Source organism: Lepeophtheirus salmonis, chromosome 5 (assembly GCF_016086655.4).
Source record: "Lepeophtheirus salmonis chromosome 5, UVic_Lsal_1.4, whole genome shotgun sequence".
In the NCBI taxonomy this organism is placed as follows: domain Eukaryota; kingdom Metazoa; phylum Arthropoda; class Copepoda; order Siphonostomatoida; family Caligidae; genus Lepeophtheirus; species Lepeophtheirus salmonis.
Genome location: NC_052135.2, coordinates 35118987 through 35263165, shown reverse-complemented (window position 1 = coordinate 35263165; position 144179 = coordinate 35118987). Strand labels below are relative to the sequence as shown.

Here is a 144179-nt window from a genome sequence, read left to right as displayed (position 1 = left end):
ACCTAATTGAACATTCCTGTGTTCTTAAAAAGATAGAAAGTAAATTTGAGGATTGCTTGCAGAGTAATAATTTTAAGTCCTCTTCGGACTCTGAGTAAAGTTGATGATTCTTGCCAATGTCAATGTAAACTCTTTCTGCCCCTTCTCCCTGATCACAGTTGATTGTAGCTGATCTATTGAAACACCATAACAGCTAAACTGATTTCCTCCATATTCTTCTTCGGGGTTACCATGTTGATTTTCTGTTTCTTCTTCTGAATATGCCAAAATAAACACGATTGACACAACATCTCAATGAAAGAGTATTCTACGAATATTAGACAAAATAGAGTAGACTTTGTAAGGAACAGGCTGTTACAAGAGTTTGAATTGCTATTTACTGGTTTTTTCATTAGAATATTCATTCTCTTATCAAAATTTTCAGTTCTTATATAGCAATACATTGATTCTATACAAGGTATAGATCTACTATCCTGTATTAGAGCCAATGAATGATAGAGCAACAGATTTGGATATTAAATTACATCAATATAATGAATGATTCTTTTATTAAAGACACTGAGATATAACGAATGAGGCTCAATAAAATTTTATAGAGAGATAAAATTCATTATGTATTCATGCTAAAAATGTCTATAAACTTTAACTTGTCTTGTACTTCCAGACCAGAAATCAACACTAATATTTATATTTGTATGTATAAAAAATAATTAAAAACAATATACAGTAACACATGTATAAAACGGTCAAGTAAAGGAAACTTAAAAAGTTACTACTCAATTGAGGTGAGCCATTAAACAGGTTTGGCACTTCAAAACAATTCAAAAGTTGAAAATAGTGGATAAAAATACAATAAAGGATAAAATTTATTACTGGACAGCAATAGGATAACATTTATATTCAGATAGAGGGATATAAATCTGAAATGTGGGGAAAACATTCAATTATGTACTTTCCTACATATCTTCTTCATTAACTCTTCAAGAAAAGCTGTACGAGTATTGGCCTAAAGCTGGTCATACCTTCTTTGATTTTTTCTCAACAGTTAATGTAAGTTTAAAAATTGACCTTTAAAGCAGATTCATCTATGAACATATGCAGTAGCTATTTATAATAATGATGTGTGTAACGGCTGGACGAAGATTGTAGGAACACATAGGAACACACTTAATACTGAACTAGATATGGATACTTAGTACAGTGACACACTTAAATAAGATGACTAATTAAAAATTACAAAACAAGAACAAATTAAGGTAAATAATTTGAAAATAACTCATTTATTAGGATTCACTCTTATTTTCATGTCATAAAAAGTTTTTCACTCTTCATACATAAATAAAAGTTTGTAATATAAACAAAACCAAACTTACTTTTAATCTTTTTGTAAGTTGATGGTGGATCTATCATTGAAATATGAAGCAACAATATAACTTTTAACTTTGTTTGAATTTTTAATTAAGTTCTTTCCTTTTTAGTATAGTAAATAATTTATAAATTTTGAAATAAAATAAATATTTTTGAATGTTTGTAAAAATAAAGAAAACAATTTTATTTTTGAATGTTATTTCTGATCGATATAGTCTGATATTTTTGAAAGTTATGAACTGATTCAAAAGAAGATTCTTATTTATAGATTATATCTCTGTATTTTGTTTCTGGTACTTGTTTTGTTGCTTTTTATCATATCGTGGGATTTGTGCAAAAGTGACGTACCTGCCCATTTAAGTTTTTTATATGTATACTGAATAGATTTTGAGGATTTGTTTTCTTTCTATACGTCATTATACGCAATGATAATAATTGAATAATGCCTATAAAAGTTCCTGCTAATTATTTTTGGTGAGTTTTCCTGTCGTAAATTTTATTCTGTTCCATAGGCATAACATACAGTTACGTCGATTGTACACCAACTTTTCTATTTTGTTATAGGCGCCATGTAGCTGGATTAAAGTTGACGTAACTGCACTTACGTTAATTTTGTATTGTAGAATTTTTATATTTTGGGAGTTACGTCACTTTGCACGGATCAAACCATCATAAAAACTTGTCAGTCATAAAATGGTATCTTTAATGATATGTTTTGTACTGTTGATACAGTCAGATAATTTTTTTATATTCGAAAATATGGTTTAGTCAGTTACGACACTTTGTCACTAACCCCAAAATATTAAATTTCATGGAAAAATAAAAAAATTGTTTCAGAAAACTAATTTTCAACAAACATATCTATTATGAAACCAAAAAATTAAGGCCTTAAAATTATCAAGTCTTATATTTGCCTCCTTTAAAAGTTAATAATGAATGTTTTATTCTTAAAATAATGCAGTCTAAACTTTTACTGCATTTAGACAATACATAATAACGTCTAAATATTCATTAGTACTATTAAATATTATTATATTTAGGTGTATGTTAGATAAAATGTATTGCTGTTTATCATAGACTTAAATGTGAAAAAAATATATGTAAATAAAAACCCTAAAGTAAAGAACACGGCCATAAATTGGAGTATTTGGGGTACTACAGGAGATCCAGATTACTAGTTCGGCATAGAAATAGTTATCTACAATTATCTTCATTTTGAATATTTCATAAATTATACAACAGGAACTGCTTCATTTTCTTTTTGCATTACTTAATATCTCTCATACGAGAGTGCTGTACATCTGTTTAAATGATAATCTGCACTCTGTGATTCTCCCATACAGACATTGTATGTTGCGTTTTTATGGGCGGGTGAGAAATTGTCTTCGACCTGTGTAACATTGTACTGTAAATTTATCTTCTCAAATCCAAGTTTGACACTCTTTGGATTAACACTTTCAGTATGATATGTTTATGTTTCATACTTTGATATTCTTTGTATTGTTCAAAGCACATATTACCCACTTAATGAGACTTTTAGGCACTCCAACCAACTTTCAATATTGATTCTTAGTCGTTATTTTTGCTAGGTAATCTGTAAATTCAATTTCTGTCATATCATTATGACCTTTGCACAATTCAAGATATATAGTTTTCCTCTGTTTTATATTTGTTTGCACTTTTTGACATCATCACTTGTAGTACGGAGATTGAGAAAAGCAGCAATTGCTGATTGAGAATCTGATAGAATTATAACATTTCTTAATGCTTTCTCTTGCTTGAGAAGCTTCCACTGATTGTGTAATGGTGAATACTTCTATTTTGAAGACCAATCCCTCGTTGATCAACGAGGTGAATGATTGGTGAATATACATAACACCTCGAGCGATAGACCATCCCGGACTTGTATTGCCTTGTCCATCTTTGGATCCGTCTGTGTATATGACAGTGTCAGTCTGACAGTAGCTGGTCCAGTTAAGATTGCCATTGACGAAATCAATTCGTTGATTCAATTTAGCTCGATCAAGTATTTCATTACAGGAGAAATGATGCCCACAACACCTTGGAAGATTACCAATGCCATCTGAGGTGTCCTGTAGAAAATACATCATTTTCCATCTACTCCGTTGCATGTGCTTGTATGTTAAGGTCAAGGGAAATGACGCTAAAAACAGCCTCCATTCCTGCAGTCGGCGTTGATTCAAGTATGTGAGTCATGTCCAGGAGTTCCCTCTCCTTGAATTGTGTCTAATGTTAAAATTAATTTAAAAAAAAACTTTATATGAAAAAACTTTATAAATTGAAAGTTTTAATGGTCATATTCGTGTTCTACTGCTTAAATATCAATAATAAATGTGGAGTTTAGCCTTAGGGCCAAAATGTTGTTGCATGGAGTTATTCAAATCGTTAACATATACATATATTGTTTTATAAGGATTCTACTACAATTTTTTTCTTGATTATGGGTTTCTGATGAGTATAGTTATTATTGTATTTGAGGGTATCTAAAATAAAATAAATATATTTCGAAAAATTAGGGATATAACTTTCTGTAAACAATTATTAATTATTGTGTGCATAGATTACTTTCTATGAAATTTCTCACAACAAGCCATTTGCAAATTACTAGACAATGGAATGGGCGTGTATAAAATAGGTATTCTAGGTTAGGTTGGGTTTATAGTACACAATCGTAAACTTACGCCCATGGCAAAAAGTATATAAAGCAAAGATATTCAACTTATATTGATATTAATATCTATAAAGGTAAATCCTTTCCAATACTTATTTCGATTATTATGAAACTTATCTTTGATTGATACTTTATAGCCGAATTCCAAATATATTGGTTACTTCTTCTCAACATTGCAACCTGTATTTTTTTCCAAGGTCCAAATACTTGTTTAAGTTTAGAGGAAGTTTCAAACGTCATACTAACTTCCATCTCATTTAAACAAACAATGGCCATACGCTCTTGATATTCTTCTAAAATACTCATTTTTTCATAGAGAATTTGGATACTTTCTTCGAGGACGCCAGATTTAAACTTAAAATTTTGTTGACTGGTTAATGGAAGAAGTTTTCTGGAACGTAAATATTCAAAAGCTCCAGAACTAATGCTTTTTAAGATAAAAGTATTGTTTACATCCTCTTTTTAGGATCCTCCATTGAAATTCTGGTATGTATAATTTATTTTACTTGAATTTTGGAATAGCTATTTTTTAGAGTGGTTCTTATTAAACTCTGTTTAAGTTTAGTAACTTGCCTTGATTTTGTACCAACAAAAATTTCCTTTTGGTTAAAGAAGGTTCTTTTTGCAATTTTTTTGCATTTGCGCTCCCAAAACAAAGGGCCATTCGCTTCCTCACGCTAGACTTCTCTTTCGAACTAATAAATGTGAATCTGAGTGCTTTAGGCCCTTGTTGGGACTCATTGATCCCACAACTAATTTCCATGAGTCCTTCACTTTGAGTTACTGATTTCCTAGACCTTACTTGCTTCCAATATTTGTATTATAAGCTCTTTCCTTTCGCAAGTCTCCTTATAAATATCTCTGGAGGATTTGGGTTCATTTGAACTGGGAGAAGCAAAGGAGTATAGAGTGAGGGTACTGCATCACTTTTTAATTTCTTCCTGGCCTTTAATTAAAGAAACTTAGCCTAGAGATTCCACTCAAAATCATTGGATGTAAAATGCCTATCACAAATCTTGGCATTCTTCAAATTAATTTTTTTCTACATAAATACAAAATACTGGGTATCCTGTAGACCATGTCACAAACACGCTTTTATAGTGACTTCAGCTTTGAACATAACCAACCACTTGGATAAAAAGACACCCAAAAAATAATAATATGCTTATAGCATATTACCGGGTGTCCGGAAAGTCCTGACTGATTTCTAACTTCCAACTTCATTAAGATCTACAAGGACTAAAAGTAGAGATACAGAGAAATGTTTTTTATAAAAAAACTTTGCTTGGTTATTATCTATAATATATTTTTAACAATTTGGCCTTTAGCTTCCATAACAGCCACAACACAGGGACGGAAGGAGGATCAGGTGTTGTTGATATAGGTGGGGTCCATCTTGGCCCAGACCTTGGTGATACTGGCCTTGAGAGCTTTGGTACTGCTGTGGCGTTTTTTGCAAGCCAGCCTCTCAATGTGCGCCCAGATGCTGAAATCCAAGGGGTTCAGGTCGGGAGAAGAGGGGGGCCAGAAGTCCTTAGGCCAGAATTCTACATTCTCTTTCAACCACTTTTGGGTATTCTTGGCTGTGTGTGCAGGTGCCCCATCCTGCTGGAAACACACCCTCCGGACAGGATACTCCTTCCTGATCCATGGGACCACCTTGGTCTTAAGTACGTTGATGTAGTTTTCCGAGGTGAGCCTGTAGCCCTCTCGGAAGAAGACTGGAGGCAGTGCTTTACCATCTGAGCCAACAACTCCAAGCATCATGATGTTGGCTGGGTGTTTGGTCATGGACACATATTTCTCTGATCCCACAAAGCCATTAAGGCTAATATAGTGATCATTTTTGCGGTTGAAGACTGGATCCACTGTAAAAGTTTTCTCATCGGAAAAAATGAGAATTCTGTCCGCATTGCTTTTCATGTTGTTCAAAATCTTCTTGCATCGGATGTATCTGGCCTCCATATTGGCCATGGACAACATGGGACGGGTGGTGCGGACCAAGGACTTGCCCCCAATGTCCTTGACAATGTTGGCAGCAGTAGTCTTACCCATGTTGTTCTTCTTGGTAATTGTTCTGATGCTCAGAAGAGGGTTTATCTTGATCTGGGCCCTGATCTTCTCCTTAGTGGCCTTGGTGGCTTTTAAGAAAGGTCTCCTACTTCGAGGCTTGTCTTCAAGGCCTTCCCCTTGTCCAACCTCCTCTTAATCCTGCCAATGGTGCTGGCGGGCATGCTGGTGGCCTCAGAGATCTCCTTGTGGCTGATTCCTGCACGAAGCAGAGCAGCTACTTCATGTCTTTTAGCCTACATGTCAAAAACACTTATGAAATGTTATTGAAACAATACTTGTTAATCTGAATACGGTCTTTAACTTTTATTGACGCATTATTTACGTAAAAAGTCTCTGAAACCTCGAAAAAAGCCATCGAAGGAACCGGTCAAGATTTTTGGGACACCCGGTATACTATAATATGCTAATAATCTACCAATGGTTTAAAAATTGTACTAACTGGTTTCTAGAGAGTATTGAGAGAATAAGGAAAATAAATATAAATCTTATTTCTGAAGAAAAAAAAACCTTAGCCTTTAGAGAACCTCTATAGCTTGGTTGGCTGATTTAATTCAAGATCTTCTTTATAGTATAAGGAGATTAAAAATAACTTTATATAATTAATTTTATTAACTTTTTATAAATTGATAATGATTGGCCACAATGATAGCTTATGAAAACTGATAAAAAAAACAATGAAGCCCGAATCAGTTAAAAAGTTGAGGTTACAGCAAAGTTTTCTCTGTAAATTATAATCACTAGTATATAGAGAAGTGCCGTATTATCAAGGGATTAAGATCATTCCAAAAACATATAATATGAGCTTAAACTATAAATTCTTGTTCATTATGAACCTCCCTCTAATAAACTTACATTTACAAGTTCTGACTTTACTGGATTTGTTGCCATGTCGTGGGAACATTAGTTTTGATCGTTCCTGCAAAACTTTATTCTTTCATGTTTTTATTTCCACAGTTCAAAAATGAACGACGAGTAGAAACTTTTCAAAAAATTGACGGATAAATTGAACGGTTCTAACCCTGTAAAATACCAGTAAGAGTATGGAGAAAATGGCAAGGTTGCTTGATAATAAGTTAGAAATGTTGGAAAAGCAACGTGTCATATTTTAAATGTTAATTACAGAGTAGTGTATAATCTTTTTGGGACCTATAGACTTTTAAATATCTATAAGTTTACTTATTTTTTATTACTTAAATTGTTATTTTTATTACTTAAATTGTTATTTTTTATTACTTAAACTGTTATTTTATCATTTTAAATTTGAAGGTTTTTATTGATATTTAATGTATCCTTAATACAATTATACTATACTAATGTTACTCTTTGTTTACATTAAATTATAAAATGTTAAAAATAGCTGATTATATAATTTAGAATATCTGTTTATGGCAGGTTGCAAATTTTTATTTTTTTCCCATGTTTCAATCTTAGATTAAGTGAAAAGTAAGTAGGAAATAAGACAGAAATTCAGATATGTAGATAAATAGAGATGAGATTTTTCTATGTGTCCCAAGAGAAGGCAGGATCGATACTTATGGTATTATTAAATTAAGACTTTTATTAATATCGAATGCCTGATATATATACTTTTTATTTGGGGGGCGGGAGTGTGGTGTTCTGTACTAAACTTGTCGCCAGTCCCATGTGTCAGGAAAACGTCGGGAAAAAAGAATGAGGCTGGATTGGGATTTAACAAAAGAGGTAATATATTCTAAATAAAGACACTTTAGACACGAGGACTGGCAACACCCTCGTGGAGATTCACACACTCAAAGTGCATATGTAAAATAAGATAAAAGTAAGACAAGGTATAAATCTACACATATAAAAAAAAATTGAATCAAGTTCATCACAATCACATTTCATTAACCTTTCAACATTTAACATTGACAGAAGCTTTACTGAATTTTTCCTATTATGAGATGGATCTTCTGTCAGCAAAACTTCCATAATATCACTTATTTTCATTTTAGAGAATTTGATAAGGGACTTCACTCAAATATTTTTTCACCCTCTCCAAGCAGTTCTACAAAGTCAAAAGGTAATTTGCACTTCACAACTGTCTAGGTATATCTTGCTTCAATGAATTCACTTTGAATTACACTTAAAATGACAAAGTGAAAAGCATAGGTTTATAGAAGTTCCTGAGTAATCTCTATTAAAGCTAAAGTTGAATATTTCACATCAATGAAAGTTTCCCTTAAAAATCCTGTTTTTTTACTTAACTCTGACTTCTTTATCCAATCTTCAAAATATTTCAAAAAATGTATCTGTTCATCGTCCATACTTTGTATGGGATTTTGCAGGTGACGGGGGATCTCACATTCAATTTATTCCAATAATCACGAATCAGCTTTAGAAAAGGGATTGTTTCAAGAAAATGGGGATGGATTTTAGGGTACATCTCCATGGTATCAATAGTTTTGTAATGAAACAGAGAATCAGCTAACTTGAAATTAGTTTTTTCGTTGGCATTTGGACGGACAACTTTATTAGTCAATTTGTGAGCATATTTAATTGACTTTCGGATTTTAATGTTGTATAAAAACTAAAGATGTTCAAATTTTGGAGATGCACGGAATTTAGGACAATTAATATTGTTCCTCTTTCATTTCAAAACCGTATTAATATAGCTATAGCTTAAAGTATTAAATTTCTCTTGAATAAAAAATATGTAATTGGTATATTGAGTTTTTATATAAAAGATTTCTAGGACATGAATTTGAATAAAATAATATTTTTGTGTTCGCAATAATGATTGAGTTGTCTCAAAAAATAATATGTGTAATTGAACATATATTTTTTTATTTAGTAATAGGAGCTAAGGCTATATTTCTGTTTAGTTCTTTCATAATACTCAAAAAAAAAAGTTTATGTTTTCTTTATTACTTAGAATAAAAATATTAATCATGATTATCCAAGATAGATGGATGTTCATATATGACAACATAACAAATAAGGTTGCTGTATTTGTTTTCGTGAAAATCGATTAGTAAGAAAGAGTATACTGTGACCAAAGTCTGAACAAATGTTAGTGCAACAATATTTGTTCAAGAACTTCAAGAATAATAAAAAATAGAAACTTGAAATTTTATTATATAAATTATCTTATGATGAAGTTACAATTTATTATATATGATTCCCATTAGCTGCCACAACAGCAACCATGCAGGTCCTAAATAGAAAACAAGTCTCCCTAATGTAGGGCTGATCCATTTTGTCCCAGGCTGCAATGATGGAAGCCTTCAGATCATCCACATTCATGTGGGAGGTCTGACAGGCTTCCGTCTCCACAACTCTCTATACGCAGCAATGCAATGGATTCAGATCTGGTGATGATAGAGCCACATGAATGCAGGCCCTAAATCTCATTGATTAATTGATTAAGTTTTTCGATTAAATAAACCCAATTTCGAATGTACAGAGTAAGGACACAAAAACTTTTAATAACATCCCTTTATTATGAAAACACTGATTTTTATGGAATCAAGAAAATACCCTTCAAAGTCAGTTTTTAATTTGTTGAAATGCTATATTTAGCTATATTTTTATTCAATTTGTCCTTCACAAGCAATAACAGCCTCGACACGGAGGTTAACAGATTCGCAGCTGTTGACAATGAAGGTCTTGTCATTGGCGTACCTAAAGAGAGTGGCTTGAAACAAATACAAATTTGGATGAGAGGTGGGATAGGCAAAAGGTGAAGTTTTGGTTATTATTGGATGTATGGAAGGGGCAAGAGATGTCAACGGTCTCTGCAGCCTTCTTGGCAGAAAAAAAAAAGGTATTATTTTTGGTTCAACTGTCGTTTGATTGCGTAATGAAACCTTGTAAGTAATAATAACAGGGATAAAATTATAATTAAATGCTACTGCAAGTTTTGAGTGCCCACTCTAAATATCCGCATTTTCAATTATTCCATTACTTCAGTGTTTTGTTTTTCAGATATTCTCAGGTTATTAATTGTGTATCATATTGTGTTGACTACCTAAGCTATACAATTTTATGTGTCATACATTACAGTCTCTTATTTTATCTGCTCCAGTCCCTTCCCATCTTATTCTATTGGAACTGTTGTAAAGTGAAAAAAAAACATGTTGTTTACATATTGGAAAAACAATTCAAATGAAATGGTTTTGATCAAAACTTCTCTAGAGATAAACAATATGTACATCGATACTACAAAATAAATATTCATGTTATCAGTATCTAAAATATACTAAATCAAGAGGATATATTCATTGTCTAAGAATATATCACTAAAGTAAGGAATAAGAATATAATATCTAAATAACAGACCATACTTTTCATAATATTTTGAACAAGTAAATTTTTACACAATATTTTTAACCACATATTTTTCAATGTTTGTACCAAAAACACTTTCTAACTTTTAAAAAAAAATATGTATTATAGAAATTTAAGAAAGGTACATTTTAAACAGTTGAATTATCAGAAAAATTTATAATGCAAAAAAAAGATAAAATAAGTTTTTCTTTTCATTACATGAACTTAAGGAATACAATTTTTATATAAATATGAGAAAAGGCAAGTATAGGTTCCAATATTCTTTAATATGGTACTGTATTAAATTTGGAAGTGCCCTAGTAGTACTATATTACCTGTATACCAAACAGCACTAAACCGATGTAATTATGACTGGTTTCGAGAAAAATCATCCTGACTTGTTTTTGTGTTGATGAATAACATATTAAGAATGAGGAAATGTCACCAATGTAATCATTGTTCCTTATGTACTTCACCATAGCAGGAATAAATCATTTAAAAAATACAATGTAGTATAAAAAAATTTCACAACTGTTTGGTAAATATTGATTTATGGTTGAAACGTATTCCTTTTTCATGTTGCACAGTTTGACAATAAAAATATATAATATATTTACTCAATTCTATAAATCTTAATCTTAAGACATAATAAATGCATATATGTTTAATGCAAAAATAGAAACTGCATCTACTCTAAGGGACAACATTACATATATTTGTTTACTTGTTTTAAGTGCACAAAAATACACAAAAAGCTATTTAATTCACTCTCAACCTCAACTGTCAATAGGAAAAAAAACTTGTGGTAGCTTGTCTTCTGTATTTTTTTTTTTTTTTGGATGCAAACTTTAAATTATTATTTAGATAATATTTATTAATTATTAGATACATGAAATTGATAATTTTATCAAAATAAACCAATAAAAAAGCATTATGAAATGACACAAATTTCAAATAAAGGTCCTTAATTGATATAAATAAATATAATATTCAAAATCTTATGTAATACTTTTTTGAACTCATAATACGTAGAGTCAGCTGCTTTAAATCATACAAGAATAACCTTAGTAAAATTAATGCAAATACACTCTAATTTTTATTTTATTTCAAAAAGCATGCCGTGATACAAATTTAAAAGCCTGATTAATAAAAAAAGGTTGGTTACTACATTTATTATGTGTGTACAAGGAATTTATTTTAAAGATTTTTGCATATCATAATTTTTAAAGCATAATAACTCTCCCTGTCAAAATAAAAACGAATTATGATTTTGAATATTTCTTGCAGTGGCGAGAGAAAATGGCATGATAATAACTTTTGAGTTTCCAAAATTTAATTTATCATTGTGTTTTCACTCCTAGAAACGAAACACATTTAATACCACAAAAGTACTTAATTTTAAAATGGAGAGTATTTGAATATTAGAGATTATAACGTGTAAAGTTTTTATAAATTATACAAGTACAAGTATTAAGTGTACAGTACACACATGATAAATGTGGCAACCCATAAAATACTAATGGACTAATTTCGATAATATAAAAGACACCAAAGCCACCAAAAATTCAGCAACATCTACCGTAATCAGTTTTTATACACACCTTTAGTTTAAATATTATAGTTATATAACGATACTTTATTTTTAAAAAGCCTATTAATTCCAAATGAAATATGTTAATGATTTATTTTTATACTATTATTGACATTATTTTTTTATTTTTTTTTTAAAGCAGCTGCTAACATGTTTACTACCTACTCACAAAAATTTTTTAGTGGATTTTCCTTTTGTATCCAACAATATTTTTTACTTTTAAAATATGTATTTTTTTAAAAGGGAATAAATAATATGAATAATAACTAATACCATTTCAATCTTTTAAATTTACCAAATATATTGTTATACATACGTTCAAAACTATGAATATGAACACTAATCATCAAAGTTTCAACTTTATTTATCCTGTAAATTGAAATAGTGTGCCCTTAACAGCTTCACCTCAAGAAACATAGAATAAGTTTTTATAATCCGAGACTTCTGCTGTGATGGTCTAGTATGCTGCTAACAAATCTTTTGTTATTAATATTAAACATTACAATTTTTTACATTCTAGAGCACAAAGGCAGGAATCGTAGGTTATTTAGATTATTAAATTTGCAATAAAAGCAAATATAAGTCATCTCAATTCAAGGGTAACAATTTTGAAACCAGTGTACCATTTTATTGTAGTTGTAAGATTTTTTAGCTTTCAGTGGTTGATAGGTGCATAACTTGTTTGCATAAGTGATTTAGCATTAGACATAGCAAAATCCAATACCTGAATATTATCAGAGGAAGTCTTAGTATTTGATACACCAAACAATATCATCGCTTTTGTTACATTAAATTCGATGTTGTCTTACCAGTTGACATTCAATGATATGCTTCCCTTTATACCCCATCCATTAAGACAATCAACAAAGACATAAATGTTAGAATTAAAAATTATGCCGTAATTTTTGCATGGAGCATCGTCAAAAATAAGATTTCCCGATATATTATGTAAAGGAGCGAGCCTTGAAATTTATTGTGCCAGGGATTAGTTAATTCTAAAATATTCATGTAATAGTCGCATAGCTTATTAACACAACTTACTAACTTTTGTTATGCCAGGGAGACAGAGGAATGTGGTATTTTTCAAATCTTTTCAGAGGAAAAGTAAAAGAATAAAAGAATGAGGAGGGTTGTTTATATATCAACGCGTAAGGCTAAATCCTCCAAGAAACGGGGTCCCTCTGTATTTTGGAAGAAATATTTTTTTTTACATAACAAAGGATACGATGACAAGTGCCCCATAATGTGAATATTTTACGAATAGCTTCATAAGATAAAATAGTTCCCATCATAAAAAATGTGTAGAGAGCTACATTTGAGACAACTACTCTCCATTCAATTTACGGTTGATTATTTATATCAATGAATACTTTTCGATGCATTATAGGAATTATAGGGAACAGCAAAAGTTATTCCAGCACAAATGCATTTCCTTGGTATTATGAGATGAGGGAGATATTTATGATGGAAAAGGGTGTTTAGCCACACATTTTCTTCCTTAATTGTTTTTTAGCCAAGAAGAATAACGAAAGAGCTTGGTATAACATCAAGGAAACAAAGTGGATATTGAAAAAAATCAATCTGTCGGAGAAAAATGAAACTTCTCTATTCATTTACTTTTTTATATATTGTAGAATTTAGTAACATTCTGTTAGCTTGTGTTTCACCGTCTGTTGGCTATTCAATGCCCAAAACAACATGTTGTTAGAAATTAACTTAAATTAAGTTAATCTATCTGGAGACTAAAAACCAATTGGGAGGATAGCAGTCTTATCTTTATTAATTCTTAGGCCAGATCTGTCTGAGTATTTCCCAAGCCCATTCAAAAGAATTTCAATTATCCTGATTAGTTGTTCTCTCTTCCTTATTTTATACGTTTTTCATTCCATTTTTTATTGGCTTCACAGATCCCTCATTGTTTAATCAAATAAATATCGCACAAAACAAAACAAAAAAATATTGTTGACAGTTAAGTATATACATATTTTTTTTTTTGGTAAATTATCAATTTTTAAACTCGTTGAGCTACTTCTAACATTCCTCAATTATTTTAATTAAAAAAAAATACCATTGACGCTCTAAGACTTTAACAACTCAACAATAAGAAAATATTACGTGAAAAATCTTCTTTTTTGGTATAGTTAAGGGAAAATATGAAAACATTGCCCGCAACACGTTATATATACATATAATATAGAAATATGTATATATTTTTATCTTTAAATATTATGCATTCTAATTCACATAGTACATTTTTTTCCCTGGGAAAAACACTACTTTTATTAGATTGAATTAAGTCGTCTTAAAAAAGTTATATAACATAAAAAGCTGTATCGTGTATTTTTTTCACGATAATTGATAAATAATTTATTTTTTTTAAATTGGTAATTTTCAAAACTTTAAGGTTGTTGAGCTACCTTTCAACATTGTTCAACTTTGCTCAAACTTTCCCTATTGTATTTTTACTAATAGGAACAGATTTTGAGCCTGCGACATAATGATCGAAATAACACATTGTTTATATAATTTTTAGTAATGAGGTACTTTCAATAAAAATATTTGTAGCTATGTCATACGATATATTAAATAAAATAATAAAGGGGTTTTTGTATAAATTTTGAGACTCGTATATCTTGTTTTTTTATGTCTCACTTTGGGAGATTCTATTAAATTTTTCCTGTCTGGCAAAAAATTAAAAGTACCTTCTGTAAATTTTTTTTTCAAACTATCCTTCTAATGTAAATCCTTAATTCTTATATACGAGTATATGTACATATTTGGAGACTTACAGATTCATTTTTTATCGAAAAATTATCATTTCAATAGAAGGAAATGTTCAAATTCATAATTTTTTTTTATATTTCAGTTTTCATGGGTTGAGGTCTTCATTTCAAATCATAAATGTAATTTGATATTCTTTCCTAAGACCAAAACAAGATCAATGCATTGAAAAATCAAAAAGAAAAGAAATCAATGTTTTTCTGGAGTCGAGACCATAAAAAACTATTTTATAATATGGGAAACCAAATTTTTATAATAGATTAGTAGAATAACAGTTTATTTTTTTTATTAGTTCTGCAATACTATTATATGGGTTTTGATTAAAGAAAACATAATGCTTATTTAATAATTTAAAAGCTACCTCAGTCCACATTTGTAGAATCGGTTTAATTATTCTTCTATATGCTGAGCTATTTCTACTCACATTTATAAATTATTTTATTTATGGTTTATTTACCCATTTTATATTTTGATATCTAAGAAATGGTAAAAAAAAATATCGATAACAGAAAAGTAACATAATTTTATCCACCATTGAATCCCAATTGACACATTCTTGGTTTTTGAAACAAGATCAATACATTGAAGACAAAACCAAGTCGTTAGAAATTATTTCGAAAACTAACTCACTTGTGAGTGATGAAAAAAAAACAGCTAAATGTAATTAACATTTTTTTCTCAATGATCCAAGTAATGAATCATTGATAGCCTTAAAACAAATATTATAGGAAAAAATCGATTTCAATTCATTGTGTATTTTTTGTCATGCAATAATTTGTCATGAATACTACTCAATTTTGGTATAAATTTATTTATAGAAAATAACTTTTGAAACAGTCATTGTACATAATTATACTAAAAGTGCAATAAAAGCATAGTATATAAGTTATGTTTATGAAAAAATAAACACTAGGTGTTAAAATAACTCAATATAAGTTTTTATCAAAGAAAAGAGAAACAATAATACTTTTCTTAACTACTGAGCGTAAAACCATAATAATTTAACTTTTAGCAACAAAGAATATTAAATTTTTTACTTACAAACTAAAATATTATTCAATGCATTATTTTATGGTAAAAAATGATATAATAGCAATTGTACTTTTCAATATATTGTTTCACTACTTTTCGAAATTATAAATATTATGCAAATCACAAAACAGTTTACTATTAAGGGATCTTTCATTTACCATGGACAGGAAAACTGTACAAACTAATCATCAAATGGATATGCAAATCAATCGAATAAAGTTTTGTATTTGCAAATAATAATCTATGAATATTTAATATGTCCAATGCATTTTTGATTAGGAAACTTTTTTATGAAAGTAAGCAATATTTACCTTATAGCTTATAAAAAGGTTACTTCTCTAAAATTGTTGATTTACACTCTTAAATATTTGGTCATCCTAATCCCAATTTTATTGTCTTGAAAACCATCTCAAATGTGAATATATAAAGAAAAACTTTATTAGTAGTAAATTTTAACGTTTTGTATAAGTAAATATAAGTCGTTATTAAGGACATTCTGGTTGATACGTTTTTAGGAAGCGTTAATTTTCTTTTCTTTTCTTCTACATTAACAAAACAGGATCTTTTATCTTCCGGAGCGTTTTTAATTACTCCACGTGTGTGCCACATAGTTGTTTTTGTATTTTAGATCCTAATGTGATCACCCGGAATCAAAGAGTTTCGATTTGTAGAGGTACGTTCGTAGTATTTTTTGGATAAGAGGTCCTTCTCTCTCTTACTCAGTCCAGCTCAATGCGTATTTCGTTACTCACAAAGAACCATCAGGTCGAATATGTATTGGAAGCCCAACATGATATAAATGACTTTAGTTGAAGTCTTTCCTAACTGATTTATGAGGGGCCTCTCTGAATAGTGGTCTACGATGACGAGATATGGTTTCATGTTGCCCTCCATTAGGTCAGAAGACACGAATTCAAATGGCCTTGACGCTGAAGATTGTTGAAGTGATTCTAGAACTAATGAAGGGGATCTTGACATGAATTACAGCTTAATATCAACTGTTTTATTTCATTTGACATTCCAGGTCAAAAATATATAGCTTTATCTCTTTCTCGAGTTCTTCGAATACCTTAGTGTGATGTATGGAGCTATCTGAGGATGTCCTTACGGCTTGATCTGGGAACCACAATACGATTATAGTTATCAACTAATGAGCTAGTACTTTTATCTATACTAAGAAGATCTCACTGTATGGTGAAGAATTTTGCTGGATGGGAATTAGAGACTTGTTTAAGATTCATATTTTTCATTTTAGATGATTTCACTGCTTGATATGATATCAATTAAATATTCAAATATTAAATCACTTAATATAGAAAACAGATATGTCTTTGCATTTATCCTTTTTAAGATTAAATATTGGAAAACGTAATAAGGCATCAGCTAGTTGGTGATCTTTCTCTGAGACAAATTCAATGGTAAAACAGTATCCTGTCAGTTTCTGCAAAATACCTTAGATTTTTGAATTTTCTATTAAATCTATATTAGCCCAACGAAACATTCCTATAAGAGGTTTATGGTCTGTAATTATTTTTATCTGATTTCCCCGCAAGTAAGTTCTACATTTGAGGATAGCTAATTGAATGGCGAATGCTTCTAATTTGTAAACTGCATATCTCGTTTCAGCGTCGTTCTAAAATTGTGAGCCACACTGAATTAATCTAGTGGAGCCATCACTGTGGATTTGTAAAAGAGCAAAACCAATTCCCCGAAGACATGAATCATCCTTCAAAAGTGTAATCGGAAGGTTTGGATCCAAGTGAGCGAGAACAGAGCCTTTTGGGTCGATGAGAATCCGTTTTATTTTCTCAAATGCATTTTCATGCTCATGTAGCCACTGAAAATTAATATTTTTTTAAAATAGGCTGCGAAGATGTCCTATGTCTGGAAGGAATTGAATTCATTGTTTAGTAATGCCAAGGATGTGTCTGAGATCAGTCAAATTGCATGATGAACGAAATTTGGCGATGACTACAACATTTTCTGGGTCTGACGCTGTTGGATGAAACAATATTTATAGTATACATCAAGGATTCGCCTATTTGAATTTTTAATTTTAATATTATAATATTATTCCCCTTACATCCCACAAGGATTAATTTGACTCTATTAATAAGTTCTTCAGGGTTAGAAGCAAATATGAGGAAGTCATCGACGATTTTTTACACTCCTTTCAAACCTTATTATGCTCTTTCGCCTTTCAAAAAAATGTATTTCCGAATGTGTTCAGTCCCATTGGAACTCTACAATATCAAAAAAGTCAAAAGAATTAAAGGAATGTGGTTTGGCTGCAAGACTTTTCATCGAGTTCAACCTGCCAATATCCCTTAGTGGCATCTAATACAACGAAGTATTTTGATGTTGATGTAATTGAAAATGAGAGTTATATTGGGGACGGGAAGGGATTAATAGTCAGTTTAACGAAATTGTTAAGGCGGGTGTAATCCACTACTAACCTTACGGATCTCATTGGTTTTGGAATTGCAATACAAGGAGTAATCCAATTGGAAGGTTGGTAAATTGGGTCAGTTACGCCTGATGAAATCATGAATTTGAGTTATTTTTCAGATGCATCTCGGAACGCAAATGGAATGTTTCGTGCTGTGGTAACGTACATCGGGCAAATATCCAGATTTTCCTTTAAGCCTATTCGCAATGAAGGATCCTTCATGTCCTTCAGTTTTTCAAAGATTGAAAAACAGAATCAATTTCACCAATTATACTTTTACTTCCCTTTTTATATTTTTGAACGAGGTAACCCTGTCGTCTATACTGTCTTATAGATGATAGATTTATTTGAAGATAATTGAGTGAGTTGAGGAAAAGATTCATGTAAAATTCTGAGTATTTTGTAAACCATGTCATGAAACAATTAATTCATCTTGCAGATCTGGAGTAACGTATGCCCTGATGTATGTTTCTAAAATTTCTCCAATTTTGATACGAAGACAGACAGGGCCCATGAATCTCAAGCTTAAATTGTTCGCTGCTGTTATGGAAAATCTTTTAGTTGATTTTATTTCGATGTTGTACTCAAATACTTAGTTGTGAGAAAAAAGAGACTCAGTAGCTCCTGTATCAGGAAGAGCTTTCATGGTAATGGGTTGACATGCCCTTAGATAAACGTCACCCTAGAAATATGGAGTGACGTGATCGATGGATAAAATTTTCACTCGGATCTTGGACGTTTTGATTGGCTCAGCCTTGCTCTGCACTGGAGATTTTGTCACTCGATGGTGCCCACTCCCACACATCCAGAGAGACGCAGCAGTGGTGTGAGGGTATTGGAGTGCCTTCAAAGACTAGACTGTCTGCCCCTCCTCCAGCGCCGACCTAAACGTCATAGATACTCCATGTGATTAATTCTTAACAGTAGAGCCTGTTTGAACCCCAGCAAGAATTTGGACGACCTGAAAGCCAAACTACTGGTTGCTTGGGACTCCATCCGCGTGGACATGGTGTGTTCAGCATGCAATTTCTTTCCAGAGAGACCTTGGGTTGTGGTCTAAGTTAGTGTGACCATTTCGAATGAATGTTATGTTTCATGTTTTTGAAACTTGTGTGGACCTATGTCTATAATTATTTTCAAATTATGTAATTAGTTATTTCACTTGTACTTAAATAAACATTTAACAGAACTTTCTGCAGATCCTGTATACTTACTAAAAGCGTCTTTTCTTTAAAATCTTATATGAATCCTGAGTAAAAAAAATACTCTTTTTTATAGAATCAATATCGAGAATTCCTTCCATCTATTTGGTGAGTGCTCAAAAACTGGAGCAGTCATAAAGATGGTAGAAAATAAAAATGCAAATATATTTTGATCTGTCCTTGTGGCTTATTCAAACTTTTCCAAAACATTTTAAAATCGAGTGGATTACTTCAAAAATAAAATCGATTATCTATATACAAAGTTCGAAACTATTTAATGGATTCCATCAGGGCTTTGTGGTTAAGTGTCTACTTCCATTAACTATATGAACTCTTTTTTCTGTAAACAGAAGTTCGGAAGTTGAATAACTATCTTTGTGTTACCAAAAAAACGCCTCCTTGAATTTTTCCTTTTAAATATGTGTAAAAAATAAAAATTATTATCTGCTGTTATAATTCTGAACTGCTACATCAATTTGTATTATTTTGCTGAGTTTCTTAACACTGTCAAGTTTAGGACTCTATTCACTCGATTTTAATTTATTGTTTGAATTTTGTTTTAAATTATTATTGACTTGTTCACTATTGTACATGTACTTTTTTCTGCTTTTAACCTTTTTAATATGCATAAGAATTATTAGTGGATTACAATTATTTGAAAAATTGAATTTCTTTAGTATATTTGACTTTTAATTGTTAACCATCTCTATGACAGTAGTTTCTTTTAAATTTTTATATAAAATATTGTGGAGTAGTTTCTTTAGTAATTAACCGATTAATTTATAATGAAAATTAAAATACCCAACCCAAATATTTAATTTTATTTAAAATAGATCTAAAAATACGTTATGTTGTTTGTTGAAATTTCGGGATTTATAGTCATATTTTCAAACCTTCATTTTTTTTTTTTTTTTGCAAAAAGTGCTTCACTCATCAGTCTATTAATATTTTGTAGGAAGTCAACAAAAAACTACTGTAATTAGTATATTAACTCATTATTATGTATTGCGCTGTTTAGATTAGTTATTTTTGTTTTGTTATGGGGTATGTTCATAGTACCGAGATACTGACGCACTTAAAGGAGTTACTGAATTAAATTTGTATTAGAACAAGTACTTTAATTAACATTATTCATAAAAATATTGTCATAAAAACAAAAACCTAAGTGAGTCAATTCCTAAATAATAGAAAGTTCCCAGCTTATATTAAAACCAAATAGTCCTCTTTATTATATAAATTTTGTTACTTTCATATAATTCTGTTATCAAAAAGAGTTTTCCGTACTATAGAAATGTTAAGTATTAAAAAAATTAGTTTTTCAATTTATTTTTTAAATTGCTTCCATAAAAAAACTTGTTCTTTTTTCACAAAAAAAATGTATTTAGTAATGTAATTTTTGTCTTATCTTTTTAGTTAAAAAAGTATTGAATTGCCAATACTTATTTTTGTAGCGAAAACGGTACTAATATATTGGTATCGTGGCAACATTATTAAGGACAAATGATATACCTTCTTTATACTTTAATATGCAATTTTAATGCATAACTTTACATTATTAACCTGTATAAATGCAATTTTAATGCATAACTTAATTATTTTCCTTTGATTAAAAATATTTTCTTTCACTTTCTAATTAATTTAGCTGTGAAATCCATTGTGTTCAAAAATTGAGTCAGGTAATCAAAAACAACCTTGTAAGCAGGAATCACTTTTGAATAGTACTTTTTTCAAACTTTTACAAAAACTTAAAGGTCTTGTAAATTTTTATTTAGTATTTTTTTTTAATCTTCATAAATCTTATAATTGTATCTGTATGGAAATGTTATATCCATATATTATTGCAAATATATTTCCTTGGAATTTTACATTATAATTTTTTTCTTCTTATAGTGTTGGATTAGGGTATTACTCGAACTCAGGAAGAATAATATTTGAAACACTAAAATATTTGAGTATCTCATCTCCAGTTGTTTCGACATTTTTATGTATAACTTGCTAAGGATTACCCGGCGTTATTCGGGCTAAAGGTGGAATCACATTGAAAAGGGTCAAAGTAATTGAGAAAATACTCTTATATAATAATAATAATAATATGGAGTTAGATAAGAAATCTCGGGATTTGACATGTTTTATGACACCTTGGGGAAGATATATTTTCAATAAAGCTCCACTGAGATTTATTGGGACAGGGCTTTTGAAGGTTTGACTGATAAGCACAAAGTGGTTGACGATGTTTTGACAGTTTTAAAGAGTTTTGTAGATCATGTGCAAAAAGCCCGAAGAATTTTTGAAAAATGTCGTGAGAAGAAAATTAAATTAAATCCCACAAAGCTTACATTTGCACAACCTAGGGTAAAGTTTTGTGGATATTTTATATCTCAATGGGGAATTGAAGCTGATCTTGATAAATTGAGTGCAATAAAAAAGTTTTCAGAAACGTTATCAAGGAAAAATCTAAAAATTATTAAGGGATTAGTAAACCAATTAAGTCAATTTTCTTCGAAGATTAGTAAATTGGTGAGTCCTTTGGGGGAATTGTTATCTACTTAAGTTGAATTCATATGGACAAGAATTCATGGAATGGCTATGGAAAAGATAAAAGAAGCATTAAAATCTCCACCTATATTGGTTCCGTTTAATCCAAAGTTGGAAACGAAAATTGAAACTGATTCTTCGAAAGGTAATTTGATTTGGGATTTGTATTAAGACCAAAGGATAAAGAAGGATGGAAATTGGTACAATGTGGATCTCGTTTTTGTCGAACACCGAAACTCGTCAAACTATGACTGGACTAGAATGTTTAGATGTGTTATGGGCAATCAAGAAATGTCATGTGTTCTTGGTAGGATAACCAACGTTCGGTGATATTACGGATGACAAGCCGTTGGTTCCTATTCTTAACAATTACACAACAGATATGTTTGAAAATGTTAGACTGATTAGATGTAAAATGAAGTTAGCTCTCTATCAGTTTATCATTAGAAGAAGAGGATGATAAATTAGGTCAAGAAATAGGTCATCACAGGGATAAGATAATCCGATTAGCAGTGATGATGATTTCCAATTTTGAAGAAGATGAAAAATTAGTGGATCCAGTGATTAAATAATTTTTTGAAGAAGTTTGTCGTGACCGGGAATATATTGATTTAATTAATGCAATTGAAACAGGTGTGATAAAAGACACAATTGAATCATTTGTGAAAATATTACATGAATTGAGCATAGAAAATGGTCTTATTCTTTATAGGGATAGGCTGGTAATTCCAAGAAATAAGCGGTGTGATGTTCTTTAGAGGTTACATTGTGCGCATCAAGGAATCAAGAGAACAAAGAGAAGAGAGAGGCAGACGGTATATTGCCTGGAATGAATAAAGATATTGAAAGAATAGTACAATCATGTGGAAAATGTATTGAAAGTTAAAAAATATTGGAATGGAGACAATGATGAGAGATCTAATTCCGATGAGACCTTTCGAAAATACGTCAGCAGATCTGTTTGAGGACCCAGGGAAACATTATTTGGTGTATGGAGACATATTATTTGGATACCCTGACGTCGAAGAATTTAGAAGAGTCCCGAGAAGTTATAGTAGTAACAGCCACGCTGAGTCTACGGTGAAGGCAATGAAAAGGTTGATAAGGTTGGAGGAAGATTCAAGTGCGACGAGTTTATCCTAGAATTCAGAAATACGCTGACAGAAGGTCACCTAATGATATTGGATATGGTTATGAAGTAAGATCATGTATTCCTGTCTATTTGGAAATGTTACGTTCCGAAGTAACAGCACAGGGAAGATGAATATATAACTAATTTAAAAAGGATGCGCAGAAGAGAGTAGGAGAAGATTAGTTATAATAAGGATGGAAGATATTTATCGAAAAATAGTGTTGGAGAGAGTGTGATAGTTCAAAATTATAGAGGAATGGAAGAATTATTGCTAAAGGAAATAATCGACAATATCAAGTCAAATTGGACTTAATAAACGTTTCCTACCAATTAAAAAGGTAGAAATGGAATGTGGGAGTGAAGGTAAAAATGAAAAAGTGCTTGGAGTAAGAAGATCTGAGAGAATTCGAAAGAGTTTCGAATTAAGGAAGGAGATGGTGTGATATTAGATATGTATCGAGCTAGTTTATCTAAGATGTATCATTTTCATATAAATATAAAGTATTTTGTATGATGTACATATGTATTATTCTAGAATAAAGTCAGTTGCATAACGACAGCTCTTGAGATCAATTCATTGCAGCTGATTGGAACATAATAAAAAGTGTTTCTAACAATAAGCATATACTGCACGGTCGGTCATTAAATAAGGTAAATTTGATCCCTTGTAATGTCATTGAGGTGGTTTTTTTTTGCTTTTTATTAATTATTCTGTTACATTATATAATTAGTTATAAAACCAAGTAAAAGTATTATTTTTTCGAATTGTCTTGTATTTTAATGAAAATAAGAATATTTTTGCTACATACCTACAATACTCTTAATGCATTGCTGATATATCCTATTTAGCTAAATACACCATCTACAAATTTAGGAAAATTAACTAGTACAGACAGTTAAGAACTGATCCCAAGGACCCCGAGTATTAAGAACCGATAGGACCAGTCCTAAGAGTGGACTGGACTAAATAAATAAGGACCGACACTAGGGTGGACTATATTTTTAACTTTAAGAAATGTTGAGCTCAGAGGGTCGCAAATTGGTTATTTCAAGTAAAAGAGAACGTATATAAATTTTGAAATGTTTGGAATATATTTTGAGGTAGCACAACGGCTATGAAGTTCGGAATTTTTTTTTTTTTTCAAAAATGAGTGTTTTGAGCTAAATATTATCTAATCACTTCGTGTTACAACAAATCGTTCATTACAAGAAGTTTAACTTAATAAATTTGCTATTGAAAGTGTTTTATAGTTTTTTTACTAACTTTTGTGCTAATTGGAACACATACTACCATAATTTGGATTTTTTCTCTATGTCCATCAGTCTGCTCGTAAAAGTAATGTTACCCATAATTATATCCATTATGTGTCCCAAAATAGAAGCAATGGTTTTATTGGTAAATTTGACGTTTTTGCGCCTCTTAATGACTCTTTTTTGAATAAAAAGAGTTTATAAGCTAAATTCATTTAATAAATTATCGTAATTGAGAATTAAGAAGTACTCATTGTAAAGACGAAAATCTTTTTATCTCCTTTACTTGATCCAAAGAGTCTTAATAGCCAAATTTAACCAATAAGATAACGTAATTAAATCTAATTTTATTATAAACTAAGACAACATTTCTGAGCACTACTGGTCTTCAGGATCTCATGTTCCTAACATTTTGAGCTATGCTAAACGATGAGACAGATTTATTGATATTCTACTAAATCTACATGTGGCAGACAATACTTATCCCACCACTGATCGCCATTTCAAATTGAAGCCTCTATTTGATCACCTCAGAAAATCATTTAAAAAACATGACCAAATGGAAGAACATATATTGATAGACGAAAAAATGGTACCATATTTTGGAAAGCACTTCTCCAAGTAATTTATAAGGGGAACACCGATAAGATTTGGTGTCTATGCTCAAAAGGAGGCTATCTGTATGCTTTTGATTTATACATGGGCAAGTCTTCAAATACCGAATCAAGCAATTATTCAAAATTTGGAGTTGTAGGAAACGTCATTTTAAGTTTAATTGGTCAGGCAAAAATTCTGCGAAATGAAGACTACAAAATATTCTACAATAATTTTTTTATACGAGCATCAAGCTTATTGATACTGTCACAGATCGATGATATTATGGTTCTAGTACATGAAGAAATAACAGGTCTAATGGATGTCCAATAGCTATGAACAAGAATCTTTTCAAAAATGAGACTAGAACCACATTTGATTTTTGGTGTTGTGATGAAGGAGTTGCGGTAAAATGGAAGGATAATAAAGATCTAATTTTAATGAACAATTTTGAAACTTTTGAACAAACAAAAACAAAACGATGGAGTAAAAAGACATAACCCGGTCAAAAAAAAAAATTAAAACTATAATAATAATAATATATGGGATTTTTAGATCAAAATGTAAACATAGAGCAAGAATGAGGCAGAGAAAATGGTGGTGAAGCTTTGATGGAATGAATCATTTCATCGTAAAACTTGAGAAACAAAAATAAATGTGGAGCTTGTAAAACTAAGACTTGCTATAAATGTGAAAAGTATGGTGTTGGATTGCCTGCAAATTACTTTAAAGACAGTCATATGCCACCATAAATAGTATTTTATGTTGTTTTGGTACATCTTGTAAGAAAATACCTATTTGTAAATATATATAGTTAATTTATCTATTCTTCCTTTTGAAATATTTTAACTTATGTACATGTCTGAAGAGTCAATTAGTAGAAAAACATGAAATTATTTGACTGTAAATTTATTCAACTAAATTTCTTCCATCATTAAGGTTGTTGTAACATGAATTTCTTAGATAATATGTGGGTCAAAACACTTTTTTTTGGAAAAAAATTGCAAACTTCACAACTTTGGAGCCGTTGAACAATCTCTTAATATCTTTCAAAACCGTTGAAAAAAAATTTAACGATGTTTTTCGCCTATAACAAAAAAATTTCCCTTCGGTACTCAACAATTCTTCAAATTTAAAAATAAGCTCCACCCTAATCAACATAACACTAAGTTGTACACACTACTTGCTACATTGATATTTCTTAGATCAAAAATTATTTACGACATCACTCAAAAATATACATCCAGACAAATTTTACTTCATTATTATTGATTTAAACTTATTAAATCATGTTCCTTCCTCTTTCTGTGTGTGTGTAAGAATTAAAAATACATTGTGTGCCAAGAAAAAAAGTCATTGTCTCGTTGCTCATTGAAAATATGTGAGTACGTAAAAAAAGTTGAAGAAGAAAACATTACAATTTTCTTATTTTTGTTGTAGAAATAGGGGTTTATAATCAATCAAAAAAAAAGTTTTACCCTTGATTTATTTAAAAAAAAAAAAAAAACGAAGCATGATTAACCGTTCAGTTTCTTTAGATTTTCGAATTCATTTTTATATCTCAAATCCTATCATATATATATGTAATAGATTGTACTTTTATTAAAAGGAACATATTCATTGCTGTTTATTTTTAATAAAATAGTAAAGAGTAATTGCGACTAAAAAAATCAATTCAGTTTTATTGGGACATCAAAAAGATATGAAGAATCAAAATATGTTTCAAAAATGGAATATATTTAAGTTCAACTGTCTGTGTCTTTTATTTAAGTTATCATAAATTAATAGTATTTTTTAGCAATACAGTTATCTATCGTCTTAGTTTTTGAGGGGATATTTTTTTTTTAGAAACTAGGAATTGTTTTATTACTCTATAAAATGACAAACTGTGTAAAAAAAAAATCAAAGAAAATCAAAAAATGTTAAGTCATTGCCAACAAAAACAAAATTAAATTATATTTGTGAAACTATAAAAATAAAATCGTGTAATATATATCTATTGGTTATTTTGTTTTATATTTTTTTATTACGACGTTGGCACTTTAAAAACCGACCTTGAATATATTGAACAGAATGAAAATATTATTGTTGCTCTTTGTTAATACTTTCTAGCTAAGTAAAATCTAAATCATTCTCCAAATGTTCAAAACTAAATAAATCAATCAAAAACCAAAAAATTATGTTTTTTTTTATTTTAGAAAAGAATAATTTACTTAGTTAATTTAAGTTGTAAATTTAAAATGCATATATTCTTGTATTTGGCAATCTATTCAAAGTTGTTTATTTTTTTACTTTCAAAGATGTTATCATTTTTAATTCATTATTGAGGAAAGAAAATCTAATTATAAAATAACAACGAGTGTATGTGGTCATGAAAAACAGAGTTATAAGTTTAAGTCCCCGTTGAACACAGAGTATAAATGATGATTAACAACGGAGTAATTACTGCATGGATTTCAATTATCCCATGGAATAAATGTTTTACTTCACAATGAAAAATATTGATTTTGCATAAAAGGTCCCAGACTTGTTAATATTGAAATGATATTTATAGCATTTGTATCTTCTGAATACACCCAGTTTTGAATGAAAAAAAAACTTCCATTATTGGCCCTAGCTCTCCATTTTTCCTTTGTTCCATTTTTTAAGAAATATACGCTTAATGAAAAACGTTCAAATTTTCAAAACTGTAATAGACCTTGTGGTACCATTTCAGATATGCAGAATAATACTTAAGTAGTGATCGTGAGAGTCTTGAAAATGGACTAAAAACCAAAACAAAGGGTAATTTATTTTATTAGTCGCCTTACTCTCTTGAATGAGCAGGGAGAAACTTGGTCATAATTCACTCATACGGGATCTAGACGAGGTCAAAGTTCGTTGCAGTTGTAGTGCACGACCCTGTATATTAAATATTTTTTTCTTAACACATAAAAAACAATAATTCATAGGTACCTTTAATATTATTGATATGTCTCTCAAAGCAGCCTCTGCACTACATGGTGTTACAATAATTACCCAAGATAGAAAGTCCCTTATTTCCGCTGATGTGAATGTAGTATACAAAACTATGTGTATCATAAATGTATAAGCAGTATATTGATATATATATACTCTGGTAAAAAATATTTCCTTTGCTTTTATGTATTATGAGCAAATATACATAGACATAAAATATGGTTGATATCTTTATAAATCTTTAGATTGAGCGAAATTATACAATCATGTTGAAGGTTTTCACTGCACCAAATAAATCAATAATATATTTTATTTATAAGAAATACATTTTCATTTTAATAACTTAATAAAGTTCTATAAAAATATTTATTTTTATAAGCATTCATATAAATATTTATTTTGATGAGCATTAATTACATATAGGAATGTATGTATCCTTTTGGAAACTTTAATTTATTGTTGTTTTTATTTTTTCTAAAAAATGCAACACCAGATACAAAAAACAACAACAGTTACTTCCTTTTTTTTATTTTGAATTTATGTCATAATATATGTATAGAGTGTATATCGAATTATAATAAAACAAAACTTCGATGTATAGTATGATATTATATCGATTATTAATGAAAGAACAATAGTTATTAAATAAAACACCGTTAACTTTATTTTATCTCGCAGCCTTTCTTCCAAAAAGATACAGAAAAAACGTCCAATTTTCATCAAGCATTTCTTTACCACTAAGAAATTATTATTGAATGATTATTTGAATTTGTTAACAACTTAGCAAGAACTAAATTTAAATTCAACTAATCAAAGTTTAAAACACTGAAAGGGGGAAAGAAAGGAGAAAAATCAATAAGTAACAACAAAATAATTGTAATTTTTGTGCTATTGATGTAATTCTGTGCTAAAAAATTAAGACTGTGACAAAAATTATATTATGAATCTTAACGAATAGGACATGAGTATTATTTATTTAAAATAGACTGACGGAATATTACGACAGTACAAATACCTAAATGATAATATTACTTAAAATAAAATATAGGAATGTTACTCACATAAAGGGCGTAGTGTACTTAGTTGAAAGTTAAGAAGGAATACCCTTTTTAACTTAATTATGTTTCACACCTAAGCTACAGATACCATTTTTTTTTCTTTGGGCGTATCAATTTTATTTTGTATAGTTATCTCCTGATTTATTATTTTTAATATATCACTATTAATGGCGTTAGACTATTTATGTAAAAACTTACACTATATTTTATTGCCAAATATCGATTTGTAACTTCATTTCCCCTATCAGTATTTTAAAAGTTGATTGGTTGAACTCAAATGAGCTCTTGTTAGTTTGTGTACAATTTCTAATAATTATTTAATTTAGAATAATTGATTAAATAAAAACCAATTTTGAGCTTTTTTCTGTTTTCCAGAAAAATCATAATTTTTCTGTTGCACAAGAGTAAAATATACATAGTTTAGTAGAGTTTGACCAATTTATTCCAGATATTGTCATAGATTTCTGCTAATAGCCTCAGAGACTTCATTAAAAGGCCATAACTTTATTGGTCTTTGTCACTATTTTTGAGATAAATAGTTTTTTTCAAGAATGTGGTGTTCAAGATTGAGACGATTTGAATATATTTTAAATTTTAATGTGAATAATTATAAAACCAAACGCTTGAAAAAGCTTTAAAATTTGAAAAATACCTAACACTGTATGCACTTAATTTGAAAGTCTTGAGGCTAATAGATAACAATTAACCTTATATTTTGAATCTGAGTATCAAAATTTAATGAATAAAAAATATGTTTTGTTCTTTTTACATCTTTTCTGTTCAACAGTGTTATAATGAGATTATGTTGTTTTTTTCACTTTGTAATCACTTTTATGTTCATAATAGATGATGGTTGTCATGTAAAAAAATTAATCGTTATTTATCTATAAAGTTTTTTCCAGCGGGAAAAGTTATATCTTCAATGATCACCTGAGAGTAAAAACAAACGCCGAAGAAAAAAGCAAAACAATAATATGAAGATATACAATTGGTACTTAAACATTAAAATGTCTTTTCATTGGAGTCATTCTCATCCCATTAATTAATTATATTAAGTTCTTTAAAAAATTATTAACAAGGGATATTGTATTATTTGTTGTTACTTTCAAACAATTTTTTAGATTGAAGAACGACCAAAAATCTTTAAAAGAATTAAAACTTTATTGGTATTTCAAAAGAAATATTTTAAAAACTATTTTAATTAAATTTAGATGCTTGAAAGAAAATAAGTGAAACACTCGTATTTAAATCGATTTACTAAGTGTATAGAGTATGCACTTATGGTAAAAAATATTATTATCAAGATAGGTATATAGACATAGAATCATCATTATAAAAACAGCATGAGTCATCATTTATGTATTTGAAATAATTTGCACAATATTTCAATGGTACAATATGAATTAGACTCTATTTTTGGTCAGTTTTGTTTCTTCTACTTCTTCTAAAAAAAATAATCAACGTATAGTACGGTATCAACTTGCTTTACAAAAATATACAGTCTACTTCTATATCAGCTGTCGATGTTTCTACTTATTTTTCTCCTATCTTTGTTGTTCTAAAATGTTGATTGGTTGAATTACATATTGGTAAGTTGTAAACAATTATTAAATTGTAACTCCATAATTGGTAAGAATAAATAAACTAACAACTGATTTTGAGCCTTTTTTATGTTGCTATGGGGAGAAAAGGTTGTGAGTTACAATAAAGGTAAATATATGAGAGGAAACAATAAAGGAGTAACAGATGAAGAAAAAAAATTGAATGGAAAATGTTCATATTTGTAGAATTGTAGAATATTTGTATTATTATATTAAAGAAAGATTTTTTAGTAGGACTACATCAGTCAATATTAAAATTCGTCACCCCCCCCAATTTTATCGGTCCTTGAGAGAAGTTCAAATTTCAGACAACACTCTAAGATCTATCATTTTCATTATTATTACAGTAAAGTTGAACTTGTGAAGTAAAGTTAGAAATTTATTTTTTCCTAGATAATATTTTTATATTATAATTTATTTAGAATTAATTAAAGCATTTGTTAATCTTATAACCAATGGCTAATATTGTTCTTCGTGACGTCAATGGCTAATACATATGACTATATTATTAAATAAAACATTTTACATTTGTAGCCATTAACGTAAATTTCAAGTGAATAATGACGTGAACACAAAGTATTTACCATAATTATAATATGTTTTTTAATGTCTTTAGGTTTCAAATATGTATCGAACCTATCTTAATTAAAAAAAGTATGGATGCGTGTTAAATAATAGAATATATATTAAACGTATCTATAAAAAAATATTCATTCACATAAAATAAAACAACTCACAAAAGCACATTTCTAAAACATGGTCCTATACACACATCGCTCCTTACACGAAAATAATTTGTTTGCATAAGTTGCTAAAAATTATTTTATAAGTACAGGGTTGGGTAGAAAAAGGTAAAATGTTAATTTTTCATTATTATAGGAAGCTTTTGTGATTCTTTTTGACATTCTGGTGCATACCATATCTCCAAGATGCTGAAGTTGACATGTTGAGGATTATGGACATTGTGAAGTGGCCCAGAAGCCTTGCTTTCAAGCTAGGCAAGATAAAGAATGAAAGAGAAGACCTCTTGCGGAAAGCAGAAAGTAGAGAGCAAAATTTAAAGAGGGATCTGTAGTTCCTGTCGAGGTTGGAGAAGAAGGTGAGGGAGGAATACAAAAATTGCTGAATTGCCTCGCCAACATTTTTTTGAAGTGCTAGGGTCATCAGGAGGGTTTTTCATGCAGGAGGATCACACGCCACCTTCTGACAGAGTTTATGAAGGTCAAGAGTCTAGATACGTTTTTGCTGATCAACCTTCTATATAAATTCGAGTTGGTACAATATGCATTAAAAATATTTTTCAAATTTTCTTAAGAATGTGTCAAAATTATCAAATTGAACAAAAAGTCAATTTTTTAATTCATTACTTTATATTTCGATGAAATTTAGTAAACATGAAGATCATGAAAATTTAAAATTTTAGTAAAAACTTAGATATACTCCAAAATTCAATTAGTAGTTATTTTTGAACTATTCATTCAATTTAAAAAAAAAATCGGATATTAGCAAATAAAAATAAACATGGGAATTTTTTTTGTTATTCCGAACATAAAATATAAATTCTATAACATAAACACATAATTCTCAATTGATATTTTTTATCATTTTATAATTTGTGAATTTATATATTAGTTTGGATATCATTTCTAATTCAAATAAAAATATTTAAAAAATATTTTCTCCATATTAACATATATTGAAAATGATATCAATATCTAAAAAATGAATTAAATTTTCTCACAATAAAATTTAATGTATGTTGTAAAATTCAAGATCAAAGGTGATCATATATGGGTATTAGGGTGATGCAGTTTCCACAACATTATCAGAATCAGCAGAACCTAATTTTGGTACTGCAACTACGTAAGTAAAACGCAAATATAAAAACTTAGGAAATTTGATTAAGTTTAACTCTAGCAAAATTGCAATTTCTAAGGATAAGCACTTCTTTTATGATGGGGTTTATCAAAAACATATTGAAAAGGGAATATCTTGAGCCATACCTCTTGCTAAAGAGATTTTTTTTCAATGTCAGTAATTTCGATACCACGGATGTTTTGATGTCGTTTCTACTTGACCGAAAAATAGTATCAATGATAGGAGTTCTTTAGTTAGGTAACCCAAATGTGTGGAAAATGCCTTGATTGCTGCATCTGCACAAGTTTTATAGATCTTCATATAACTGATCAACTCTGCAGTAAATTTTGATACATGTAATAGGAACTGTGTATATGTGTTCAACTGACGTTATTGAAGTACAATAGAAAGGGTCATCTGATTCTGATGATAAAATATAGTTGGGGGTGTAAGCAGCAATATTCTAAATCTGTTTTTTTGTTACAATACCAATACAATATTTACATTCTAAATTTAAAATTATATTATATTAAAAGGATAATTAAAGAGAAAAAAAGGAAAAAAGGTTTTTTATTTTTTTATTTTCTGTCCTGTAGTTTATTAAAATTATATTTATAATAAACGGTTTAGGTGCATTAACTTATTTTTCTCTACAACCAAGGCAATTAGAATCACCAAAAAATATTTTTTATTCATTCAAATACTTTTTTTTAAACATATTTTTAAAATAACACACAAAAATAAAGTTTTGGTTCATACGTGTTTATAAATTACAATTGTTCTGGAGGAAAACATTAACTGCATTTGATAAAACTTTGAATTAGCGTTCTACTTACCTAGTTGCAGTACCAAAATGAGGTTCCACTGATTCTGACATGGACTTATAATTTTGGTGACAACTGTATCACCCTAATATTTAGTTACACTTAATCTGTGCAACTCTGTTTGACCAAAAGAACTGAATCATCAAAAGAATTGAATTCTTTACAGATTATTTGTGTTTCGTACATTCAGGTAGCAGTTCACTTGAGTCTAATCAAACTATTGAATAAAAAAAATCTTCCACGGCCGCTCCACTGAGCATCATAAATCTCACATAATATCCAAAAATGCATCCCACCCCACCGGTTGAGCTGGTTTTCTTAACTAAAAATAGTTTATTAACTAAACTATTAACAAGTTAAAGATGTTATATCATTATTCATGCGACATGGAAGTTTTAAGATATAAGGATTATTGAACAGACCCTAACTCAAGTCAGCCAGCTTGTATTCTTTAATACAAATTTAGATTAAATGAAGTTTGATATACATGAATACTGTTGGACAGTAATCAGTGATACAGCAGGTACTCAAGTAAACTCAGCGCTCCTCCTTGGATAAAAAATTATCACGTGGTCTTCAATTCGCCACTTAATTTATAGCATTGATCCTAACTAAAGTTACTCTATGGAAAGTCAAAACAAGACGGTTTAAAAAATAATAAAGTAAAATTTATCTAAATTTTGTCCCCTAAATCACAAACCAGCGATCAAAAAAAGTAAAAGAGTGAGACTTTTATAGAATGCGAGGAGAATAAAACTGTACCGTTTCTCTGCATAAATTTCATTCATAACGTGTTGAAGAAGTAAAAAATGACATCGTACGAAAATTAAATTTTACATAGGTTATTTCCTTATTTTCCGAACTAGTCGTAATCTAACTGCGAAAAAAGTTGAAAACAGTCCACCCTATTATATATGTCTTCATTCTCAACCTACAGCCAGAAGTAATTGATATTTTAAGCAAGATGATTGGGAGATTTTGTCAGTGTGCATCTTGTTAGAAGGTTACATTACCAGAAGGGAAGTTATATTTACTTAATTTACAATCTTGTTGGGCATTTAAACTAGCATTGAAATCAGTGTGACTGGCATGAATTTAAGTTCTGACTTTAATTTTTTTGTCACACACCAATACAATTCTTAGCTCAATTAGAAAGCAATAAATTTTTGATGATATTTTATAGATACCATGTAGGGTAAATTACGCATCGTCGGACACATCGAAGAGGTGTTTATGTTCATATACTTTATATATACACCGAGCGTTATATTTGGGATTTTTTTTTTAAATAAACACATTGATAAATATGTAAGTAAAAAGTTTTGTGTCAAAATATTTTCATCAAAATATGGAATAAAGAGGTTATTAAAGAAATAAAAAAATTATCAAAAAATCCCCAAAATTCATAAATTCGGACAAGTTTCAAATCAAATTTTTCAATTTCGGACGTTATTGAAATCATGCTTCTTAATTTCAGACACCATAAAATAGCAAAAATATAGGAGATAAATATACATAGAAGTGCAAATGCTGTTTAAATATTTATCTCTTGTGTGGATAAAATTCAAAATATAACGCACCTACTCTTGTACGCAGGGGAATCCTTGATTATTTGGCAATCCTTAAGATGAAGGAGCTCATATTATTTTATGAGAACCAATAGAGGGAGGAACAGACACACAGTACATAAATTAGAAGAAAAAATTAGAAAAAGAAAAAGAAGAGTCATCAATCCTTTTGTCGTATTAATCATTTTTATAATTTATTAAGGATCATGTCTGTGTTCCCAACTCCGTCTCGGGGAAGAATATAATGGACCCAGTTCTACGATAGGATACCATGTATTCCATGAATACCTCCAATATCCGATTCACTGATAAATCTCTACTCGGATTTTAACTATAGCTAAGTATTTATGGAATCTTTCGGAGTCCAAGTCGCTTCAGTTTAACTTATGGAACCTCGGGGAACTATCAACTTTGCAAAGATGTGCTATAATTCTCGTGTCTGGTTTGCTCCTATCGTCAAGTCCAGAAAGTTAAATCCTCATTTCCAATTCAATCTTATATTTCATTGAGACTCTTCCATGTCAAAATGTATATTAATTATCATTTTGATAATATGTTGGATCGATTATGAAGAAAAATTGTATTTCTCTCTAAATCCTTCATTTACTTCAAAAAAAAGAAAAGAAAAAAGAAGTTATCATTTATATTGCAATAGATGATGTTGCCTTTTACATTCCTTGGTTTCATTTATCTATATTAATTATTAATTACAACAACACTATCTACATAGACATTTTGCATTACCATTAGTTAAGGTGGAACATAATATTGGATAAATAATCTTCTGCTGTCTCATACATTTCCGTCAATAAAAAATATTCATCCAAATGACTTCAAGATTCAACTCCCCACATTGACAATGCTTCAAGGGGAATAGTTGCGTTAATCCAGTTCAACTTAATGTTGTTATGAGCACCTCTAAGTGGACCCATAACAATTATTATGCTTGAAAATGAAATGTTGATAATTTCCCAAGGTGATGAGTAAGAGTGAAACAACTCGAACAGAGAGACTTTATACGATACATGGACAGTTATAATTCGGAGAGAGATTTAACCGACAATCACATATGTATTAGAGGTATTCAGGGGATAAATGACATTAACTTGCCGAAGTGTAGCTGTTATATTCCTTTCCAAGACAGATTTGGATGCACGATTATAAACGAGATCCCTTTTATTAGCTATTAATATGATTTATGTGAGGTGTGAGGGAGTTGAATGTACCTTACGTCTCTTCCTCCTTTTCTTCTTTCTGATCAACAGCTATTTGAATGATTTTTTCTTCCGTATTTAGCTATTTGGTTATTTAGTGAGCTATTTGTTCTTTTATTCAATTAAAAACATTGCCGGATTATATGAATTTGTCAATTATTTGGTTCATATTATCAGTCAGCGAATATTTCGCAAATAATGGGACAAAAATCCAGCAAATAAATAAAATTCTAATGTAAAAGCTCCTATTGAACTCCAACATGGTAATTTTGTTCTAATATAACCAAATGGAGAGGAAATATCTTCATACTATCACACATCATAAAATATAGAAGTGTTGAATTTTAACTACAAATAATTAGAACCTCGAATTTTAAACTTTTGTTTCTCAAAAACTATACCATCAATCTATTCGAAATTTTACAGGATTGTTTAAAAATGTGTTATGATTACATAATAATCTCTTTTCATATTCTTGCTTGAAGTACTAAAGAATTCTTGGCACTTAACGGTTAAGTGTCTGACAATTTGAAACGTGCAAAATACTTAACTTACCCTATGCAGCACTATGTGTTAAAGTCATAAGTTTAAAAATATATTTAATATATTTATGGTATATTATTTTTATTTTGCAATTTTAGTTATATGCCTTCTCTCTGTAGTTATTACTGCCTCAATATGAGGGAGGGAACTACTAAAGGCAATTTTGATTTTAATCATTTTTTTTTTTTTAACTTTTATAATGCCTTCGTTAAGAGAATCCAAACTGTGCGGAGGAGTAAAATATAACTTTTTCTCAATGACACACCATTAGAAATGGAAAAGTACGATGATTCAAGGGATTTGGGAGAACAAATATTCAATTGACAATATTTTTGGGCCATTTCATTCCGTTTCCATGCTGTTATAAAGTGTCAGAGGACTCTAACAAAGTTTTTGAATCCAATTTATACCAGTAAAGCCTTTTTGATTGCCCTCTCAATGGTCTTTATTTTTTCTTAGCTAGACAGTGCATTGAGATGATTGGATAATACTTTATTTTAGTCTTCTATCTCGAAAGGTAGTCGGCATCTCGGTTTCTGTATGGACCACCAACTCCAACTTGACTCATTGACTCAGAGGACAGCACAAAGTGTTTGTTGTCCTTATGCATATTGTTAGCAGTCTTAATGCAGATACTTACTATCTTGGTAGTGTTTTTCTTTGCCGTTCCTGCGTAATAGTATTCTCAGATTTTTCATTTTTTACTTCCTGCTCATCCATAATTAACAACAGAAAATAAGTTATATACTTAATTTCTCTGGAAAACAAATATTTATATAGCATATACACGGGTGATGTAATACTATTCTTCATAAATTTATGCTTTTTTTTGTTTTTTTAAGAATGTTAAAAAATAAAATCAAAATTTCATAATATTTAATAATTGATTTTAAATATATAAACGTATAGTAAAAACGTATCAATAAGGGTCATACTGAACCAAACTGGGGTTTATACCCGTACCGTACCGACAATAAAAGTAGGAAAAAATACTATCAAATACTTTGTAACGAGCGATTACGCACCTTGTAGATACAATGTAAATAGTGTTGTAGTGATCCTTATCTAGGTCTGACACAACACTATTTGTGTACATATATTTAATAAAATAACATTGTTATTTATGTAAATACATTTAAAAACTCGTCAATAAATAATTAAGTATTATACACCTAGGTTATTTTTAGGTTTGACGTTTTTTGAAAGGATATAAAATTGATTATCTAAATAAATATGACAGTAGTACATTCAAATAATAATAACCCATTAAAAAAATTAAAAAGCATGATCTTATAAATTTTGAAAACATAACTTTACTTAATTACTTATTAATAGGTCTATAAACTTTATATTTATCGTCAAAATAAATATGACAGTGGCACATTAAAATGATTAGGATAATCACTCAACAATCATATAGGTAGTTTTTATCAATGAGAAACAAAAATATGTACGGCTTATAAACTTCCACTTTGGTCAGCCTTTCTCTTTATTTTTTCTTTTGTAGACTTTTTCTAGTTCAACATTCTCAAAATTCAAATATTACAGCGATTTGAACAATATAGAAATAAATAGAATGCACTAACAACTTACTCTCAGTGCGACAACTTTCAAAGAGAAGGTCATGTGTAAATTTCATTGCTACTACGCAACAAATTTACTCAAATCTTGTTTGTTTTTTAGAAAATATACTTAAAATAGTCTTTCGATCAGAATTTATTTTAAGCCCTCTGATATTGAAAAGAAATCAAAATTTCAAAAGTGATTTTTTTTATAACATTAAAATGTAATTATTGAATTTACAAATTTAGTGACCCTCTAACTTTTGTTGCACTATCCAAGAGGTGGGGGGGGATATATCCTCTGCCACCCCACCACGAAAACCATCAGTTATGATTGTGATCAAATATCAAATTTAAAATATTTAAGAAGATGAGTGGGATCTCGGTTTTTTCAAGTTAACCTTGTAGGGATTGTAAAAGTAGATTATAAGTCTACTTATGCCAAGAGAGGTGGGTAAATGTCTTCTATATATCGTCAAGAGAACTCAGAGAATATAAATGGATCAGCTTTAAAGTATGATGATCTCTGATTATATACCGACTGTTTCTTGTATGAATCTGGCAGGACAAATAGTAAAAGAGTAATAGTAAAAATAAGAGAGGGCATTTTTATCTTTTTTCATAAGAAATGTAGAATCTTTTAAACAAAAATAATTGACAGGGTTATTCTTTTTATAGATCAAAATTTATAAGAAGTTACTTCTGAGTATATACTGGACCAACTGTTATTATTTACTCATCCTTGTTATGCAAATTTTGAGAGGTTAAGAGTAATTTTTTTACCATTTTCCTATGAGCAATGTTGGAGACCACATAATAGCTATCGATTGCTAAGAAAAACATGGCTTAGTCACCTAGATTTTTGTCTAGATTTACAATGTCTCCACGTATGGAGACATTGTATATTATCTTCTTTGATGCCCCAGTCTGCTCCTCGATGGGTTTTTAAGACAATTTTTGCAGGATGAGTGCTGCTAAGTCGTTCCTCTTCTAGCACTGTGTGCTCAGGGTTGCGACTAGCTCAATGATTCTCTTTGTAAAATTTAGACATTTCTAGGACAATGCTTTATATCAAGTCTGTTTTTATGAAAAGAAAAAAAAATGGACCTTCCCAATTATTTTATCTTTGAAAGAAATAAAAAAATACTTATGAAATATTGTAATGCACATGGATATATAATATAAAAGGAATAAACAACCTTTTTCTTGATTCTACATATTTTATCAGTGATTCTAGTAAAAAAACCACAGAAAAACCATGTCAGAAAAATAATAACAATCATTTTGTATTACAAAGATTGTACTGCAGTAATATTTAGTTAATATTTTATCCGCTTTATTTTTATCGTGAGGTTTCTTTAAGCAACTAATTGGTAACTCAAACCAAAATAAACAATTTTTTTTTGTTTCTCCATGTCTCTAAGTGTAAAAATGTCGGACCAACGAAAAAAAAAGCAGCGTGTTCTCTGCGGCGGTTTCATTGCCGAAAGGTTGCAGAGACCGTTGGCATCTACATTTAGACTGTCTACTACATCAAAACGGCCATTACAACACCATACAGTCAAAAACAACCAAATTATCAGCATCAACAATATTGCTGATTTCCTGGGTGACCTCAACTGATTCTCCTCTAGCCTTGACTAAAACCACATATCAGTTTGCAGTTAAATGTGTCATAAATTGTATTTGCCGCACTTCTCATCCGAAAATGGATTTGCCCCATCATGACAATCTGTCGAAACGTGGACTCGGCATTCATCGTCAAAAGCTGCCAACCGGTTTGCCAGCGAGTCGAGGCTGCTATTTCTTGTAAAGGAAGGCATATATTTGAGTCTAAGCTATTCTTACCCTAATAAAAATGCCAAGAAAACATAATTATATTTTCATGTTGGATCTACAAACTCATTTAGATTGTCGCTAGTAAATCCAAAATTACTCTTAACAAAAAAAAATTATAATAATTTCTCTATTTTGTAGAATAAATTAACGAAATACCATTTTTGGTGTTTCATTAGTATTCATACGCAAAGAGAAAAATGACATAATACTTTGTGACATGGCCTGTGGCATTTTTTTATTATAAAATTAATATAAATTTTATAATTATAATTATATTTACCCACTTTCTCCGACGTAAGAAAAACGAAGGATATAAAAGATAAAAAGTGGGGAGCCAAGCTCCCTTATCTGTCAAGTATCGAAGTCTACGGATTGATTGCTCCATATACTTCTCGAAGCCTTATGCCAATTGAGCCATACTTGAACTTTTTGGGATGTGTGCCTTGGATCATTGTTTTGCTGGAACTACCAATGTCTTCCAAGCTTAAGAATCTTTACTGATTGATGCAGATGCATTTAAAAATCTCAAAATAGTCTTTCTTTTTCGTTATGCCATCAATTTTGTGAAGTTCTCCAGTTCCATTTGCAGTAAAACAAGCCCAAATCATGATGATTTTACCACAGGGTTTCAATGTTGCAATAGTGTTTTTGGGGTTAAGGCTTGGCCTTTCTATCGCCAAATGTGTCGATGCTGATTGTGGCCAAACAACTCTATCTTTGTCTCATTTGCCCATCACACAGTGCCCCAGAAGTTGAGTTAATCATCTTTGTGGTCATTGGCATACTTCATTCTGGCCTTTATGTCCCTACTCTTGAGAAGTGGAATCTTTCTTAGCACACAACCTCAGAACCAATTCTTGTTCAAAATGCTTTGCACAGTAGATAGTCTAACCAAGTTTCATGTTGCTTTCAACTCTTACTGGATGAATTTGAAGGTCGTTGTTGGATTCTTGGAAACCTCTCAACTAAGATAGTTTCTTATTCTTTCTAAACTTCACCATGTCACAAAAAAACCATAATACTTTTGGCTCACCTGTAGTTTAAAAATATATCTAAATATAGTATTCAAACATATTTTAAATTGGTTTTGAGTTGTTTTTTATTGATTCCATAAAAATCAGGCTTTTTATAATTTAGTCATGCTACAGCAAGTTCTGAATCCTTACTTTATATTAACAGAAACTTGGTAATCCAATTAATGTTTGTTTTTTCTGAAGCTGTTATCATAATTTGTGAAGAGAAAACATCTTAGATTACATTAATCGCTAGTGCATGTACTCATGAATGACGTAAATTAAGACTGATAATTTTTTGGGGAGAAATTAGTGTAAGTAATTTTTGTACTTAAGGTATAATTGAGGATCGAAATGAAAACTTATTTCTTTGTTAAATACGTTGTAGGGTTCGTGTGTTTTTCTACATCTCTTAGCTGTATACAACCAATCTATTTATGTTTTATGACAGCTTAGCAGGGTTACAATGTCAATTTCTATTTCTTTTTTAGCATATTGGTAGGACATATTTTGCACTTGCACATTGTTATGATCTGGGCTGCGGAGTTGGAGTCAGAAGTCGTAAAATTTGTACCGACTCCGGCTATAAAAACCATTATAATTTGTATAAGCAAAACTCATTTATATTCTATAGCTTATATTGAGTATTCGTAAAGTTATCTTCTAAATGTCTATGAATTATAAGTATTAAGTACTATTAATTTATGTAACTTATTAAGTTAACTAATTTATAAGTTTACTTCACAAATTTCAAACGTTCTCTATAGTATATGCAATCACAATTCCCAAATACTTCTAATCTATGAATTATTGTATTGGGTATGGCATATTGCTAGTTTAGTAATTAGACTCGTCAATAGTCAATTTCATTAGAGAAAAGTATAAAAATGCACTGAGATGTTGTGTGTATTGTGTTTCCTGGGCAACGAGTACATAAATTATTTTCCCAAACTTAAGAATGTATTGGAAATAGATAGATTTTGATTCATTTCATTTCTTGTTTATCTAGATAAATATCTTATATTCCAAATATTTTGTTTATACATAGCACAATTATTTACTATATATAACTAATTACTGCCTATAGTTATAAATTTATATAGACTCAAATGACTCAATGGTTTTTATATTGGCTATAAAACCTTTTATCAAGAAATAATCATGTGTGTTTGAGTCGGAGTGGGTGACATTCAAAATACTGGATTTTTTGTACCGAATCGGCAACCCTATTTTGTATTATTCATTTATGACCTAAATTTAAAAATAAGATACATATTAAAGAAGAGCTATTTGGTAACATTTTGACAATCATTTATTTTCTTTCAACATTTTAAAGCAAGTTGTCAAAGAAATCGATGTCACACAAACCATATTTAAAATATAAAAATCAACAATTTTTTCAATATCAAACCCATTAATTCCAAATTTTTTGATCGCTTTTGATTAACTGCTAATATGTTGCTCAAGAAAGTAATATAAAAATTGCTTTTACCTGGTCCATTATTTGACCTAAAATAGCTTGTGTACCAAAACAGTCAACAACAATAATATTTAAATTTTATATTGCAACTCACAAATTATTCAAAATACACGACAAAATCCTATTAACATAGGTAATAGTATTAGAATATAGTAGTACTAATTATCTCTTCGATATGGGGGTGCGTAAAACTACATTCCATTGAAATCACTGTACGTCAATCTTACACCCGAACCAGTACAGACAAAGGCATTAAAAGTATTATAGATAAGTTTAAATAAGATCAAACAAGTTTCTTCAGATAGTTTTCTTATTAAATTCAGTGTTTGATGTCACCCACCTTTCCAATTCACCCGGTTCTTCTCAAAGTCTGAAGATAATGCATATTGGAAACAAGAAATGCCCATTTTTCTCGAACATCAATTTAGCTACAGCTACAAAATTTGCAACACACTTATATAATGTTATAAAGATTATATTGGAATAAAATAAATATATTTTGTCCATTTTTCTTTCAGACATTGGGAAACAACTGATTTTGTAGTATAAAAATAACTTTTGGGAGAAGCATTATTTTTGTAATAATGCATTTTTGCTACAACTTACGTCAACTGATTTATTCATTATTTTGATATTAGATGATATAATTTTGAAAAACAAAAATGAATTTTCTAAAAATTGGCCCCTACCAATCAATGTAAATTTTTCAATCTATAATATAGTTCTTGTAAATTACAACTTTTTTAATAGTAATACATATATACTTTGAGAAGTCCAGTTATCTAATCTTCAATATACATATTTATTTTTATTTATCTTGCTACAGGGACAGCTGCAACATTTGACGAGTCTCATACAAATTTAATTGGTTGAAGACTACCTACTGGTATAGAATTTGAACAAATTTAAGCAATATGAGATATATGTAGATTTGTTGTTTTAAAACGTGAAGAATTTAACATAAACCAACTCCGAGTAATCGAGCCATAAACAAAGAGTGTTGCAATTATTAATGGCCTCCCTATTCTATATTTTACATATACCAGCGCATTATAATTTAGATTTAGCCATCAATAATAATCCTACGAAAATTTCTTGTATACTACTACCTTTCCTCTTTATTCCAGCTCTTCACTTATGATATAACTGAAGATACATGGATAAGGAGATCCTCATTTTTTTATAAATAGTTTTTCTTTTTGTGGGTTCCAAAATTCTGGTAAACATTTTTTTACAAAGATTGTTAAACAAAATCATTTTGAGAAATTAAGTTTGTGAAAACTCTTCAAATATGGATTTCAAATTTGCATTAATTTATAGCAGAGGTAGCGTGATTTTAAAATAATAATAGTCAGTTTAGACTATTGGCACTCAAAAATTTATAGAATATTATTAACAAACTTTATTATAAACTATTTTATGGTCGAAATTATCATTGAATTAGAAGAATTTACATTAATAGCTCTTTTTGAGGAAAATTTCTTTGTAGCTATTATATATTAACACTTGACACTTCCCAAAACTCAAAGCAATTTCATTTTTAAATAAATAATGATCTTTTTATTTATTTACCATGTAGAAAACATGGATATTGTCAAATAATCACGCAACCTGTTTCACAAACTAATGCAAATTTCAGACGGATATTTACAAACTTTTTCTAAATAAAACTGATAACAAACTGTTTTTAAGAATCTTTATTCAAATATCTACTAAAATCCTGTAGCTGACAAAGAAATAATCATTTGTATTTCATTAGGATCTCCCTAATAGGGGTATATTCACACCTTAACAAAATTTAATTCAATTTTAGTTGTTTGGTTTTCGGAATGCTTAAAATAGTAGTTAAATCTACATCTGAAAAAAATGCCCGATAAATTTTTATGTAAATGTGATACTGCTTGTAATATATTTTCTTTTTTTAAACATTTTTTTAAGGTATATTTATATATAATTTTAATTTCATAACCCTCTACATTAATATAAAGATATTATGATAAAATACTTTAATAGCTCTAATATTAAAAACCATTTTTACTAAAGAAAGGCTATAGAATGTAATAAAAAAATAGTAATGGCTTATACCCCTTTCTTTGTGCTTAAAATATAGAATTTTTTTATTTATTTCATTTCATTAACCCTACGAGTAAACTTAAATAACAATAGCTTATAGTATCCTTAATGCTTGACTTAAACTTGGTTTGTCCATTCCATTCCCGTATATTACCTGATATTGGTCCGTGAAAAACGTACCAAATTTTAAAACACCCTAAACAATGCATAATTTAAACTCATATTATTATTATAAATCTCAGTTTATCAATTTAAATTAATTTAGTATATCTTTAAGCATCTATAAAACACTTGAGTATTTTGCCATTATTCTTGATGGATGTATATACCTAATTAAAATGATAAAAAAATTATTAATGTTGATGTCATTCATCAAAAATTGTTCAATGACATACTTGTGCATCCAATTAGGACTGTCTTTAAAAATAGAGAGGGTGCCGAATTTTGATGTAAATATAATCAAACCTGCATCCCCTATTGACACCATTGAAAATGCAACATATAACTGACCTTGTCAAATCATTGATTTTGGTAAATATGAAGCTTATTTTTTCAAATATTCGATGCTGTGATTTATTTATTGGCATTGCCATTGATAGATTACCATGTTTTTTCTTCCACCATAATGAAAATTGAAGATACAAACTAAGATTCACTCGCTCATCATCTTCTTAATTCGCTTTTTTAATTCGTATTTATTGTATTTTCTCCCTTTTTCTGTTTGTACAACAATTCATTTTTTTTAAATTTATAACATTTTTGACGCATTGTCGAAACGACGACCCATACCTTGAAAAAAAAACTTTAAGTCATGGGAACTTGATCTTGTTTAATGAAAAAAATCAATTGATTAGTGAAAATCATACTTTACCTCTAGAGTGCTGGAATTTGGTCTGATCAGATATAAATATAGCCTTACGAATGAAACTCAGAAATTCTAAAAAAAAAGTTACTTTTATGTATAAAATCTGTATCTGTCTCCGTTTTTGAAATAAATACGTTTTTATTATTGTTTTTCTAAGCGGGACATGCATCACGCACATAAATTATTTTAATACTATAGAGAATATAATCTTATTTTGAAAGTGGTTTGTGCAAAAAACAAGAAAACAACAACACGCTCCAATTTTTAAATTCCAAATAATATATGACTATTTTTGGATATTTAATAGATAAAAAATGTGAATCTTTCAAAGTTATAGAGTTTTTATTTTCCTTAGACAATCAATTGACATTATAATATATTTTTTTACGTCAAACATTTCATTATTTCAATACAGCTCATATATTTTAGTTGTTGTTTTTTTCACGAAATTTTGCATATATTAGTTTGTCAAATACATGCAAAAAGCGGTCATCTATATGTATTTAAGCTCCAAAACAAGTTAAGTTAGGATAAATTTGAGAGCTTGTTTTGAGATTTTATTGATATTTTTTCGAATAAAAATACTTTTATATAATAATTTGTAATTAAGTATTAAGAAATACTCAATGCACAGACCTTGTTATCATCCAGAAAGTCTTAATAGTCAAATTTTAATCAATTAATAAAATAATTAAACATTATTTTATTTTAAACTGAAAAAAAATGTCTTCTCCTGATGTTCAAAAGATTTCAAGAATAATGAACATTCATTAATATATAGAAGTAAGATAATGGAATTGAAAATCTTGAAATAGCTAGTCTTGTAAGAAGATGTGCTGCAAGAGACCCTTGATTATGCAAAAAATTTATGAAAACAAATCTTCCTTGACGCGACTATAAGGAATACCTTAACCTGGTGATTTTATTCTTTGTTGAGGTGCATCCACGAGATGTAAAATTTATGTCACTTGGAACTATACACCACGCCCAATGTTTCTCAAAAGTTTTGTACTGCTTAAAAATTTGGATGTTTCGACCACAATTAAAATTGAAAGACGTATAACATTGAGGATTGCACAATATTTTTGTGTTTATAGAAAGAGTGTATCTCTGAGTCTGGATGCTTGCTCCTCAACCCTTATGTGCACCTAATAATCACTTGAATTTAATAAAGTACCTCCTTAAATATTCTTACATTAATTCAGAAATATCGAATCTCGATAGCAAAAAAATATTCAACCCATTTAGTACTTGTCCGAGGAGCTCTATTTTACAGTGCATTAAGTTCGGAATCAAATAAACGGCTAATAAAGGCCATAAAAATTTGAGTAATCAAACTTGAAAAAAGTCGTTTTTTACACTCAAATGAATAGCTTGGAATACAATAGCTTGGAAGATTTAGATAAAGAACAATCAAAGAAACGATTTCAAAGTCTGCACCTCCAAGAGAAATTTCTTTGAGACCATCCCGACTTATGGAATGATCGGGATGACTACCGTGGAAGAATATCGTGGTCTACTAACATCTGATGAATCGCAGTTACATTTCCTCTTCCAAGTGGTCGAAGATCTTATATGTCCTTGATTCTAGCAAAAATACTCTTTAAAAATATTAATTTAAAACATAGAAATTACTCGATTTTTAATATGTTATATTCAAAATTAAGATGAATAATAAATTAGGAAAATATATGATAGTTTTATCATTGAAAAAAAATATATAAATATTTACTTTGTGATATTCATTAGATATTCTTTCTTTAAAATAATAATTTTCAAATAAAACTACCCCATAATATATTTTATATACGACAACTACGAAGATTTTGTATGTATAAGATGAATTTACGTTATAAAGACTTTTTATCGAAAAAGGTCAGTTGAAGGTCAGAAAAAGTTGAAATTTATTGTAACTTAAACTGCTCTGACGACTTCAAGTAATATATAGACCATTGTTAATTATTTTAGAACATAAATTGTAAATATTAATAATATATCTTTTACGAACAGACAGATAGAAGATGAAAAATGTAACATATGGAAATTTTGGCTCTTTTTGACCAATTATTAGCAAACGTTAGCAAATAAAAAACTATGAATATTTTCAATTGTAAATTTATTTAAAAAAAATATTATTGTTGGATAAAGTTTGTTCTGAAACTAAGGTTTAGTTGATATTTAGATCAAAACAAGTGGCAATTTTTCTTTTTCTAAATCATTTACTTTTTACGTTCCTAAATGTACGTTAGACAGTCATAGGCCATGACTTATTAAGTTTCTTTTCTGTGTAATATGTTGTCTACAAATTCTTCCGAGAATAAACACATTACAAAATTCAAATCATTTGAGAAAACTAAGAAACTTAAAAAAAAAAAAAAGGCCTCGCAAGATTCGAAATAAAATTTAATGCTATCCCTAATGTAATTTTTAGTTTTGCCGCAGACAATATGTATCGCATAGAACCCCGTCATATTTAACTACTTAGTGCGTTTGCTGATAAAAAAAAATGTATTAATATCTACTCAAACTTATCAACAGGGTTATTTCAGATGTAAATAAAGTTGCAATTTGACACATTCTTGTTAAATATTAAATAAAAAAGCATTTATTTGGTATGTTGTATATGTGCCAAATAAAGCAATAGATTTAATAGATTTTTGAAAAAATAATTTTGTCTAATGATATGTACAAAAATTACTTACTATTAATCTCAAATATTACTCATACAGGAGCAAGTAAAGTTAAAAAATTTGATTTCAAAATTATTGATTTTATAAGCCCTTTTTTTATAGTAACAAATGTAGGAATTCTTAAACTTGTATTTAGTAGTTTTTAAAAATAATAGTTACTTACAAAAATTAACAAATTTGATAACTAATAACGAAATTACAACACTGTATTGATTTCCCATTTATCTTTTTTTTAAGTGTTCCAACATATATAATATGTGGGAAGTAAACTCCTAGCTACAAAGATAAGCTTTCCCATATGTTTGCTTAAAAAAATATGTATAAACTACTTTCCTTATATATATTCAAGCATTATATATATATATCTAAGTCATCGATTGAAGGAAGGAAAAAGCAAAACAATACATAAAACATATCCTGTTTTACACGAACAACAAATCTCTTGATTTTTTAAATCTAATGGTATTTGAAACTATAATAAAAAGTTGAGTATGGATTATTTAATGTTTTTCTAGAAGACTAAGACTATGATAAAAATTATTCTTATAGATAATGAAACTATATTATTTATGGTTTTGAATAAGTCTATGTAAAACGTTCTTTCAAATAAGAAAAATTAAGTTTCACTTACTGATTTTTTGTATAACCTTTTTTAAATAAGAATTATCTTTATATTTCCTAAAAACAATATTATATTTAGTGAGTATACATCAAACGTTAATTTAAAGAAAATTTATTTATGTTTCACTAACTTTTTATTTAATTTTTTTTCCCATTAATATTTTGAAAGTATATTTTGCCCAAAAAAATATACATGAAATGAAATAAATTTGATAACGCATATTATGGATTACGTTTAAGTATTTAGGGAAAAGTTTATAACTATTGAAAGTGAAGAGTTATGAACCAAAAACGGAAATACACCAATTTGACCCCACATCAATCTTGATAACCATTACATAATACGAGTATATCTCAATAAATAACTAATAAATTTTCGATTGAACAGTGGAAAATTGGACAATCATATTCATAATTGCAAACAAAAGTGACTCTATTTAAAAAAATAATGTTTGCAGGACATTAAGAGTCTAGTTTCTTCTTCCTGTAGAAAAGATATACTTAATGCCTTCGAAGTTGTTCTTGCGATTTCTACACTGAGTCTACTATAAAACGTGGGTTGCTTACTTTTGTTTAAAGATTGTTGAATGTTCCAATTTTTGTTTAGGAATTTTAAAAAATAAGATATTAATTACTTCAGCAACATCAAAATTATTTTTAATCAATGCGTATGGTATGGAGTAAAAGAAAATCAACTTTTTCTTAGACTATTATAAATTTACATATGGGAAATTCTTGTCCCCTCGTTATTATTGGTGATATACATGTAGATTTTAGTAAGATTAATTGTTCAAACTTGAAAATTTTAAGGAAGTTAATGTTGGAGATGAATATCGCTAGTTTATTAAAGTAAATTTCACCGAAGCAAAATATTTCATGGAAAACAGTAAACAAGACTTCAAGAATATGTATATTTTCGGTTTTATCCACTTTTATTGATAAAACTACGAGCGTAATATATCTCCCAGAGCCATCTTATCACCACAAGATAATTCAATGGGATTTCAAGCATGACTTCAAAATGAAAAAATCAAAATGTCTTGCTGGATTTTGGAGGATGAAGACTTTCAACAAAGTTTTCAACGTAGTCTGACAGCAAATTATGATAGCACATTATCTGTTTCTAGGATGACCTTTAAACTTAGGCATACTATTAATTGAACTACCAAAAAGGTCCTCAAAAGAAGAAAACTGATGATAAATTAAATGTTATTCTGACAGAACGTTATCCTTTTATCAGGGGATATGTGGCAGATACAATCAATACATGTAGAATTCATGGTATAGTTGATTAAAAGAAGAAGAGGAAAATTGAACAGGAGTGTAATGTCAGTCTTCGGCTTAAAAAGCTTGGAAGGAAATGTGGTCCTTCAAGAACTGGGTTTAAGTTAATAATGATTGATGGAAAAAAACTGGTAAAACAAGAGGATATTTTGAAATATTTTATGAACTCTTTCAAACTATTGTGGGAGGGGATAGAAAAACTTCTCTTGTGCATGGAGACACATGGACATAACCTTTTCAGAACGCACTGTTGGAAAATTTATGGAAGATAACTTTAAATCCAATGAGGTATGTGAGCCAGATTGAATAATGGGAAAAGTTGATGTCGTGGCAAAAAAGGAAATTTTTCTGCATTTAAAAGTCCATTTGGAAATCTATTGAAAGCACGGTCGTCTTCCAAGAACGTTGACTAAGGGAATAATTGATCTTATTGTAAAAAAAAAAAAGTAGCAGAACGCACTTTAGTCGTTGGAGGCCCATAACAATGCGAAATGAAGAATATATAATTATTGCAGGAGTTTTAGGGAAGCAAAATGAGCCAATTTTAAACATGAAGTGTGGTTAAAAAAAGAAAAATTTTCTTCGTGGTAGGAGAATTACGTATGTTTTATGGAACATTCAGGTAGTACCAGAATAGGCAAATGAAAGTCAAATTAATTAGTTACGTAATACTTGATTGAATACGATGAAATACTAAATAATATCTTCATTGAGTATAAAATAGCAAATAAAAAAGGTGAAAAGCCAAATCTGCTACAAAAGATGCAGAATATTTCAAAGTATGATACATTTCTAAGGTTTTTATTGAGCCCGATTTATCATTCTTCTGATTCCCATCCCTTATACTATTCTTTACGATACCAATTTTCATTTTACCGATTCCGAGTAGCCATGCACTGACCTAATGAAAAATACAAACCGATGTATAACAAACATACACACTCTAATGAAAAGTAATACAAAGGGTCAACCGTAACATTGATTTGATATTATTTATACTTGACTTGATATATATCATTGCTGAGTTGATAGATTGGTAATTAAGGGATATGTAACTTTCTCCCTTTCCTGTTCGTCTACATTCCTGGAGATGTATTAAAATTTCTAGAGATGAATAGTTTGTCTCATATTGGACATTATATGAAAAAGATTCTTCCTTCTTAAGCTTTTCAGCTTTCATCACGGATATAAATTAATCCAGTAAACATGAAAGGGGTACTATCATACATATATTTATGAAGGGATTTACATATTGTCTGTTTAGTAATTAAAAATGAACATTAACAAATAATCAATTAAGTTTCATATATATGTATCAAGACATCAATAAAAAATTCACCCTTCTGTTTTATATGAGCAGAGAGATATGAATAATTTACAAAATTGACCCATGGAACTTTCAATAGTTAATATTCTAATAGAACTAAGTTATCCAATGATCTCTTGCTATACTGAATTCTTCTTGGGGTATTTAATAAATATTGGTCTCTGGCTGTTTATATCTAGTCAAGTTTGAGTTTTTCTTTTTGGATCTTTAATACTAGTTAATAGAGGAACGTCTAAAGAACTTCCATCAAGGAGGATTTCATCACAAATATAAAAATCGAAGAGTATATGGTAAGTGTAATGAATAACTACCCTATTTGGGAGCCAAGGCATCCTTAAACCCACGAATTGTAAACACTAAATTAACCTAGTATATCATTTATGTTAATAATTAGCATTTAGATTTTCCATGATAAAAACAATCAGAGTCTATTTTCATTTATTGTTGATATTACAAATTAGTAATTTGCGTTATCAGAGTTAGCTGGCTCATAAATAGTAACGTCACATCGAAATGTCTATTTCATCACTTATTTTCAATAATTCCTTGTAATAACCGGTTTTAATCTGTATCAATATTCACAATTAAGATCAATAACTATATGTATTGATAGGTTATAATTTTGCAAAAAAAAAAATATTTGCAAAAAATTTTTATCTACTAAAATTGTTTTGTTTCTTCACAAAACATTTATATAACATTTCATAACAGTAAAAAAATGTCACTGAAAATATATACTAAAAATATATATACATATGCGTACTCATGTTAGTATGTGAATGTATTTGTACAATAGTTAGTATAATGTAACAAAAATATTTAAGAGAGTATGTAGTATGGTAAATTCCATTGTTTACAGTATCAATCCAAATAATTATTTATACAAAAGAGGATATTTAATGTACGTGAGTGATTTTTTTAATTTAAAATCCACAAAATAAATGAAATTACTTGGTATTATATTGGTATTGTGGTACGTTAACATAAATACAAGCTAGAATGAATTACATTTGAGTTCTTTGACAAAAAACACAGGGGAACACTAATTTTTTACCAAGGAATTCAAGCCAAAAAAAAGAATTTATCCTTAAGTGCAGAATCCAAAACTAATCTCATTGTTTCTTTCAGTCATCTGAATTCTGAAATATCTAGTACTATTGTTATTCAGAACTATTACGGTTCAGAGTAGTTTTTTTTCTCTAAGACAACCCCCAAATTAAAAGAAGTATTAATAAAACTTATGTAAAAGTGGTTTTTAGTATTACAAAGTGTTTTATTGATACCGTATCTTATTCTGAACTTGATATATTTCCATTTTAGGCTTAAAAATGATGAAAAACGATACTCTTCTTTAGTCCCTTATAACTTATTTATAATACATAGTGATGAGTAATATCATAGGTTACATTATAGAAAAATATTCAATATATAATTTGATAGATCTATTGAAAAAATGTGCATCTCCAAGGATTTTTGTTCTATTTGTATTTTTTTAAGTGAGGATGCTCAGAAACTTATAAATACACTACCAATAGATTTAAGTCATATAATTCTTTATCCATTTCATTTGCTTTCATTATGTCAAATAAATTGGAGACCTTTCTTTTTCTTCATATTTCTTCAAAATTATTTATACTAACATATTTTGCTGTTATATTTTGTCCATATAGACTCATAAAAAGTAATACACTCATAGGTCATGTTAAATAAACAACAATTCACAGTATATAATTGTAGGAAGGAGGAATTATTTTAATACATACAATATGTATATGTAAAAATATGGTTTCAAAAAACAAGTCATACTTGTGTAAAAAGTATGATGGAATTTTAATTAGATTTTTCGTGATTCAGCAAAAGTATTCAAATTATTTTATGTAATTTAAAAAGAGTGAGTTGAATTATGTAGCTTTGTTTCTTTTTTTGAATTTTATTAATATTTGAGGAGTTTAATAGTAACCTATAAATAAATTAGTTTTTGAACCAGTTATTCATTCATTAATATTAATTTACAAATTAATATTTGTTTTTAAATTTTTGCCAAAATAAATGCACAACATTTAATTTCTATTATGAAAATATTATTATTATTTTTTGTAATTTATAGAATGAATAGTGTCAAATATGTGAGTCAATGCATGTCCGATGATTTGATGATGCATAATAAAATTCCATTAGGTATTTTGCCATACTTTACATATCCAATGTGTATTACTATTATTACTTTTCTTCAGATACCATTTTTTAGATTTTTTAAACGACTTGAAATTAGAGATGATAATCTAATAAAGAATATTTGAATACTTGTATTTCACATGTATTCTATTCCAGTGATTCATAACATTTTGAAAATGATTACACAAATTCAGAACTTCAAGAAAAGTCCTTTCATAGAAAACAGATTGTTATAACTTTTATTTTTCGTTTTAAAGTTAATATTTTTTGTTTACATAAATTTTGTTTTATACAAGACCTTCATCACACCTTTTTGGTTAACAATCCGTGTATATGGAACTGACTTTTTCTAATAATCTCATTTATAAAATCCTTTTTAATAAAAATATTCCATTTTCTAAAAAAATAATAAAAGTCACTTAAAAAGTAAGAAATGTCTATTCTAAAAAAAAAATCATCATTCAAATTGGTTGGGTGTGTTCTATAAAGTACATCACGTATATACACTAAACAGTGTATGAGGTAAAATTGTTAATGTTTCCTAAAATAAATCTAGCTTAATTTAGAAATAATTTTTTAAATTACAGCCCTTCTTATTAAAAGTGAGGACTATTTTGTTAAATAAACAATACAAAAAAAAACTTTTAAAAATCAACAGTTGGCAGCAAGGAGACGAAATGCAAAGGGTGTCTCATTTTATCCACACCCAAGTGAGTGTCGAGGAGAACATGAAGATCGGAGGGTGCTCTCTGAGTCTTGTTTACAAGATTAAAAGCACTGTGGCTTCCGTTCAGAGTCTCGAGAGGTTCCTTGGTAGCGGTAACGCTGGAAATTGGTCTAATAAAAGAAGTGGACATTCCAATCAACTATTTTCAGACAATATCGATGAGGCGGCATACTGAGGCTCTCAATGTCGGTTATCATACTGTGAGGAGGTATGTGAATTTTTTTGGAAGGCTTTTTATGTATTATAGAATTGGCGACTGCTTTAAACTGTAACTGAGACCAACCAGTTCAAGAGAAGCTGGTAATTATTAAATTGGTTGTAACATAATGGATCAACAGTTTTGCTTCGATTCACAGATAGTTCTTCCATCGTCTATTCTATTTTAGGTGTTGAAGCCTGTTGAAGCAAATGCAAGAACACGCCAAACACATTGGACTTCCCTTTTTGGGAGCATGTTCAGTCCAAGGCTGCCCCGTCTGTTACCCATACACCAACAACCCCAAGGATACCATCAACCACTGGGATGCCATATCTGACTACATCCTCAATGGGTGTAAGCAAGAAAGTCTATATTTGTTGCACCAAATTTACATTTTGCTAGATTAATGACTAGTTCCTGGTCATGAAGTCTTTATAAAAGTGTTGTCAAATGTTTCAGATGTTACTTCTTAGACTAACTTGCAATTAGATATCATCTTGATAAACGAAGACAAAATCTTGCTCATTTTAAAATGTGATCAATGAGTCTTTGGAACACCTGTGCTGTTTTTTTAAACCAAAAAGTATTTGAAAGAATTATAAAATACCAAAAGTATTATAATGGGTGTTTTTGGTATAATCGGGGTGTACTGGAATCTGATGATAACCAGTGAAAAGATTTACTTTAGAAAATATGGAACAGCCCTAAGTGGGTGGTAACTTCTTGTATGTTTGGAAGAGGATATCGATCTGCTACTTTGACATTACTGAGTCGTGAAAAATCGTCACTGGCCCTGCACTTGCAATTAGTTTTTAGTGCCATGTGTAATTGGGATGGCCAAGTACTGTTTGAACGTCGAATGGTACATAGTTTTTCCATTTGAACAAATTTTTCCTTTGCTAATTTCAATTCTTCTTGGCAAAGCCAACGAGCTTAAGTGTAAAAAAGTGGTTCAATTGTCTCAATGTTGTGAACAATGCTGTAATTTGTTTATTTTTTAAAACTCCACTTTAATAATATCCAAATACACTGACAAAAGTTTGTCGTAATTATGGAAAGCAATTGATACCGAACCTTGATAAGAAGAATTTGGTATATTATATGTTTTACTAGGAAGTGAAGTTAGGTTAGTGATATCGTCTAGTCTATGACGGAGGATGTTGGGGAGGAGGTCAAAAGCACAGAGAAAATTGGCCAATTTGGTTCAAATACTTTTGCTTTGATAAATGTCCATGAAATAACAGTCGTTTTTGAATAGATTTAGCTGAACACGTTCGTACGCTGGAATGGATGTACAATTACTGGCTTTCAGAAAGAAGGACGGCTTTTTATTTATATGTGTATTACCTGTATCAACAATGAGGGTTTTTCTAGAATTTTTATAGTAAATCATAAGCAAGGGGGAAGGGGAGTAGCGAATCTTTGTCAACCAATTTCTGTTTTTTTGGGGAAACGTGATTTGTTGTATTTTCCACTATACATACAAACTATCATCGGCATGTCGTAGTTTATGAGGATCTATGAGATCAGCTTTCTCTAGATGGAGTGGGATTGGAACCGGTATTGCTTAAAGGAAAAAACCTCTAGCTAAAAAACAAAATTCTTGTCCATCCAGGAGATTTATCATTTCGTCTACTAATGTCGATGGTGTACGCTCGACCAAATTCCAAGACATTCGGAAAAGCCTCTTACTTCTCGCTGTCTGAAATCTTAGATATTTGTAGACTACGAATATGGAAATATGGGTCTTTGAGAGGATTGCCCATTAGCAGTCCCACTCAAGAAGCTGTTATATCGTCCAGTCACAAGTAGACGGAGTCATATATACTTAGTTTCTTCTTGGGTTATTCCTTTGACCTGAAACTTGCGTTCAAGTTGTTTTTTATTATAAAATATAGGAAGTTTAACGAACAACACACTGACGATTTATGTTGCCTTGTTGTCGATTTCCACCCTCCATATTTTAACCTTTGGGATAACCAATTCAGGGATGTCTATTACTACGCAAAAATTATATTCTTGTGTTCTTTACTATCAACCTATTTATCTTATATTATTATATGTACAAATGAATTATTATTCTTCATCTGTATAGAGGACGTTACCGAAAACATAAAGAGGACACCAAATTAAAAAAAAAAAAATTATCTTTTCATTGGTGTTGGGGTTGCACTAATTATTTGTGCGTAAACATTATATTTTTACTATTACTCCATCTGGTCATGGAATCTTCTTTCAAGTCCATATACATAAAGTATATTTTCTTCTCTAAGAAAGATGGAGTGCGAACCTACCCACATTAAGTTTAAGTGAATTGTTTCTCCCGAGCATGTTATCTATTGAGCTAGGTCGTTCCATGAATTTAATACAATTGAACATAATCTCTGATAAAGTGTACTCTCTAATTTCCTCGATCAGAACACAATATAACACAAACGCAAAGTGTTTGTATACATAACTATATATATATATTAAAAACAGAAAAAATAAAGATGAATGACGTCATCAAGGACTACACTTTAAAAGCTTTAGGACCAATATGAAGAGCTGAGCTGAAACAGACCGAGACTGAGCAAGATATGTAGTCTTCAGTACTAAATAAGGACCAACACAATCTTATATATACATAATGCATTTAAGATTGATCTTTGCATGTTCGAAAGTGTAAAATGAAAGAGACATCCATTGACCGTTCAACTTTAAATAAATTTTACTTTCTTTAACGTTACATTCTTTAAATTATTAAATTAAGAAAAGAAAAAAGCACAAAAGTTAACTTAACATTTTCACTACTCATGTTAGCATTGCAGATTTGTTTCGATCTAGATGACACTTCTTTTGTAAATCCATGTCATGTGTACTATTTCAAAAATGATGAATCAATATGCTTCTTTTGTCATTATTTTCAAGTCAGTTTATTAAAAATTGTGCAAATACCTTTAGTCACATAAATATTTATACGTGAATAGAATTATGGAAGGATGTTCATGTGAAAAACAAAATATTTATCTTGGTCTATTCATTTCAAGGTATTAACGTGTATAAATTATATTTATCTATTATATACTATGTAAGTTTATTAAGATAAAATTTGTTTTATGATTATTGCCCCCTATAATTTTAAAATAATAAATAATATATTTCAATTTAAAATATAAACTAAGGATAATTATATTTAGAAAATATGGATACCCATTATTGTTTAAAATTTAAATATTTAAGAAAATACATTATTTCAGTAAATTAAATCTTGTGAAGTGGCATTCACTTCCACGAATTTATAATAACTATCTACCCAATAACAACACATTAATAAGAACAAAAAAAATTGTTAAAAAAAAGTAACAGAAAAATATTAACTGAAGAGCATGATTCTCCATAAACATTTTGATAATGTGTTTCAGAGTCTTTAGAAAACTAATCAGATCCGTTCGGTCATTAACGCACAAAATTGAACATCATATCAAATACATAACCATCGATTTTGCAGATGTGGATGTTAAAAACTACATACATAATAAATATCGCTCTTAGATCTCTTGTATGTAGATACTTATTTCTTATTAGTAAGAATCTTAAAGTATAAGCATTTGCATAAAGCAAATTAAGCTTTTACTATGGAAGACGCACTCTTGTTACAAGAAGATTTTGAATTGCCATCTTCTAGACTACTGAGGTACGACTAGATGAAATATTCTATGATATATAATAAAAACAGCATTTGCCCTTTTAACCCGCCTTTTTAACAGATTCAGTGAACTAAGGTAAATCTTTACAAGATATTTTTTAAATTGTTTTTTTCTCCTAAGTACAGCTAAGAGCAATTCAATTAAAACTTTCTTGAAAAAATAAGACGAATTATTTTATTCAATTATTTACAGTCGGAGTAAAATATGTATTAATTGAAAAGATGAAAGTGGAGCTTCTCAAAAAGGATTTTCCCCTACATTCTGCATTATTCAAATTTATTTCATAGTTATGCAGTTCAATAAGATTAAGTCATCCGTATTAGTGAATGTATAAGCGTAATAGGGCTTATGATAATAATTATAAAAACCCAGTAAATGCCCTCTTAAAATTTAACCAAATTAAAAACTTCCGAATATTAATAAAGAGTTATATTTCAGTGTGACAGGAATAAAAAAATGAAGATATTGCAGAAAACTGTTAATGTAACTGTTAAAAATGGTTCCTAGGTTGATTTTGTGTTGTTGAAGGAAATTACAAGGTACAGAAAAGGACTTCGTTGGATGGGTTGGAGAGTAACCATTTGGAACGTCTGAACGAATAGAGAGGAAAATCACTAGAAGTAAACCACAGTAATTTTGGTGACATTTGAGTTATGTCTTTATACTTAAGCACAAAATGATCATATGTATCTGTCATACATGTGCACGTATTTTTTCTATCTTAACTATTTTCTGAAATATGCCATATTCTCAAACGGAAACAATTGTTAAAATATATTATACATAAGAAATATATACAAGTAGCTAATAAACAATTTATTTATATGTTAAATAAAACTAAAACATGTCTATTTTTATAAAATTCCCTGAAACAATATGAATGTATATCTGCAGAATAATCTAAAATCTAGGGCAATTTATTTGTGCAATATTTTTAATGACTTTGTTTTTCAAGACAAGAATAAAGTATTTGTTTACTTTTACAAAAAAAAGGAAAGATATGACTGTCATTCACATTTTGGAAACATTTTTACAATGGTAAAACAATCCATTCATTATCTTCAATTTAGGTAACATTAAATCCACAAATGATAGCAAAAATGCTAAAAATTAAGTAATAATTGAAAATTTACTATTTTAAAGCCGTCTAAATAATTGATAAATGTACCAAAGTTTCTTGTACATACTCATAATTTCTATAAAATTCATAGTTGTACTTCAGGTAGGAATATAATTGTTTAACTCTCCTTTAGTGTACTGGGTTCAGATACACCCTGAAATTTATAAAAAAATATGATCCCTTTGAATTTTAAATATCGTCGACAATACTTTTCTGTATTCTCCTCAAACATTAAATTTGAGTATTTGCGCTTCTTTATATATATTGATAATGCCTTGTTTGGATTTGCTCTTATAATTAGGAATTTTTAATCGAGTTTTAGTTAATTTAACAAACTGTTTTGCAAAAAAGTCGTTCAATTGATTTTCATTTGGGTTTCTTTTATTTTTCTGTTTTTAATGCAAATGTTTTTGGTGCACAATAACAGCTTAAAAAAGTAATAATTATTATATTATGCAATATAATGCACGCAACCTCATCAATACTTATTTGTACTAGATTGTTTCCCAAAATTCGCATGAAGTGATGAATATTTCGTAGGAACAAATTCCTATGAAATAAAGATTTGAGCTTATTAATATAAGAATGACAAAATATATCTGGTTGAACCCCCAAACTCATGTTACTAAAACTTTTTTTAAATAATAATTTCATATATTCATACAAGTGTTTTTCGCATTTTAACAGATATTTATGAGTGCAAAATGGATTAAATAGTTGTAAAAAATAATGTATTCTTTGAGGATTCCAAATGTGTCGGTTTATGGATGGGACTATGGACCGGATTTGGTTCAATACTACCCGAAAATATTAGCAAAATATTAGAAAACTTTGAAAGGAATTATTAAATCTTATGAAACTTTTAAAAAGTAATTGTATTGAATGTAAATTTTATAATCGTTATATTTTAATTTGTTTTACTATATCTGATCATGTTTTATTAATTGGCCAAAATTTGTTATTGCTATGCATTAGCACGTACTGAAAGGTTTTATGGGAAGGGAAGGCACCAAGGAACCTTTCTCATGTCCTATAAAACACCCCAGACGATAAATTGTACATGTGAACTTCTGGGCCCAAACTCAAGTTAAATTTTTCTGATGCCGCTTCCGTAAACTCAAGGAACCCTCCTAATCCCCAAAAAAATCACCCAGCTCTCAGGTTTTGTATGTGAAGCACTGGACCAAAATATAGTTTAAACTATATTACCCCCGGGTTTCTTGGCACCAAAGAACCCTTTTAATATTGTATAGTACACCCCAACCTACGAGTTGTTTTCTGTTTACTCAGTGGTTATAATTATATTATCCCTTAATTTTATTCCACCTCTTCTACTTCTTATTGAATGAACCATTTTTATAGTTTGGATATAGATTGTAAGTACTACATGTTAAAGGAATGTAGAGTTTCAGTAGTGTTAAAATATATATTTACCTTTAATAAAACAAATAAATTAATTAAGATAATTAAAAATTGACAAACGAATGAAGATTAATATTAGTTACACACATTAACTAAGTGGGAGCCAGATTCTCATTCTAAGTTGGAATGAATGAATATATAATGTTGTATTAAACATATTGTTTGATAAATATTACTGAAGTTTACTACTACAAGTAAAATTAGATATTAAGACGGCATTGTATCTTATTATGAAAATACACTCAACAATTCGTTGAAGGAGTGTATAAGTCACTTATTAAAGTCTCATAACTTGTCTTGAGATCCATTGGAGGTATGAATTTTCCGTTTTCAAATATATAACTCTTGTGCTTCAAGTCCCTTGAGTGACTACCTAGTATATATTTACATTCATTAAAACAAATAAATTAATTAATGAAATTAATTAGTTATAAACATTAAGAAAGTGGGAGCCGAATTATCAATATGAATTGGAATGAAGGAGTATATAAAGTCATATTGTTTCATAAATATCACTGAAGTTTACTACTACAAATGTAATTGTATCAAATTATAAAAATACAATAAAAAATTCATTGAAGGAGTGTATATGTCACTTTTCAAGGTCTCATAACTTGGCTTGAGATTCATTGGAGGTATGAATTCCCAGTTCTAGATATATAACTCTGGTGATTCAAATCCCTTGAGTGACGACCTAGTGAAGCCTGCTTCCTACTCTTTAATTAAGAAAGATGATTAATGAAGAGACGGAGAACATAGTTGGCATCTCTCTATTTCAATTCTAGGTTACTCCAAATATACTGAGCTGTACATTTGCCCTCCTTTACATCTCTCATTTCCTCGTTCTCTCCTACGATCTGACCTTTAAGTGCCACCTCGACTCCTCTCAGTTATTTGCCTCTCCACATCCAAACCCCTCTTTTATTAATTGATCCTGGCTCATAACGAACAGGAAATCAATGTTCTTCCCTAAGTTTCCCGAGTTTTAACCAATAGTAATGTTCTCATTGTGAGTAATCCCAGTACAAACTTTTCCTATTCAAATTTTTGGTATGCGAGTTCTCCTGACACCGGTCTAACTATTGCGAAATTTTCTTTTTGGCCTATTATTTGGCTTTTTCAGGTGATATTAAGATACTTTTTTACAAAGTTCAAACCAATATCCAACTTTTGGAACCAATTGCATAAAATAGTTAAGTATAACATTAATTTAATGTTAAGGCAGTAGTGATTATCTATAAATAAAGTAATAATGATTATTGGTATAACTGAATCAAAGCTTCACTAAACCAAAAATATATGTCTCAAATAATTTAATGAACTTGAAAATACTTTATATACCAAGTCAATAAATTATAAATTATTCTAATTTAACCTCACAACATGGTTTTTAAGATTACAGAAATTTTAAATGTTTATTCAAACACAAATAGTTGAAATTTACAGGGTACACCAAATAGCTCCGCTTTCCTCTAAATAATACCTTTTAGTCACTGTTTCAACTTCTAAATTTTAGTTAGTAAACATTACATATTTTATATCACACCAAATAATTTTTCAACATAGTATGCGTCCCCCGTTTATAAAGTATTCATTTAACTTTTAAGAAATCTTTTTAGCCTCAGTTATCTCTCTTCTTTCAACTTTTATAAGTAAAAAAAAAATATATATGTCATTTTTTTAAATTTCTCTCCTACTATTTTCCGTATCATATTAGGGATGTTTATTTGTCTTCTTGATTTTTTTGTATTACTTATGTGCATCAGTTTTTTTTATCAAAAAAGTTGTTGGAAATATGATACGCAAAAAGTGCGGGATTTTTTGCAGCTGCAACTTAAAAAAGGGGTTTTTATTTGCAATGGTATAATTAAAATTATTCCATTCTTGAAGAAAGAACTTGAGGCCTGACAAAACAAAAGCAAGCTAGAATGATTTTTCCCATAATCGAATGTGGATTACATTTGTATTGTACATCAACTAACTATTCAAAATAGGCATGGAGAATGCCCCAAATTTAACTTAAAGTAGTCAAAATGGATAATCATATTAAAAGAATGGGAAATTGACAGAATTTATTCGAATGGCAATATCGGGCCAAAATAAATTTTGTAAATTAAATAAATGTTAAAACTATAGCTAACATTATTGGGTATCTTAACTCATGCCACAAACGTGAATACAGAGAATATAATTGTCTCAAAAATGTCTATGGAATACTCGCTTGTATTTTTATATGAAGTAAAAAAATAATGGGATTTTATCCTTTTCTAGATTTTTGGTTCAAAATTGGGTTTATGTTGACTGAACATACATTCAATTATAAATTGAGTGTGTTCATGAATAACTGTGAGCAATACAGGCGAGTTATTAAGAAGTTATAAGTGTAAGTCCTCAGTAAGGATATAAGGACCGACATCGGAATAATTATTGCCTATTTTTACTAGAAATACAAAGTCGGATTTGAGTTATTTCCTTTCTTTTCATGTTGATTGTAGCTAATCTAATGAAATGTCATCACAGCTAAACTGTTCACCACGTTAATTTTCGGTTGATTTTTTTAGCATACCTTCGGGTCATATTTTCAACAATTCTACAGGGTTCGAGAGCAAAACGAGGACTGAATGACTGATTTTAGAAAAATGTCAGTAATATTATTTTTTGATGAATAATTTTTAAATTTTTATACAAAACTTTGAGACACGATCTTTGTGAACTTGTTCACTCAATATGGCTGCCCTCAGAAGCAATCACAGCCTCCACACGGGGGTGGAGAGCCTTGCAGGATTTGATGCTGAACTTATCGGGCAAGTTATTCTGCTTCTTCACAATGGCGGCCTTCAGGGAGTCCAAATTCGGATGAGATGTCTGTTTAGTCTCCGTCTCCAACGTGCCCCGCACAGTAAAGTCCAACAGATTCTAACCCGGCGAAGATGATGGTCACATGTCCTTGAGCCAAAAATGGCGCAGAAATTCTGGCATTTGGCCAATGTGTGTGAGTGTGCACCATCTTGGGTTTACACATAGTTGTCCTCTGGATAGATGGTCCTTAGCCATGGCAGTATGGTGAACCTCAGTACCTTGTGGTAGGCCTCCTGACCGATTTTCTCCCTACAATTAAAAAAGAAGGGATACATCTTCGCCACGACCCCCATGCCCATTGTTTGAGCCAAATGTTTTGTACGGAACACACCCTTGACCTCCTTTGATGATCCCCCCCCCCAAGGCAACGGTCGTTCTGACGGTTGGAGACATGGTCTACGGTGTAATTCTTCTTGTCAGAAATTTTTTTTACTGTGGAGGTATTTGCCTTGATCCACGCACAACTTTCTTGCACCTCAACAGTCTCATTTCCTTGAGAGTGTCCGTCAACAGGTGGTGTGGGATCCTTGTGTAAGAGGACAACCCCAAGTCCTCCTTCACAGCCTTCTTGATTGCCCCTCGTCCACGTCAAACTCGTTAGAGAGGCAATTCATGGACTTTGAAGGTTCCTCCTTCAAATTCTTCTTTTTGGGTATCTCAGAAACTCAGAATCCCTCTTCAAGTTGTGTCCCCCACTTTCTTCTTTCCTTGAGAGGTATTTTTCATCATTTTTGATCTTGGCCACCTTGAAAATGAGGCTTTTAGAGGATTTCACAATGTCCATAATCTCTGCCACCTCAATTTTGGCATCCAGAAGGTCTGAGATCCTATGCCTTTTTACTTCTTGCTCACTCATGATGAAAGATTTGCTAAATGTTTATTATTGTTTACTTATGCAGAAAGTACAGAAGATTCAGAATGTGCAGGGGAAAATCACAAAACCTCTCTATTTTAATTACATAATTAGCATTTATTAATAGTCCACGTTTTGCTTCGGAACCCTGTATGTATAGCTTATTAATGTCCTTACATGTAAAAACTATTATTCACATGTGAACAGCCATCATTTTATGTTTATTTATATTAACTAAGGGGCTTATTATTGGGGATTAAATCAAGTTACTTTGTTTGCATAACAGTTGATTTAATGACTAATTTATCAAAGCAAGCATGCATCATTTATTTTGTAAAGGCAGGTCAAAAAACCGAAAAAATGTAGATAATGGGTTTTACAAACAGAGGGCAGATTAAACATCCACCCGAACGTTGCGATATTTTCTGCCATTCCTCCTTTCAAATAAAAAAAATTTATTTTATACCAGATTACCGGGTGGTCCATTGAAATCTAAACACTGGCTAATGAATGAAGGTTAAGTGATTGAAATGTATTAATATTTCAAAGTAGAAAAGCATAAAAATTATTCATAAAGTAAAACAAACTTGAGCTCTCTAAATTATGCTCAAGTGGAGAAAATGACACTTGAACGTGATCAACGAATTTCCATTCACGCACTCCAAGAAACTGGGCGTCTCCAGGACGACCGTCAACTTCGTCTGCAAATTCGAAACGATAGAGAAGGAATTAAATTGTTAATTATTATGAATTAAATGTTTAATTATTATGAATTAAATGTTTAATTATTATGAATTAAATGTTTAATTATTATGAATTAAATGTTTCATTATTATGAATTAAATTGTTAATTATTATAAATTAAATTGTTATGAATTAAATTGTTAATTATTATGAATTAAATTGTTAATTATTATGAATAAAATTGTTAACTATTATGAATTAAATTACGATTTTCTTGATTATACCTACTTGTTATATGTAATTTATTTTATAACCGTCTATACGCATAAAAATACTAGAAAAAAAATTATCAGATTAGCATAGGTATAATATATTAGTTGATAAATAAAGATAAATTTAGAAAATATAATCATGTTGGAGTATTAATTTGTTTATTGAAAATTTTTAATGGAAATTAAACTTTAATTTTTTTAAGGACAATAAAAATATTTTTTTAAAACCTAAAGAAAAAAAGAAATATTAAACAAAACAAGACAGAATATTATTTTTTTTTAAATTATATGAAACATTTAATTTTTTTCATTATTTCATAAATTAAATTTTTAGATTATGATAAGAAAATGTTAAATTGTTTTATTTTTTACTCTAATCTCGTGTCAAAATCATTAAAACTAATATTTATATAGGCATTTAGTATTTTTTTGATCATTTGTAGTTTTGGTTGCTTTGACTTATCAATAAATTTGAACTTTTTTTTAATTTCTTTCTTTTTACTTTGTAATGAAAACTATTTGTATTTGTAGATTAATAACAGTCCTTAAGTCATTTTGCATTTCACTTTTAAACTAGAATTTAATAAATATGATAAGTCATGATTTTTCGTGACATAAATCTATCTGGAAATACAGAAGGCGTTTACAGGTGATTCTTATTCATGTGTCATAATTTGTCTTACAGGGTGCAAAGCAAATATTTCTGGTCCGCAAAAACAAAAGTTTTTTGTTTCAAAAAACTTAAGATCTTATTAACTGATTTGATAAAAATATTATTATTTTTGAAATTGTAGATAAATCACATAGGTTGGAGTTTAATCAATATGGCTTCCATTCGAAGCAATGGCACCCTCAAAATAGTTCCAGAAGCTAATAAAGGCTGTGTCAATTTTTATTCGCAATGTTGTTGGACCAGACCTTGGAGATGGAGGACTTTAGGTTATCCACCTTTAGGTGTATGGTGGTATTTTTTATGCCCTCAATGACGCTCCACCAAAAATTAATCGAGGGGATTCAAGTCAGGAGATGAAGAAGGCATATGTTCTTAAGCCAGAAATTAACAAAGTTTTGGGCGCGAAACTAAACTTCCAGGAGCTTTGGAGTTCCCTTTGTAAACTTTTATGGCATACTGGTTATTGCAGGGGATTCTCAATTTGACTCTGACAATGACAGCTTTGTCTTTATTGGCTTAGTCAAATAAGTCTGATACACAACTCCTTTTTGTCTCTTATTCACTCATATGGTGGCCGATTCAAAACAAACACTAAATCAAAACAATGCTTTGTTTTGATGCAATTACATGATTATTAAAAAATACATTATCTTAATCTAAAAAATGATTACACCGAGATAAAATCGATCAGAAAATTTTCCGTACCTTGTATTATTATACATATGGAGTTGATACAATGTCAATGCAAAAAAAATTGTATTTAAAAAAAAAAAAAAACAATTAGTACATTGAAATTAATAAATTTTTGTCAATTAAAAGAGAGCAAAGGAAAAACATAAACATCTAATTATTATAAACATTTGGTGAAGTTTTATTCTTATACCTTAGGGTTACTATAAAATCAACTTTTTTTGGAAAAGAAAATGGTTTAGGTTAAATATTAATATAGTATGATATAAATATTATTTTTGTTGAAATAACTATAAAATATATTTTATTGTAATTTTATAAGCTCAAATGTCTATTTTACAAAATAAAAAAATACTTTAATTTGAAGTATATGGACAGTGTTTAAGAAAATACTCAGTTTTTTTGCTTAAAATATAAATTTTCTAAGCTTTTGGGCCGTTTCTAAATATTTTTCAAATCTGTTCGAACTCTCCTCAAATGTTTTTTGTACAATTAGGAACCATTTTTTAACCTAAGCCATTTATTTTTCCAAAAAGTTGATTTTATTGTCACCTTATTATACTATAATAGACAAAATTATCAAATATCTACCTCGTAGAATTCGTATATTACTTAAACTGAAAATAAAAACTCGACTTACTGACGTCAAGAATTTTATGAAAATTTATCGAGCTCAACCAACTCAAACTCAAATTATTAAATTTCCAAATATGCAATTATAGATTAATATTATCTACAGTTGTTTCTATAGCTGCCTTAGGATTGTACAATCACAAGATACATTGAAATGGTAGTACAGAGAAGGTAAAAAGACCTTTCCAAAAAATAACAATTTTTGCTACCTATACTCGAAAGTGTTTCTATATTATTACACAAAATTTATATAGAGATTATAATTTGCAGAAATGACATGTGAAATAAATGAAAGAGCAATGATTACGAACAAAAATAATATAAATTATCCTTTTAGTTAAAAAGTATTCCGCTCCAAACAACTTGTCTAATCATTATACAAATATCATAAAGCAAAAATAACTAAATAATCAAAAAAAAAAAATATTTTCCATATATTTTTACTTTTCAAATATATTTTTTTATTGAAATTGAACCGCAGTAAATGCATCTATTCCTAGAGAAGCAATCATTTGTATCTATAGAAAATTGGAGTTTGTAAATAAAAATGCTCATAAATAATAAATTTTATTAAAAAACTTTAAAATATATTATATTTCATCTTTCCTGTTGCCCATCTTTTACGTACTCTCAAACAATACCAAGTCAAACAATCATAAGACTGTCTCAAAAAAATATTGTACAAAATGTTATATTTCAAACACCATCTAGTCTAAATCAATTGCACTTATGCCATGTGAGATACACATTATCATAAGCCATCCCTTGTCATATAATGGATTTCTTTTTATTGAATATATTATAAAAAAGACCCCGTTTTGTGTAACTAGAGGTCCTAAAATGTATTTTTAAACAAAACATTAATTTTATGATATTTTATTAGATATATATGTGTTTTGAATTTCCAATTTTTTTTAAAGAAAAATAAATTATATTGTATTTTGTTTACATAAAAATTATTATGTACAAAATAATCGAAGCATACCCATCGAAAATGCCCCGAAAATGCCTTCAAAAACAAATGTTGCTTGTTTTACTTTATATAGACTTATAAAGTTGGTCGATATCTCATTATATTTAAAAAATATTAATATTAGTTTCTTTTCAGTTATTATATTTTATTGAAAATGAAATAGAAATGAAAGGAATTTTTTTAAGTCTATTACTCATAGCGTACATTATCTATTTTTCTTCCTTTAATAAATTCTTGATTTTTTCTGATGAAAAATTTGTGATAATATTGAACGGACTTTCATCTTTCTTTAAGGTTTGTGTTAGTTTATTCAAAATCTGTTATAACTACAAAAATATTACAACATGAGGAAAAGTAAGAAATTTATTAATCATTATGATAGTGACGAGGAAAATACAGCCATAATAGATATTTATAAAGATCATAAAATAATCTAATAACTAAAAAATGAAAAATTTCAACTTTTACATGATTTTCAACAACCTGTTTAAATTAAAAAAAATGAAAGAAGCTATTAAAATTCGGAATTGTTTATTATTAATCGTACAATTTGTAACATGGGGGCAAGTCATTTTTTTTCTCTCTTAAATATTGGTGTAATTAACTAATTTTGTACTTATAATTATTTTCAACTGCAATTAACGTTGACATATAACTATCATACACATTTATATAATAGAAGGTATTTCTCATAATTTTTCTAAATAGATATCTAAATCATAATTATTTTCATTTATATATATGACTTTGCGAACGAATTTTTTTTATATGCATCCAATATTAAATAATAAATATTTATTATGACATCATTAAAATTATATTTAGAAATTGAGGACTTAATGTCAAACACGCATACTTATACAAAAATACATCGAGAGATTCAACATCAAAACAAAGTGTAGGATATCTTGCATATTATATCTCTATAATTTTTATTTCTTCATATTTCACATTTCTTTTTTAATCATATGAATAAAAAAATATGTAATTTTAAAAATAGTAAAGTATGATTTTTTAATTTCATATATGTACATATAAGTTATACTTATAATACATTTATTTCTCTGACGTCACATATGTCTTATTAAAACAAAAACAATGTATTATTAGAAGTTACCTCCACAAAATTTAAGGAAAAATAATAACAGTTTTGGAAAAAAAAACATAATTGGGGTTTTCAACTACAATAAAACTCGCAGATTATAAAACACTTAGTATTTTCAACTCTGGCTATGTCCCCATGATAAACAACTTTCACTTTTATTGAATATTTATGATTTATAACATTTTTATTCTTTGGACATTATTAAAATTGATACTTTTACTTATAATAGATTTTAAATTTTTTTTTTGAAAAACATAGGTAATAATAATTAACCTGGAATGCAAAAAATAATTTATGTATGGTTGAATATACATAATGTATCAAAATATATTGATTTAAAATATAGGAAAATGTATATTGATAAGAAAATACTTTGGTGACACAAAATAATAAGAATAAATTATACTTTTGCTAGCTTTCACATTTTATTTTGTTTGAAAAGATAATAATAAAATTTCTATTAAAAACTGGATACCAAAAGGGGTTTCCTCCCGGAATCCCGTTTTCCCGGGATTGATCGGATTTATATTTATGAGAAATTTCGATTTTATAATATTAGTTTAATTCAATAATAAATAATTATATTATGCCCACCGAATTATCAAAATGTCTTAAATGATGCAATTTCACTACTGGGTTTCCTGAATTTTTTATTCTTCGTATACCCAATACATACAGCAACATATCTACATAGATTAATATATGCAAGTAGGGGCACGTTTGATACTTGGAAAGGAAATAAGTTCCAGGAATGAATCCAAAAGACTCACACATTAATTATAGAGAATGCAAAAACATAACTTCCTGTTTTGTAAATTAAGGTCAATCAGTCTCTAGAAGTAGTAGTGGGATGGACGTGGTCTCATTCTTGAGACAAGATTCACAAAATTTCATGGTAATAAGGTAAGAAACCATCCTCCGTTGGAGTAGTAAGGAACGTCCATTTTCTGTCGAAAAAAGATTTTGCCCAACAATGGCTTGACAGAAAATTCTATAAAACTTAATTAGTTTTCATTTATTTCCTTAATTATAAATGGGTTTTGTAATATTAATACAACCAATGATTTAACTAAGCCATTGGTTTTGGGTGATAATAATTATAACTATTGTTAATAAACAAACGTAAACATCATAAATAATTAGTTTAAATATTTCTACTGTTTTGAAACAACATTAAAATTTATTTTATTTATATTTGGGTTGCAATGAGTCCTATTCTGTATTAAACCTGAATATTCCGTCATGTTTTTCAATAAAATTTCCATAATCAGGTTGAAGATGATACTCAAAGTTAATTTTGCCCTGTTTTTTTTTTTTACTTTACTAACTATCTTCGTTACATTTAGTCTTGTATTTATTTCGTTAGAAAAAGAAAAAAATATTCAAATAAGACGAAAAGTTCAAAAAAAAATGTTTATTTTGCCTTTGTCTCCTAATAGCTATGCAAAAAAATAACATTTGTTGACAATATTAACAATAATTAACATATTAAATTTCTTTAGTAAGTTAGATATTTAGTCAAAATTCGGTTATTGTCATTTTTACATTAAAAATGTGTAGTAAATATCTCTTATAAACTTATACATGCTACATGAGTATTATAAAGTTGCCAAGCAAATCGTACCGTTTTTTATATTAAAATTTAAATCAAATTATACAAAAAGAATTGATGAACGCTAACCGCAAAAAAAAGGACGGAAAGCTAAATAGAAGAACGTTTACAAGCTTCCCTAAATATATATATATATATCGGGAAAGCTTCTGGCCAGTCATAAAACTCCTCCAAAAATGATCGAAATTTGATGGAATTTTTTTTATTACTACAAGTTCGTATGAAAAGAAAAACTTCTTTAAAAAAAATCGATTGTTTATTTAAAAACATGTTAATTTAGTTCATTCATTTATAGAATTCATATACTGTTACAAATATAATAATACAATTCTAAGTGCTTTTTGCAAATTGTTATTTTTGGCAAAAAGAACACAAGCGAGAATGCTATTATTATTCTCGTAAAAATAACTTAACTTGCAAAGAAGTATGAACAAAAACATTGTGTTTATTTGTAAAATGTTCAAGAGCGAATAGGAAATTTAAATATTTTTTGCTTTCCAACTAATAAATGTATTTTCTATATAGGATAATGTAGCCAAATATCCACTTAAATTCGTACATAAAAAGCAATATTCAGATACCAACCATCTTCTAAAACTGAAATTACGAATTACTATGACAATACTTACTTACTACGTAATTTAATATATGTATGTTCTTTTTTTCAACTTGTCGATTATTAATTAGTTAGTTACAATGACTTCAGGAATAAAAACTATCTGAAAATATGTTTTGTCTGGAAGTTATTTTGATATACCCTGTAATAATTTGCGAAATAAGATATATTTAACAAGATACTACCTATACCTTAAAAATCAACATCTGATTGGAGCAAGAATATCTTCAAATCATAGAAAAATTTCCTTTAGTGTCAAGAGTATTTGGGAGAGGGCCAACATTTCTTCCAACGACACCAAATACTTAAAACAAAAAGATACAAAATTTGTAGAAGAGACCAAAGACTAAGCGAAGAAAATAAATTTGCATAGGCAATCGAGCGATAAATATGTGGTGAGTTTTTGGAGAAGTTGTCATAACTTTTTGATATTGTTTTATTTTGTTGCTATAAAAATAAGAAAAGAAGTTGTTTTAAAATTAAAAACTGTACTTGTGAGGCATTCAGAGAAATACAAAATGATAATTTCATTTTCAACACGGATCACAACTTTTCAAAGAAGCTCAGGATTGCTTCCTTAATTAAATATATATATATATACATATTAAGAAAAGTCTCCCAAATTTGATGGAAATAAATAAAGGAAAAACCAAAATAATAAAAATATCAATGAAGAAAAAGAATGAACTGCGAATTTGGAGAAAGAAAAGAAAGAATCTAATCAACAAAATGATCATTTTAATAAATATGAAAATCATTCGGATTTTAAGAGTGTATTGAGTAATTAAGTAAGTGATCATGTCAGACAGAGGAATAATACTAAGTTACAAGAATCACACCAAATTCTAGTCTGATATAGACTTCCATATTACATAGTAATGAGGAATATCATAGTTTATATTATAGAAAAATATTAAATTTATAGTTTAAAAAAAGATTTATTTATAAATTATGCATCTCTAATTATTTTTGTTCCATTTTGTATTTTTTAACAGATCCGATTTTGAAAAATTAAAATTATCTACATGGCATGAATAAAGATTGCTTTATTGTTTCGATCCAAGCATCTCATTGAAAAAGAAGGAGTCCATTCTATTCTCTTATGAGATTTGGAATTTTTCCTTGGATAAATTCTCCTCCCGACGTCCCTCTTGGAATTCGGAATCCGAATTATAACACCTTTTGAGAGAGATGATCAAATTAGAAATATTTTCATTTGACTGCGTCGATCTTCTTTTTACAAGGCAATAACGTCATGAAATTGGCATTGAAATAAGAAGCAATATGATGATAATCTTGACTATTTTCTAGTACACTCCCATAACAAATGGGATCACTTAAAAAATACAAAAGCGAACAAAAAAACTTGGAGATGTATATTTTTTAAATAAATTTTTTATTACATTACAAATTGAATATTTTCCTATAATATGAGCTATGATATTTCTCATCACTATGTATTATGAATAAGTTATAAGGGCCTAATGAAAAGTATAGTTCACATATTTTTAAGCCTAAAAATTGAAATATATCGAGTTCAGAAAAAGATAAAGAATTTATGAAAAAATATATCATCATAAAAACACATATGTTTTATTAATTGTACATGTTAGAGGATTGTTTTAAGGTAAAAAAAAAAGACTCTGAACGATAATACCCGAATTACTATTATTCCAGATTTTTCAGAATTCAAATGATTGAGATCAGTTTTGAATTTTGCGTTCATAAATAAATTCGATTTTTATCTTGAGTTCATTGTTACAAAATTATCCTCCCCTATGTAATTAATCTGGATGCCATTTTGGGAAATGAATTTATAGTAGTTATCAACTTAATAACATCCAAAACATATATATCCAAAATGTAGTCGATTTTTTAGAATAAAAATACTCCCAAGATAAGGGGACATTAGAAAAGTTGGGCTAAATTGTAAACTGCTAATTTACACACATTACCAACCCTCCCTAATTATGGGGATTTAACAGTTCCAAAGAAATCGGCGGTCTGTCTCAAATTGGACTAAAAAGTTGTCTACAAGAACAATCTTTGCAACATGACGTAATCATAGATCTCAGCTAGTGAGGTCTTCAATAACCAATCTCGACCATTTAAGATCCTTTATTGTAAAAAAACACTTTTTTCCACCAAAATAGCTAATAAATTCTTCAATTAGCTATCTAAATTATCAACCGACTCTTGCACAAATGAGATATTCTCGATCGTGTGCTTCAGAAAATGCCACTGATCGATTGGGAGGGATGTAAAAATTCGCTTGTCTTTTTCTAGAGGTTATCTATAGTAAGATCCAAGCTTTTGGTCAATCATCTTCTGTTCTGATGAGCTTACAATAGTTTCATATCAAAAATATAAAATCACCAAAAATAACAAGAGTATAAATAATTTTGACAACAAGTGTATATTCAGTACTCCATATACCTGATTTTATATTCTAGATGTTAACCTACGAGTTTATTATTCACATTTCTTAATGGGGAGTTAAAAAAATGGCAAAAGGTTGCTTTTTATCATTGTTCATTTCACTATAAATTATATAGCAGAAAAAATGCAAAAAATATTTAGGACAAACTATAAATAATCCATCATGGTAGCTTATAGAGGTACTTCATCATGCGAGTAAGAATAAATAGGCTCTATTTTCATTTTTAGTATATCATAATTAGCAAAATAAATAGCTACAAGGTTAAGAAAGATGGGAAGAAGTTTTTTTGGATGTGAGATTCACATAAATCAAATGAACACTTTAAAATAATTTTACAATCTTTTGTGTCTCAAATAATTCCAGAAATTTTAATATACAAGCCTTTAATCGACTGAATTATGTTAATAAAATATTTTTGCTGTGTTTCAACATAAGATGTTAAAAAAATAGTCATTTTTCCTTTTCTTGATTTTTGTTTAAGATTTTTTATATATTAACTCACCGCATATATTGACGGTTTTTATAATATTTGTTAATTAGCCATAATTATCATATGATATCAATATTTTGCTAGCAATCCAATGTTTATCAAAAAGAAAGTTGTCAATCAACGGTTTAGAAACAAGTTTACATTCCTTCTGTCTGACAATTACAGTTTTCCATCAGTTTTATGCAAATATCTAAAAAGACAGTTTTAATTTGGCTTTCCAACTATTTCACACCATTTGATCCTTTTATGAAATCCTGCTATTGTTTACAGATTACTACAAAAAAAACAACGGTTCTTGAACGTACCGAATTTCTACCCATTTTTAAATGGGCTCAAATAAGTAGTATGTCAGTTTTTTGTTGGGTTAATACGGGACGAGACAGGAATTTGGGAGAGTAACTTGAAAAAAAATTGTAAAAAAGATGTACAATGGGTTTTTTTCTTATATTAATCCCTTAAAAATTTGTTAATATCCACTGTTTGTAAGATAAATTTGTAAGAAATTTATAATTTTGAAGTCTATAGAATTCAAAAATGGTTTAAAGTATGTAAATAAATAGATTGTTACATTTTTTTTAAATATACAAGACTATTTTGTATTCGACACAGTTAAAATTATATAGATCAAGCATGCTAAAATAACTGTAATTATAAATAACCTAATAGATATAAATATTACATTATAAATGGAGAAAAGAGCTAATAAGGATTATTTCTTATTCTTCTCCTGGGTGGGGTGGAGGAAAAGAAAATAAATAACTCATATATATAACTAAGAAAACACATATGCTACATAATTTAAACTAATAGTAACCATTTGTTTTTTTTTTATTAAAAACAGGTTAAGTATTCTAATCGACGCGCTCAGTACCAAATAATTATATATATTTTTTAAATCGACAACCTAAATATTATAAATAATCAACAGAAATACTAATTTTGGCATTGTATTCGTATATGTATATTGGATTCCATCACTCGAATGTTCACGTCTTTATTCCAGGTATTTAGAGTTCCATGACTAATTGTACGTACATCAATAATATTATTCTGTAAATATTTGAATTTCCCTACTTCAATCTTTATATTTGTTTCAAAATTGCTATTTTTGTGTGTGTATATATTTTTTTCTTCCTACCTTAATGTAATATAAATTTACTCAAAAACTTGCCCATGCATACACTTATACCTACTTTCATTATTGATAGAAAGTAGATATCTCAATTCTACAATGTTCCATCATTATGGTGGATTACATTTTTTGTACATATTATATGTATGTTCATACATACGTACAATATGTTCCTAGTTATAGTAGAATGTTTATTGACAAGGATTGGCAAAGTTCTGACAAGTAATTTTTTTTTCCAATGTATTTATGGAACTAAATACATGTACAATGTACAACAAGGGGGTATTTATTTTTTTAAATTGTTTTTTTTTATGTGAGCCACAAGAATTTGGTGAAGATTTAAATAATGAATGGTAATTTTTTTTTAATTGCTTTCAGAAACTCTTATAAATTGATTAAAATTTAATTCAATGTATAGCTGAGGTTTTGTGATTTTAATGTAGGGTATAGCCACATAAATTACTTTTATACTTACAAGGCAATCAGGTTGTAGAAGTTGTAGTGGTATGGGCGTGGTTTCATTCTATATGCGAGATTCTGAAGTTTTTTTTGTTATATACAGTCAGTTATTATCAAGCGTTTGTGTCCAAAATAAATATAGCCAAAAATTATTTGACAAAATATTTTATAAATTTAAATTAAAAGCAATTGAGACCTAGAGTTTTTATTTGTGCGATTCCCAAAAATCCGGTAATTTCTTCAATTTCTAACATAACATAATTTGAGAATTTCTTGCAACGCGAACAACTCTACAGATATTGATGCTAGAAAACTGAAATTGGTTTTATGTACGAATTCTAAATGTGTGGAGTTTGTTCAAATGGGCTGGCTAAACCTGGGCTTACATAGGAAAAAATAACATTTTTTAAATCGTCAATAACTAATTACATAATCAACTAACTATGCAGAATTTTAGAAAAATGCATATTATGTATTAAGTTTTCTGCATCTTTTTATGCATAATTAGTGTCCCTCTAAACCCTTTTTATGAAAAAGGATTTATTAAGAAACAAAACAAAATAAAAACCACCAGCTATTAAAGTACGATCTATTCAGTTTATGGACAATATGGGATGTCTCTGATCTATCAAAACTATATAAAACAAAACTTAAAATGTGTAATATCAGTATGAAATAAAAATAAAACTTTTATGATTTATATACCTTATCTTGTAGCCTTTTCGGAAAAAGTAAGTCATGTTGTTGCACACTGTATCATAATCATAGGGTTGAAGAAAAGTAATGTCGTATTTTTTCTTTTATTTCAATGATTTTACAATCATCTTGTATAAGCTAAGTATGCCCCTTTCTGTTCGATAGCTTGTTGTCAAAGAGAATCTAAATTAGTACTGCCCTTCTCGTAGAAGCCTATATCCCTGTTGGCAAAAAACTCGGACAACAATTTTTACAGGTCTCTATTGAGGCCAAATTTTTAGCCCCAAGCGAGTTGACCATAGACAGGAACAAGTGAATGGGTAGAATGTAGGGTAGATGCATAAGTACTTCCTATCCGAGCTCCGGGAGCTTTTGGCGCATCAGCAAAGATGTATTTGGGCTGGAGTTGTCTTTATAATGTATTGTTGTCTCCTATTTAGCACTCCTAGCCACTTTGGTTCGACTCCCAGCTTCAAACGCTCGAGTTGTTCACAGTAGAGGGTAGAGTTGAGCGAGAAAAAAATCTCAGCACGAACTGAAAAAGTACCGACCCCGTAAACATTGCAAATTTTATTGAACGCTTTCGACGCGTTTTTTTTCAATTCAAGTCCTAAACGCTAAAATAAATGTATAATCATTTGAAATAGTCACATGAGATGCTAATATGTCGTGACAGTGGTTTCTTAACATTTTAAATTGGTTCAAGAGCTCATCTTCCGCCATTCCCCTGCAGGTCAGACAAAACCTCAAAATTTACTTCTCTGAGTATATATTTAAAATTATTAAGTAGGGAAAGGTCATCATACCGTGTATCCCTCTGTCTGACTTGTTCTTTTCCAATAATTTGTGGAGTGTAGTCAATAATTTTTTTTACCCCATATCGTCTGTTAGGATCTGATGTACGGTTTTTTGTTGGAACGGGTCAAGCGTTCAGTGAGGGTTTAATTAAATCAGGTTATGATTAAGTGTGATGTTGTTGAGGCTACGTGTCTCCCAGGAACGTCCTGGTCGACCCTTCTTTTCAAGAGTGAAAGTTCCATACTACATAGCTTTAGTCAAGTTTAAAAAAGCCTGTCAAATAGTCATGGAGTGTTATAACTCTGTGTTGATGTTTGTGATTGAATTTCAATCTTAGATCGGAAGTATCATACCTGAGAGAACAAAGATTATCCATCGTGGAGTGTTGAAATGACTAACTAATACATCTGACGCACGTGTACTATGGCATTCAATACCAAATGGAAAAAAATAACTATCTTTTACTTAAGGGCTTGAGAAAAATGATAACGAAAGAACCTTTCATTTAGAGCTAAAGGGGAAAAAAGTAATGATAATAGCAAATTATTGATAACTCAACCTAATATTATTGGTACTCAAAAATCTGCGGGATCTTATGGGTATACGTGGTTATTTTGTGCTTAAGCGATCATTTGATTTGTTGTGTTTGATATATTCACATTAAAAGTTCTTTTTTATGAAAAGTTATTTCTCCCTATAATATATTGCCACTTCACACTTCCCAAACTTCAAAGTAACTGTATTTTTTAAAAGTAAATAATAATAATTATTTTTTTTTTTTTTTTTTTTTTTTGCTTACATTTTAGAAGAAATGAGGTTATAAAATAATAATACAACCTCTGCGATAATTTAATTCAAGTTTGAAGTCTATATTTAAAAATTTTTTCTAAATATTTTCCAAAATTAAACTATTTTTCAAATAAAATGAAGGACCATTTTAACCCATGTGTCCCATCAACACTAAAACAGTCTAGAATGAGTTTTCTAAAAAATGACTCTGAATTACGTACATACAAATGTATGCTGTATTTTTCAAATAGATTTTAAGTTATTAATTTATAAGTTATTCCGATCAATCCTTCGGAATCGACAATAATTGCTCTTAAAAATTGCAAAAATTTATGAGTGCAATATATTGGTATTGTCAACACAGTATATAACTAAACATATTTTTCGATTTTTCTTTATTTATTTACAAGTCAGGTTAATCTTGTAGTACCACATATTCAGAAAAACTCTTCAAATACTCTTCGATTTTTCGTTGAGGAAATCCATAATTTTTGACAAAATAAAATAATTTTCTGTATTTTAACATGAAAATATAATTAGTATTTTTCACATATCGTTAGCTTAGAGGCTATAAAAATTAATTATTTAATTTTAGAATGGAAATAATATAGTCTAAGTCATCTACAGACATGGTTTTTTATCACATATACTATTGTTATTACAGTTTCTCGCTAAATCAAAGTATGTAGGTCCCCAAAGGAACTAAGCCATTCTCACTTTTTTTATTAACTAGCAAGATATTCATTTTAAAAGAAGCTCAGAAATGTCAAATGTCATCTGTGTCTGTGATTTTTTTTTTTCTAATGAATGATTATCTGTGAATTTATGGTATTAAACATATTGATATTTTCAATTATATATTTTATATATATTTATGGATGTAGGAATACGTATTTAAAATACAATTATGGAATGGTTTGTAAATAATAAGTATGAATGTGTCAAAAAGAAACATAACAATTGGGTTTTATATGTTAGAAAAAAATAAAGTATTTTTTTATCCTTAAAGTTGAGGTTATCTTTGCATCTTGAGACGTCTCATTTTGTTTTTGTACTTTTCCTGAAGTATGTTTTGGTCTTGAAATAAATTGTATTTTTTACTTAATTCTTCATTTTTGTCGTGAAGAGTACTGAACCTATATAAATGTAAGAAAATATTTGTTTTAGAATACAAGGAAGTCAATATACGACACTATGTTAAAATAAAACGGAAACAAGGTTTTAATTTGTGTGCGTTCTAATACAGATGTCAATAATAGGAATTAACCATATTGAATTTTAAAATGTATTGATTCTTTGAATCAAATTAATCAGTTTTATGATAAAATTCAAATGCCCTTAAAGACTTAAAAAATTCAAACCTACCCATCCCAGTTTTTATAATGACATTTTTTATACCTTGATTCTGGGACCAAGAACTTTTTTAGATCAGAACCATCATGAATGAGTCATATCAAGATCTGAGCTGATATTGTTTCGTTCCCCGCAGTAAAAAAATTGATTGACTACAAGAGGTAAATAATGCTTGAGCGAGGGTAATAAATAGTACGAAATAAACGGCATTTAATGAATACTTTTACAAATAAAAAAAAAGATGTAACAAGGCTTTTGAAGACGAAGTGGTCATATTGAAATATAAAGCCTGTATCTACATTTTTAATCGTTTCACAAGCATGGTTAGTACAATAATTATATAACATATACTGTTGGAAGAAAAAGCTTAAATAATTGAGTTAATTGATTCAAGAGACAGCGAAATAAAATAATAGGGATTTGTATTAAAAAAAAATCCCTTTTTATCTAATTTATTTGATTAAAGCTACACAAACAATCGTTTGAGGAACATTAAATAAAGAGTATTACAAAAAAATCATACATTAATTTATTCAACTACAAATATAACCTGCCTTTGTGGTTCACTTACGTACATATATCTTATATACCTATATCTGTATAATGGTCATTACATGAGGAAACAGATCTTACTCAAATTTGGAATGTATTGACAGTATTTCTACTCAGAAATGAAATATGGGATCCGTTTTTCAATCTATCTCTGATTTATGAGGTTCTAAATATGAAAAAATAGCATTGGGATTCATAAAAACATTAGCTGAAAAGTCCGTGGCTTAACTTCGTTAATAGTTGCTTCTTTTTGTTTTTTCATTATCAAGCTATTGTTTAGATTAAATAGTATTTTTCTTCATCAAGAAGCAGTGTAAAATTAAAACACGAAATTGTTTTTAATCCAGTGTTTTGGAAATAACAAAAGTAGCGTGACACTTACCACAATAATTAACAAACTAAGCAACAGATTGTCATGAAATGTTGGCAACTGTCTTTTGAAGCTTGTTACAAACTGAAATTAGTTGAATAGAACCCCCATATATGTTTGACTCCTGGGATTTTTCAAACCATATGTTATATCGTATGCCGAAGCAATGATAAGAAAATAGAATATACCATTGAAAAGCTATTAATTAGCTTTCAAATTAATATTTATTATTTTTTATTATACATACACCAAAAGCAATATTTGTATAAATCATATTGTTATCTCTAATTTGATATTTAACCACTCTGCACTTTTTTTTAAAGAAGCCTATGAAGGAGTGTTAAAGTTTAAAAAACTCTAAAAACAAACTTTTTAATAATAAGGTTCAAAACTAAGGTAATTGTTATTTATAAAAAATATTAATCAAGTTTTTTTAAAGTTATTTGGATTAAAACAATAGATACACCAATCATTTTGGTGATAAATTGTAATGACAAATTAATTTAACTACTGTGAAAAAACTTAAGTCTAGATAATGAAAAATAGTCAAAACTGCGTTTTAATTATTTTAGAGAAATCAATTAATTATTTTTCATATATTATTTTTTTCCCAAAAGTCAATTTTATATTGTACCACACATGCAGGCATAAAATTTAAAAAAATCATTTTTGAAATACTTTCCATGAAGAGTTTTACATAATTTCATTAAACTTAAGGGGCTTTTGATGTTGATAAATATACTTCATTAAACCCAAAAATATTTATAAATATAAAAATGCCAACTATATCATCATAATTTGAGCATATATATATTGACTGGTTAAGCTATATCTAGTATAATAAAAATGACACATCCATATTATTAATGGGGGTTAGTAAAAATATATTTACAAAACTTCCTTTCACAAGGATAAAAAATAAACATTTATCATGATTGAACATCAAGTACAAAGTGTTTTAAAAATAAATGTAATAAGCTTTATACATTTTTGGATAAGTCTACATATAATACACATTTTTGGGTCCCTTTATCAATACTCTTTTCCCTTCAACGATTTAAAAGCATAAGTTTTGCAATTTGTGGCAAAAATAAAAACACTTAAAAACAGGTAAAAAGATTCTGTTGTGTTTACTTCAAGATATTTCATCCTTTTTATAACGTCATAGAAAAGAAAAATCGAAAATGAGATATTGGATTAATAATCTAATAGTCTTTATTATCTTTTAAAAAACTAAACTGGTAATTACGAGTAAAAGGAGGAAGAAAATTGCAAAAAGAGAAAAAGTATAGATCAATTAAACAAAAAACTATGTATGTAAATTAATAAGTATATTTCACAAAAATATATCAGAGATCAAAAGAGATTTATAGCAGTAACGAAGAGCACTTATTTTCTCTTTTAATTTCCCCCCTACCCGCCCTTGAATATATTAATGAGTTACATGCATGACAACTCTAGCCACGTTTGATGTTTTTTAATCATATAAATTATGAATAAACTTATTATTAATAATTAGTTACTTACATGAAGAAGCATCAAGTCAAATCACCTCCTGTGAGAGATACATTTGTAATCGAGGAAGGTTTCCTTCTTGTGCTCAGCTTTCTGACCATAGCAACAGGACCAAGAGGTGCGAGAGATTCACTCACGTTTTCGTGTATTGAGGACTCATTTCCTGATACAGATGCTACATTTGGAGATGGCGTGGACCCACAATTTCCTGTAGAGCTTCGTCTTCCTTTACCTAACATTTAGAATGATAAGTATATGTATGTAAAGCTGGGAAAAAAGTTTTTGAAAGCACATCATATCAACATAAGGATTGATTGGGGTTTACAATCACTAAATGAAGTATTTTACCTTTTTTATTAGGATTTAAAAAGTTGCCTAATCATTTTGAAATACTTATGAAGTAATTTAATATAATTCTTATTAACAAAAGAGAACAAAAAGCAGGGTTGGTTTTGAAATGTATAGGGGGTACTTTCTCGTGACTTTATTCTTTACTGGGGATGGTACTGTTTATATTTTTTTAATTTTTTTTTTCTTTACAGCAATTCCTAAAAGACTGACCTTTCCCCCAAATAATCCATCTTAAAAATATAATCGCAATTCCATTAAATATACATGATTTTTAGTACAAAAAGACATTAAATATTATATTGCCATGAAAAAGGTCATTTGAAAAAAAAAATTACACATTTATTTTTGTCCATGGCCACCTCAAGTGAAAATTTGCCATGCCATATAGCCTTGGTAATTGATACCTTTATGAAACTTTTTACGACAGTAGTTTATTTTAAAAGTACACTTTTATGAAAGTTCCCCGTTTCATCATTCAAAATAAGACTAAAAATCGAGTATCTTAAATACAAGTGCTTATTTTTTTTCACATGAATTTAAAATTTTCATTTATTATTTGAACATTTGTGGACGATAAATGAAGTTATTAAATTTACCTGAAAAAAATTACCAAGGTCCACTGTAATAAATTATTTTCTAACCTCTTCAAAGCAAGTATCTCTTATGGATACGAGTGGGAGGAGAAGGTGGGAGAAAGACACATGGTACACCTGAATGATACCTTAGTTAATATCAGCTGCCTGTTTTTAGGGAGAATATGATTTACTGGTATCAATAAGAAAACCTCCTACAGTTAAATTAGCATTATATTAGGCAAAAATTATAATTATATTTATATATATTCACCTATATTTTTTTAATTATGCTTTTTTTAAAAGGAATTTACATCTAAGATGGCGAGAATTCTTCTTTTAGAGGGAGATGTTGATTTACTGCGACTTATTAAATAATGAACAAAAAAGATGAAAGAGCAAACGTATTAATTGTTTTTCCTTTTCTAATGGTTATTCTTTTTATCATTTACGCACATCCCCTCTCTTCTAATGGGACAAGAGTCTTTTTATTTTTATTCTTTTTTTAAAATAAGAGTCAGAGAGTGGAGCATCTAGTCAAAAATAATACAACTGTCTTAAATATATTATTATTGAATTAAAATTAACATATGTGCTTTGAAAATTATTTTGAGAATGTGTCATTTTTTTTAAACCACCTACAGACTTTCACAATACCTTGCACATAATATACATCAATTTAGTTTTCTCATGCCTATTAAAAATACTGAAAAGGCAATAGATCATTTGACCGAAAAAAAAGATCAAAGGTTTACATAATTCGCTCATTTTTCCATACATACAGGGTTATGCAATACTATGAAGCTGTAAACGTATTGGTTATATTGAACCAATACGTTTGAAGATCTAAAGCTTTTGTCGTTCGAGGTAGTAATTATTCCTCTGAATTGTAAAAAAATGAAAAGTTGTACACAGATAACATGTCTGTTTTTTAATATCTAAGATATTGATTAGACCTTTTGTGCTGTATATATTTTGCTCAACTACTTTTTGACTAATTATCTCCAATATATTAGTTTATACATTTTATACATATTATAAATATTACTAAGAAATAAATTTTCTTCCTCTATTAGATATCTTATATTGGTTGAAAATGTTAAAATTATTTTATGAAAAAATGGCGGAGGAATTAGTGCCAAGGGAAAATATGTCAAGGAAAAATGGCAAGGGAAAAAAAAGTGACAAAGTGGGAAAAACAGCAAAAATATCTTAAGGTAATACCAATATACATACAATATAATGATATTGATATGAACATCAAGAAATAAAAACACGATAGGGATTTGAATGGAAGAAGTGATAATCGCTTAATTTCATTCGAACTGCTCGCACTGTCGTGTTTGTGAATATGAATTGTCTCTAATCCTTAAATGATTGTTTTTGCAGATATGCAACATAACAAATAATCCGTTTTATATAACATTTAACTAAAATGTATCAAATTGCACTTTTTTTACATCTGAAACAACTCTGTCGATAATTGTGAGTAGATTTTATTTCAATTTTGCATCAGAAAACACACTAAGAAGGTAATTATTAATTGGAAAAAAAAATGACTTTTTTTTTTAAATATGTACTAAAACGGCATCGACCGGTAAGAAGTTATAGGTATCGTGACAACACTAATACATAATACCTTACTTTTTATAAGAAAAATCTCAATGACAATCCACTTTTGGAATCAACAATTAATTATGTTCATTCAATTGTATTGTATTGTGACACAGAAAATATGAAAATATTCCGTTCACTGAGTACCCTCATGAACAGAAAATACTTTTAGATACATACGTTCAACATGTTTGTATATATTATCTGTATCTAGTAAATATTGAACTATAATGAGTATTATTTGATTTGTATCCCACACAGAGATCAATATAATTAATGAAGCTACAATAATTACAAGAAAAGTAACAATAAAAAAGAATAGATTTTCTAAATTTATTTTTTATCTTTAGGAATGATTAATATAATGATGTGCTTTGTGGTTATAGTTTGATATTTTTTTTGGTAGTAGTTGAAAAAAAAACTATGTATGTTTAATAGACTGTCCCGATTTTGAGTTAAGCTTTTTTCTTTACACATAGATCATTTATGCTGGCAACAATGGAAAAACCAGCTTTGACAAACTTTGAACTCTATTATTTTATTAACGACCTTTCTAATTTGAAGAAATTTGGGTCAAAGTTTGACTTTTTTAAGCCTCTTCTACTATTTTAAATATGATGCTTCGAATCATTTTTTTTTTGTTAGGATTTAATTTTAGTAACTTTAGAGGTCTAATATGTTCTTAATGGTATTCAGTTTCCCTTTTATATCATAGGTAATGTTCCTTTTTTTTTAAACAAGGATAATTTCAATTACGGTTAAATTTTTCTATGTTATGTTTGATAAAACTGAGAAACCGCAAAAACTAACAATATTTTAGACCCTTAAAAAAGGGCTGTCAAGGTCATTTTTCTAACTTAATTTGATCTCAAAAAGGTAGGCCAGTAAAATCATTGCAAAATTATATAAAAATAAAGATGAATCTTTTTATTTCTTTTTATGAATCACTAATGTTAATAATTAGTACATAGAATAATAAAGCACATATAAAATCTTTATTATATTAAATACATTATGAACCACCTAAGATCTCCAAAAAAGTGTGTGCAATTTTAATAACACTTTTAATCAGTTATACGCGTATTCAAGTTCATTGTACATAAATGATTACAATGGTACTAACAAATGTTGTTAAACATCTTGTCCCAGCTTTCTGGAACTATAAAACACTGTTTTTTAACATCTGGAAAGCACTTTGAAAAAATGTATGACTTCCACAGCAAGTTATTTTCTCAGTACAGTTTTATTATTGCACCGAATATTGTACTCTTTCAAGATCGAAACTTGCTGCTGACATACCAAACTTACAGGTTTTCCATGCACCTCTGTGAACATATAAGAAAATGTCCATTTTTCTTGAAAAATCGTATACTTTGCTCCTTTTTGATCAATACATTTCATTGATGAGGAATTAATAATGTAATTGCAGCCAACAGATTATAAAGAGACTCAAATGCTAATACCTTCTGGTTTTAATTGTGCCACAGTGTTGCTTTCATGTTGTTTAAGAGAACTAAACCACTGGGTCCCTAGTGGACAATATAGAAATCACGGATTTTAAAGAAAGTTATAGTAAATTCATCTATTTAATTTAATAATGCAGATTTATCTCCCGGGCCGTACCTAAACTTTTACACTGGCATTTGAGGCGCTATAATAGGCCAATTTCGACCCAAAACTCGATTGCTAAAAAAAAATGACACTACATAAGAGTACTCAAACTTTGCTCAAACCAGTTTTTGATTGTCCCTAGCAGAAAAAAGTATTAGCTCCAAAACGAGTTAGTATAATGTGGGTGTATCTCTATATTTACACCTACTCAAAATCATGATTTTGGGAGAAACTTTTACTTTTTATACAAATAGTCACGCATTAATATGCAATGCCTGCTCGGATTATTTTTTTCTGGTGTATCATTATATCTACATATACATACATACTTATATTAACCTACACCAAAACGTTTCCTTTGTTCAAATCCTAATCCAACACTTTATTTTTTGTATATATATTTTTTTGAAAAAGGTAAATATTATGTATAGTTTTTTGCTACAGTAAAATACAAATTGGAAAGTAGACAACAAATAATTTTATTATATAATGATGCTATAATAATGATACGTATTTATATTCCGTTTATATATCAACACAAAAGTAAGCAGTAATAATCATTCTCGAAATTGAGTATTAACTATATATGTATTATTTGATAAAATATCTTCATTTTCTATGAACAAATTATTATAATCTTTTTGAAACACTGGAAATTGTCATTATTGTAGGCAAAAATTCATTTTACCCTTATGTTACCTTAAATATCTATCTTCATAATTATTTCCTATAAAAAATTTGGCCTTGAATCGAAATTATTATAAAAAAATATTTTAAATGAAGGTTAAAGAAGTCAAATCTACAGCGATTGAAAATTTTAATGGTCATTTTCCTACTTTATGGCTTAAATGAGATTAACAAATATAGGATTTTCGGGGACGGGTAAAAACGTTCTTGCATTGTGCAATTGACACAAATATAAAGGGTGGCCCATCTAGCGTTTGCATTTTGAGCTACCACTTATTTGACGTCTGACAGCTGTAGAAACATTCTCATTGGGTCTAATATTTTGTAAAAGGTTTTTGGCTTATGAAATATTTAAGTTTACGCTCGAAGAAAATTGGGAGAAAGTGAAGAATTACTCCCAAAATGGAGAGTCTCCAAACGAAACTGCAAGAAAATTACGTCGGTCGAAATAAAGCGCCTTCCAGACAGTTTGTGGATAAATTTGTGAAGCGTGTGCGCGAAACTGGTTCGTTAATGGATAAAATAACGCGTTCCCGTGTTCGTCCAGTACGCTCAATCGAAAACATTGATGCCTTTGCCGAAGGCGAAAAAACGAACTAGGAGCTGCCGTTACGGTCAATGGTGAGCGCAATTGGGCCATGTTGGACGATTTTTTGTTTTCCCAAATAGAAAAGGAAGACATCGACGACATTTGGTTCCAACAGGATGGTGCTACGTGCCACACGGCCAACTTTACAGTGGATCATTTGCCTTGATTTTTCTTAGCTCCTAAACGGAGACTATGTTTTTGCCATTGTGTGTCTGTTCATTTCTTTGTTTGTTAGCCACCAAGATTACAGCAAAAGTTACAAATCAGTTTTGAGCAAAAACTTAGTACGACGAAGGTATATGGTCACAGTAAGTGGCCATTAAATTTTAAGAAGACAAATTGGTGCAAAACATAAGTAATGCATAATCGACTATAACCATTGAAATAATTCAGTTTGAGTTTAAGAGGGGGCTTTGAGCTCTACCCAGTTCCCATTCTAGTTTAAGATTATTTTTAATTTGACGTAAAACACATATTATGTGTTGGTATATTTATTTTAAAAAAAGTATTATGGAGTATTTGAACATAATGAACTATCAATCTTCTTGTATATAAAATATCTTATATAGAAATATGTACTCTTATGATGCAAGAGAAAGATAATGAGTGATTGAGGATCTTAGATTCAAAAGTGTAATTATTCTTGCGCAATTCGTAATTAGGTTAAGTTTTTTTAATGTGAAAGCAATTACAGTAATGGGCTTTAACTTTTCAAGCTCTGATAACAGAGATATTTATTAACAATTTAAAAGTAAACTATAACATCAAAAATCATTAGATTAAATAAAAAAGTGTTAAAAAGTTCATTAATGTATGTGAATTTTGGGGAATAAATTAGTACACATCAGTAATTGATGAAATTGCATATAGAATATGAAATTGTAGCTAAAATTTTACGTTTCAGCAAATTGAAAAAAAAATAAATGAATCCAATGAATCAATAGGGAAAAAGAAAGAAAACAATTTTTAATCGAAAAAAATTACATTAAATTCACTAAGACTTTGTATTTGAAAAATGAATTATTTATTACTTTATCTTGATTAAAATTTTAAAAAAATGAATATAAATTCTATAAAATCTAGTAAAATGAAGGACCTTTAGTTTTTAATCATTATGAAAAAATTTAATAAAATAAGCTATTTAGGTTGTGTGAATATACATTACATTTATATTCTGGAGAAAGAAAAAAAAACTCGTTTATATCTAATAATTAATCAATTATTTTGAATATGAAGTATCTATAACCTTGTTTTAAGCCCCTTACATCAATATTTTGTATTATATCAGTTTATATTATTTCTTAAAAACTCATGAAGAGTTCAAATTATTTTCACCGGAATATTATTATAATATGTATTTAATGAAACCTAACAAGTCTATTTTATAAAAATTCTTTGAAAAATATTAAAAACTAAATTGACCAAAAATCAATCAAAATTGACCTTTTTAACGGCAATTTTTTTTTAAATTGAAATGTAAGGTTTATTCTAAAATTTTTAATAGAATATAAAGCACTTGAAGAAAAAATACCAAAAATATTTGCTTCTAAGTAAGATCCTTCATTTTACTTGATTTTTTAGCTGTTATATACAATCATTATTAATCTTAATCAAGATAAGATAATAAATAATTCATTTTTCAAAAATAGAACGTTTGTATCATTATGTTATTTACGTTGATTTTTATCTAAATAGTTATTTCATGTCAAAAGAAGTCTTTTTTGTTAGTATATATGGAAATCTTTGAATATTCTGTAAATGAAAGCCTTGACTAGGAAGTCTAACTGATATGTATGTTAAAATGCTTATTTACATTTGTCAACACAATTCCTTCGAGAAATTCATATTACTTTTATTCTATAGCTTATAAATATCTACTTATTAATTATATGAATAAAGATTTAAAAAAATGTTTTTACGTATGTTATTTCATAAATTTGAATTAGCTTTTAGTGATAGTTTAAAATCATGCATATGTACATAAATTAACGTTATAATAAATGCAAAGTCCATACATTTCAATTAATAATTACTTAATTACTCCTTGCATCATATTTAAGTTTACTCTGAAGATTTTTTTTGAAAACTACTTCTTGAAGAACAAAATTAAGTGTATTTCCAGTGAATTATAATACGTTTTTATCATATGGCTATCCTCAATGACGGCCTCTACTCTCTTCCTGAAGGCCGCACAATTCTAACGGATGTAGTCTTCTAAAAAGTCAGACCATGCAGTCTTGATGACAAATTCCAAAGATCTTACAGAGCCATGAGGCTTATTGCAGGTAGCTCCCTCGACCTTTACAAGAATGGAATAATTCAAATGATTATTGGGATAGCTGAGAGGTAATATGTTCTTGGACACAATCAAAATAAGCTAGGCTCTAGACAACCTCTTATCCTTTGTGAGCATTATAAAGAGATGTTTCCTACTCCTTGCTCTTGATTTTCCTTCCAAGTAATGTTTAATGAACCTTCGGAGCGTAACTTCGCTCACATTATCTCCTTGGCCATAATCCTTAATACTGTTCCTTGGGATTAAAGTCGTATTTTAATATCATATATGGCCGCAAAAATTATTTTGGCTTCCATATTTGAAGATACATGCAATATTTACAGATAAAAACAATTGCAAATGATTACTAGAATCTAACTTTTATAAAAATTCCTATCAAAACTCGAGCTGTGAGTATTTTTTTAAGTGTAAAATTTGAATTTGACACATGGGGTAGATTCATGGATAAAATACTGATATTGTTTGCTCTGAATATACCGTATGGGTTTTATATATTTATGTATGCAAATCAATCAAAACATTCACATAAATAATATCATAAAAAAATTAAATTTATGTTTATAACTACATATATGTTGTACTGAAAACTACAACAGGTCTAGAGAGTATATTTTCAAAAAATAAAGATCCTTGAAAAGTAAAAAAAAAGGATTAGTGACATATTAGTTAAGTTAATCTTTTGCAAAATAAGCAAACAAAAAAAATGCGAATTTCATCATTGGTTTTCATAGATAAAGCAAATAATATACACAGTAAATAAAATAAAAAAATCACGTTAGAAATTTGAATACACAGCCTTCGATAGACATAAAAATATGTCTGTAAAATATTGGGTGTACACTGTACAGAACGCATAGATCAAATCGGCACTTGCGTACACCGGCAATCTTTTAATGATGCAGTTTCCTGATTGTGTCTCTCTTTTAGCCGTTATAAACGCTGTTATAAGAACAAACTTTATTGAGTTTTTGGGAATTATGCCCACAGCTGCTCCCAATTTGAGGAGGTGATTTTTGGTTACACCATGATAGATATTTAAAATCGGGAGGTCTCAAATGTGGGGAGATAGGCCTTGTGTCTGGCAACAAGAATCTGCACTTTGTCATGGCTCAGACAGGTCGCTGAAAGGGCTGAGTAAACACTGCTACTACTTCATTGGGGGAAGGAAATATGACCCCCATTAGTACGGATCTTTATCCGATGAATTAATTTTCTGAAGCTACATGTTGAATTAAAAAATACATTTCCAAGTACTCATAAATCCGCCTAAAAATGTGGTCTCATTAACAATTTAAAGTTTTATAAAAAATGCACCGATTTTTGTTTGCCCTGTATATGCTCGGGAAAAAATTAGTTTTCCTCATTTTGTTTTTGTGTTAACTCACTATACATATGTGTGGCGATAACATAAAAGCAAGCTGGGAATTTTTTTGATAAAATGGAGAAAAACGCATTTAAGTTGTTTATTTAAATGAAAAACAGAAGAGGATTTTTTACAGATTTAAATACAATATTTAATCAATGAAAAACTGCCCAACAAGTGAATAATATGATTGATTTTCTAAAATTTATATATAAACATATCATATACAAGTTCTGTGAATGTACAGTATTTGAACTATAAATCAAATTTTAATATTGTTAATATAATCAATTTCGGTTGGTTAAGCTTATTCTTAACCTGCTAATTCTTTTATTATTTTAGTTACTTTCGCAACGTGACACTCTTCTTTAAAAAATAATTTTTATTTAATGACGTCTCAATATCTTGTTACCAAATAATATATTTTTATCAGGTTCTGTTAACCTAAAAAAACCGCAGCTCCATAGGACTTAATCACTTTTTTGAATTAATATAAATTATAGTACTTATATCGACGGACACGTTTGTTATACTGTCACAATATTGAAAAAAAGTATCCCAACTTGCTTGCTTTTATGCTAGTGCAATACATATATATAGTCCAACAATAATTTATACATGTATTAAAATGGAATGAACAAAACTTTTTTTCATATTCTAAGAAAATTTAACCCATAAATTCCCATGATTTCCCAATTTTGAATATACCACATATATAAACACACATATGTACAAAAGTTAATCTATCTATTTATATGTTTTTTGTTATGCAAGTATTTGTACCCTGCATATTAAAGGCGAAGAAATAAAAAAAAAGTTTTCTAAGTTAGCAAGAATAGAACGACTAGAAATAGAATTGTGGTTTACCATACAAGAAGAAGGAAAATGGAAGGAAACAGTAACTTTCTTTTTGATAATTGCACTCAATGTTTATTTAAACAGACAAATATACATGACGACGTACATACAGAAATACATGAGTTGTAGTAGAAAGCCATATTATAACATACAAGAAAAGGGGAGGGGGTGATATAGATTGGATCATTTAAGGGGGGAAAAAGCATTCACTAAAATGGTATCGAGTGGTACGTTGAAAAATATACATCTATAAAATTGTCGATTATAGGTTTTCTAGAGCTTTAATTAAATTTTCTTGTTAATAAAAATTCAGCTTTAAAAATTTATTCAGGTATTTGGTAAAATTGATTCTGAGTAATTTTAAGAATGGTAACAAAAGAAACGAAGCAAAATCTGATTTTCCGTCATCCAAGGACTACAAATTTATGATTTGATCGGGTTATTGGAATTAATTCTGAGACCGTTTATGGAAGATTAAAATTATTATTTATGAACTAAAATGATGACGATCGCTTTTACTTCATAAATCAATATCAATCCAAATATTGAAATCTAAGAGTTGAAAGAGGATAAAATGTCAATAGAACCAACGGGTTCAAGTGGTACAACACATTTTTGAGATTCTGAATTTTTTTCAATGAGAAGATGGAAAACTAGGCCAGATAATGCAAATCTTTTATTTATTCAAAACTGTATATATATTTAATATTTACTTATGCTAAGATCATAATTTGACTTTAAAAATCAATATTATTAACGGTGGGACTGTATATGCAAGATTAATATTTGCATATAATGTGTAAAATGGTGGGAAAATTGAGGCAGTAAATGAGGGTCATTGAGGTTATGTTAATTTGTTGTTATGTTGAGGTTAATTATTATGATATCACTATCTATGCTATTAAATAAAACCCTAAAAATGGTCACAGTGCATTTGTTGAAAATTTGAATTCGATCAAAGTTTGTTCCAATGGTAGAATACAACAATGTATCAAAATTAACTAATGAACAAAGAAGTTTTTGTAAATTATTAAATGTAATCAACACCCGTTATATGGAGACATTTTTTCCCCGTTACAATAAGAAATATGAATTCAAGTACAGTTTTATATATAAATTTGAATTATATGTAAAAGTAAAGCAAAGAAATCTTATCAGAACGATTCCAGAGCTCCCTTGTTTTTGTTTTGTTTTTTTGTACAACGATTCTAAACTTTCCTTCCTCAGTTGCAGTCTCTTTCATTCCTTTGTTAGAGTTGTTATTACTACTATCAAATTGGCATCGTTCTTTTAATATATGTATATTTATGTCGTATACTATTTAAACAGAACAAAATACATAGAAGGGAGAGGGAGGGAAAGGAGGATGTGGGATCCATCCTTGACCTCAATAACTAAAAAGAGGACCAAAGCAGAAAAAGGCGGAGTCAAAATATAGAATGATAATGTAACAATTTTATGTAATTCAAATGGGTCGTTCAAGATAAGAAATATGTAGTTGAGCCATTTATTTAAAGTAATTTTACTAATAACAATGAGAGAAGATTAAATGTAAAAATAGTAAATGGGCATGGCATATAGCTTGTCATCACAAAAGTAAGCAATATTGTTGTTTTGTCTTTAAAAAAAGGTTATTAAAATAATCCCTGGAAGTCACTTCAAATTATTTTTAACGGTTGTAAAAAATCCCTATCATGATTAAAGGAAAAAAGTTTAATATTTTATATTTGAAATGGCCAATTAAATTTAATTTGAATTTAACAATCCAAAATTCACTTAAATATGTATATGAAAGTAAATCATTTTATATCTGGCTAACATAATTATTTTATACAAAATAAAGAATTGGAATTGACTATAAAGGTAATATCGGAATTGGCTGAAATTTTGGTATGATCGGTCCCTATTAATAATATTTCCCATTTAATGGGCTTATTTTAACTGTCTATAGTATTTAATAAGAAATTAATTTATAATCAACCTATTAACTACAGTCGATTATTTGGTAATCATCCAAATCTCTGCATCCCTAAAAGAAAGTCTCAACTATACAAACATTGCATCTAAGTGAAAGGCACACTAAATAGTAGTTTAAATATTATGTATATAGATTGTATATGCGTGTAATATTTATTTTTCAATTAGGCGAATAATTGTATACAAATATTTATAAATTGTATTATATTATTATGCCTTAATTATAAAACAAGACTTTAATTAAATGGTAGGCATGAATGGCAACACTTGTGTTGTTGTATTCTTATTAATGAACTTAATATTGTTGAGGAATATATGTACATAAATTGATGAAAAAGGGATGTTTCTCAAATTAATGATATACATATATATATAATGTATATCCCTTTTATGTGAATACATCATGAATAACTAATAGACCATGATATATATCTTTCCATTGACATTATTGAAAGTGAGGAATTACACATTGGTTCATATATATTTGGGGTTTATAACCCTATAACATATGTTTGTTGCTCGTACATTCTTGAGCTCTTCTTACAAAAATATTACTCCTCCCTACAGTGCATTTAAGATAGAGTGCCCTCATCCTAAATCAGTATTTAAGACCTAATAATGACTCAAATCAAAAACTAGCAAATGTTATAGGTTTAGAAACACTTTGTTTTAATTTTTTAACTTCTTCATTTTTTTTTATCTTCTTAAACAGTTGATAAATATGGAACAGAGCTAAAGCAATGGCGTTATTACTCTCTTCTACGTGGGCCATGAAGTAAAGAACATTGCAAACCTAATAAATTTCAAACAATCTGGCAATTCCACCAGGGAGAAACATAAGCCTTGTAAAGATAAGAAACATGCCCCAGGATTCTTGGCTGGGCTCAACCGGTTGGTAAAAACATCCCCAGGTTCTTCAATAAGTAATTAGCTATAAAATCGCCAAAGGAGCAAGGCAACCATCTACCAATCTGTTTCTGATGATTTACCTCTTGTTTTTAGGGCTTAAAGCATTGTGATTGCCTCACTGATCCAATGAAGGCAAAAAGAGTGAGCCATGAGAAGAGGAATTATAATAGTTTTTTTGTTTTTATTTTAGTAAATATAATTATGATGACATAAAAGAAATAGACTAATCCAAAAATAATTTTTGTTTCTTAAGACATTCATTATACATTTTTTTAAATTCAACTGTCATTTTCATTTCATAACAATTATACTCAATAAAATATCCCTTATTTTGATCAACTACAGAGAAAAAGTAAAAAAAAAAAAAAAAACAAGAATGGAGGTTGAATGTACCCTTGTGAATTGTGAACAAATTTTCCCAATCTCAACTTTATCAGCCCACTCTTTCTCCACGGCAGCCATCCGGGCATCCATATAAACATAGGAGGTGGTTCAAGCCTTCTTTTTGGATTAATTTCTCCGGGTTGGATTGACTTCGATGGGTCAAAGTTTACACCAAAAAGCCTTTATATGCTTCCTATAATTTGAATCTATTTAAAAGTTATACTTTCAAAAATAAATATTTAATGACAGCGCCATACTTGATTTTGTCCATTTTCGCAAAAACACTGATATCAAGTCACTCAAACTAATATTACATAGCAACTGCGTGTCCCAAATGGCAGAAACTTTGGTGAGTAACCGTCGACAGATACTAGATAGATGTGACTAACTTTTTTTTATATATGCAGCCATCTTCAAGTTGAGGTCAGAAAATTTTCAGACCAACTTCGTATAACGTAAAGAAAGAACAAGGCCATCAACGAAAATTAAATATTCATTTATGTATTATTGTTAAAAAAAATGATACAAATGTAACAGTGGTTACACCTGTTCTTTTTTATTATATTCCCCCCTATGTCCATTAATTTTCATTATCTTGTCGATCAAACATCAATAAAAGTGACTAATCATATTGCAATTTTCCTTAGGAACGGTATATGTAACTTAAAAAATACAAGAGATTGCCAAAGACTAAATATTTTCAAGTAATAAGGATTAAAGAGGCACCTGGATGTGATTGATTCGATTAGATATTATGTTGTCCCGGTATAATAATATTACTGGGGTACTGACTCATTCAAAATGGTACTTGACTAAATTATTACTTTAAAAAATTCCTCATTCCTCCCCCCCCTCAACCCAAACAAAATTAACAATTTTCCAAAAACTATGAATCTTTTTTAATAAGTCCTCAAATTTCTAAGATAGTCTCGATTTAAAACTCCAAACCAATACAATCGGGAAAATGCGCTTGTTGCTTGAATTGATTCATCGTCGTACTGATATCCTTTTTCCTCACATAAGATGCTGGTTTTTAGGATACTACAGATGACGTTTCTAATCATCTTCCTTTATATCATATGCTAGTTATTTTTCCTTTCCATAATTTACAGTGTTGATTCTGTTAAAATTTATGAGGTCTTGTAGTTAGTTATATAGTGATATTCAACAGCACCGACGGACAAAAAAAGGGTCACAAATAGCACTACTTGCCACAAGTTTTAATCACGTGGTCCTTGTAGGATGTTTGCTTCTATTGTACCCATGGCAACAAACCAAATGGCGAAACAAACAACCCTGTAAGTGAATGAAAACTGCCCTAATTTGTCGTTTAATAAAAATATATTGAACAGTTCCGCAATATTGATACCTGTTTTGATATTGAAACTGCAATAATATTGTTATCGTGACAACACAAGTATGTAGAGTCAATCATAATTGATCTTCTCAAATATAGTGTTATTTTTAAAGAGCTTGACGAAATAATGGAGGAAAATAGGTGTTTTATTTTTTTGTTTAATCCAAATTTATTTTTTGAAGATTTAAAAGGAGTTGTGGATTCGATTATTACTCGTACTTAAAAAAAACTCCAGATTACTAAAGCCAATAATGTAGAATATAGGCTCTTTTCTTATTGAAAAAAGATGAATTGTTCTAATATAAAGGAGAAAAAATCACATTATATATTGTTTGAAAATTCTCAAAAAATCGAATTCATCCAACCTCCGAATTTTTACTCGAATCTAACATTACTCATTAGTCATTTTATACTTATTAGTTACGAATTTCACAAAAATATAACTTTTTTTTTGTTCATTAAATACCAAGGAGCAAGGGTATCAAACTCATGGGGATGAGACCAGATGTAGTCTACGAAGTATTTTTGTTTACTTTTTTCTTGTTTACAATTTAATTTAGTGATTTCAGGATAACTATAATGCTGAAGTGGGAATCTGTCAAAATAAGTTTCACACTCTGGGTATAGAACAATGAATCATAACGATGTTATGTTACGGAGATAGTTGTTTAAATACAACTATGTAAATTAAACTATAATAAATATCAACTTTTTACTATTTTCCGTCGTTTTTTACAATATTTTCTATTCATTGTAAAATAAAGCATTATTTATAACATGTAACTTTCTCATTCATAAATAATTAAATTTTAAGCCTTTATACCTAATAGGAGATTAAAATCAAAATGCAATAATTTATTATATGTCAAAGACTCTATATTCAATGTAAAATCATTCACATAATTTAATCAAGCAAGTTTAATCTTCTTTTTCTGTATGAAAAAGGAATTTCTCTTTGAATGAAAATTTTCTTTCCTACGGATCTTATTGATTTTAATGATAGATTTTTTTTAAATAAGTATTTTGAAATTAATCAGAAACATTCAAAATCAATGAAAGATATTAATATTTGTTTGTTGAAAAAGTTGTGGTAATGTAAAACTTTTTTTTAATTATAGGAAGGGAGATAGGGGCTAGTCGAACCACGGTTAATTTGACTAGCTAATAAGGCGCAAGCTGACAAACACTAGTTACCAGGCAGTTAGAGACGTACCATAAAAAGGGTGAATATTAATTTTTTATTGTAGTCAATTATATAGATAAACATAGTATTATTAGATATCGATCATTGTTACTCTGTCAAGATAAAAATTGATTTTACAGCTCAAATAATTTTAACTTTTGTATAAAACTGATACCAAAATGTTGCGTATAAACTTTCAATCTTTGTAACTTTACAAAAGTAAATGATATCTTCCACTTTTAGAATCTAAAGCATCTATCAAAAAGGGAATTTCATATCAACCATATGATTTTCAAGTATAATAATCTTCATCTTTTTTAATATCCTTTTTCATTTAAATATATGGTATCCTAATATCTGAACCCCTTTATTGTAGTTTTTTCACCTGTCGCCATATCTACTTTTACCTTTCATGTAATGTCCTAATTGGTGATTTGTTTAACTTGAATTAAATTAATCATTGAGCATAGCTCTACAACTAATTTAAGAATAGTACAATAGTTTATATGAATGACAAAAACTGGCTAAATACCTGATAACTTATTGCTTCTTTCTTAAGGAAAGATAGGTCACAGCGCGTTACTTCAGTAAAACAAATGTTATCTATAAATTTTTATTGTCAGCTGTCAATTTTTCGGAGTATTTCCCCCAAAAAGTGTTCTACACGTTGATTGGTTAAATTTTGCTATTATAATCTGAGAAGAATTCTCAACAGTTATTGAATATTCGTTGTTTACTGTTTTTTTTCTTTAAAAACATGTTATTTTTAGGAAAAAACATAATAAAAGATTACATGTTTTTCAGACAGGGACAGTATAATATGGAAGCATTGGCCAATAACCAAATAATTTTGGGCCTTTTCTTCTTTTTTGTCAAAAAGATACAAAATACAATAAACGAGGTGCTGATATAAAGATTGATGTGCAATTTGCGAACAATAATTTCAAATATAATACGGAAATTAAAGGAAATTTGCTTATTTTTGTAAAACAAATTTGTAATTTATCGAAATATAAAAGTAATTCTTGATACGTCAACTTCATGCATCATCATTGCATATAATTATTATCTGTTCCATAACTAGGTAGATTCTAAATTACTCTTTTAATAGACTGTTGTGTTTGTCTCAATTGGAGCATATACAAATATAAACAATTTATTTTTTGATATCTTTCCTTTGTCCTTCTTCATTTACATATTTTGACAATTCATTGCCCAATAGATGATCAATTCATCACACTTGATTGATCATTGTCAAATAGATACAAAACATACAAAGTTGATACATATATCAAAAATAATAAACATAAAATAATTTGTATTTTAAATCATATTCACAACATTTTTAAATGAATAAAAATAAGAGTATATTTATTGTATTTACGAAGTCGTATATTCTAAAATGTCTTAAAATGTTTAATTTATTCAATTCTTTACAATTAATTACAAAAGTACAAAATTTTGAAATATACTCAATGTCACATGCAAAAGCTATATTTCATAAATCTTTGGAAGAAGTATTTTTTAAGTTTATTTTATTATAACTCAAACTTTATTTATTCACAGGAGAATATATAATATATTTACGGATCGGATGGGATATGTCATAGAACCAGATTACGAAAACAGGCAATTAAAAGAAGGAGAAATTAGGCACAAAAAGACTTTTAATTAATCCTCCTTGAATCTTCAACTAAGGATATATATATATATTTGTGCCGAATTGTGAAATTCTGATTTTCCATGAATGAAAAAGTTAGTCATATCATCAGTGGTGCTGATAATGAAATGCATCCATATAACAAGAACTCTGAATATCAAAACAACTACAAATATGGATGTTGAACAGTCTTTTAGAATGTTTAAAACTACCAATACTGATTAACATAAGAAAATCTTTCTTCAATCTTGGTTTGTCAATATAATACAGCCAAATGTATGAATAAATTATTATAAATATAAAACCACACTAATTATTTTAAACTATATTTATCAAAATGTATTTTTTCTTTAATTAAAAGTTGCTTAATTTGTACATTTTCCAAAATTTTAGCGCTATTTTTTTTATAATTTGGGCCAAAAAACGTTGAAAAATTCTATGTCTAGTAATAATCTAGTTGTATAAACAACTTCACAATAAAAATATTAATCAATAATTTTATATGCCATTAATTATTTACCCATATATATTTGCTAACAAGATTTTTGCTAAAAATATAGTACATTTTTTGTATAACTTCATTGTTTCATAGTTTTATTGTGCTTAATCCTTTTGAAACTTCTTTAAACATTACATAATAATGATAATTATTGTGAAACTGTTATTTTGAATATACTTTCAAATATAATTTAATTTTATCTAACTATGGTATTATTTTTCAGGCATGACAGTATATATTTTTGTTTTTTTAATATGTCATCATTTCTTTATAAGTAGTAAATTTTATACCGATATTTTATATTAATTTAAAAATGAACTTCTTTGGTTATATCTTTGAATTATACATTTAAATATATTATATAACATTTTATCCATAAAACTCAAAAATTAATTATGATTAAGATGGCTGTTCTAACATGCTCACCGCGGAAGTTTTGTTCCAGAAAAGATAAATGACTGCATTAAGCCATCCAAATTTTGATTTTAGTATACATATACTTATTTAAGTTACATGGCCTAGGAAAAAATCATGTTATTTGAGATTAGGGATTAAGAATTATGATATATAAGAGTTTATTAATCTTATTGCAAAACATAATCTTCATCCCGAATATTAACCTTGGTTTATGAAAAAATATCTTAGGTCCTGTGTACAAAGCAACGTTTTCATTTTTTTTTTTTTGAGAATTCAAACAGTTTTACGATCACACTTTGAAGAAACTTGCGTTATCCGAAATGGTTTAGAAGGTTATTATATCTAAGAATTTTAATAAAAAGTTATAATTAACTCTCTTGATTGAAATCATATTAATTTATTCATTATTAAATATCTTAAATTTTGATTTTCTATAAATGAGGTTGCTTTTATCATTTACTTTGTTAAAATAAGTTCTTGTTGGGTATTGCTTCACTTGATCGAAATACCTGACTGGGGAGAGACAAATTTATTTGAATACAAATATTTGAGTTATAAAGTGCAGATACATCAATTTGATATCATTTTAGTAATGTTAGTAAGATGATCGTTTAAAAAAAAATAAGATTAATTTTAACTTCAATTTAATTTTAATTTCAAACTTGACAAACTTTGTTAATTAATAAATCTCATTTTAGATTTTAGACATTATGTATTGACCAGTGAGTCAATTTTGAGTGGCACTCTTTGTAAGAGTGCATAAGTAATAACAGATGTATTTTTTTATCTAGGTGTGAGTTTGTATTGGGCATTTCCCTTGCTACAAAAAATGAAAAACTATTTATTATCACTTCCCTGTTTCTCTTTCATTGCATCATATAAAATACCAGAGCAACTATCAAAATTTTATTATTTTTTTTGGATACCCATACGATGCAGATAATGGATATTTTGCACGATTTATTAGTTTTCCAAATTCGACCCGATAGATCAGCCAACGTCTATCATCTCCATGATAATGCTGCAACTGCGTTAACAGATTATTTCACCCTGGAAGCAATTTTCAAACAATATCATTTGAGGGGAAATAAAACGCTGGCTTCTCTAAGATCCAATGTCAAAACAGACAAAAAAATTTGTTTTCCTCAGAAGTCTTAGTGTTGGACCTTGTAGTATTACAGAGTGTTAATATTTACCCCCGACTTGGAGAAGTAGGTTCATGAAATTTAAAAAAGACAAAATTCAGTTTTTAAATAGTTTGAAGCAAACACCTACACACCCTGTCCTGTTTTCAGTCAATAATAGATGACTACATTAATAATGACAGACTGTTACTAATTTCTTTTGTATAACAATTAAGATACCAAAGTAATCAAATAAAGATTTTTATTAGTATAAGTGCATATACTACGTCTCCTACCTACACACAAAAATAAAATATCTTGAATCTAGACAATATTTAATACCAATCAATATATTTGATAACCATAGTCCTGAATATATATGAAACTAGATAATTACTCATCTAAATATTTTGTTAATGATTTATAAAAAATCATGTACATAGAAAACATTGCCAATAATAGCAAATTTAAAAATACTTAAGTGATCAAATATCCATTAAATATGGGCATTCAGGCCAAAAATTTATAAATGCTACAAAGGGAAGGAGTTAAAATTAATTATTTACATGGTAGCATGATCTAGAAAAAGAACATTTTTGTACATAAGAAAAATACAATAGCAATTTAGCTTTTCATAAATGCTTATTTATATTTCTAATGTAAAAATATTAAAATATTCCCGATCATTCCAACATCTAACAATTTATTTATTAAACGGTACTGTGATTTCTGTAGTGGCTTCAAAATTCAAGTTAAACAAAATATTTAAACAATAAAAAGTATTTATTAAATGCATGTGGAAAATTTTAAACATAATTATTTATATACATAGAGTGTATATCCAATTTTTTATGATATATTATGATCTCATTATCACTTCTACAAACTGAATTATATAGAAAAAACTGAATACGAATACACTAGCCCCTATCTCTTCCCCCTCTCATACTAATAGTCAAAAGTATTTTTGATCCCAAAACTATGAATACTCAGAATTTTCCCAGTGTAGCAGGACTTTCATTACCAATAAATGGAACTTTGATCCTTTTTTCCTCATATATTAACTCATCAGATTATTCTGTATAGAACAGCTGGTATCACACTGAGATATGCGTACCAATGTTGGAACTCTAACGTTATCTAGTAATGGAAGTAGGTTATAAATATATAAAGACTCCACTATTATGTATTCAGTATAAAGATGTTTATACTTTATTAGGTGATACACTCTGTAAAAAGTTTGAACAAATTATTTATATAGGCGTATTTAGAAAAAAAACTCTTTATTGAAGTATCAATACTGAAATATGAGCTTTAGCAAAAAATAATAAAAATTAACTACTGTAGAATAACCATTTCGTCAACTGTATCTTCTAAGAAATTTGAGATTTTATTCAATAAGCTGATAAACTGCTATTTAATTCATAGAAGTGAAATATTTTTGATCATTTAGTGTAATTATTGCATTTTCTGACTTTGTATAGATATATGTATGTATAAGGATTATAAAAGAGTTTTTAATAAAGTTGGATAACATTCTTTCAGTATATATGTAGGTATATCACACAAAAAAAACATTGCAATTTTTTTCTATTTAACAGCTTTTTTTTATAGTCACCTTAAGGGGGAAAAAGTGCAAATAGTACCAAATTTTTAATAAATGATTCAACTCATTATTATTTATGACAATCAATATTAGTATTCCAATAGTTTTTAGGAATATTAAAGGGTTATTTATTAATAATGAGTAATAAAACTTTAGTCTTGCAAATGAATATTTTGTAAAAATATGCCTCTATTATATATTGTTATTTTAAAATGCCTACCTATACTTACTACCTTGATTTAATAAAAATTGGATACAAAAACTATTATTCATACACTTTTTTTGTTTATCTACAGTGGATATTGCAGTATGGAAAAACTAGTAATGAAGCTATATTAAAAAAATACCTCTAAGCCATTCATTTGATAAGAAAATCACTATTCTTAATGAGATACCTACTAATATTATAATCAACGTAACTTCTGCCTTACAAATAATTCATGAAATAATATATATCAGAGATGCACAGATTAATTAGCAATTAATTTGGTAATTGACCGCTTTACCATTTAATTAGTGATCAGAATATGGTGTTAACTTTGTTAATTATATTGCGAACGGCTTTATAATAAAAATACTCTGTTCAGATTGCCAACTACAAAAATAACACAACATACTAGATAGTGCTTAAGATTTACAACTCTAGTCATGAATAATTAGAATCGTATATAAATGTTGGCATTTAAAAAAAAAGAGAGCCGAAAATTGACCCTTTTAATCCGATATTTTTTTAAGGGGATGGGAATGAGAGCAGCTTAGCTGTCGTTATATCTTATGAGATCAGCTGCGAAAAAAATTAAATAAGCACAAAAATGTCATTCTATATTTAAGAAGGACATAAACAAACTTGAGGATTTGTTGTGGAGTAATTATTGTAACCCATTGTTAGACTCAGTGTGAATTGAAAATCGATATCGGAGTAATTTTTGCAACAGTCCTTGTTTATTTCCTTCTCCCCCTCCTCCTTTGTCAAAATTGATTGTACTTGATCAAGTGAAACGTCGCTGCATCTATGCTGGTCTCCTCTAAAATATTCTTCTATTTATCAGAATTACCATGTGGATTTTCAGTTTCTTGTATTGTTTTTAACATGTGCAAATTTCACTCGAATTTCATCACAAATAATAAGGGCAACTAATAGAGCATTTTGGAGTGACATGCATTGAAAACTATAAAGTAACTAAGTGAGAGACGTTGCAAGGCTAGGTCAGTGCAACCAGTAATAATTTTACTATATTGTAAGTACTACTTTGTTGTAATTGTATTTATTAATACTAGAAAAATAATAAAGAATTAATCGACGAATTTACAACTATTGATTAATCAGTGATTGGCCAAATTGCTTATTGGTGCATCCCTTATATATATAATTTTAAAGGATAGGTAAGTGATAAAAATATTACGTATTAAAAAGTTTTTTTCTATCTACTTTCAAATATTTCTAAATAAATCATCTAATTTATGGTATTTCAAAGAAAATAAATGTATCAATTAAGTTCATATGAGTTTTTTCAGAGATATTTAATACCAAAGTATATAAGGCAATATGTTATATATAGATATACCACGGCGTAACCTTTAATGTGTCTTGCAACCTCTTCTAAGAAGAAAGATAAAAAGTCCAAAAACCAGTTTGTAGACAATTTTTCCTAACTTTGGAATTATTGTACAATAATTGTTGCTCAGAATTGTTGACATCTTAACCAGAGTTAATTCAAATACAAATATGATTAATAAACTGATTGGGGAAAAGAAACTGAAACATTGACAGCTGGAAACAGAATATAGAGTAAATGTTTATGCTGGTGAGATAACACAGTGTTGTATTATATCTTTAATAAAGAAGCAAAATTTGATAAAACTAGAAATAATTTAATAAAATCCTTATTTACCAAGAGATTTGGTTAGTTATGTTTATTCTTCTTCTTTTATATACCGCATCTTAGTTGTGTTTTTTTCATTCAAGTCAATAATAATGAAGTACTCACATTTATTTTTAAAAAAAACTTAAATCAGAAAGAGCTGAATCAATGAATATTTGTTAATAACTCCTAGAGATATTCTAGAAAAAGCCAGAAAAAACTAGATGTAAAAATCAGTAGTACCCAGTTGCTGTTCTATTTTGTCGGTTCCTGTTCTCTTGGCTCAAAAACCCGAAATAATAGATCGATAAAGGTACAAGCTTACGTTCTACTGATGGTGCGGCCACTTCCTCTAATTCAAGAGAGTTCCACCTTTTTCATCTGAAGGTAGCCCATCCCAAATATTTGTTTAGGCAACAAATAATTTACAGGGATGTAGATATGAGCTGTTGTGTCACTGTCAGCTATAATGAACAAAATACATATTCTGCTTTCCCCCAGTAAGACACTTGGACTTGCCTCTGAGAAATAATGAGATCGGGTCGTAGAGCGATTGGGGAGAAACTGACATGGAGAGTAGCATTCAAAGTTATTTTTAGTTGTGTTCCTTACCTTTTGATTTTGTGACAGTCACAATCGAAAGCCTAGACTCACATAAATAGGTGGTTGTGAAAAGCAACAGAAATTTCATTGTCCATTTTGAGGGAGAAGATATGGAAAGGCTGTCAGTATCCAGAATGAAGCAAGATCTACTTGTGTGAGGTGAAGCTTAGAGTCTGTCAGCTGGTAATTCTATGGAATCATTTTCCAACACAGTGGAGAGAGCTATTTCTTCTTTTTTTCTTTTTGTTAAATAATAATTAAAAAAGTAATCTAGTACCACTGCCTTAACTAGATACCACTCTATGGCACACCGATGGAGAACATTACTGTAATGGTAGGTAGAGGTAGCCCAAAAATAAAATAAGCATTTAATGCCCAAAATCAATGACTATTTGAAAATAATTCCTAGAGATTTTTAAGAAAAAGCAAACAAAATATTTTTAAAAAAAAGGAAGATAAATTAGGCATTTCCGTTAAAGAAGTAACAAAAATTAGAAAATTGGGGTTCCAAACACCTGAAAAATCTAATGAAGGGCGGACTATGACTGATTTTGAACGTATAACTAAAGAAAATTTACATTCGTTAGATAAATATGAATTAAGAAGAATAAAACAGTTAAAAATAAGTTACAACCCAAGACTGGCTTCAAGGAATGAATACAATTCAGTCATCAATATTACCACCTCTATAGAACTCCGGCAGGAGTTGGCCGCCTAACATTATAACCCACATGACGACTAATACATTCCAATAAATATGGAACGTGTCCTTGTTAGAGAATTGGCCGTTTTAGCAAATTTCTCAAAAAATAGTCACTAACTCCAACTTTTTTTTTTAAATTGTAATTACAGATGTCACCAGTCAGAGAAATGTAGTAAAATCAACCTTCTTTAGTTTTCTGTCTCATTTCAATTAAGTATGATTAAACCTTAAATTATAAAATGTTCGGGCGGGAGAAAGAAGAAAGAGAAAAAAAAAAAATATTTTGCGTCATTTTGTCTTTTTTTCCTATTTTGTTCTTTATCCAGATCAGATATGTTTTGATAAAAAAATTTTAATTTAACTTTTAGTTCGTTGTAAAAGAATTTGTTCTTGTGTTTTTGCATCATTAAGAAAAATTATATCCCAATTAGGTTTTTTTAAAGATAAATATCATTTATTATCAGAATGGAGTTTATTTTTTGGGAAAAACATGTTTTGTTTGAGTTTTATTAATATATCATGATTCATGATTAAGTACTATTAAATGTAAATGTGTTTTTATGGTATTTTCCAGATGTGAGAAATTATATTTAAAATGCCACAATTTATATTATCCGTTTTCATTTACTTAAGAATATTAATTCATTTCTAAGTTCATATTACGATTATAAGATTTTATTTTAAACGGACACATTTCTGAGTAATAAACTCCTCATAACATTATATTTTGCTAAGAATAGTAAGCCACATTTATATCAGTTAATCAATAAATTGCTGTTATCCGAAGATATGACACACTCAACCGAGTATTACATAAAAATATTAGTTTCTGTTGACACAATATCTCTTATAAAGCCTAATCAAAATATCATATTAACAACAAGAGTATTGATTTGTTTAATTTTTTTTAGACGTATAAAAAAAAAGAAACTCGTAAATTTCAACCTACATTAAATTTTATCACATCCATTAAAAAAAGTCAGGATTTAACTAATTTATACGATCCCAGAAGAATAAATATAATATGTACATTATACGATGTGCATACATATATTTAAGAGGGAATTTGTTTCATGGTCTAGTTATTTATAGCTTTGCAAATATGTTCACTTACAAAGTAAAATATATTTATAACATTTTAGTTGACAATTATGATAACTTTAGAAAGCACGGTGAAAAAAGCTTTCATTTATCTCATGGAGTATACAAGCGAAAATATTTTTTTGTATTTTTTTCAAATTTCGATTACGGCTGTTGTGATATTGTAAGGAAATAACCTTTGTATAATTTCATTTCCTACAATGTTATCTGTAGGTAGTATTAATCATTATTTTGTCTTCATTTATTATATAGACAGTATCTAAACTATAAAAGTATTAATAAAGTTTTTTTAAAGCTACCCTATGAAGCAATAAGAGAAAGTAGCAGAGAAAAAAAAATTATCTTTAGTTTCCGAAACGTAAAATCCAATCATCAATTTTTTTTAATTTTTTCCCCCTTTTTCCTGGATATAACAATTTAAAAGAAAAACTTTTTTTTTACTTTTTATAGGTTAGAAGAATGTCTATCAAAAATATTTTATGGTAAATAAGTAAAAATGTATTCTTAGTATATTACTAAGTAAATAGTTTAAAGTAGGAAGTGAGTGACAAGAAATTATTAGTATAGGTTTTATTTATTATTTTCTTTGTTTTATATTCTTCAATACTATCTAGGAGTGAAGGAAATAAAACGATAACAAGGACCGTAGAACTAAAGGACCAATATAATTCCCAAAACAGATTATATCTTTAAAATTATAAATTATACAAAAATCTTCAATGAAAATCAACACATTTCATTTATGGTCACACAAAGTAAGAAATGGTGATTAAATATAACTTCCGTATTTAATTGTTCGATGAAAATACAATACGTTTTAAAAATAAACGAAGAAAAAAATATATAAAAATGTATCCAGTTCACTCTCTGTCCGGTATAGTTTAGTCTTAAATGTGAGTAGAAAAACTTATATAGTCTTTCCTTGATGACAGCAGTCAACTTTATTCCTTTGTTTTTAATCATTTCTAGTACAGACAGATCGAAAGCTCAACAGTTTCAAGGATTACTCCTAAAACTGTTGTGGACTGGGCCGAATAAATAAGACAATAATGATTTGTTCATCTTAAACTCTTTTTTTTTTTTTCAAAAAAAGATGATAATCAAACGAAAAATATTCCAATACTGTTATTGTTAAACACTCATGGAAACTGAGTTTATAATAAACGAATTAAAAAAATCGCTTAAAAAAATCGAAATGTATTTTTCTTAATAGAGAGAAAATCAAAATATATTGTTTTGATGCTCTCAACAATCCCACTTACATTCAAAACTATTCATGATCGTTTCAGTTTTCATGTTATTTTTTTGTAGATAATTTAACATATCTACTTTCAAATCAATATTTACAATAACTTGCATTTTAAAACATACAAACTACTTTGTATCAGATCAATGATCTCTTATGTAATTCAGTTTGATTATTAAAAAAAAACTTATTAAAAAAAGAAATGCTTCAATTTGGATTTACAATTTTTTTAAAGGTATAATTTTGTATTAAATGATAATTGTTCACCTTTATTTTTTATTATTGGTACTTCATAAATTTGTGAATACTAAAGTTGCTATGACAACATGTTTAACAAATGTAGATAAATAAAATATTTATAATTCGTTTTTAAATACATTTATAATGTAATCATTATTTAACCCTCACTTGAAAATATTATAATGATGTCAGTATTATTTTAAGTCATTTTACAAAGAAAAAGACGAGTATGAATAAATTAGAAGCTGGGAAGGTAGAGAAAATTTGAAAAATCAAAAAAATTACACCCACAAAATAGATCACATTTTTGTAATATAATTTTGATTATTTTGAAAAAAATAATAATATGTTCTAAATTATACCATTTGAATTACCGATTATTTTGCTATCAGTTGTTATAATTTTATCAAAATAAAATATTTAATCAAAATCAAAAATGAGTAGTGAGGAAAATTTTGTGTATTTTGGACATGTTAAAAAAAATCAAAAATCAACATGGTAATTCTGACTATTTGATGAATGTTCTTGGGGAGAGCAGCTACAATCATCTGTGACGAGGGAGGAGGAGGAGAAGGAAATAAACAAATACTTTGTCAAAAATAACTCTGGTGGCAATCCTTTATTCTACATTATTACTCCACAACAAATCTTTAATGTTACTCTCCGTCTTTTATTAGAAAAGATTAATCAAGTTTTGAATATAATAGAATCTATTTAGTAGGAAAATAGTTCAACTGCTAAGGAGTTAAATAGTAATGACAACAGTCGAGGAAAAGACAATTCAATATTCGAATTACCAATTCCAACAAATCGGGCCACCTAAAAAATACACACGATTTGAATGGCTAATCATGAAATATTGGTGATATTGTAGAACCCAGCAAAGGAAACAGTTCTAACAAGCGTTGCAATTTTACCAGTATTGGTTATGAATTGACAAATCACATCATGTTATTTTTCCAGAGCGGCTCCTGAAGGGGTCAAGTATAATTTATAGATAATTTGTAGACTCACATAATTTGTAAATAGATTTAAACAATAGAAAAGACATTTTGTATCACATTTTGACACATTTGAGTCAAAACACAATCCGAGTAATTGAGCCAGAAAGAATATGTTTTTCAACTTTCCGCGATATATGCTAGCATATAAGAGCACTTTTATAATGAATATTCAAACTTCATATATTTATTATATTTGATTAACATTCAATATAAAAAAATTCATAGCTAATTAATACAAGCAAAAATGATGTTAAATTATAGAGTTTTATAATGCTTTTTTATTTGAAAAATGAAATTATGCATCATATGAGGATAAATTTAATTCAAATAAAATTTTTGCTTGGCATAAAAAAAGAATGATAAATCATAGAATGTATAAAACTTATCAGTAATATAATATGTAATTTTTACCAACTCATAATACCTATGAACTGAGCTAAATTAATTATAAAGTTACCATGTCGCTTTTTATTTATTTTCTTATTTTCATATTGATTTGGATAGAATTTTATATATTTTAAAAAAGGTTGTAAAACAAAAGTTGTAAAATTTTGAAAAACATTGATAAATCTCCTTACCTTTTTTCCCGTGGCGTCCATTTCGTTTCCTAACTTTCACCATTCGATATACCACTTCTGCAAGACTATTGTTGTCCTGGTTGAGTGGCTTCCGTCTTCTACGATGAATTTTACGACCAAGTACATAGTATGTGAGCATCTCTCCTTTTCCCTTCACCTTAATCACACCCCGCTCTTTAACAATATAACCACGATCTGACAATTTCTGAAAAAATAACAAAAAGATATAAAGTTTATTATTTACTTGCTGTAAAAAACCTTTCAATATTAAATTGTATAAATTTAAATAAGGAGACTCATTTCCCTAAATTTAACTACAAATCTCATAATTTTATCATTAAATTCATTTAAAATTGTAAACACCCTGAGTGAATCGTAAAAAAAGATATTTTTTTAATAATAACGCTTATAAACTTATTATTGACCATCATTTAAGATAGCCTGTTCCTTTTGGTTTTAGCACAAGAACAATAATAAAACTCAATAAAGGAAAATTTCTGTTTCTGTGGCTTACAGTGAGCAACATTTTATTTACCATTAACATACCCTCATACATATATAAAAATATTTTTTTTAACCAATGAATGGTATATATCTTTTAAGAAATTTACTTTTAAAGTGGAATTTTCTTTGGAAAACAAAAGAATAGGAAATAATAATAATTTTTAGTGCTGTTTTGTTTTGTTTTTTCTATTTTGTTCTGTATGTTTAATTAGTAAAAAAATTTTGTTTCGTTATTTGATAAATTTTTTTACGATTGACAATAAAAATATGATAACTAACCTCTTAAAAAAATATGGTAACTTTTGTAAGGTTCTCTTTTTTATTATGAAGATGTATGTTTTCACTTTACGACAAACTATTATTATCAAAAATAAGATACTTATTAGATCTTTCTAACCAAAAAAATACATAAATGATAAAATGGTTGTAAAAAAGTATTTTTCAAAAAAACTTTCGGTAGGTAAAAAAACCAGACAATTTGGGTTATAAAAGTCATTTAATTTTTTTTACTAGTATAATTGATGATACTTCATATGTTTTAAATATATTCACATATATAAGTTTTGGTATTGGAATATTACCCGATAAAAAATTGTCCAACTATTATTAATAATTAAAATAGTTTGCTCCTAAATATCAAATTAATAACTACAATTTTATCATTATCTACTTATGAAAATAAAATGGTAAAGCACGCTACAAAGTACATAGCTTTTAAATCGTTTAATTCAAATTATATTTGAATAAAGTATGGCAAGCTTTCTACCTGTGCCATACTTCATAGCTCACAATTATATTCCTTTTTTTGCATGTACCACTAAATTTAAATTTATAAATACATGGATCTTTTAGTTAGTTACCGTTTCGATTTAGAAAATTGGAAATCATAAATAGGGAGTCTTCAGATAAGTGCGCACTATACGCAGAAAAACGTACAATGTCGGCATAGCTATGAAATAAACAGGATCCATTTTCGAGAAATAACATAGAAAATACTTATGACAGATTATGTTCTTTCAAAAGTTCCATAAGACTTAATTGTACTATATTAAAAATTACTCTTAAGCAAAAGTAACTAATTTTACATAGAAAAGACATATACAGCCCTTAATAAAATTTAAATTTCTAAGTATTATTAATAAAAACTTTGAGATCATTTAGTAAAAATAAAGTACTACACTTTTACTGACGGTATTCTACACAAGTAGTAGTTTATATTTCTGTATAAAGGGTGTGACTTCTATTTAAAAATTGAAACATTTTTAATAAATGAATTTTCCCCTAAACTAATCATCCAAAATTTAATGAGAACTAAAGCCAAAAAAAGTTCTTAATATTCAATATAATTTCCTTTTGCGTAAATAACGGCCTCAACTCGACATTGGAAATGGGAGTCGGTCTTGATGACAGTCTCCCTTTGGAGATTCCAGTCTTACTAGCGTGTCTTGGACAACAGCTCAGATTTTGGGTTACAAGAGAATCTGTTGGTGTGTCACTCAACAGTGTCTCACATAAAGAAGTCTATTGGACTGAGATCCAATGAGGTTGGAGGTCAAACACAAGGTCCAACAAAGTGGAAAAAAAAATTAAGAACGAGGTCTGCATTCTCAAATATTGCCCAACTTACATTTGAACAGCTGTCGTAAGCACTAAAATTTTGTTGTGAAACAACGGCTGCTCACTGTATATTTCAATGAAAAAAAATTAAACCCATATCGTAACTAGGCAAAAATCTATTCTTAAATTATAAGAAAAAATACTTATTATGATATGTACATAACATGAATCCAATTCACTTCATTCAATTAACTGCTTTTTTTATCAAATTAATTAGCTTATAGTGTAAATATTCTCCAAGGTTTATAGATTTATCAGGAATATTAAGCTATTTCTCCTTTTGAATGATAGGATAATGTACTTTTTATCATAAATTCAAAACTATTGCTTAAAAAATATGATATAAATATCATCCAATATATTATATAAGATGGTTTTCTTTTATTGAAGTCAGAAAACATATTTATTTTTGTAGAAGCTGAAATGTGGTTATGAAAGTTTTAAAAACCAATAACAACAGTTGATATATAAAAGATGTCATATATGAGATGTTATAAAAAATAATTCCTCCTTTAAAAAATTAATATAATAATATATCACCTAAGGGGATAACTTAATTTTTAACTTAGCTTTGACATTATAACTTTAATTTCTTAAGTATTTTGAATGACTTGTGTTATAGTCAGAGTTCAACTGTGGGTTCTATTCAAATAACCTTTAAGTAAAAATTGAACTATAAAAATTGTCAAAATATTCCTTTGATTGTATTAGTATTTTAATACAAAAAGATAAACCAACATAATACATATGTCGCTCGTCTATACAAAAACAAACTCGGGTGATTTTTCTAGAAACTGAGTCTGGCTTACACATTTTGTATACTTCCACAAATAATCGTCAATTGCTGTTATGATTAGTTCTTTTAAGATTAGCAAATTAAATAGCAAAAATTCCTTTTTACAGTGAAATAATAAGAAACTATCTGTCATAAATCAAATGAAGCCTTTAAACCATTTGTAACATTCTTGGGTAGCTTAACTCATCCTCAAATTTGAATACAAAGCCTAGAATTTGCCTATAGTATATTTGGCTATATATATTTTGTAAAAAAATAGAAATTCCTCCTTTTCCTGATTTTTGTTCAAGGTTGTTTTTGTATTAACTTAGAAAGTTTGAACTTTAAAATAAAATACATCTAGTATTTTCCTACATGTTATGTAAATTAGGGCCAGCTTGATTGAATACTTCCTAACTGGACCTAATGCTTTGATGGTAATATTTATATGAATGATGGAATTAATCGATCTGAAGTGACGTAAATACTGCTTACAATATAAAAATATATTTGTAAATTCAGTAATAATGAAAAATATTACAGGGTGCATAACTTACCAATGCTGTTTGTTTAGACACTTGGATATAACCAGGTGTACCAGTGGAGTCCATTCTTGAAGATTCATTCACTGTATCTCCCCAGATATCAAAAACAGGCTGCGTAGCTCCAATTACTCCACAGATAAGTGGACCCACTGAGACTCCAATGCGCAATTGAAAATGGTTAAATGAATGAGTGTTAATGTTATTGAGTTTTTCCTTCATTTCAATAGCAAAATCTACTAGATCACATAGATGTGCATACTCGTCCATCTCTGACTCCAATGGGTTAATTCCAGAAGCAGCCATATACGTCGACCCGATGGTCTTAATTTTTTCTATGGATCGGAATTTTTCATCATCTAATATCTCATCAAAGTCCACTAGAAGTAAAAATGTGTGATTATAGAACATTTTAACATGCAAAACATATACCTCTGCAATTAATACTCTGTACACAGAACTTTTTTTTTTACCAGCTGATAGCTATTTTTTCTGTTTTCTTTTAGTGGAGTAGTTATGAAATGAAAGACACAATTGAATTAAAACAATCGTGCAATGATTATTTTGTTCTGAGGTAGAGAAAAAATACAGAGAATCTTTAATAATATATGTATGTAATCCCTTTTTTTTTAATATGATGTGCAGTGCTTTAATTCCAGATGCTCGTTTTTACATTATTATTTTGAGATCAAGTAGTCGCAGTTCTAAGATTTTCAGTGCACACTCAAAATTGAGACCTCTTAAAAGATACAAAATTCAAGATAAAATTTTCTTTATTAACATAGATTATTTTGATAACAAAAAATAAATAGATCAACTAAAAGAAATGGTTTCCTTAAGATTTAAATTTTTCAATTGTTTTCATTCAATCTCCTTTTTCATTTTATAACCATTCTAATCTTTTAAATAATACCTTTTAGTTGGTCAACAAAAAATAAGGGAACAAAGAGTGTATGTTCTTTGTATAGACTATTCCTTGCACTATGTTATTAATTAATTACCTATAATTTCATTTAAAAGACGAATACATTCCATTCCTTCGTTTACATCCTCGGAATAGAAGTCGGTAAAATTTGGGATGGAAGCAAACAATACGCCAGCATTTGATCGACCAGTGGCATATAACTCCTAAAGTTAAGAAATTGTAAATTAATAAAACCCACAAACTTATATACTTTATTATCTAATAATTAATCATGATAAACGACGATGTTTTTTACTTCAGCTAATGAATATTCTTGTATTTACTCTAATTTTATACAAAATTACAATTTTCTAAAATATTACAATGATGTTTATAACTAAATACAGAGTTCTTATAAGTACATACATATAAAAATGTATGTTTTTAACAAAAGTGTTCTTTAAATTATTATTTTCAACTCACTAAACAGCTCTATTTATCATCCCTTTATATTTTCTCCAAGTCTTAACATCATCACAAGAAAATGTTTTAACCATAAGAAATAAATATTAGAAAAATACTGTTTTGAAGACAAATAAATAAAGATAAATTAAAAACAAAAGAGTCAATTTAAAACATGTTTATAATTTTACCTAGTCGTATTTTATCCAAAATAGGAAATTGTAGACCCAAAAACTCTTTTAAAAGTATCAACGTTTTGTCCAAAATAGCATGAAGTATTTGAAATTAATAATTCATTATTTTTTTTTCTTCTTCTACGAAAAAAGATGGCATTGCATTTTTTTAAAATTCCCTCTAAAATGTGTAGATTTGAACTCATTCAATGGTACTTTTTTATCTATGCATTTACAAATTATAATTTAAAAATCAAACCTTTTAGGAATTAGGGTCAATTGAATCCATCATGATAAGGTATGAGGAAACCTTTTTGATAAAAAAAGGACATTTTATTAAAGAATTTACCTAACATCTAAAAAACAAATATTTTAATTCCTATACACTTTCAATTAATAAACTGATAGCCTATAATAGCTAATATGTTAATGCGCGGGCAAAATTTTATAATCTTTTAAATTTGAATCAATGTACATTTCTCAGAACAAAAATATTTTTTTTTTTTTTTTTTTTTTTTTTTTTTGAAAATGGGTTAAAATCAAAGATTTTTAAATCAAAAAAATTGAGTTTAAACTTCATTTGGTGTCCTTAAAATTGTGTTTTTAATTAGATTTTAGAAAAAAACTTGGTTTTCCCGCTTTTTCGATGGTACAATATGTATGCAACTCTGTAAGAAACATGGAGAAATTTGCTCTCACATATCTACCCTTTAGATCCAGAGGGTGAGAAAGACTTTGGGGTGCACATAGTATCCTCAGGGAGTAATCAAAAGAACTGTAAGAAAAAGAAAAGCTTAGAAGGAAATATGGCTTCCTAGTAGTTATGATTTTAATCATATGGACTATTTTGTGTGGGGGCATCTTGAGTCGCATAGTATGGACGTACTCATGACACTCAGACCTTTCCTATAAACTCCCTCAATGAAGAGATGACCAAATGGACAAACTCCTTGTAAATAATGCCTCAGCTTCCTTCGAAAGCAGGATTGAGTAGAATATTGAGACTTAAGAATCATATTTCTAGTGAGGGGATTCATACACCATTACCTACCTATTGTGAGGAGGAATTTTTGTACCAATTTTATCACCGCACCCTATATGTATTTCTTTACATATGTTCATACATAAATTAAGGTACATACTATATATTTATGTACCTATTTGAACAAGTATATGTACATTGTTCATATGTATTTACAATCTCTTGAAAGAGTATTAAATCAAAAATATATTATGTGTAAGCCCTGTAATATATCCATTTAAATTGCACTCTTTTCAAAAGAGAAATATGTTTAACTTTTCCTTATAAATTTATTTAAAGAAAATGTTTAAAAGTGACAACCACTATGACTACTCTTCTCTTACGTAACATTTTTTTTTTTTTGTATATCATTTCTTTTCAAGACTTTTTTTTTTTCACTAAGCCGTGAAATTTTTTTTTATTGACGTTGCAAAAAGGAATCACAAAATATGTTTCATCATTTCATAAAATTTTTATTTCTTTTATTTTTGAAAAAAAAAAGAACAGGATTTATTATTACTGTGTCATGCAGAGTAAACCAAACTGAATTTATTTATCCAATATTACCCTTTCTTTTCCGCTAAAAAAAAGAATTTTATGGTAACATGAATTTATACTAGAAAACATATTTTTACCCTTGGATTGAGATGGCGTGTTTTAGACTATTTTTACCTAGAAAAACTTGAAAATAGTCTTTATATCCTTAATTTTCTGCATTTGTGGCCTATCGAGAGCAACCTTTCATATACCATCTATATATATTGAGAGCTTAATATTTACCCCATGCGACATATTTAAGTTTACATTTAAATAAAAACTTTTTTAAAGTTTTTATAGGAATTTTTACAAAAGTGAGGTTTTATAATATTCCAATAATTATTTGTAATTATTTTTAAATGGAAATATTGGCTGTATCTTCAAAGAAGAGAAAATGGAAGGCAAAAGAGTTATTGTGTCGGAATTGCTCGCGCGCCAGAAGACCCCAGCTAAGATTAACAATGACTTCAAGATCAGGCGCAATGTCGTGTATCGTATTAAAAAGCGATTTAAAACCTAAGGAACAGTCGTCAAAAAGTCTGGGCAAGGTCAAAACCACCTGTCTAGAAATTCCGTGAGGACTATTTGCGATTTGGTCAATGACATTATTGCTTCGAAAGATAATTAAGGATGACTTGAGAGAATGTATCCAACAACATGGGCCTCCCAGTTCCCGATATTTTAATAGTTTCTATTATTCTATCTACACAAAGGTCGAGGCAAGCTACATGGAAAAAGCCTTGTGAGTTTGTGACATCTTTGGAGTACGCTGCTGTCAAGTCAGCACGGGCTAACTTGTCATAAGATTAAATCCATAATGCTTGTACATTCACAATTCAGAAAGAAGCTGGAGGCTGTCATTCAGACTGAGGGCCACCATATGTAATAAAAACGTTGATTTTAGTTAAAATTCAATGGAAATAAACTTAATTTTGTTCTCACTGTATTTACGAACTAGTTTTTAATAAAGTTTGAAAAACAATCTTCAGTGTAAACTTAAATATGAGGCATGGGGTATAGATATACCTATAATATCTTTTTGAGGAACAATTACTTAATTACTTCTAAATATTAACTTTTTTAAAGATGTTTTTAAGTACGAAGTTGTATGTCTTCACTTTAAAACAAACTATGATTTTTATCATTGTGATCAAAAGAGAGGAACTTCCAAACAGAGGGGCATTCTCATCATTTTGTATACTTACAAGACATTTCCTTCGATTTAGAACAAATATAAAGAAATAATTAAAATATTTTTTTTTCAAATTTGGAAACAAGCAACACATCATGTTGTATTTATTTTCTTTGTATACTTAAATTCGAAAAATTACACTTGATGGTGTAAAGATAAAAAAAGTATTTTTAAGAAAAAAACACTTTGTATTACACAAAAGCAGCAATTTTGTATTATTAAGGATATTTTCATATTTTTAGAGATACAAGCGATCAAGAACAAATCATGTCAATCCAAAGGCAAAAAAAGTACAAATTTTGTTAACTAGTGTTCCATAAAGGATATTATACACGATAATTGTTAACACTCACATACAACAACAAACGCATGAACCCCCTCATGCCATTAAATGAATATGCATTTACATATTACGTGGGATATATGTTCTATTTTTTGTGAAGGATTTTCTATTTTGTATACAATAAATATATGTCACTTACATTTGTAGGTGCGTCACATATGGTTTTATTTAATTATAACTCCAGACATTTTAATTATTGTTAATTATAGATGGATAATATCATTTCTTTCTTATCTATTTTTTTTTATTTATACCTTATTTGAATATATGTATATATATATTAGTGTTACATTCGAGTATTACTCAAACTAAACAAATCTGGACTTTAATAAATAAGAATAATCAAAACTCCAAAGATTCGAACAATAATTTGTTAAACTTTTTTATCACTCAATAAGACTTTATAATAAAAAAAATCGTTGTTAATGTATTTAAAAAAAAACAAATTTGCTTATGTAGAAATTATATAAAAATTGAACTCAAAAGAACTCAAAAATTTGCATGTTGTACTAACACTTACTCAATCCCGACCATACTTGATTTTTTTTTTACTCATACTCAAAACTAATAAATGTATATCTACATATATTTACAAGATTAAATCAGTGTAGCCATGAACTGTCTAATATCTCATAAAATGTTTAAATATTTCTAATCGTCGTCAATATAGCCACCAAATGTTACACGAATAAATATGTCGAATAAGGATTATGCAGTTATCATTTTGAAAACTTATAAGAATTTATGTAATTTTGTTACACTTTTGCGACCTTTTTGAAGTTTGAACACAACGGTGCTGCCCAAATAAATTTACACAAACTTGAAATGACTATAGCTAAAATGGCTGTATTTATAATTAACTACATTGAACAAAATTTATGACAGCAATTATTCAATATGTTCTCCCTCTCCGGCAACATAGGCCAAAGTGAACTCTGCAACATCAAACGTGGCTATGGCTACAATGATGGAGCATTGACCGGCTCCATTATTTGCATTTTTGCCTCAAAAAAACGGTATACAACTCACCAAAAGCCCTATTGTCGTGAAGGTACATATTATGTAGTTTCATGTTTAATCACATGTAATTATCTTAATAAGTAATTAGTTTTTGTGTAAATTTATCTGAGCAGCAATGTAAAACTAACTGAAATAGCTTTCATTTCGATGGCTTATAATTTGAAAACAATGGAGGCAATTATTTGATTTATTTTTTAATGTTTAAATTATTATTGAGCCTTTAATAAATAGTTTTTAGTTTTTAACTTTTTGCCATTTTTTTATACGATTTATAATACGAAAATAAGAAAAGTTTGTTTCTATAGGATTAAGAACTAAATAAAAAAATTTCGTTTTTCTAATTTATCCAAACGTACTTATTCTAGTGCATTAATTGTATTATAAAAAGTAAAAGGTAACCTGGAAGTAGTGTTGAGTTAGTACTTATTCATTCTGTCCAGTCCAGTCTTCAACCCGGTCCTATCATTCATTGGGACTGTTTCTTAAGACTGTCGGTACTTCACACTGTCAGTACTAGAGCTGATTTAAAAAAGAAGAAATAAAGATGGGTGACGTCACAATAACCGAACTTTATAAGTTTTAGAACTGAAATGGAGGACTGAACTGGACTCGTCCGTTGTAAATAATGGCCGACTCATCACTATCTTCAATGTATTAGTGATATTATTAATCTTTCCTTTTTATTTTGAAAACTCGAACGCATTAGCGAGCAACGAGAACTATACATTATATAGTCATCTTTGTTCCCAGATATATTATCTTTTAATGTTACCATGTTACATACTTTTTTTTAATTTACACTCACGAAGATATATAAACATTTCACATTTATATCAACAGACTATTTTCCAAAAGTTTTGTATCCTGGCTGTATATCATCCTTGGGAATTAAAATGTATATAGGGAATATAACCAAATAAATTTCAAATTAACTAAGTATTTTATTGTGATTCCTTTATAGTTAAGACTGGTAACAATTACTCATTAATTAATAACTTTCTGTTGATCATTGCACATTAAGGTTAGTACAGCCCATATTAACAATATTTACATTTTCGTATAAAATGAAGAAAAATAAGCATCAGCAGTAATATATGAAAGACATTCCATATCACTGTTAAACTTATTTTTTGTATAATATACCAGATAAAATAGATGTAATTACATTATGCATTACATTATGCATACATTACATTATGAATATGCAGTATAAAAAGAAGTAAACTTTTGGTTCAGAATGTATGTATGTATATTTAGAAACTTACGTCAATCGTTGGCTCACGTTCCAGAAAGTATTTGGCAACATGTGTTGGCAATATATTGTGGAGTAACTGATTAGTGTGTCGACGCATTTCATTCATGTCTTCAAGTTCTTTTTTAGCTTGTTGCTTCCATAAAAAGTCAAGAGAGGATGCAATCTCTACTTGTCGACCATGATAGAGAACCAAAATCACAAAAAGTCCTAAAATAATACTATGAAATAAAAGTTCGATTATTATTATTTGGAAGTTATAAAATATTGAATGAACACTTACATTCCTGATGTCCAACTCATCAATAACCAAATAAGAAAACTATAGATTCCAAACATAAGGAACAATAACACAGCTTTGTATAAATAATAGAATTTGATAAAAGTGGCAAGGGAGAGAATCGTTATTATCCAAATATGTACAAGGTATTGAAAGGTATACTCCTTATATTCATCTAAAATAATAAGGAAATCATTATTATATTTTTTACTCCAATACATACTTCAGTATTTCTATGTTTGTACATACCAGGATATGAGGAAGAGTTCCTTCCGTCATGAGCAAAAATCACAGATGAGTTGTCTATTAGACTCTGGTTAAGATAATTTCTCAAAGAAGGACTTAATTCCTCTTCTAATCTTTTATCCAAATTTATTAGATCAATCTTTTTGAGAAAAATGGATGTAAACAGTTAATATATATATTATAATTAGAACTGTGTAAAAGATTTGTTTTACGTTATATGAACATTGAAAAAAACAAAAACATGTGTACAATTTTAAACCCTCTGTTACTTAAAGGGGAAGAAAACCCCTTTGCTAAAATTATGATTTATTTTTAATGGAGTTTTTCTACTTACATGGTTCTATGATTTTTTCATTTTTGATAAATAAATAATATTTTTTCATGTTATAAGATATGATCATGGCCGTAAAATTATTATAAATAATTACCCCTTTTTTATTCATCTAACAAACATAAAGGTTTTAGAACTAACTAATGACTATTATTTGACATGATTGAGCATAGTAGTAAAAAGAAAACTTGTACTATCATTAAACATTATTAAAACGTATTCACTTACCACAGATAAAGCAGTAGATAAACACATGAATAAAAATGTAATGAATATGACGGAGTTTCGTTTTATTCGATTGTGTACTAAAGTGTAGGATAGTTTCTTAGCTGTTCTAGGAACAAGGAGTGCATTTTCCGCCAAAACAAATCCAAGACTAATCCCTAGAAACATTGTGACACCAGCTGTTGCTATTATAGTCAAATTAATGTTACATTTCCAATAGTCTTGTCGTAGATTTGGGTATAAATTACACCTGGAAACAAGAAGAATGTGTTATCAGGTTAAAATAACAATGATAATCAAATAAATTTGAGTTTGCATATATGTGGAGTGATTATAATAAAAGTCTATCTTGTTTGGAAGTAAATTGGTTTAAAAAAAAATTATTGTATATGTGAGTAGTTATTTGCGCCCCAATTATAATAGAGTACTTTAAGATCAAATCGGAACTTGTGTGCACCTATGATATTGTTATGATGCAGCTGTCCAATGTAGTTTTTTTCCCCCGGTTTAAACTTAAGTTAAGTTTTGGGCATTATGGCGACAGCTACTATAGATATAATGAAGATTGAATTTACAATGGAAGAACCCAGTTACGTCATAAAGATTTTTTTGTCCAGAACAACATAGAAAATTTCAAATAAGGAGGTCTCAAATATTACGAGCGTTCCAATCCGGACCGGGAAAAAGATTTGTAATGCTCCGAAAATTTGAATTCAGTGACAATTTAAAGATTTTTGAAAAATACAATATTTGATCTTGTACATACATATATTAAATGATGTATTTTTTAAATTCTATATTTTTTCAGAATAATTTTTTTGGCAAATTTGAGTTTAAACTTCTTATTACTTCTACACATGTATAAATGGACAGTTACATGTGTAATACATATGTATTGTAACAACATAAAATACCTCTTTGGATAAAATACATTGCTTCAAAATATAGATTTTGTAATGAATGAAAGAGTAAAATAATTCATTTGAACTTGTGTAATAAAACATTTTTGACTTTAAAAACATGCAAATTTTACTCAATAATGTCATAAATAAAGTAATTGATACACACAACAAATATGAAAACAACGTAGGAACTTTTTTCTTAAATAAATTAACCTGTCTTTGTGAAATTTAGATTGAATGAAGTACGCATTGATGTGGGAATGAACGTTATTTACTTATTAATGGTTTGATTACATACACAATGATTGTGACGTCACTTTGTGTTTATTACTGTTTATTAGTGGTTTGTATACTTATTTGTTTATTACGACAACTTATTACACAGCTATTATCTCTTTTTCACAATAAATTGAATTAAAATAAAAGGAAAAATAATCAGTTGATAAGATTGTTGACAAAAAAAGTTAGAAAAAGCAATTAAAAATTCATGTTTAACAATATTTATTAATAATTTTTTTAAAGTGAATGGGATTAATTGTAAATGAATACAAATTTGCAAAATATTTTGTAATATATTATTGATTTTAATTTCGAACTGTCGATAATCGAAAACAGGAGTCTTTAATTACGATAAATAATTATCTTTTAGTTAAATGTAATTGAAATAAGAAATGAATTACTCTTAATTTCTCAACACAGTAAGCTTCCTCACGTTGATGTCAGGTTAAGTGACCTTTTCTACAAATTTTGAAAAAAAAAAATTAATTATCGTATCATCATATTTTAAAACTCTTAATTAATTTGAAAACTTTTATCTAACGGATGGACTCAAACATAATTGAAGAGGAAAATGTGTAATACTTTTGTATTTTATATTAGTTTCTTTACAAGCCGAGAGGTAAATTGTAGGACTTACAAAGTTGGACATATGTGATATATCAACATTAAAGTAATTGTAAACAAAAATCCAGAAAATTATAAACTTTCTTGATCTATTGTTTTTTTCGACATAATTTATTATTATATTTCTTGGAGAAGACAAATGTAATCCAGACTAATTTTTGAGAAAAATCATTTAAATTTATTTTTGTGCTAACGCCTTACATACTTTAATATGACCGATATATCGGTAAGTAAAACAAAATAAAAAATATTTATTTAAAAGGAAATAAAAAGGTTTTTTTGTACATTACCTAAGCCTTAAAACCAAGGGTGTGATCTAATCAGCAGTTTTTTAAAGCTCTAATTCCTTCCTTGCTCTTAATTAATGCTTACCAATGACAACTCTATAGGACATGTCAAATTACTTCTAAATACTTGAATTCTCATGATATCTGAAAATTATGTAATTCTTGGTTGACGAAAATCTTATCCCTTTGGTCATGCATTCCACATATGGTGTGAGTAAGCACAAAAACAAACATGAACAAAAAATAAGAAATTGTGAACATACAGTCAATTTCTTTAAAGATATATTTGGATCAATTATAGTCCATGTATTCAAATTTTTGAAACGATGAGAATCCTAATAATTTTTACTATAGTCTACAAAACTCATTTAATTTAAGAGACTTACTTTTTGAAACCCCAATATGGCCTTTCAAATAAAATATATCGTTTTTTTAATTATTTCATGATGACGAGTAATTATTGCTACTCTACGTGCAATTAGAAGTACCTCAAAAGAATTTATTATAATAGTTTTATTTTTAGAAATTGACAGTAATAATCCGTCAAAGAATACAAATGCAATCCAGACTCCGTTTTGAGAAATATCTTTAAATCTCGTATTCCTATAATATGCAACATAGTTGTATGTACCACATTTGCACAATATTATAATTTTTTGATCATCTGTTGAAAAATAAAATAAATAAGATCTAAAATAAAGTTTTAATCTGCAATATTATCAAATATTGGGTAAATTATTTTTCAGTAATAGCTTTAAGGAGGTAATAGTAGATATAATAGGATACACTGTCTAAAAATAGCCTCGTATATTTCATATGTATCAACATATAAATCTCAAATTTTAATAAATAATATCTTAGTAAAATACATGGGCGGACACTTTCCTAAAAATATTTTTTCCCGAACGGAATCATTACCGATTGAACACATTGCCAATGTAAAAACGAAATAGATTTGATGATGATTCCTGATCCAATACTATCTAATTATTGAAATGATTAAGTGTGTATTAATTAAATATCCTCTCTGAATCTATAATTACCAAGATGTGTTTGTCGTTAAATACCCATTATATATTGTGTTAGCGTCGTAAATAGTGATTTGAGACAATTGTTAAAGCATACTCACAATGCAGTGAATCAATTATTAATTAATGATGACTGAATTATTAGAGTTTCTCGCAAATATTTATGTATATAATCTTTTAAAATTAGAGTAACATCAATGGGACTCATAATTACATAGTATTACAATATGAGTGATCATCAAGTATATGTATTATTTTTTCGGCAAGGTGGTCATCAGGCAATGTGGCTTTTCGGCAAAAATAATTCAAGGCAAAGTGTTCTAAAACCATTACAATAGAAACAAAACAATCATTTATATATTGTTGTTTTATTGTCTGAGCAGAAACTAAATGTTAGTATTGTTTGTTTGCTTGATAAGTCACAGACACTTTGTTAAATAGAGTTGTACAGTTTAAGCACTTTCGGTAAGATAAAAAAACCGCAAAAATGATATGGTAATCCTGGCAATTTGAAAAATGTCTGGGAGGAGAACAGCTCTCTGTCATGAAGTTTAATTATTTCAGCTGCCGTGGGAGGAAGGAAATAAACAAAATCCCCCCATATACATATAGGCTGAAATTATTTCAATGTTACAACTCAATTTACTTTGAGCCCAAAAAGGACTTACAATTATTACACCGCAAAATATCTTCAGTTTTACTTTCTGTCATTTATGAGCACACGCATTTTATACTAGGATAGTTTCTCTTCAAGAATTAAAAAACAATTATGGCAGTTTCGAGAAAAAAAAACTCTGTTTAGGCTGCTAACTACAAAAAATATCACATGCTAGAATTTGTTGATAAATCTAAAGATAAGGTACATATAATACAAATATGAAAGATAAGGAATAATCTTACCACTCAAAATGAACTTGGATTTGAAAGAGCTCACTTACAAAGACAAGGAGCCAAACTCCAACAACACAAAAGAGACTTGACTTGAAAGTGTAATCCCTTTGATGACAATACTGCAAAGCAAACACATTATATGTGTTAATCAAAATAAATTGATGAACTGCCAAACCTTTCTCTCCAACTCCACATCCTTAAATGTCAATTTGAAAGGTTGAATATGTTCTCTTTTCATACGTTTATTGCTTGCAATCTCTGTGGATATATCCATGAGATCATTGAGTTCCTCAGCCATGGTCTTGGGACGAACGTCTTTTGACTTTACATTTACTGAGTTTTTGGTAACTTGTGAAGACTCATCTGATATTTCAAGCTATTAATGATAGGATTAGAATACAATATTATTATTAGGAAATACAGAAAGGATTAAATGGGATGAAAAAGATGATTAGCTTATTTTAAATTTGTATTCATTTTGTAACAACGAAACACACATGTAATTTCCACTTGCGTATGACTATAATAACACTTGTATATTTTCAATCCATACAATTTGATGGACAAGTATATTATTTAAATACAAAATAAATATAAATCAATTATAGAAAATGATTTAACCCTAACTCATACAACAATTTATACATACAAACATACTATATTTCTGTGTTATGTACTACTTTAACAATAGTTAATTGTAAAAATTTTGAAACATATGGATCAATTTTTTATTTAAAAAAAATATATCAATTGTTTATGTAGTTAATTTGAAAATTCTCAAATTTTTATAGCTATGAATAATTATGCACAGATTTACACTAAAGTATGTATTTAAAAGTTATAATAATTTTACAGAAATGAAATATTAAATATAAAATATAAAACGAGTCGATGCTAGGATTTAATAAAGAAAAGTGCGTTTAAGCCACTAATCTTTCAATGAAACACCTCATTTGGATATTTTATTTAATAAATTCATCCTTTTAATATCATTTGAGGTTCGCCAGTCTATATTAAAGAGTGAGAACCTCTTTTGATTATTGTCTTATTCGACTCACAACTTGAAATACAAACAATAAAACGAAAGTCTGGACTGTTTTTGTTCCTCTTTTCCCAATGTCTTCTAGGGAATCCTCTGAAGCCCTTCACTTCAACTTCTGTTATAGTGCTTGACGAATTTAATTCTATTATTATTGAGAGGAATATCAAATTAGAGTTAGAATCGATGTCACAAATTGCTTTTTGGAGGATGATGAGGACTGTGGTTCCTTAATTCTAAGCATGTAGTAAGCGATTATTGAAGAAGTCGACAGGATGTTTCTGAATTCATAATTTCCTTAATGTCCTCAACATGGGATTATTCTTTGTCCCAGATATTTAACAAAAGGATTTTTTTTCCCTCCTATATTATTAAAATTACACATAATCATTTGTAATTCAGGACAGAATGAATTAAAAATACTAAGTTAAAGAGTAGAATAAAATGGATGGGACGAGTAGTAGTTGAATTTTAAGTTGCTTTATTTCAGTAATTTCAAGATACGAATGACAGTACTTTGGATCATATTGGGTAATGCTTCTACTTAATCTTCCCTTTGATTTAATGCGTTGTTTACTATAAACTCAATTAAATATATATTACTTGTGAGTCATTGATCTTTGTTTCATCTAAGAAGAAAATTAATATGGAATATAGTTTATGATTATTGAGCATTCAGATTTCCTAATGTATGTAAAGTGTTCAAAGGGATCCAATAAACCTGTACAATAGGATAAATTATCCACAACTTTTATCTCAATGTGTTATACAGGGATATTAATTTCTGAACATTTTATAAGAATCTATTTTGAAATAAAAAACATTGACATGGAAAACCAACACCCTTGAAGTCCGAATTAGAAACTAACCTTTGAGGAATAGAAACACCATGTTCATTATGAAGTTTTCAAGAAATATCTTTATACCATCCCTTCGCTCATATTGTAAGGGTGGTTTGATTGATTATCAATAGATATATTTGTCTTCAAACTAAGACCATTTTCAAGATAATGAATATGCTAACGACCGAGTGTACTTTAGGACATTCGCATCAAGATTTAAAAAGTGATTTGGCACACATGCTGGAGATGCTTCCCTTCAATAAAGAGCTTCATCCTGTCATCGTTTTCATTTATTCAAGAAAAATGTCCAAGAACAAACACTTCGAGATAATCTATGGAAATTGTCATCATATTCAAGGACTGATCCCTACAAAATGTAGCTTCTCGGGGTGAAAACCACACAAAGTATGGATATATCTTTTCACAGCATTCTTGAGTTCCTAATAACCAATTGCATCCAATTTGGTAAAAATTATGAACCATCTCTTGGTCTTCCTTGTCCATGCACCGAAATGTCACTTCATGATGAAAAGGTCGAATATATCGAAATCAGAGATGGAAAAATATGGTTGAACATAATTTATAACGTTTTGAAATTAACTTAATACTAGTTATGTCTTATCGTTTAATAGTATTACTTTAGTGTATGATGCAGAAATAATAATAATATTGTTCCTTGCAAAATAAAGATAGATCAGTTCAACTCGCTTTATTTGTAGGACAGCTCTGTTTTAATAAATTTTAATAAACATCTAAGGCTATGAATAAGACCTATTATATTTCAAAGATCATAGCAGGGTAATTAGAGTCACATTAATTAATTAATTAAAACTCTAAACTATAACTAACATTCTTGAGTATTTCATCCCATCTCTCAAATTGGAACATAACTCAAATAATTGACCAAATATGTCCATAAACTTTTTGGCCGTTAATATTTATTAATTAAATAAATAAAAGGGGGATTTCTCACTAACTTGATTTTTACTCAAGCGTCATTACTAGTTGACTCACCACAAATACAAAAGGCCTTATTTTAAAACAACATTTTAGTTTTTCCGTTTTGTGCTGAAATACATAAACCCTTTCACCATCCAATTATCAGATTTACAAAAATAAAAACAGATTCTAAAAATGTGATGGATTATGATTAATTTTATTTAATAAAATCACCCAAGTCTCAATTAAGTGTATATAATTGGCCAAAAGCGCAAGCATCCATTGCCACTTGGTCTCTTAATTGATATATTTCTAGGTCCAACTGATAAATTTGTGTTTGGTATTGTAGGAAATTTGGTAGGTTTTTCGTTCGATCGCACTGACACAAAAAAAAACACATCAGATTCAGATCTGGCGAGTTTGGAGGCCCAAAATTAGGCAAGATAAAGTCGTCAAAATTGTCCTGTAGGCAGTTAAGAATTTTTCTGAGGTGTGCGAGGAGTCCAAGTCCTGCTGCCACGTTTAACTCTTCCCATCGGCAACTATGTCGATCCAGGGCTTCTCTTTGGCCTCTAGCATGTCGAGGTAGGCATTAAGGTTGACCCTCAGGCCTTGACGATTTGTTGGATTCTGGTGTCCAGACATGGTTACTTCGACCTTTGACCTCATTCCACACTGTTGTTGCCTCAAAATAACTATACAAGGTGTCAAATTCCCTTCTAACTTTGCGAACGAACGTCTAGGAGAGTCTCAGAGTCAAGAAATTGTTATGTTGGCACTCCTAGAATATTAGGACATTGAATTTGTCAATTGATTCCTTTCTTTTTCAACTGCTGCATGTTTGAAAAAGCTATCTAACAAAAACAAAAATATGTGTGGAAGATTCCATGTTTGTCCAAGAAAGTACTCCAAATTGGTGGGATAAACAGCTTGTGCACCCTGTATATTGTATAATATAGGATTAAAAATCTTCTATATTGTTAAAAGCAAGTTAATATTTAAATACGATGGTTTGACCTCTTTATTATATAGTGTTTTTTTATCGAGTATTATTATAGAAAGACAGCTATAGAAATTAAACTAGGTCGACTACATATTATATGTACATAATACTTTGACTATGAATATATAAAAATAAAAGATTATTATCATATATAAGTGTACTCGTTCTATATACATATATGTAGTTAGTTCAAATGAACGAACAAAAGAGTAATAATAAGAAGGAGAAAGTCTACTTAATGTAGATTTGTGAGAGACTCATTCGAGGGTTGTAGATATTCAAGATATTATCGTGGAAAAGCAAACAAAAAAAAATCAACTCACATTTCTAAATGGTATTTCCGGTTTCCACTCACCGCCCTCCTTTCCATTACCATGATGAATTAAATGTATATTATTATTATTATTGTTAGAAAGGGATGAACTATTATTAAACTCCGAACATCGACGTTCTTTCTCATGAGAGAATGATCGCCAAACGGACACACGAATACTCCTTCCTACTCCTCCTCCAGATGAGGCTATATTTTTGGTGCTTTCTATAGGAGGGTTCATATTTGAGATGATATTGGTCTTTGTAGTAGGTCCTACAATCAGGAAAGTTTCTACGTTATTATCGCTTAAAACTTGATCTCTTGAGCCTCCATGTCCCGGTTCAACTTCATAGGCACCGTTTAGGTTGTCATAGGAGGATTTGGATATGTGTACGCGCCTAAAAATAGAAATATATTTTTACATACTTAAACTACTCACTTATCTAATAGCTTTTAATCCCTCTGTAGGAAAGTGACGTATTTCAAAATTAATACATAAATTTTTTAGCTAAGCCCAATAAAGTAGAAATAAACATAAAATCGGGTTAATTTCATTTAATTTTTTTACGGATCTCTACATTAAATCAATCTTTAATTTTTATAATAGGCTTTTTGATAGGCTTATTTTGAGCTCCCATGATTTTGTTGATCTCTAAAAAAAATCTATATATATGTAGTAATTAAGAAATTGATTCAATATCAAATTAAAAGTCAAATTGCGAACTCCAAACAAATTAAGTGAACAAGTAAGAGTTTTAAAAAAAAGTAAAGGCTCTTATTAAATACCGAGTGTAGGAAACAAATCTTTACAATTTGTTTTTGCTACTTTGCTACTATTTTTTTTATTATTATTATTTGGTTTATAGATCAGAGTCCCAATAACAGTTTTCAAGCATTTTCTTACCTTGAATGGTATTTGTTTCCATCAAGGAGCAGTGTGAAATTAATATAAAAAATTGTTTTTGATCAATTGTTTTAGAAATAACAAAAGTAGCGTCACACTTAGTCATAACTCAAAAACTAAAGTACAAATTCTTAGGAAATTTTTACAGGTGTCTTTTGAAGAGTGGTACTATCTGAAAATTGGTTGAATTGATAATAAATATACCATCTATTGTAAAGCACGGAAATTTTCAGCCCGATGAATTAATAGAGCCGAAATGAATAGGAATTAATAATATTTATTTTGTTAACAGTAATACTCATGTGAAGTCAAAAAAAGATACAAATGTAAAAATCAACTTTTCCCTATTCGTATATAATTTGTTTTGGTTTCTTTCCTCACCCTTTATCTAGTACACTTTTTTCTTATTAAAACTCACCCTGGAATTCCACCAGATTCCATATGGTTGGCAATAGTTACATCACTCGACCAAACATCAAATTGCCACTTACGTAGTCCTAAAACGCCACATAAAACTGATCCAGAATGAACACCTATTCGCATTGAAAGTTCGACCTAAATGTTGTGATACAAATAATTTTACAAAATGTGTATTGATATGTTCAACTTTAGAATATTTATCATACATAAGTATTTGTAAGATATCCCTGTATTTTGTTACCGTACATTGATTTATATCCGAAGCAAAAAGGGTAGAAATGAATATATGCATTTAATAATATTTTCTTAAATATTAATCAATTTGTTTGTTAAATTCACTGAAGTATGGTAGTAGAAATTTTTTATGAACAATAAGAGTTATAATTTCTTAATCAAGAATACATTGATAAATTTTTTTTAATATATAAATAACTTAATTCCTCTTTTAAAATAATACATGATAATGGTAATTTCCTAGGTCAATCTTTGAGAGAAAATCTTTTTTTGTATCAGAGATAATATTATGATCTTAAGAAAGAGATCATTTCTTATCCATGAGGGACTTTTCATATAACTTTTTCTGTCCTTTAAATTCATTTACACATCTAAAAATTAAAATTTTATACTTATCCTTTTAACATTTAAAAATCTTCTAAAATTGAAACTAATTTTTGCATACAATATTTTCCATAAATTTTTTAAATCTTACATTACTCTCTCTATATATTTTAATAACTCTTTATTAAACTTTTTAACAACTTCTTCATAACATTTTCCTATCGGCTGAGTAAGACGTATCAATAATCTTACTATTTACTAATATAACATTTAATTTTTGAAATATATCCAATATCAGACTGTTTTCTCAAAATAATCATTGATCCAACCCAGGATTAATTTTGTCACATTTCGTTCTTTTACATTTTTTCCCTTTCCGTCCTGTCTTTATTTAATAAACAAAAGAAAATATTTGTTATATTTATAAAAAAAAATTTAAAAAAATTGTTTTATTTGGTTATCGTCTCGTATTTGTCATGAAAAAACCATTGGTATAATCATAGCTGACAAAATTAAAACCAATCCTGCCAAACAAATACGGTACAAAAAGGTTATTGTTGTGACAACACTTCAACCAATAGAATATTTGAGAAGGAATTAATAGATAAAGTTATCCTATAATGTGTTCCTTGAATCAGGAAAGAACCTTAATTTTTAATTTAATATATATATATGGAATATATTTTTTCTTTAAGTGCATTTATTTGATGCATCCTTTATGCATTATATTGCTTTCGCAAAAGATAATTTAGTATGTAGCTGAAAGATATAATCATAATACTTGAATGAACTCATCCTCATGGTACTCAAACCTGTATATGTACAATTATAATATATCTATTAAAAGTGTTAATGGTTTGTAATCGTTGTTATGTCTCAGGTTACACTTTCGCAAAGTGGAGCAACTATGACACTGCATATTCATGTAATTAGTATAAAACTTTTAGTAGTCCTTCAATATAAATATAAAATATGACATAGCAATATTTTGTCGAGTAAATGTTTGGTGGAAAAGATCCTTCAGTGGAAGAAAATATCTAATAAAAGGATAGATATATGACCATAAATTTTTGGAATCCTCGTTATTTCCCTTTGAATCCTTTTGCGAGTATTTCCCAGGAGTTAATCGACATTAATCTGGATATTTAGAAATAATAACCTTTATTTGGACTCAGTAGTTATTATAAGCAACAGTGAACAAATTGAATACTTTTAAATTTTATAATTTATTATCGTAAATTCGTAATTTAAATTAGTAGTGGCGGAAAATATATTAAATATTTTTAATACTATAGAGGATAGACTATTTTTAAAGGAATAAATTATGGTATAACATGGTATGTTTTTAAAGAATAATATTTATCCCACTCCTACTCGGTATCCCTTTTTCAGTTTCATTTATCGGGTAGATATGTGATAAGAACACATGAAAAACATTCTTTGAAACCTTAGCTATATTAAGTATATCATAAATAAAGATTTTACATGGAAATTGAAGCAAAAATAAAAAACCTCACATGTTAGTTAAAGAATATTTCAGCTTTGAGGATTGATTAACACCCCAAGGGAATAAGTGAGGGCTCAGTAGAATTTGCAGTACTTCCGAAAGACTAATCAATATAATTTGCAAATAGATATAATCTATTTCGAGTTGACTAATACAAGTGCAATGCGTCAACACAAAAAAAAATTGAATAAATAACAAGAAAAGGAGAATTTAATAGAACGACGTAGCTCAATAGACAATGCGCTCGGGAGAAATTGTTTTCTTAAGGATCGCGCCCCGGTCGTTTCTAGATAAACAAAATATACTCTATGTACATGGACTTCAAATAAGATTCCTTGGTAAGATAGAGTAATTGTAATATTATAATGCTTACTTATACTTAATCATTGCAACTCCATCTGACCAATTAAAGAGGCATAAAAAAAGATAACATTATCACCTGTTATGTTCTAATAACTGCTTTAGTCAAACTGGAAAGTACAAATGTGTAGTATTTTTTTCAATTTGAGAAAAAGAAAAAGTTGGTAAGGTCCTTCTCATGCTCCAATATCTAAGGGCTACCTAGAAATGAAATTATTTGTAAAGGTTATTTCTAAAACGAACAAAAATCTTTTAAAATATAGTACATAAAAATTCAATTTAGTTCATTTAAAAAAAAATCATTCCTCTTCATATTTCCTTTTTAAGACCATATATATATATAGAGAGAGAGAGAGTTGTTCCAATCTGTAGTATGATATAAGTTCATCTGTATATCGATTGAATATATCTTTGTTAAATAAAAGTAATTTTATTTATAGAGAAAGAAGAAATAGGAAGTCAATGCAGATAAACATCAAAAATGTATGTACTTGATTGGCTCACTCTATTGCTTTAAACATTAAAAAATATCTTCATATATAAATTATGTAGCATTGATATTACAAAAGAGAAGGTTTTTTTTGTGCTGGGTCATAAGGGACTTTTGAATAACAGTCTCAAGTAGGGGAGATTTTTCGGTTAACTTTCCAGATATAAAATATGCTACATGAAGATATATGTAATCAATTAATAAGATATTTTGTGGGTTAACATTGAAATTGGTAGTTTATATTTATAAATCTATGTATTTATTATTTACATAAGTTTTAAATAGAGTCATTTAAAATATGACTTCGAAAAAACCCAAAAATGAGACGGTAATCCATAAAATTTAAAGGAATTTTTGGAGGCTTATATTATACCTTTTTTTATGTTCTTTTAACTGGTTAGATGAAATGTATTGATTAAGTATAAGTAAACATGATAGTATTACTAAAGACGGGATGTTTGTTTTCTAAAAAACTAAATATAGCGATTAGAAAAGGAAAAACTGTTGATCCGTGTGTTCTTTCTTCTTTTTTGTTCATTATGTAATAAGTCTTAATATCTCTCTCTAAAAGAAGCATTCTCGCTTTTCTTCCGTTTAAATTGATTTGAACATCCATAATAAAATAAAAAAACATAATTATAATATTTTCCCTTCACTAATTATACTCTATATGTAGAAGGTTTATACCAGTAATTTATTTTCTCCCTATAAATCATAAAATAGTCAACTCCTCAGCACGTTGTTCATTGAGCTATGTCGTTCCATTATATTACCTTCAAGCAGTTATGGGGCGAAGGTAATGAACAAAAATCCAACTCCATAACTTACAAGGACAAAGACAGGAACCACTCGGATTTTAATCCTCAATTTTATAGCCAGTCCAAGGATAAATTACACGTATAACTCTCCAACTAATCCTCAGTATTACCCTCTTACATTCATGGCCATACTCACTTTAAAATTAAAAGTTATCACTTAAAGTATTATGATAATAGCTATGAAAATTTACAAACAATTTTTCGGATGGCCAACAAGAAAAAACTCAAACAAGTTATACGTCATACTTTATACAACTCTAGTTATAAATTTGATGGCTATGATATTTACACACCATGTTACTAATAAAAAAGTACTTACTGAAGATCTTTTTTGTTTCACTAAATTAATAGCTTCGATCATTTGTAGACCTAATTGAACACAGCAATTGGCATGATCTTGACGAGCAATGGGTAGGCCAGCAATACAGTAGTAACAATCACCGAGAAGTTTTATGCGGAGGCAATTATTTTCCTATTATTTCAACGAAAGTTAATAATAATTCAACTACATATATTTAACACTAAATTACCTGAGCTAATTTATCAAAACGAGCAAAAAGATCATTTAATATTCGTACCAATTCCTCTGGTTCACAGGTCGTAGCAAGGGCTAAAAAAAAGATTTTCATAATTTCATAAATGAATTATAGTATATGTGTATGTTTTTCCTGTTATTTTCCTACAATGGTAAAGGGGAGCGGGTCTAGTCGGTACACTTTACACTTTAGGACCTATTTCTCAGCTTGAAGATGTGATATTGAGATCAAAGTTATGCATAGTACATAGAAATATAGAAATTTTATCACCAATTTCAAAAAGTATTTAATGGTACATTAGCTGTAAATAAATTCTAATGTTGCCAATTTTTTTACTAAGTGATCCATTAAAATCTGAATACCTTGAATTTTAAAATTCTGCACAAAATGATTTATGTATTAACAATGGAATTTCAACAAAATTAATAGAATAAATATATGTGTGTCTGAGCTCTCATAATCATTAATATAGCCTCCTTCAGTGGCAATTATAGTTTTCAGGCGGCGGGGGAAGCCCTGGCACCCACTGCAGATGTAGACCCTTGTCATGGTGTCCCAGTGATGGCCGATAGTTGCTTTGAGGGCCTTGGATTGTATGAGAAGCACTGCAAGCCTTCCCCTCGACATGCACCCAGGGCTGTAGATGGGCCAAAAGTGTCAAAAAAATGCTTAAAATGAACTCAAATCACTCATTTAATAGAGTCTTGCAACGGAGGAGATGGGTTTCTTTCATTGGTTGTGTCAAAAATGGCCTCTCAGCCCAAACATGGCCCTTTTCACCCACTTTTTTGGTACCACTCTGGACAGTCCTTGGTGAAACCACATGATCCCTTGCATGGGTACTCATGGACTTGAGGAAAGTGCCCCAGGCTGTTTTCTTTTTTCTTGCGTAGGGTGTAGAGGGTTGTCTTGTTGATACACAACTACTTGGAGTGAAAAAAAGAAAATCACGTTCAAGTGTCCCTTTCTCGACTTGTATGAGAGCTAGAGAGCTCAAGTTTGTTTTGTAACTAAATGTTTATGCTTTAATATATCGAAATATGAATTAATTTCGACTCAAACTTGATTAATTAGCATATTAGTAAGTGTTCAGATTTCAACGAACAACCCGGTAATTAACTTTACTAATCCATGGGCCTAGTAGTCAGAGTAGTTATTATATATAAATAGTATATATCAATAGTAGAAGAGGTCAATATTATATATCTGTATAAAACAAACAACATTTAATTTAGCTAAAGTTTGTATTTAAAATAATCTATTTAACTTAATAAGTAGTAAATTTAACAAAATTAAAGTGATATCACAAATTTGTAATTAGTATGAAGGATTTTTTTTTTAAGCTTTATATTTTTTTGCCTAAGACCCAACTTGTCCCCCCCCACCCCTTTCCTCCTCTAGTTATTTTTCGATTTCAATCACAAATTTCTCATTAATATTTAATCAATTAACTCCATTTTACTCTAAAATAATTATATATCATTAATTAAAAGGGCTTAATAATATTAGCAAATACTTAAGTTTCCAAGGAAAAATTAAGTAACATGAAAAAAATTACTGCTAATTTCTAAATATAGAACTCAGAAAAGTATCAGCTTATGATTGGTTAGGTTTTCTCACCACCCTCAAAGAGCTGTACGTATTTCAATACTAAAAAAGTAAAACATCTTGTAGAAATTTGCTGTATATGAAAGAGCTCTGTGCCCCAACTTACCCGGCTCTTCCCTATTTTTTTTTTTCCTGAGAAATTTAAATCGATTTATCTTTCTTAAATTATTTGCTGTTGTTTAAAAATGAGTAGAATTATTTATTAAAAAGATATTGTCACCTAGATCGTTTCTTACCTGTGAATCCTTTAATATCAGCAAAGAGAATAGAAACACTTTCATAACGATGTATATATATTTTTCGAAACTGACTAGGCAAAAATTCTCCCTCCGCTTTTTCTTCTTCTAGTGCTATGTCTCTGATCATTTGTTGAGCCACAAAAGACGGTAAAACTATTGTACAAATATAAAAAAATAGAGAGATATGTATCCTATTTCTGGGAATTTGGATGTACATAGGTTCCTATAAATAGAAAACCTCATTATCAAAATGAAGTATTATACTTTTCCCTTGCTTCATTTCTTGGTAAAACTTCCTAGATTGAAAAAATATAAATTCTTTTGCTTGTTTTGCTCAGAACTACCGAAATATTATTAATGGGACTTTATTTGGGGTATATGTATTAATCATATTTTAAAATATCTATGCATTCAATTCGCAAATTTAGGATTTTAGTTTATGGATAAATAGTGGAGCTCAATAAAGTTTAAATAATAAAACTCATTTTTCTAATATTTATGGTTTTCAAAGAATATAGGTTTTATGTTCATTTATTCCGGCATTGATCTTTAAGAATGATACACATTAAAATACCTAAATTTCCTTATTTAAATCATTTTTAATTTATATAAAATTTTCAAAAATAGCCTGACATCACAAAATCCAGCAGGGATACGGAATTTTTTTCAAAAATGAGTCCAAAAAACATTTATATTCTTTAACATTAATAAATTATTCTAAACAATTCATTGGAGAAGTGGTTTCCCGATCAAAATTTACTATGTAGATTCTACATGTATGTAGACTATATGAATATAGCAAAATAAAGTTTCATAAATCTAACGAAATATCTAGGTTATAGCGAACATTTAATAGTATTTCAATGAGTACACGTTTTTACACGTATATTTTTAATTTATACAGGGAAGCCAGAAATAAACTTAAATGACTTTGATGCTAATCTATGACATCAGGCATCTCTTTATTTAGTTTGGCTAAAGTAAATAAATAGACGCTGTTATTTTTATTTTTTCTAGCCAAGTTTTGTTCAGATTACTTAAAAAATGACTTCACACAAAACAAAATCGTAAAATCATTGTAATTCTCCTTCACAGTAGACAAACTACACAACTATCGGAAGGACCACTACATTATCAAGACTTTAAAAGAAGTCTGAGTGATTGGTCACACAATGTATGATGATTCTATCATGGTATTCAGGGACATTTGCAGTCTGTCAACACAAAGGCCTTCTAAAATGTGCTTGAGTAAAATGTCTTGCCTGGCTGAAGTCTAATTAACCCAAGGGTGATTATTTGTGGCAACAAGAACGAGCTCCCTGCCACACACTTTCTAATATCTAAATTTGCAAATTTCGAAGCTTTAAGCTTCTGGTCCCCATCATCTTCCGATCTAACCCTCCTTACTATTATTGGTGGAGCACAATTAAGGTCCGGTCCCAAGGACCGTCCTAAGACTGGATTGGGCGGTACCGAATAAATCAGGACTGACATAACAGTACTTGCAGATATTAAAATACCTGAAATTAATTCCTTGATCGACTCGAGTCTGAAGTACAATTATCTGTGTCTACTCCATTCCAAAAATATACTCAAAACTCATCCTTAAGTTGTGCATATTTATGGAGTACAACAAGTTTTTTGAGAATTTATCATTTTCTGACTTTTTTTCCATTATTTCTTTTGAGTTGACAAACCACATATACAAAAATAATGTAAAAGACAACTATTTATACAAAATCACATTTTAAATCAAATGTAATCTCTCCTTACCTGACAATAATAATTTTTCTTGTCTCTCATTTTCTTTTTGAGTTTTGTATCTCATTTCCAGAGAACGTCGAGTTTCAAGGAATGCCTTTCTTTGTGCCCTCTCAGTTAAATACTTAGTGTACAAACCGATCCAATTAACACCTAGGTATAAAAACCCTACAGAAAATACATTCCATATAATGTTTGGCTGTAGAGTTTCCTTATGTGTCCAAGTTGTTAAAACAATGACAAGAATAAGATGAATGACAGCCGTGAGAATGCAGCAAATCGTGCACCATTTAACTGGAACTGGCATCATACAATACATAACAAACATGATAAACATATTGTACCAGACCATGAAATCACCATAGAATTGGAAGCGAGTATGCTGAGATTTCAACCCACATATAAGACATCCTGTTGAAATAAATTCTGTTTAATATACATTGTACATATTTTCTAAGAAAGTATCCCACACTCTTTTTAAAGCCATTTTTTTTTAAATCTGATGATCACAATTATAATAATTATAAAAAAAGTCAACAAAAAATACTATCGCTTCTAAACCTCATAATAATCATACCTAAAGAACCATTAGTCACAAATGGGTCATTAGTTTTTTGTTTCAAATCAAGTATTTGAGCATTTTTTAATATCTGTTATAAGTTTAAGCAAAGTTTTTGTAAGAAAAAAATAAGTATTAAATTCAATGTTATTTTTCAAGATTTTTTTTTAATGACATAGTTGTTTATTTATCACAGAAAGCCAAACGAAATCGTTCAAAGTGTAGCAGTTAATGAAATTCAGCAACAGTTAGTGAAGTTGTACATATTCAAGTAAATAAATAAAATGTAACTATGAAACTTTTGGACTTTATCATATCAACCTTGAGGGATTTATGCATAAAAAAATTGCAACCAAACTAAACGTTGTAAAAACATATACTTTTTTTAATATTAGATGAATTGTACACACTTCAAATAATTTACTTTGCTTTATATTAGACTACTGTTTTTCAGTATGCCGCTACTAAAGTGTTACCGGCGTATTACACATTTACTCTATACAAAACTGATCTTGAAACAGATATTTTCATCTCCACAATGTTATCGAAAAATTGAACCCCCAATGACGTAACTTCTTAAATTTTTGACCTCTCACCACCCCAAATTTTAGCAAGTCAGAATTCAAACTTTGATTTATACAAAAGTTTCTGCAGTAGACCCTATCTCCAACAAAAATTATGAGCACGCCCCTATAAGTTCATGTCAATTACCCTGAACGACTTTACTTTATATTTTTAGTAAAAAAATACGGAAATACCGTTATCTATATGTATACCGGAGTAGGTACAAAATATTGGTATCCTGACAACACTTCATTTGACATTATTTATTCCAAACAAATATCTTAAAATTGTTGAAATTGTACATACTACAGATTCATGATTAATATATTCGTACTAATTGCTACAATCAAATATCAATTTTTTGAACCTTGGAACTTTTTGATTTTTTCGTTTGAATAACAATCAGCTTAGAAATATTAAAACTTAATTTTCTCAAGATTTTCTAAATATATTTACTTAAAATATGGTGAATGGGAAAGAAAGTCTTTTATTAATTAAAATAACTAAAATATTTTATAGGCATATTCAAACATGCCACCAATTATTCAAACATATTAATTAATTATTATCCTAACAAAGTTTAATAAAGAATAACTATACTATTTATCAGCATTAGTAATAATTAGCAATCTAATTACATAAAATAATATAAACTATTAAACTTATGATTAATGAATCTCTTAATTCAAAAAGTTTCAACTCTTTAGGTTCAAAATCTTAATTGATGTAATTTTCTTCTTATCTCTTCATTAAATAGTTTTGCATAATATGTATATTGTACATTCTACAATTTACTATGATTTTATTATTTTAAAAATGAAGCGTATTAGGTGAAGTAGTGGTATAAATAATGCATCATAAATTGGCAAAAAATTGGTTTTATGGTGAATCTACTCTTTTCTTGAACTTCTTTCACTTTCACTCTTAAAAATATCCATTAAATAAATTTTTGGTCCGAATTTTATAGTTTTGTAAATTTATAAACTTTGTTCATTTCTATGAACAAAAATGTTTTGAATTTTTAACTCGTCAACATTGAAGAATTTTGAGTAATTGAAAATCAATATTTTCAAGTTTTTGGTTAGAAATAGAGGATTTTTTTAAATTATAGCAACCCATTGATTATGACAGTTTATGACTTTTTTCATATATCTCCTATAATATTAGAATTATAATTTTTTTCAAAAGGACGTTTATCACACTTTTTTTTGTAACAATAGGTTTTCCTAACTAATAAATTTCTATTTAATGATCCATTGATTGTATATTTGCTATTACATCCAGTGAAAACATGTCAAATTGCTCAAATAGGGGGATTCAAAACTTATGTATCAAATATGATGCAACATATGGCGTTATAAAATGTAGAATGAAAAAGGAAACTTACCTTGCGTTAAGAGCAAAAACCATGTAATATAGGCACCCCAGTATAAGTAATTGTTAGTATAACATTTCCACCAGGATATGATTCCTAAAAGTATGTTAAGTATCATAGCAACCGATAGCCAACTAATTAGGCTTGGTAGTCCCTTTGGGCTCACTAAATAACATGTTTGAGTAATGTTTTCAATATTACTTGTCCCTAGATCATCTAGCAAATCATTGTCTCCATGATCTAGTATACACATGGTTTTGCATAAAATTATTATTTTTAGAATAAAATCTGCAAAGTTCACTAAAAGCAAGGACTTTTGCCTTTGCCTTTGAGCATAGCGTTGATAAGCAAGCTCCAATGCTTCGTCCTGAAGCTTCCCACTAAGTGAAGGAAAGTATATTCCACGATATACAAGACCACGTCTTTAAATAAGTAAAAAAATATTAGGTATTACTAATAACTCAAACCCTATTTAAAAAGTACCTAAAAATTCTTCCAGAGGGATCTGCTTCCCTAGTGGAAGAATCTCGTTGTAGCGACTTTGAAGTTCGCGAGGAAGATTCCCCTACATCACCTTTCGAAAGGAAAGAATCCTCGTCAAAAGTGTCTTCTTCCATATATGGATTCGTTTCTTCTGGTAGTTGAATTGAATCTATGGACTGATTGCTCTGGTTTGAAGATAAAGATGAGAAATATCCAGACGCATTTGAGCCAGGTGCAACTAAATTTTCAATCGATGTGTTAGAAGTAATATTTCTCTAAAAAGTATATAACATAATGAAATTAAAATACCATATAGTTGGAAACCATTAAAGACCATGAAAAATGGTCTTTCAGAAGCAGTATAGTTCATGCCACGAATAAAGTATTCAAAAATCAACCTTAACTTTGAATTAAATGCATTAAGGTAGAAATTAAACAATGAAACAACAACAAAATGCTGTATCAACAGCTAACAAAGGGAAAAAATGTATTACAGAATAATGTTGCAGTTTGAGTGTATTTTCTTCTTCTCCGTCAGCCAAATCCCCTTCGATTACTACGTCGCTATTTCCTTCTTGATGGTGTACTTTATTTTCTGAGTCTGTGATGACAATTCGGGGTCCAGTGATCTCCTGACTCATATTTGAATAAATCACATTTGTAAAAAAAAAGTTTTAAGCTCTGGACAGACAAAAAAGAACAATGGGTGATTTCACTATCATCACAATAGCTTTAGTTAATATACACAACTGATTTTACATGATTCTTTACATGGAAAAGAGAGACCCACAAGAAGAAAAAAAAGAGAGAGAGTCCTTTTACCGTCCTGAGCTTCTTCTTTTTTTCTTATACATACAAATGAAAGAAGGGGAACAACAAAAGCTACATCTATATGTTATATACACAAGTAACTTTCGTTATTCCTCGTATGACATGGCGCAAAATCGTCGAGGAGCACTGTATACATTTATAGTATTATGATTACATATATAGACATAAGAGAGCAAAGCACAATGAGTGTTTGTATACTCAAACAAGGAACATACATATTTATAGAGAAAATGTAATTAAGAAGGCTTATGGATGTTGACAAGTGAAGTTCATCATTAGTATCATCGATAGTGCGTGTGTGTATCTGACGTCTAACAAAAAGCAAAAAACAGCTTCGTCAAAGTCTCATGTGTATATTCGGAATCAAGATAGAGAGAAATGAAAAAGATTTTTTTGTCAAGGTCACGTATAATCGTGATTATTTAAGACTTTATCATATTTATATATATTTTTATTACGGATGAATATATAATGAGACTACATAATAGCTAATAAATCAAAGGAGTATAAAGAAATAATAAACAATCTATAGTCAATTAATGGATGTACGATGAGGCTACCGAACAACACACGATAAGAGATATTAACTCTAGCTGTTATTGTTCAATAACGAGTATTCCAATACTTTCAGTCCCGTAATTGGACATATATCCAAGGATGGTCTATTCAAATTTAAGAGAAAAGTTTAAGAATTTTTACTTTCCGGGTTCCCTGGCTTACAAATGATATTTATATTTATTTACAGGGTCGTTCAGGTAAATTCTGACTACCTTTAACTACATGCTGATCAATAAGGGGATCAAGTAGAGGTTTGAAATTTTATTTACAAGTTCTAATAATGCAGAAAAAAAAATAATTGAATGTGTTTGCTATTTTCGTAAACCCGAAACTCCGGCAACGAAATTATTATACTAAATATAAATAAAACTTATTTATAATTT

General features: G+C 28.7%; 1 protein-coding gene and 2 long non-coding RNA genes across 5 annotated transcripts; 1 reads left to right on the top strand and 2 right to left on the bottom strand.

Moving 5' to 3' along the window:
* The first annotated feature begins 16341 nt into the window (after positions 1-16341).
* LOC121119050 (uncharacterized) lies at positions 16342-19462 on the top strand. Of its 2 annotated transcripts, none has more exons than XR_011780206.1 (7): positions 16342-16497; positions 16548-17242; positions 17313-17376; positions 17451-17583; positions 17689-18335; positions 18393-18634; positions 18713-19462. It is a non-coding gene; the product is annotated as an uncharacterized lncRNA (long non-coding RNA). The 2 variants fall into 2 exon arrangements; XR_011780205.1 differs by having other exon boundaries at positions 16371-16497; positions 18393-18656.
* A 25232-nt stretch (positions 19463-44694) lies between these two features.
* On the bottom strand, positions 44695-48364 carry LOC139905599 (uncharacterized). The gene is made up of 3 exons (XR_011780484.1): positions 48296-48364; positions 44973-45366; positions 44695-44906 (listed from the first exon to the last, which is right to left on the bottom strand). It is a non-coding gene; the product is annotated as an uncharacterized lncRNA (long non-coding RNA).
* Positions 48365-79292: 30928 nt separating this feature from the next.
* On the bottom strand, positions 79293-143438 carry LOC121118136 (adenylate cyclase type 8). Of its 2 annotated transcripts, XM_040712680.2 has the most exons (20): positions 142902-143438; positions 142408-142682; positions 141937-142346; positions 139439-139837; positions 137663-137818; positions 135813-135892; positions 135602-135754; positions 131548-131684; positions 130236-130623; positions 126265-126465; positions 126099-126208; positions 122082-122328; positions 121526-121661; positions 121280-121451; positions 121010-121217; positions 115094-115220; positions 114108-114472; positions 110655-110859; positions 82273-82492; positions 79293-79606 (listed from the first exon to the last, which is right to left on the bottom strand). In XM_040712680.2, exons 1-19 carry the CDS (start codon positions 143046-143048, stop codon positions 82284-82286), a joined length of 4125 nt encoding a protein of 1374 aa, XP_040568614.1. In that variant the 5' UTR covers positions 143049-143438; the 3' UTR covers positions 79293-79606; positions 82273-82283. The 2 variants fall into 2 exon arrangements, with proteins under 2 accessions (XP_040568614.1, XP_071744733.1); XM_071888632.1 differs by lacking the exons at positions 79293-79606; positions 82273-82492; positions 110655-110859 and adding an exon at positions 114525-114591 and having other exon boundaries at positions 114345-114472.
* Positions 143439-144179: the final 741 nt, after the last annotated feature.

Excerpts from the sequence above, each read along its gene's own strand:
- LOC121118136 (XM_040712680.2), bottom strand. The coding sequence starts at position 143,048 with ATGAGTCAGGAGATCACTGGACCCCGAATTGTCATCACAGACTCAGAA. Across the intron at positions 126,209-126,264 it reads ATGTGGAGTTGGAGAGAAAG|TATTGTCATCAAAGGGATTA; the intron begins GTTTGGCAGTTC and ends TTTGCTTTGCAG. Across the intron at positions 82,493-110,654 it reads TGGACGCCACGGGAAAAAAG|GTAAAGGAAGACGAAGCTCT; the intron begins GTAAGGAGATTT and ends TCTAAATGTTAG.